Source organism: Alosa pseudoharengus, unplaced genomic scaffold, assembly GCF_046254945.1.
Source record: "Alosa pseudoharengus isolate Yale_2024_CS ecotype anadromous, Long Island Sound unplaced genomic scaffold, YU_APseudo_1.1 YU_APseudo_1.1_scf_2, whole genome shotgun sequence".
NCBI classification, from domain to species: Eukaryota; Metazoa; Chordata; class Actinopteri; order Clupeiformes; family Clupeidae; genus Alosa; species Alosa pseudoharengus.
The window spans coordinates 41856998-41989497 of NW_027468663.1; the positions used below are offsets into that span (position 1 = coordinate 41856998).

Consider the following 132500-nt stretch of genomic DNA (forward strand, 5'->3'; position numbering starts at 1 on the left):
GGGACCGAGAGCCACGCAGCCAGAGATTTCAAAACCGCTCCACTCCTTCCACTTTTTTTATTTCACATTGACTCTCTTGTGCGCTCTCTCTCTCCCTCCCCCTCTCTCTCTCTCTCTCTCTCTCCCTCCCCCTCTCTCTCTCTCTCTCTCTCTCCCTCCCCCTCTCTCTCGCTCTCGCTCTCTCTTTCTCGACAAGCAAACAGAGGTCTTTGGTGGGGAAAATAAAGTCTTTTTTGAATACCTATGATAAAGAATAGATTAAAAAGTGAGATGGGAGAAGGTCAGAGAGGGAGAGAGTGGGCTGCTTCAAATCCTGCTTGAAGCTGTTAGCCCACAGCAAGGCACTGCTTGGTTTCTATTTCGAGATTGTGCTAAAGTCGAGGTCAGTCCTTTCCCTGCCAGACCGTATTGTTAATTAGAATACAGGCAGAATACTGAGGGGATTGAGCTCAAGATCACTACTTTTTATATTACTTTGACTCCAAAAGAACAGGAGAGAAATAAAGAGAGGGGAAGAGGGAGAAAGAGGAGAGGCTTATGAGGAAAAAACACGGAAGTGGTCTATTGCTGATATTAAGGCTGTAGCAATAGCTACATCACTGCCATACCGTGTATTAGGAGGAGTGTTGAGGCGGTCGCTACAGTTACCATCATAGCAGCTTTTCTCCCCTAATCTAAGAGTGACACCATTCTCATGTAGTTGTTGGCTTATTCTGTGGCCTTGTCTACACATATCAGGATATTCTCAAACAAATGTCCACATGACAAGCCCAGACCTGTACTATTCTGAAAGTGCATCTTGTCATTCTAACCTTCTGGTCGACTCACCACTAAGCGCTTGGATAACACAAATTAAATATGTATATATTGCATTCAAATACATGTGATTATGTATGATTATGGCATGTGTAGCATGTCATATAAGTGGCTGCTGGTGATTGCTACAAATTGTCATGGCTGCATTTCATGGAAACCATTTTGGTAACACTCTACTCAGTCAGCATCCATAAAGCATAATACATTCATCAAGGGCTATAAAGTGTTCATAATGCCTCTTTATAATTCTTTATGGATACTGAATCCTTAGAAATGTTCTTTTGAAAGTTCTTAGACATTATTATAAATGTTCTGCTATAACCCTAGTTAAGGACAACTCAGTAAAGAGACACCCCTGAGACAAACCAAAGATCCTTTAGAACACCCATCTCTGGACAAACCAAACAAAGTTGAACAAAGAGGAAAATAAATGGAAAATAAGGGAATGGTCAGTGACCCAAGGAGTGAAAGAGACTGAAAGCAAAGAAAACAAAAAACGGATCCCCACTGCACCACTAGCTATCAATATAGAGAAGAGGACATCCTCAGAGTTGGAAATGTACAGAATCAGAGGAGAGAAAAAGGGATGAAGGAGAAAATGGAGGGAGACAGGGGGACATTGAGCACATGAAAGACAAATGATTGAGCGTCTGACAGTGTGCAGCCGCGCACCCCTCTCTCTTTCCAAAAAAGGCTAGAATTTATCTGCTATGATGGAAGAAAGTCAGAGATAAAAGTGAAGCCTACGGCGAATAACAGGATCTCCTTGAGACAACAACTGAAAAAAGGTTAGGTGTCTTTAACAGGCTTTTCACTGGAGAAATGATCCCTTGCCACGTTACTGTCTCCAAAAAAGGTCCGTTGGATCAAAGTTTGAGCTTGACTTTTTTTTCCAACAATACAGTGGAGTTGAGCTTTTGGTTTTTGAAGGTGGGTTAGAGAGTGATGAATTACGCGCAGGACGAACAAAAGGACAAGGAAGAAGAAAGGAACTGAAAGAGAACAGTATGAAGACATGGGATGATTCTTGGAGACGCACAAAAAAGACAAAAAACGCTGGGGTCCCAGGCTAATGAATTTCGGCGGAACGTCTTCATCCCTGAGCGGAGAATGGGCATGACAGATCGGCACGGAGCGCTGGAACCGAAATAGCTGCAGTCAGGCAGAGCTGCCAGAGATCCAGGGGGTGGGGTGGGGTTGGGCTGGGGCTGTAGAACGGAGACTGGAGTGGGGCACAGCTGGAAGGGGAGGCCAGAGCCCAGGCCATCATGCTGAATGTCTACCACAGACACATCTGAGCGTGATGTGGAAATAATGCTGAGAGAAAGCGAGACCGAGGCAGTCTCAGTCACGAGTGAACCACCAGCGGCAGTCAGCTGTGCTTAATTGCTCATTTTATTCAGTGTCTTTTCATTTTTCCCCTCATAGTGGGATTACTACAAGAAGAGAGATACACACAGAGAGAGAGAGAGAGAGAGAGAGAGAGAGAGAGAGATTGTTCAAACCCTGATTGCTCTTTTTTTTGGACATGGTGATGGAGTGCAGAATTGAATTGAACTGAATTGGAATTAACTAAATTGAACTGAATTGAATTCAGTTTAATTAGATTAGATGAAAATGAATTGAACTGAATTGGAGGCAGGGCTGGGGATGACTGGATCCCTTTAAGTGGTAGTGCTCTGTGAATGCCTGCCTCTTGGGGAGGGTGTGGTGGGCAGCAGCAGAGAGCTGATCCAGCCATTGATCCACAGCCTGGAAAAAGTCAGAGCTCAACATTACAGACAGGACCTTGGCAGACGAATCTAGGTGCTTTATGGCTGTTTGTTGTGACTGTGTGTGTGTGTGTGTGTGTGTGTGTGTGTGTGTGTGTGTGTGTGTGTGTGTGTGTGTGTGTGCCGATCCACATGTAAAATTATGACGACCGCACAGATTTCCTTCTCTATACGCCACTCGCCCTCTATTAAAATGACTTAAAATTCAAGAGTTGTTTCGAGATATAAAAGAAATATAAGGGGGGAGACACAGGAGATAGAGGAGCAACGAGAGGACGACCGTGGTCTCACTACAGTGGTCAGATGACATCTTTTATGAGCGGCATGAATACCATCAGTAAAATCTTAATGAGGACCAAGTGAAAAAGTGAGCACAGCCATTCTGCTTGGCCTGCCCTGGTGAGACATAGATCACGGCCCTACCAAAGTCTAACAGCTAGACTGGGAGCTGAATGACCCCATTTCTCCACTAAAGTTCAATCCATTTCTAAAGAGAAATAGATTTACTCTCCATACCTCATCAACTGGCTTTAATGCTGTGGAGTAAGCCTGGAATCCCAGAGAAATCCCAGCTTTGAGTCTTCGCTGTGGTATTCACTTAGGCAGAGATCCTTGGGAAGGAGGGAGCGACCACTGTGGAGGAGGCCTTAGACAAGACTATGTACTCAGCTGAAACATGAAATCACTTTCCTCTCTCTTCTTTCATCCTTCCTCTCTCTATCCTTCTCTCCATCCCTGCCCCTCTCTCTGTGTCCATATGGGGATGTAACATGACTAACTGCTGGGCTACACCTAAAATAGCTTTAGATAACTAAACTATAAGTGTTTCAGCAGCACTTCAGTTGCCTGGTGTAGCCCAGCCGTAATCAATTGAGGAGATGATGAAGGGACAAGTCCATGCACTTACTAAGAAATGTCTGTATTTCGGCAGGACATTAACTCTCTGGATTGTCCAACATTTGGCTCATGGTCTGAGCTCCCTTCCCTTTGACCTGGGTCTTTGCAGGCCAGGGGGTGAGTCTGGCTTCTCCACTTCTCATGGAGGCTGCAGACTGCTCTCCTCAGGTGCCACGGCTGCCCTGGCACGGTTCCCAAATGCCTGGTGCACAACCCCCTCTTTCCAATTCACCCAATAGCCCCCCCCCCCCCCCCCCCCACTGAACACAGACACAACATACACACACACACATACTGTAGACCCACATACACACAGACTGAGGCGGCAGCTGTCTCCAAGCAACAGGGATGATACGCTGCCTTGTGTTCCCTGCATCCTATTTCCTCCAGGGAGAAGACACGCTCGGTATGTGGCTGCCTCCCCTCCCTTCTGCCCCTCTTTCACACTCTCTCTCTCCTCCTCTTTCCTCTCTTCTTCCTTTGCTGTCCACATTCCCCCTCTCCTCTCTCTATCTCTACCTGTTTTACTCAGTCTTCCCCTCTGTCACTCCTTTCCCTCCCTCTCTCACCTGACACATTCTAAAGCTCAATGTTTCTCTTGCTCTCTCTTGCAATCTGTCTCTCACCTGTAGTGGATGACACCTGCACTTCCTCTCCTCTCTCGTCTTCTCCATATTTATTTCCTTCTGCTCTTTAGGGTTCTGTTATGACACCTCTCTCACACATACCCCCCACACCTGCTCTAGCAGCCTAAAGTAGAATATACTATACACCCACATTCACCTGCTTTCAATGACAACAAAACGTAAACGAAAATACATAAACATACACACAAACATTGCAAACATATTCTCATACTCTCAACAGTGAGTTGATGGCCACTGTAAGCATACAGGTGGAGGAACTGCAATGGGGGAAGGTGGTGGGGTTGGGGGGGGGGGGGGGTTGGGCGTAAATCAGGAGTCAAGGTAGCAGCAATGGTGGCGTCAGACACAGATGCGTCTGTCACACAGGCCCTCGTATCTGGCCTGTCTCCTGTCTTTCTACCTCTTCAAAGGAAGCACCCTGGTGGACTGATCAGCCCGCTCTCATCAGAGCACTGCTGACAGACCCCAGCATATGCTCCTCGGCTCACAATCTATTACTCACACAGAGAGAGAGAGAGAGAGAGAGAGAGAGAGAGAGAGTAAGATCACTCATAGTTTGCCACATATGTACACTACAAAAACACACTCGAATGAATAAATGCACAAACATGGAAATATGTGCATGAAAAGAATGCGTTCATATGAAAATTCCAAGTATGTACACACAGGTTTATATATTATCCTAAAACTGCATCTAATAGCAAGTAGAGCACATCCCAGTGGGTTCTGCTTCAGGGTAATTCAAAAGCCACTTGGATACTTACGCACTTAATACTGATGTACTATTATGACACTGCTCTTAATGTTTCAACGGCAGCGGAATGTTGAGCAAACATTGTAAGTCTGGGAGCTTGCTCGGCAAGTATGCACTGCTGCACTCAAAACATGTGCCACTAAGTATCCATCATCAATTAACATAGCTTTGCAGGGAGCAGACAATTATGGCAAAGACAAGTAGATGATGTATATTCTTGCGTTGACCTCCTTTCGGGCTGATCTGTGCACATTCCTCAGATGTTTTCAGTATTTTCCACCACCAGCAGAATCTTTCTGGCAAGCTACTTCAATTAAAATATGTCTCTTTTAAAATAAAATAGATTCAAAGCTAAAAGGATGGTGAAAGATGGAGGCTAACTCAATGGGTGAGCCTCAGTAATCCATGGAAACTGCACTGACAATTCACTGACGATGACTAGTCATTGGCGCTGTCACATGTTGGTACAGTACACACGCATTGTAGCGAATGGAATGGAATGAAAGCATGCCCACAAAACACTGGCGTTCCAAAGGAAAGGAGCTCCAGCAAGAGATACGGAGGAAGCTGCCTAGATCAACACGAGATGAAAGGCTGTCAGGAGGAAACAGTGGCAGCAGAATAGCAAGAGAAATCTCCTGGTGCTGATGAGAGTGTGGTGGCTGTGTTTTTACACCTGTGGCCTCCACTCCAGTCATATGCACTTTGGGTTTGGTGATTATGTTCCAAGTACATCATCAGGAGCTTAGAAAGAATCCCGCACACTGACCATTCCGCAAGCAGTTATTTATTTAGAATACAACGTTTCGGTCTTAGACCTTCATCAGGTAAATGGATTCTTTCTAAGCCCCTGATCTGCGACCTTTGGTCATATCCAACGCACCTGCCCAACAAAACAGGTGTGCAAAAAGCCTTCCTACGTTGCACTAAGTACATCCTCACAGAGGCATAGACTAAAAAAGCAAACTTCAACTAAAATAGAAAGAAATAAGAAACACTAACAGGACACAAAGTAAAACGCGGCGGGTCGTGTATCGACCTAAATTAAATTAAGCAATTGGACACTCACATCAATGCTGGGTAGAAACGCACACAATGTGCACCAAAGGAAAACAAATGAGCCTATATACCGGCATGGTGATTTCAATACAACAGGTGCTCAAGCTCACCTAATAGCCAACATCCAATCAGGCTCTGCTCATTTGATCTGATAGAACAGCGAGGGTGCCCTCCATCTAATGGGGTTTTCGGGTAGAAAGTGTACTGCGCCTGCCACTAGGTTCAGCACAAAATAGTCGTCACCATTGTGCGCCACGGTCAAACTTCAGCATGGTTGAAATTTGACCGTGGTATACATGAGGGCTAGCTAAGCGGCGAGCTGCCGACTGCGCTGCCCTTTACTCGGTGCAAATTGTTATTGCGCTGCACATGCCATTGTAAATAATGGGCTTCATTACAGGGGTGTTGTTGTCGTATCTTATGTGTAAGGTGCTTAAGCCACAAACCGGGGAATGAAATAGAACCGCATGAAAAAAGACAAATCAGACAGAAAGCAAACGTAGGCCTAACAACAAATGAAATATCAGCACAACCTATAGTATGTTGACCTAGGCAATGTTAAAGTAGAACAGAAATACTAAATAGATATGCAAATTCATTGAATAAATAGTGCGGTGTGGTCACATTATCACAGGGGGAATAAAAGATGATGCAAACATGTATTTCCTTGGATTTACCCTTCACATGAAGTAACAGAATAGCTACTTCAAAGGTTGTCAGCAAATAATTCCCTTGCTGTCTTCTCAACTCAAAAGAATCGAACGTCCTCTCCCCTTGGTAGCGAGTTAAGTATCCCATGAGTAAGTCTGCACTTGGTGCTGAGAAGTGACAAAGGATCATTCCCCTAGCTGCGCTCACATTTGCTGTGAATGGAAAACAACAGCAGGGGTCTGCCTGTACCTTAAGTTACCTCAGAGAGTGGTGGCATCCATCAGACACTTTTTTTCTCTCTCTCTCTCTTTCTCTCTCTCTCTCTCTCTCTCTCTCTCTCTCTCTCTCTCTCTCTCCCATCCCTTCTGTGATCATACCAGAGGAGTGCAGTGCCTGCATCTGTTCCAAGCTTACTTCCACTATCCAAAACAGTGAGATTTATAGACAGAATACAACAAATTGTTGTCATATACTTATCTACCAAGCTATGCATTCCACATATGCATTCAGTAAGGCCCAGGCACTGAGGCACAGACTTGTAATATAATGTACCCTTGATGACCCCTCATAGATGCCCTTCAGAGTCATAACCCCATACTGGACTGACAGATGCAGCTGTCTGTCCATCTGGACAGTGCCTAAAAGGACCCCCTGGACTTCAAACAATTTAGCTCTTCTTTGTGAATAGAGTACAAGGGAGACATTTTGGAAATGTTTTACCATCATTCAACTTATTTTATCTCTCTATCTCTCTCTCTCTCTATCTATCTATCTATAAGAGTAATTAAAGTTCATAGCAGTGTCTGTATCTAAATATCTAAATATCCTTGTGCTATGGAAAATTCCTGCATTGGACATCCAGTGCTCGTGTGGAGAGCATGGCTTTCATGAAAAAGCACAAAAGATCAAAAGACACATCAAAGGCACTGTGGCACATCAAGACCTCCGCTATAAAAACACCCCAAATGAGCAGATCTTGAGGGAAACACAAACACACACATGAACACACATATACACAAACACACACACATGGACACACATATACACACACACACACACATGGACACACATATACACACACACACACACATGGACACACATAAACACAAACACACACACATGGACACACATATACACACACACACACACATGGACACACATATACACAAACACACACACATGGACACACATATACACGCACACACACGCATGAACACACATATACACAAACACACACACATGGACACACATATACACACACACACACACACATGGACACACATAAACACAAACACACACACAGGCACATACAGGGCAACGACATGCATTCATGAGTGCTAAGCCCCCCCACACACACACACACACACCCACGCACACACACTCATAAAACTGTCGAGACACATACAGTATCACCAGCATTAACAAGTTCAGTGTCCTTCACAGAGATGTCTCCCTGACATCACACATCAATGAGAAAGTTGGACCAGTTTCCTCACAGGGGTCATGCAGTGAGTGCACTAACTGAAAGGCACAGGGGCCATGCAGTGAGTGCACTAACTGAAAGGCACAGGAGGCATGCAGTGAGTGCACTAACTGAAAGGCACAATGTGATGCAGGAGCTGGGTGGATACTAATTGGATTTCTCAAGAACAATCTCAGTGCTTCCTGTGAATTGGCAATATAGCACTATAGCGAGCAATCCCATTTTGTGTTATTGTCATTTTACACAAAACACAAAAACAGGCTAAATAAAATAAACGAGAGGATTATGACAAAAAGGAAGAGGAAGCTGGTCCAGCCTATTACAGAGCAGCAGCCAACTCCAAACCAACCGTGGGCTTCTGCTGCAGTGATGCTCTAACTCTTTCTGGCAGATGGGGAAAGAGAAAGGAGTAACAGATAGAGTGACACAGAGGGAAAGGATGAGAGATGGAGAAAGAGAGAGAGAGAGACAGAACCAGAACCAAAATAATAAAGCAGTGCAGTGCAGCCCACCCAGGCGGCGCAACACACCCCCACACCGCTCTAATGACCTGCCGTCGTCATCCGTCATTAGCGCTCCGACGCGCTCTCGATTTTTACACTCGGCTGACAGCGGCTCCCGACGCCACTCCCGCGCCATTTGTGTCATGATGGGATGTCAGGCCTGTCCTTGTGTGGGCAGCTCCCCACATGCCTCTTGACCACAGACAGAATTAAATTGTCAGCGTCAGGCCCGCAGCGCCAGCAGTACACGGGGGCCTCGTGCGGAGGCCGGCCCGGACCCCGGCCAGCAGCAGCTGATTCTAGAACAGGCCCAACGGCAATCCGGCGCAGATCATAGGAGAGGCACTGACCAAGGATCAGCTTCTCCCCTTAAGACATGTGGACAGGCTTTGAGTGGAGCTGCACACAGATTGGAGCAGTTTGTGGGCTTCCACTGTGCCAAGAGCTGAGTTGACATGCTGCTGCTTGAGTTGACTTTGACTGACCAGCTGCTGGATTAAACAATCTGCCTGTGATAACTGTGCTGATTTTCAGACACTTAGGCTGGGGATATACTTTCTTTCAACAATGCATATGTATACTGGCTATGTGTACGTGGCTGCCATGCGTATCCTGGGCCCCTTTGGTGCGTCAGTTCTGCACGTCTTGAAAAATGAACGTGACGCATATGCAATGTGGTCAAAATTAATCCAAGACAACTGGTGTGAGACTGCAGCTTTATTCACGACGCCAGGAGCATGTTACCCACATGAAATGTCAAAGTAACAAGCCCACACATCTGTGGGTGAAGCCAACTCTTATACCCTTACCTCACACCCATGGAAAATCACAAGTTGTCACCCTCCAGTGATCACTTAACCATCTGGTATTTTAACAGAGATAAAAAATGTTTACGACCCCCCATCCTGAGGGTTACCCACAGTTCGGTGAAACAGGGGTTAATTTAACTAAACATTCCAACATAGGAGTTTCAGAAAACACAAGGGTCAGAGTAAGGAGATGACAATTAGATTTCACTACATGTATATAAGGTATACTAAACATTCAATGAGAAAAATAAAAAATATCCCACAGCAACATACAATATTCACATACAGTATGTTAGGGCCAGTAATATAAGCTCAGTACTTGCCAGTACATGTGAATGCAGGACCGGTTTTATTTATCATTCTGATACCATTTACAGAATTCTGTGCTCTGCCCTCTAGTAGAGTTCTCCAGTAACACACAAGGTGCCTGTGTAGAACATAAGCCAGAGTTGGTTCATAACATAGCCAGTTGTGTATGCGCACAGACGTTAACGCTTGATCAAAAAGTAAGTACATCCCTGACTTTAGAGATCATTTAAAGGAGGATGGATGCAGTGATTGACATTTGTAGATGTCATGTCAAAATGCTAACCTCACAAGACACTAGTCTGCAACAGCACTGCAGTTTCCATGGCCACCCACCGCAGAACAATGCTCACAATTAAAGCGCTTTGAGCACAAGTGCAACTGCGATGCGATGCCAGCTCTAATACAGTAATAGAATGATTTATGGAATGAATTAAACCACAATTAAGTTTGGCCTCATTTTCATCCCAGCAATAAGAAAGCAAGGTTGTTACAGGGGATTACGAAGAAAACGAACAATACATGTCACGGGCATGATGTTCAACTCACGACTCACTTCAGCACCAAAGAGTTCATTAGGAAGAGATCTATCAGCTAATCAAGAGCCTTCTCTTCTTTCTCGTGTGTGAAATGTAACCTTCCCAGCATGGCTCCGACCATAACGGCTCTCTCTCACGTGCACCACATAGCAATTAGCCATGTTCCGGCTCACACATAGCCTACACACACTGAAGGCAGTCAGAGGGAAATGTTCAACACGGCGTCAGACTTCCCTTCTCCTGTTCTCAGCAAATATATATTAATCATTTGATACAGCAACGGCAACCGCCGCACAGTAATCGCTGTGCCCTTTTTCGTCTGGCAGAGTTAATTAAGTGTAAAATGGATGGAGGAGTGGAGAGAGGTGGCGGCGGGTGCTTGGCACAGGCCCACGCCTCTTCATGGGAAGGCCTCATTGGTCAAGAGGAGTGAGACCTGCTGTCCATCATCCTAGGGGCTGCGCACGGTAGTAACATCCCGGGACCCTTGTCTGCCTCAGTGTCTGGTGCTGGCATAGCCTACATAAATGTGATAGTGCTTACCCCCTCACATTTTTCTATGGCACATTCATCTAATTAATCCGTTTTCAGGAGAAGGCACACGTGGGCTCTCTAAGCTACATAAATAGGGGCGTCGCTGTGTCATGGATATTGCTGTTAAAGTTCCTCTTTTACTTTCTCTATTGAGTTTTGATTAGGAGATGTGTGAACTGCATACTGGGGCAGAATCCAATTGAACACTAATATGGGAAGGTAAAATAACTGTGTTCTACCAGGTGGTGTGTCAGACTGGGTTCAGGGGTGTGGCAAAAGTTGCCTGCCTCCATAATGCCAGCCTTAGCAATTTCACAGTCGGCGACTAATTTTCCAAAAAAGGAATGAAATCATGGGAGTTTTACTGGAGTCGCGGCGTGCTCCCATCAGCTAGATCGTTTAGTCTAATGGCCTCCTTACACCAAACAACTTTGACAAGATTCGGGAAAGATTCTTGAAAGATTAGTCTTTTGAGTAAAGCTTGAATGGGGGCATTAGTTAAAATACTACAATCTTTCAAGAATCTTTCCCAAATCTTGTCAAAGTTGTTTGGTGTAAGGTGGCTATAAGTTGTGTTTATATGTGAGAGGGTCTGAGACTGTAGTCTTTCAAAAATCTTTTGAAAGTTTTCTGGTGTAGCCTAAGGATGGCTTGCTTAATTCACCATATAGGAGCAACAGGGCCTGTGTTTGGAAATGTTTGTGAAATGTCCTGGAGGCTGAATTTGTTGCCTGCTGTCTATGTTCTCTATTCAACTGAAACTATTTTCTTCTGGACTAATGCACTAAAATATGGCTTGTATCATTGTGTGTTACATAGTTGAGTTAATCTCTACTCCCAGGGTTTGACAAAGCGGTTTACTGTTATACATTTTGCTCTCAAATATTTAACATTTGCTTTTGCTGTACCATATTTTGGGCACTCTCGCCCAAGAGGTATTGGATTTGTTTCCTCTCTGTCCCATGGCTACCCTATCAAACTATGTGGCAGCAGTTTGGGACCAGCCCAAAAGACCCTCTCTCGGAAGCACAAGAGACAGCAGCTGGCACAGGTCTCTAGGGATACTGGTGGAACAATATTTGACTTCTGAAAAAAATGAAATTCCATATTCCACCAATGTCGATGGTTGTGACTTTGGTTGTGTTTCACTTCTACTTCCTTTCATTAAACCGTATGCTGCCCAAACTTTCATCCTAACAGTCTAACACCAGCATTCCAGTGTTTCCCATACATTGACTTATTTGTGGCGGCCCACCACAATATCAACATTGACCACCACACAATGATTTTTCCAGGTTGTACTAAATTGTACTTAAATCTGGTTAGCATCATAACCACGCTGCGCTAATTTGTTAAAAACTGTTGCATTCAAGTTAACTCTGCAAACCTACCACCATAAATATAATTTGATTTTGTGGGAAACACTGCATTCCCTTGGCACACAAGAGTGTGTCCTAGTCCTCCTAAAGAAAAGACAAATGTGAAAAAAATCTGGCGCATTTGGAATGTCACCTCAAGCTAATCTTATATATTTCACATAATAATTTATAGAACTTGCCAAGGAGGACTTGGCAAAGTTACTTACTTCCTCCAAGAAACAGCTATGCTTCTTCTTTGAGTCAAGACACTGGGGGCAGGCCAAACTTGCACCCCCACCTCCTAAAAACAAGGTTTAGTTGAAGGCCAAATATGTTCCTGGGCATGAATACGTTTGCTTTTGGTCTTAGAGACACCAAGTACTGCACCTTTCTGATACTGTAAACTGTCTGGTTGTGAAATGAAATGAAGTGAAATGTGCAGAACTAATTGGTGCCATTTGAATTCTTGTATCATATTGTATGCCCTCCAAGAACTATTATGTTTTGATGCATTCATGCAAGTGAGCCTTGCCAGGCTAATTTGAACAGTACAGTGATCATAGAATAGAAGTTGTGTAGCCTGTGCCAACTAAGGTGGTAGTAGTTGTTGACTATTATGTTGCATAATACAGTGATAGTGTCCTTACACCTTCAAGCTGAATTAACAACTGGCCTGTGTGTGTGTATGTGCGCGCGCGCGCATGTGTGTGTGTGTGTGTGTGTGTGCGTGTGTGTGTGTGTGTGTGTGTGTGTGATCGGGCGAAGCGCGCACGCAAACTGTGAGCGCGTGTGCATGCGTGCCCACGCGAAATGTTAAGTATTCATGTAGAATTGTTCACCTAAATTCTGCCTGTATGATACCTGTTTAAGCGTGGATGAAACATATTGATAAATATCAAGTCACCCCACGACCCACCCAGTCATATGCAAAATCGTACCAAAACTGAGAGGTCTCTGGACGAGGCAAGTTGCACAAACACCTATTTATTTTCAGTAGCCTGGACATTTTTCGTGAGGAAAATACATCTGAGTTAAACCAAAGATATCAGCAAACGCTCCAGTCATATTAGATGACCACTGAGCGCCACTTCAATGCGGACACTTAAAAGAAGACCTATGACACTCGATCGAACCCATATTGGAATTCAGCGTGCGAAGCTGCTTGGTCACATTTCTGGGAGTGATCAAAAGGCGAGTTAAATCAGTAAAGCAGAAGCTGGTACAAGCCGGCGGATCGCTGCAGATAGGTCGGGTAGTGTGCCTTGCGCGCTTCCAAGGTGCCGGTGGCCCGTTGCCGTGCTCTCAGCTGCACCACTTCAACTTAGGCAGCTCATGCACTCTTCTCTCGTCCATGATGTCGACATTCGAAACAGAAAATCGTGTAGAAAAATCTTTCTCCAATCCACCCCCCCTCCTCCTCCTCCCACCTTAAGATAACAAGATGACGCTTGAGGGAGACGACGCGCGCACAGCCCTCAAATCAATAGATTGGTTATGGATATCGCATTATTCAGACGCTATTATAATATTGTTTCGCATATGTGTCCAACACGAACGGATGACATAGCGAAGGCGATTGGGAGGGTGAAAGTGGATATAATAGCCCGATTAAAATGCATTCAACATCACGACAAAACAATAAACACAGAATTGATTCATCGAGAACTATTAGCCTGATATTAAGAGACGATTAGGTGAACGCGAAGATGGAGAGAGCGGACAGCTTCGATACATGGATGGTGAGCTGTAACTTTAACGCAGGATATTGAAATGCACCCCACGCACAAATTTCTAACAACACACAAACCGCACTGGTGTAGCCTAACTAGTGGCGAGCCCGACAGAGTCCGCGCGCATTCAGGGACTAGAGTGTCTAATGTCGCCCCCCAAAAAAGGAAACACGCCACAGCGGTACTTACCTTCAGCGCTTCAATATCCAAAGATGCTGATCGGTCCATATAGAAAGATGAAGTCTATGCAAAGTTGTGAAATCTAGACCTGTAGTTCCCGTGCGAAACTCAGCCCAGTCCTCCAACCCGCCGCAGATTTCCTAAATCTCATTCCCACTGATCACGACTCCTCGGGTTTGTAACAGAGCGATTAGATATCAGTTTATCCGTTGACAATTCTGAACAGTAACGGCAGGGTGACGGGTGAGCAGCCCGGGGACGATGCTCTGTCTTCTGAATTCTTCCAAAAGATGGCTAATTCCAGCAGTCAGAGTCTGTGTTGTCTCTGGCACGTAGCGAGAGCCTGACACAATTGGTGCAACCCCTGTAAGTCAGTTCCTTGAACATCCTCATGCGGCAAATCTGAAGAAACTGTTCGATTCCAAGAGAGTAGTGCGCGAAAAGAAAGCGGCACCTGCTGTAATCTCGTGAGCCGCTATATCAGGACAAGGGGATCTGGCTCTGCTCCTCTGGATCAAACCAAAAAACAAACACCTTGCATGCACACCTCCAGCACAAACTAGTCCGGGCCGAATCCTTGCGCTGTGCCTGCATATGAGGTGCACCGCATCTGAATTCAGCAGCCGTGTAGGTTCGGGGCCAGAGGGGGGGAGCGAGAGGGGAGCTCTTCCTCTCTCGTGTAGCAGGGTGCTGGAAGTGAGCTGAGAGCGAACGGTAGACTCTCTCTCCCTCTCTCTCTCTATCTATCTGGCGGCGTAGTGACTTTGACTTCGGCACCAGGTGACTATCCTCTCGGACCTGTGACTTTCGAATTGAGAATTATGATTCATCACTCAAATTCAAAAGTCATGAACTAATGAGGCTTGTCCATATCATTGTCTAATCTACACCCAATTAGGCCTAGTCCGCAGCGCTCTTTAAAGTTTAATAGGCTACACCTTGTAGCCTTTAGCATAGGCCTAGATGGATACACATTATTTTCCCTAATTAGGCTAGGCTACTGAAAGTCAGTGTCAGTGTGTCACGAATTGTGTTGCAACTCATATGTTATCTGGCCATGGAGGTTTGTAATTTTAGACAAGATCTTTTCAAAAACGTGCATAGGCCTATACCTAAAATAAAGTCATAGGCTATCTGCAAATTGCTGTGCAAGTCGAAATTATTGTGAAGAAAACAAAACGTTACCCTACTAATGTTTTTAAAGTTCTGATACCAACATCGATAGCCTACTATTAGACTATATACTAAAAAAAAGGTTCGTCACATCTCAGTGACGTCAGCTCCCTGTCTGGGACGAAATATTTTACTACCTGCTGCCAAGGATGGTGGAGGGACAGCGTGACAGTTTTAACAGTCGGCCTCCTTGGCTGCCCGATAACACATACACACACGCACGCATACACACACACACGCGCGAGCGCGCGAGGACTTTGCTTGCATGCTTCTCTCTCTATCCCTCTCTCGCCTTTTCTCGCTCTCTCTCTCTCTCTCTCTCTCTCACACACACACACACACACACACACCAGGGGGGCAGGGGGTGGGGATAAAGGACCCTTCGCTCTCACACAGATTTCACTAGCCTATTACGCAGACTGAAAAGAAATGTATTAACCCATGTTGTGTTCGCGGTCAAATGTGACCGATTGACAATTCTTTTCTCTCAAAAATATTGTTCACTTATTCTGACTACCATGAAGCTCCTTGACGTTGTTAATAGACGGCATCTGAACACACAAAACACATTTTGATATTTTTTATAACAATTTGAGTGTTTTATTTAACTTTAGAACACCCATGTATTTCCGGTAAAAATGACGGGGCATTAGAAGTGAATGGGTGAGAAAATGGTCAGTGTATAACATTGGGTCCAGGCACAAATGTATTGATCAGATGGACTGTATGTACCTGTATATGTGCTCTTGTACATTAAAACACACACACAAACACACCCTCACTCCCCCACTGGAACCTTTTCCAATAGAATCTTCTCCTTTCTGACTTGCATGAGCTCAGATCAGTAAGGCCTGCAGGCCATAAATAGCAAATGGAAGTACAAAACTGGTTATATCCAGGTCCAAGTTGATGCCAAGGTCTATTACAACATTAGATGATAATATGTGTGCTACTATATGGATTTATAACAAGTTATAATGCAGCGGCCATTTTTGACCTGGAACACAAAACTAGTAAACATAAAACGAACACAACAGGAGGGTTAAGCATGAATTTTGGCTTAACAATGCTGAAAAACATTGTAGGCTATGAGAAAAGTAAGACTGCAATCACCTTTACAATCATAATTACTGTAACATCATCATCATCATCTCTACTATCTCTCTTGGTGTGTGTGGTGTGTGGCTACCAAAGGAACATGTTCCTGTTTCAAAATAATGTATTTCTCACAAGGAATAAAACAGCTCTCAGAGATCATCTGTTAATTTCTCCTGAAGGCCCATTTGGAGAAATAAGACAAATAGACTGTCACTGAGAAGAAAAAGTGTTGAGATCTTAATCTGAATTTAGATTGGACAAGCTCAGCTCAGCCTCTTGCCTCTCATATCTCAAATATATGCACAATTGCCCTGCTTTGTCCAAACAATGATTGAATTAATAATAATAATAATAATAATAATAATAATAATAATAATAATAATATGGAAATGCTATACCTAAGTTAACCTATTCTAGACAAAAGATATGAGTGGTCTGTTCAAATAGGCCTAGTCTAGCTACACTGCAAGGTTTGAAAAAGAGGGGGGGGGGGCTATAGTAGGCTATGGGATGTTTGCACCCGGTTGATACTTTGGATGAGAGTTTTCTTGTTGCATAAATTCTATTTGAAGGAGACCTGACATGTGGATGGCTCTTCAAGAACAAACATGCACGTTGCAGCGTCATGATTAGTGCTCACATAGCCTATTAAACCTACATTTGACAGAGCAAATGACAACAGTGTGCATTCACAGGGAACAAAACTTGCCTGCTCATCAATTGAGATTTATCCTATTAATAAGATGAAAGGCTTGGTATTTTAAAATACCGTGAACCTATGTTTTATATCTTTATTAAACTTATGGGGCGGGGGGGCATAATTGAGAACTGTCATTCTGTAGGCTACTCAGATGGCCCTCCATCGGCCGTAGTTGGTGCTGCAGTGGAAAATGCGGTCTATAAACATAATCTTATTCAGTGTAAATTATCTTTAGTATTCCTTAATCTTTAGCCTAACAACTGGCTGACAATTTCATTGGTCTATTACTGTAATTAATACGCGATTGCATTTATTTCCTGGTTGTGTCTGTTGAAAAAGCCAAGTATTTATTTACCACCTCTGGTTAAAACTACAATTCCTAAGAGCCATTGTCTACACGTCTTCTGATTGGCGACGGCAGTAACCAATCACAGTTGCTGAGGGTGAATTGGTTCTACAGCATCTTCCAACATGGCAGCCACGGCAAGTGGATCCTCTTTCAACCTGCCGGTAGCATCTTTGTTGCTGGTCCTGCTGCTATGTCTGCAGTCGGGAGGCGGTCAAAAGAAGAAAGAGGTACATACAGTCGTATGACACGTCTGAAATAATATGTATTTTTAAAGATTAACTATGCTGAAAAAGAGTACAGACGGAAGTGTCACCTCGATATGAACCTGCCTGCATGATGATGATGCTAAAGAGAGACGCTACTGTTGATAACAGCAAACCTTTATTTTTGTGTCCATGTGGTTTATAAAAAAAATGGTAACGATATAAGATCAAGGACCGGTTGGTGGTGTTAGAAGAACATACAGTAATCTATGTTTATTTCTCCCGAAATTACCTTGTAGCATTAGCAAAGCAGACATAAATAGCCAAGTAGCACCTAGGCTAGTTTACACTCATAACGCCACATACAAAGATACGGGCCTATCATTTTGCGGTAAATGTCTCCTGTTTTGTGTTTTTCATTTCTACATTTCAAATCTAACTTAATTTATTTCCACAAGTAATTCATTCGATTTATTTGTGTTACATTGCGCTATACTAACAGGATTCGTGAATACCTGACATATTATGTACCCGAAATATGACAGGCTTACAGTAGCCCACTAGCTTCCAGAGAGAAATATTATGGCTCTTGTGTTGGCCCCTATTATATCAAAGCTAGTTGATAATATGACAGTCTGTGTCCTGAAAAATGTCCAGTTCTAGGTAGGCTAAGTCTGACAGATGTCTATTGGTGCCAATGTCCGGAACTAGTTAGCACTAACTAATTAGTAGATTTCTACAATTCAATAGACCCTTTTGTGTCACTTGAAAATTCTGCTGCACACATGGAGACATTTTAATTCTAGAATTATAATGAATTCTCAAACTATAGACCTTAAATTCAGAAGGTAAACTGACCGTGGGCAGACTAATTTTTCACAGTCATGGTAAATCAAGACTTTATATTTTTCTCTTCTCTTTCAGAAATGTAGAGGTAGTTACACACATGCACACGCGAACACACACACCTCTGTCCATTTACTTTCCTGTGTGTATCCGCCTCTGTGCTTTGTGCGATACCTCTGTGCAAAATGTGGTCTTTACGTGACCTATGCAACCAACTCAATGTATAATCTTATTTAGCTGAAATCTGGCAAAGCGGTGAAGCAGCATTTTGTATTCCATTGCCTGCCGACATGCTTATATATCAAGCCCTCCATGTCCCACGCTCCTCACCCCTCCCAACATGTTTATGTGGTGACCCCAAGGCGCTGAGAGGTGCAGTATTTCCGGCTACAGTTTCCAAGCCCTTTAATATATTTGTGAGCCCCTCTTGGCTGCTTTTCCTAGAGCATTTGGCATGGAGGGCATTGGGGGAGGGGGTTAGAGGAAGGATGAGGTGTTGTAGAGGACCAGAGGGAGAGGAAAAATGTCCTGCTGAAGTATATTTATGCCCATCCGATGATTCCCATTCATCACTTGAACTAAATATTATTTCCCCCCCTATGCCTGACTAATCGAAATGGAATGGAAAAGGACAGCCCAAGCAGTTTTAAGCTCTGATGCGGAACTGTGATTCCAGGTGCGGTTGAGGCATGGCCCATCCCACTTTTTGCTCTCCGTGTCCACTTTAGTGGTAAGATGACTTGAAGGCAGAAAGATGTGATTGGACTGAAAGAAAGTGACCCCAAAGTCAGGTCTAGTGGAAAACTGATTGAGCTGTATAATCAGTAGGCATATGGGAATATGTATATTTTTCTGTCAATGTAAACAGTTCCTATTATCAGACTTAGGAACTCAGACATGTTAAAATTAATATTGTGATGTTGCTTTCAAGTGTAATTTGACTTCAGTCAGTTGCTTTCAAGTAATCCATTTCTACATTTGACTTGGCTTGGCTTCACTAGAGGCACCAGATATTACCAGAGCAGTCCACAACCTTGTAGAACTCCTGCGACCAGCGGGGCAGTGCTCTGGAAGTTCATAGGAGTCTAAACAGCTAATGGAGGATTACGTTGTATTTTACTACATTTTTAAAATTTATTTTATGGATTTGTCTCTTACCACATGACATAGATGCTTAGACCTTTTGTAAATACCTTTTGTATGGTTAATACTAACCATAGTCGACAGCATTTTAGTCAGATAGGCTAACTGGCATTTCTTTACTAGCATGCGGTCCAAGAGCCACTGCCGTTAATAAAAAGTATTTTCAAACACTGTATCATATCAGCAAGGTGTGTCAGTTCTCGGTTGGATTGAAAAGCTGTTGCAGCTCAAGCGTTTAGTTCAGGTCAGAGGGAATGCCCACGTGGCTGGCCTTCAGCGTTTTCCCACCCTGCCTCTGGTCTGATGAGTGTCGTATGGCTCCCAGCACCTTGCTGTGCCTGAGCAGCGGTGGGGGAGGTATGGCTGAAGAGATGCACTGCTAGGGCAGGGCCACACTCGGATGACTGTGGTGGTCTCGTGTAACACGCTTGTTTCGTGAAGATCTGCTCATGCTGAGACATGAGAGGGGTCCCTGCCGTGTATTTGATGAAAGACGTTTCTACCGTTGCTACGCTCAAAGCCACCCCATGATGCACACCAGCAGCAGCTGCCACACACACACACACACACACACACACACACACACACACAGACACATATCTGCCACACGTATATGCATATAGGAGCATGATGTTACGATAGCCCCCTTCTCAAGCTTTCTCACCCTGTTTCTCTCTCTACCCCTCACTTATGAAGCAAGTATATTATGGGATGGGAAGCATATGATAGGAATATACATGGATGCAGTGTTTCCCACAGAATTGGATTAAATTTGTGGCGGTAGCTGACTTGGGACAAGCACTTTTGAATTTTGGAAAACACTTTTCCATTTATATCGAAATTTTGTAAACATTCAGTCAATAAAATGAGCCCTTCAACGAAACAAGCAGCTGTAAGTAGGCTACGCATGCTAAATTCGACATCCAAACAGTATTCTAACGTTAGCTTTGAGATACTGCTTGATTGCATAACTTAACTTAGTTTAGTCTCTTCAATGTAGCCTACTACAGTATGTTGTGATAAGACCTTAGCAGAGTTAACTTCAATGCAGCAGTTTTGAACAAATTTGCGCAGCATGGTCACCATGCTAAGCGGATTTAATAGCAATTTAGCCAGACGTCTTCTATGCAATGCTTCTATGTGGCAACAACAATCCTTCAACAATCGTGAATATTTTGTTAAATGCACATACAGAGGAGGGGCAGCAGGCTACGAGAGAGAGAGGGGCGGGATAAGGAAAGGCTGCGTGCGTAAAAAACGCAGCTCAATGGCAATGCAAGGATTTGATCTTATACTTAATTTAATTTAAATTAAATTAAATTAAACATATAATATTAATATGTGGCGGCCGATTTTGATTTAATGGCGCACCGCCACAGATTAGTCAATGTATGGGAAACACTGGAATATACATGGATGTTTTACAAATGACGCATCTATCACAGCAAGGCTCCTGATTATAAATGTAGATCCACAAATGAAACTGGTTCCCCACACAAGGAAGGCAGTAACTGTGGGTGGTGCTGACGGTGGTAGTGGGTGGGTCGGTGGGCGGATGGGCAAGATGGCGTGCGTCCTGCGGGTTTGTTTGGTGCAGGCGTGTAATTGTGCAAATGCAGCGTTGTGATTCTGCCCACACGAACCCCCTTCTCCCCTCCTCCTGCACCTTTCCACTGTAACCTCCTTTCACCAATTAAGATGATGGACTCATGGACCATTGAAATGCTGGGCTTAAAATGAGAGATTGAAGACTTCATTTGATTTCTCAGTGGAGGCGTGTGTGTGTGTGTGTGTGTGTGAGAAAGTGAGAGAGAGGGAAAAACAGAACAAGGCTGCCTGGAATATGTATGACAGACACCCACACCCCTCCCCACTGCCATCCCAACTCTGTTCAGATCTTGGAGTCTTGGCTAAGTCTGTTCGATGTTTAAGGCTCAGATAGAGCCCTATGCTGGGTTTGAAAAATGATTTGTATTGTGTTCAAGAAGCATTGCGAAAACGATTTTCTGTGCCATCCAGCCAGCCAGGGCCCCCGGCTTTCGAGGGGTGTTGTGATATATCAACATTAGACCGAAAAGCAGTTGGACTGCGATTGCTTATAGGAGAATGATTCTGAATATTGAACAGCCAGGATGTCCCCTCCCCATCGTGCCCAAGTGAACCCACACACAGACATACAAACACACACACACAGACATACAGTGCATACCCAGACATGGGTAGATGACAAATAAGGGTGAAACACACACACTCACACAGACATGACACACACATACAGACACACACACATGCACACAGACATACACACACATGCACACAAACACACATACGCAGACATACACGCACATACTTTAGCCAAATATACAGATTTCGAATATTAGATTCATTTGTTTGGACCTGGTGGGATGGAGGTGATTTAGGAAAAAGAGAAGATTTGCTTGGTTTTGTTTTATTCCATTAACTGTGGTGTGTCGTGAATAATTGATCAGGACTGCATGTCAGGAAGCCGACCTCTTGACGGATGCTTTGTGCTGCGGAGTCATTTTCTCTCTGCTGCCTCCCCCACCCCCCCACCCTCATATATTTTGACAGTTTTACAAATAATCACATCCGTGGTTATTCTAGAGTCTGGGATGCCAGGCAATGAATGGGTCGTTCTCTGTGAAGTGTGTCCGCCATCTTGTCTGGCATCCATTTGCAACAGCAGAGACAAGGAGAGCACTTCCACAAATAGCCTCTCGATAACAGAGGGAAGACCCAGCACAAATGGCTTCAAGTGACAATTCCTGTAAGTGTTGGAGTCCAACATCCAGTTAACAAACCTACTTTACTGCCATCCTCTCAATTGGACCTAGCACCACTCTCGATAATTGTCTTTTTTTGACATTTTGGCAAGGTGAAGTACTTTACAGGATTATATATTTTAGGCCATGTTTTACACAGACAGTTGTAGTCCTAGCTGTATACACAAATTCCTGTTCCAGTTGTTCCAACTGTTTGCACTATTGTGTCTCCTTTCGAGAATGTCTTAGGCCTATGCTTCCTGGGTTTATGTCCATTTGGTGCTATGCTTGCATGTTAAATGCATTGGTAAATACTCTTTGCCAGGAAAAAATGGCACATTTTCTACATTGTAGATGCCATAAAGCCACACCGATTTGCTAAATCACTATGGCTAATCTGTAGCAGTTATTCCATATCATGAGCATCCGGCATGTTCTCAAAGACGCCTCGGGAGGTGTGGGCTGATCCTTTCCTCTTCCACCCTGTCAACACCACACACCCCATGCCCCCCCATGCCCCCCCCTCCCCAAACATTAGCAAACCCACCCTGATCAGACCATGCCACCGCCACCCACTGAGGCAACATATTCGAGCGGCGTTATCAGGGCCTGTCAAAAGAGCGTAATCTCCTCCTCAGCAGGGGGATGATCCAGTCCCTCACCCCTGGACGCGAGAGAGAGTGAGGTAGGGAGGGAGAGATGGGGAAAGCGAGAGCGATATAGAGAGATGGAGCACGAGTCATCCTGCCGTGAAGGATGAAACATGACGTCTTATCAGCTGTCTACCAGCCTCTGAAACCCGGCACTCTCCCCGACAGTGGGCATTAAAGTGAATATGACGAGGAAAAAAATTCATTAGGAAAGAATGAAGGGCCCTTGCTCCTCTACATTTCACAGTCCAGCGGACTGAGCCACGGAGGGTTGAGTGGGAGTACAGCGAGTCCAGTTCCTCTGGCTGCCAGAGATTTGCAGCACAGTTATTTATGTGCCCTCTTTTTTTCACACTAGTATTATCATTTCTTTGTTTTCCTAGTGAACTTTTTTTCTAGAGAACTCTATTATTGGACCCAGTCGTGTAGGCGAAAGAGTGTGGGAGGAACGGAAAGCAGCTTTTCCTTGCGTTCCGTGTTGGCCTCACACACACTGACGTGGTCATTGTTGCGCTGGTGAGTGCGAGCATAAGCAAGAGTCGATATAAGCGTTGTGGTCGTCCTTGCGCATGTCACACATCGGAGTGACGTGGTCCCGGCTTCAGCCCAGACCTGGCAGGAGACCGAGAGAGAGAGTATGTGAGAGTGAAAGACAGAGGAGGGAGCCATGTTTTCCTACTGATTGCCTTTTGACTTGCTGGAGACAGCCGCCAGCCTGTTGAGAGTGACAAGCTCTCTGCTTGGCTCACAAAGCTGTATGTAAATACGGCAGGATGACTTGTACTCTGGCATAAAGGACACTGTTAAGAGAAGACTCAGGTAATCTTGAAGCACTTATGGCTGATAAATGGACAACCTTTTTGACGTGAAATGATTTGGAGGAGGCTGAATGGGCACAAAAGTGACTGTAAAATACACTTCTCTTATCTTTCCCCTGCTTTCATTGCAATGACCTTGCGCTTTTGGTAGACTAAATAACTAAATGCGACCGGCTGTTAGTAACGTCTTCCGATGTGCAGTTAACGATCAAGCACGTCTCTTCCTTTTTTCTTAAAACATTACAATGGCAGAGGTGCCGTGAATAGTCAATGCCATTAAACACACCCATTTATCCCTTGGATCTAATGCCTCTCTCCGCTCATCACAAATGAGAGTTGCCATATTCATTTTTCAAGCACCCTCTAATTGACAGGAAAATTAGATTCCTGTCCTGTTCTTTTGCTGAAGAGTTCAGAGGAGAAAAATACAAGAGAACTTGCATAAAACAATCAGAGGGCGAAAAAAAAATGCCCTAACACGAAATTGAGTTGCTTTGTGTTTAATACACAGAGGCCCTGACCAAATCACGACACTAAATTATGCTCACTAATTGCCAATGATAAACCTGGACTCCATCGGACTTTCTTGGCCCATCCCTTTCGCTGAAGGCCGAGCCGTTTCTTTTATGCAGTCCCCTGCAGAGTTGTTTATCAGTTAATGTGGCTGAAGCCTCCACAAATCACACCGAAGAAAATAATGTGGCTCTTGAGAACTGCAGAGCTCTCATTTATGGGACCCACCATCCCTAGTGCCCAAGCAAGCAAATCAGTGAGTTTTTTTCTCCGAAAAAAAAAAAAGAGGAGTTGCCTCTCTTGTGCTGGAGTTGTGAAGCATTTGCAGCTAGGTTAACACCGATGTTCTCTTGGTCCTAATGGCCCTCTCACTCATCTCAAGTGCGCCCCCAGTGCACCCCCACCCAACCCCTTCTAGTCCATAGTGGGTCTCACCGTGAGCCTGCTGCCTCAGCAGGATGGAGCGCTCTGTCGGCTGAGAGCACGACGGGTGCCAGCAGTGCCCTGTTTTTATTGAGCTAAACCGGAGTTTGATTTTGTTATAAACGTAGCATAATAAAAGGACGGATGGCTACGCGATTTTATTGCTGTGCGGGGCAATAATGAAGACAGCACTTCCACATTCTGGCCTCCACCAACGCTCGGCCTCATGCTTCAAAAAAATAAAGAAATAGAAAATGCCAGCAATATGCTTCCACTGCAGTAAGTGGGCCTTGGGAAATGAGGCCTCCGGTAGATCCCAGACGGCATTCCCGCTTCGATTCCCACCTCCAGGCACTGGGAATGGGAGCTGGCAGTGACACCACCGGGATCACTGCTGCTCCATGTTTACCGCTAATTATGCTGGAGGAGACTGAAAGAGAGAGGGGTAGAAAGCCTTGGAGAGCGGGAGTCTCGAGACGTGGCAGCACTTCCATTTTTGCCTTGGGAGGCCTAGGGGACACAGCAAGGAGTCACGATGGGGAAAGAGGGCGGGAATCTGGGGAATGATAGCTTCATCGCCATGACAGCAGGAAGCTGCAAATTCATCAAGATAATTGGAGCAGAAAGTTGCCTTTCTTTGTCTATTTATATCTCTTTTTTCCTCCCTTTTTTCGCCTCACAGACTATAAGGAAACTTTTATCATAGCCGTTGTAATTAAAGATAAGGGTCTAAATAATAAAATAAGCTGGAGTTAAGCTAATTTCTTACACACTCACTCACACACACACACATGCATGCAGTCAAGTCAAGCCCTGTGATGGAGACTTAGCGAGGGCCAGCCGTTTTTCTCCCTCTAACAGCCGTGAAATGCAAAACCTTATTTCAGAATGAGTTGCTGCCCCGTAAGTCACTCCAACATTTAATGAATCTAATAAGGAAATGAATGATTTTTGAGGGGGTGAGGATGGCAGTCAATATGCAGGTTATGCAAGTCTCCCCCTTCTGTTAGGACCCCCTCCCTTACCTTTCTTTTCCTTCCTTGATTAATGAATCCACAACATATGGCAGAAACCTCATTACCAACAGTAAATAATGACCACGTCATCAGCGGAGGCAAGTGAAATTGGAAGATGAGGGTGATATCCTGTATATCAGACACATATGAAATGACCTTCAGCCAGCAAGTTTTGGTATCCCATGTAATTATCGTATCCCTATATGGAGCAGATCTGTGCTCTGTTGTGTGCAGGCTGTTCTGCGGATCAGGTGGTTTAGGCTCTGAACACTGTGTGTTTTTTGCTCTCAGAGCGAAGAAATCATGTGAAGTGATGAAATAATGTATGTGTTATTTTTCCTGATGAGGACATATTGAATGTTGTCTAGTAGGGCTGTCACTTTTGTGAAAAAATCCTGTTCGATTCTTGAGACATAATTGTTCATTGAATCGATTGTAAAATTGATTTTTCATGTCTAAAGACATTTTCAACGCCAAATATAGGCCAATCCACGAACAACTAACAGGCATTGGGACAAACGTAAAGGGGGCGCTTGAAGACGCACAATGACAAACAGGAGTGCAACATTCTCGAAAAACAGAGTGGACTGCCATAACATCGGTGAAAAACATTACTGCGGGCTTCAACGTGGATGCGTTTACAATTAGAAATGTCAAACAAATGTTGCCTACTTAGAACTCACGACTGCACAGTTTGCATACCGCTTTGTCCTTCTCCACAGTTTGCATACCGCTTTGTCCTTCTCCAAACCCCGAAGTGCTTCCATATCGAACTCCTCAAGTTATTTGGGCCTATCACTCGCACAGGTTGATTGCGTTTTCCTCAATTTTTTGGCAAAACACCAGCAGCACAGCAGCCGATTGAAACAGCTGTTTCCGGTGCGTGAAATTGGTGGGAATTTTATTTTTAGCTTTCGCAATGATTACTGCACTTCGGAATTCTTTGTTATTTTTCTGCTTGTTTGTGAGTTTTGTTACATCTATCTTTTTCATTTGTTTAATTCGTTTAAAATTAATAGTGTACATATTTGGTTAAAATCGATTCCCTATTTTAGTTTTCGAAACTTGTGTTGGTTGGTCCAATCGATTGTGCAATCGATTTTCGAACGTAAAGTGACAGCCCTATAGTCTAGTGATGGTGAATTATATTTCAGGATCACAAAGTTACTCACGAATCACGATACTGTCACAATATGTTGCCCATGGTGACCGTGTTGTTGTGATGAAGCGATTCTGTGATGGTCATCTGCAATACATCACAATATTTGTGTAATGAAATTGAAAAAAGGCCCCCCAAAAAGCTTAATAAAAAGCAGGATTTATGTATGTAGTCAATACATTGTATTGTCAGTTATTTAACATCTAAGATGAAGCAATATACAAAAAAAGTGCATTGTGTCAATGGAAACAAGAGTGGGTAGAATAATTAATGTGATTTTATCTGCCTTGAGTAATGCTATCACTACCAGAAATATTGCTTTACACTCTGTGGATATAGCCTTCTGTTCTTTCCACTGTATCAGTGGCAGGTTACTTGGGTTGTTTGTGTTGTTGCTAGAGGCTGGTGTGCAGCAGTGCCAGTTGTCAGGAAGGTGAGAGAATGATTATGCCTTCAGCAGTGAAGCCTTGAGAGGGCAGAGGTCATCCCTATACAATCGCCTCCGGACAGAAGCAGGGAGGCAGTGGTAATTACCAGAGAGAGAGAGAGAGAGAGAGAGAGAGAGAGGGTGACACAGAAGAACAGCGTCACAGTAGTTGGCACCTCTCACTTGATGGTAAAAGGCCTTTTAATTCTGCTTGTGATCATTTATGGCACTGCCAAGTCCTTCATGGTTCTCAAAGGATCTTGGTTTAAATTGTTTTGGTGCAGGCAAACAGTTTAATATTACACAGACGAATGCAAAAAGACTGCATGTTTCATGTTGCCTTGATTACGGTCACTTATATAAGATTAGCTAATCTTGGACCATGTGAAGTCTTTTATGGATGTAAGACAGAGTCTAATCTTTACTAGACTTTGTGCTCATCAGTCCAAAGCTAAACTTGCCAGACAGCTGTGTCACCCACCTGATTATAAACATTGGCTTTGATGGTCTTTCCATGGTACTGAGTAGACTGTGCTAGTGCTATCTCTGCGAGTTCTGTTTTGGTGACGAAGGGACCAGCTGCTTCTCTCTTCCAGAGCTAATGTCATTATCATGCATTAAAGCTGGATTGAAAGATGACCCCACTATTGAATCTTGAAGTAGGCTCATATTTAGATGGAGCTTTGCATATGGTTTCCTTCAGCTTACAGCTGTGAGCTGACATGAGAGAGGGAATCAATACCCTGAGAGGCATCTCACCTGCTCTCTCCCCAGCTGTAACAGACACTAGACTGATGGGAGATCTCTTAAACCACACAGACATGCCGGCTCATTTCTGATTCAAATGGGAGGCATACAGTACACCAAACTGAAGTTTGGAGCGCAAAGAGAAGATTGGAGTTCCAATGTGTGTGGGGTTTTTTTTCTAGGCTAGAAGCTAATGTGCTCAAAGGTAATGGGCTGTTGAATTGGAATGTAGATTAAACCTTCATGAACCTCACATTTCTGTAGGCATTCATTTAATGTTTTTCACACTCTGAAGATACTTCTGTACAAGACTTGGGCCAAAGCCCAGGCAAGATTGCCAACCTTTATGGAAAATTTCCAAGCACCTACAAGAAACAATAAAATTGAAATAAAAATATCTGCAGTGTAATTCAGCATTAATCTTTGTTAGGAGTCTCTTGCCCAGACACGGTAAGTAAAAGAGGTTTCAGTTTCTGCATTGAGCGGTGAGGTGGAAAAAAAGCCCGGTTAGCGAGATGGCAATGCTTGTGACTGAGCTGGACATGGGAAGAAAAGCTGCCAGTTGAGACAGGAAACAGAAGGCAGACAGCTGAGATCAGGTCCAGCTTTTGGTTGACCTGCACACTCAGTTTATGCTCGGTTCCTCTCAGCTCAGTTCAGCTTACCCAACCGTGGAACAGAAGGGCCACACTACACCGCTTGAGCTACGATGACAGCCCTAAGAGTGTTATGCCCCCCCCCCCCCCTCTCTCCCTCCCTCTCCCTCTTTTTTGGTGTCTTGGACTAGAGTCTCATTTTCTCAACAAGAATCACTTCAGGAGATGTTAAGCTGCCAGTGCTGAGAAGATTGATTGAGTGGCTGCAAGGCACTTTTTTCAAGTGGAGTGGAACAAGAGAGTATGGAGACAGAGTGAAACACTGGCGTGGAAGAGTGAAGGGATATAGAAGAGGAGTAGGTTGGACGGGAGACTGCTGAACAGTCCCAGCAGAATTGCCTCCTAGTTTTGCAGGCTTGCACAAACCTTGGATGCAAAATAAATAATACATTCCAAACCCAGCCTTGCGCAGACAGCAGTCATTGATTGCACATCAATACTCCTCATTAAATGCTCACTCAAAACATACAGACACAAGTAGAGTTCATGGAAACCATTGAAAGTCACAAAATAGGTTCATAAATAGACACACACACACAGGCACTCATGCACGTGTGCACGTGCTCCAATGACTTGTGGGTAGTCACAAAGGGCATGACAACCATTGCAAAGTGATGCAATGCAGCAAGCATACATGCTTTATGGAGGAGCAGGGTATTGTGGGTATGTTATCTTAAGAACCAATGCCTTCTATACATTTTGCCTCTTTTCATCCTGAGTACTGTATTGTGAAGAGATGGGCAGTTCGATGGAAAGGGGACGCAGGTTATCTAGGCAACTGGAATGCTTTGATTGTTTCTTTTACCTTTTACCTCTTCCATTCTCAAGGGGCATGTACTATGCACTATAGGTCATATATTTCCTTGTGTGTGCACATTTGGTATTTAGGTTAGATTTAGGTATTTACTTGTTTTTTGGACTATATTTTGGACTATATTTCTCTACTCTTGCTCTTGCATCAAGTCATCCCGGGTGGCTTTGTGCCCCCATTGTGTGCCCAGTCATCTCTGCCTGATTTCCAAATCCCCCTTGCTCAATGGGGGACTTTTAAATCCATTTCTAGGCCCTTTGACCAAGCCATTTTCTATCATAGAGCTCCCTTGTTGTGGCCCTGAAGTTGGTAAAAAAATAATGACAGAAAAGATGGAGAAAAGAATGTATGTTTCATAACTGCCAGTAAAGCTGGCCTTGTGCCTTCTGTCAAAAGCGCTTTGCTGTCTTTCCTGGGTTTTCCCTGAAGACTCAGGGAAAGAGATCATCCTGACTTGCCCAAATAACTGACAATGAGAGCAGAGATTACCGGTAAAGCTGGAACTCTCTTTCCTCCTTGTGTGTTTATACATACTTCACCCCTTATTTATTTAACTTTTTTGTTTGTTGAACCCTTGAATGTCTTAATCGCACATCTGTACTCGAATAATTGTCTGCTATCTCTTCATAATATAGTACATTGACAGTTATTCAGATGAGTAAAAAACTGCAATCTTAGTGGATATGCCACATGGTTATTAAATGAGTTTGATAACTTTTCAGCATCTCCTATCCTTCCAAGGGCAAAAAGGCTGTTGTGCATACTTCATGCTCACTGCACACTTGTTTGTATGTCTCTGTGTGTCTCTGTAATTCGATTAGGATTATAAAGCATGCTATGCCCAGCACATTCACACTGAAATATGTTCATAATAAGGGAACATGGGTACAATGTGCTGCAGTTGCCATTTAAGTAATGCAAATGTGAAAGAAGATTAATGCAAGCAGGCTGGTTCCCATGTGACGACAGAATGTCCACAGATTTCTCAGCACTGCATGGGTCCTCTGAGCAAACCGCAGGAAGGAGAGGGAGAGAGGGGGGGGGAAATCGGGACTGGGTCTGGGTGTGGAGAAAGCAGTAATGGCAAATGTGATCTGTGGTTTGACGTACTCAGTGTCAGATATACATTTACAGTGACAAAGTCAGCCTAATTCGATGGTAGAATCCTCTTCAGTGATGACTTGTGGTTTTGCCCAGTACTGCTCATCACAGTAATCCACCCCATCCTGATCTGACGGAATCTGTCTCCACGAAACCCTCTGTGAGCCACATGGTTCAGCTCGTAATATTGCCACATGCCTTCTAAATATGGCATGTCCCAATCCTGGCTGACACTGTCTGTTGAAAGGCTTTGTGGGTAATGTAGTCCGCCGATGTGGGGAGGAGTAAGATTACCTCTGCGAGCCTGTTCTCCACCACATTGTTTGGACCTTATCAGACTTTCACACTCAGACTTAGAGGTTCTTATTGGAGGACTCACCATGCGAACAATTGGACATCCTGTAATCCTTTTTCCATGGAAGGGCCCAAGTCCTGCCATGGCAGTGTGTGCACTGAGGGGGAAGTTCTTCTGGACTACTCCCACTCTTTAGGTGTTCAATTCAGGTTGAAGACATTGTTCCTGGGCTATTACATTCAGCCCAGTGTTGCATACACACACTCACACAGTCTCTTTCTGTCCGACTAGTGCAGTGATTTCCACCACCGCTCATTCTCTTTTGTGACACTCGGAGCATGGCATCTCCAGAACCCCTGAAGCCACTGCTTGGAGTCCTGACTGAGGGACTACCAAGAGTCAGATGTTGGGGCTCGGAGCAGGACTGTGTCTTTACCTCTTTGCATCTTGATTTGATCAAGGACTACACTCTTGTTTGATCTTATTGCTGTCATCGCTGTTCCAAAATTCATTAACCATTGCTTATTGCAGTTGTGGTGTAATGGTAAATATGACTAGCATGATGAAAACATAAATGTAACAGGAATGAGAATTGGGCCAAGTACGAAAGATGGTTTTGTAGAAATATGGATGGATTTTGTGAAGTACATTGTGACCAATAACATGGAGAAAGGAAATCCAGAAAGTAAGGAAGAGTAATGAACAAAGGAGTTTGAAGACTATGACCATGTAGATTACAAGAGGCCTTGAAGGGTGTGATGATGTACCCCTCTCAAGGTCAAGTCCACGACTCAAGCTCTACTAAAAAATGACAGCATCACCGAACGGTGATGCCTCAATTGAAAACAGTTTGAGAAAACAGCAGATAGACCTCAATCCTAAATCCGAGGCAGAGTACCCTCCCCCACTCCCCCCATAAATTGATGCAGTCCCTGTCTATTTTTAAGTCTCTAATCTGGAGAAAATGTAATTTTGCATTTCTGCCATCTTCATGTTCTGGAGCCACTTAGTGTGAGTTGCTCCTGCTGCTTTCTGTTTAATGGGGAGTTGTCCGTTTGCCTCAAAGCGCGCTCTGAGTCATTTTTGCGGAGGTGAGGTGCATCTAAATTGTGCTCTCTGTCCATGTGTTTCCTGAACGACGATCAGCTCCATCTCCATGTCCTTTATGTTTCCTTTATGACTTTCAGGTGTTTGGCTTGACGGTGGGATATCATAAAGGGCAGGCTAGATGCTCAAGGTCTGCGTGGAAGGTCATGCATGCTCAAGGACAAACAGCAGAGTTTTGTGTGTGTGTGTGTGTGTGTGTGTGTGTGTGTGTGTGTGTGTGTGTGTGTGTGTGTGTGTGTGTGTGTGTGTGTGTGTGTGTGTGTGTGTGTGTGTGTGTGTGTGTGTGTGTGTGTGTGTGTGTGTGTGTGTGTGTGTGTGTGTGTGTGTGTGTGTGTGTTACTGTAGCTGGATGCTGCAAAACCAGCTCAAATTTTACATTGTTCTGTTCCATAATTTTCACTATAGGTTGGTTAGGGTGGCACAATCAACACTCACTGTACTGTAGACCATAGGTTTGTCAGAGAGGCACCTTGGCCACATCATTTGTGCCCTCGTCTCTGGCAAACCCCATTGGTGAATCACTCAAACTCGTTCAAAAACAGCAGCACAGTGACACGATGGTGTTTCTTCAGCGGAAGAAGGGGGTGGGGGATGTGCTTTGTCTCCTTTAGCGGGGGCTCATCAGGGAACAACCTGTCCACAGCATCCGTCACGTACCCTGAGTAAACCACCTGGTGGAAATGATTGTGGGGCCGGAGGAGGAGTGTGGAGGTAGGAGGGAGGGGGACATGAGGATCAATCAAAGAGAGAGGTGAGCTTAATGCCCGGACATCGCAACACATCCGTTGACTTTGTCGTCTTTTTTAGGCATCTAACACCTTGGTGGACTGTTTGTCCCCAAATGTCCTCAGTGGTGTAGACCTTTGGCCCATAGCTACTTTTTTTGCTTTATTTTGAGAGATGCTTGTCCTGGTTCTCCTTCACTGAAAATTGAAAGGTGTTTTTTTTTTTTTGTATTATTATTATTTTTTTACGAGAGACAGTGTGAGGAAACAAGACGGGAGAGACGAGAGGAAACTGGTGGGGGGGGGGCGTCAGGTGCGGAGGGGATTGGGGGGGGAAGAAAACATCTATGTTTGGTTCTTGTTTGTAGCTTCTCAAGCGCTTCCTTGCGCGCTTGGCTGGCTTCTCACACCGCTCCCGGAGCATCATTAACAGCCGTTTGATTGGCAGGCAAACTGACAGCCTTGCTGTCTGGAGGTGGTGGGTGAAAACCTATTCTTTTTTTCCCCCAACACAAGACTGACAACCTCACAAAGGAGATGAGGGACTAATAGCTGGGGCATACCAGCGGGAGCACAGAAGGGACCAGTGTTCCGATGGTGGAATGTGTGGGTTCAAGAATGTCGCTGGTACAACAACACCATGTATGAATACCTTTAGATACAGCTGCCTTTTGTGCTACTCTGTAGCATGAGGTTCAGCCTTCCTCCCATATTTGCCTGCACTCATAGTTAGCATGTCCTGTTAATGGCTACGGAAGCACTGGCATATAGTATAAGTAAGAATGGGAATCTTCGCTCCTGTCAAACCTAAGTGGCAGCCTCTCCATATAGCAGCACGTATGGAGCGCCTAATTGATCTACTGGCCACGAGAATAAAATGCATTGGAGCCCGTCTGCTGTCAACCACTGAAGCAGTCAGCCATTGCAGATAGAAATGATAACAATGTTTCATTTTGTGAATTTTGACAGAAGAGTTGGTCCGTAGTGCAGACACAAGTCTGACATACACAAGGAGCTAAATAATTCAACATGGCGGAGCTGACTGTGTGTAGCCCAAAAATAAAAATCCACTGCTAGCACCGACTCCTCATGCAGGTAGTATGGGGTGGTTGAGTGCAGGAGAAATGAAATATATAAAAGGGTGACGAGAGCTGATGACGGCAGACTGCTGCTGCTGAAGAGAGAGAGAGAGAGAGAGAGAGAGAGAGAGAGAGAGGACAAACAGGAGCTTGAGGGCACAGGAAGAAGAGAGCATCCCAGGTAATCTGCAGCTGCCTGAGACACTTTAATTGAAGGTGCCAGAGACGGGCGGTGATGCCGGTGCCCATGTGGGGTTTGAAGCAGAGGCCTGACACACGTCCGCCCTCCCTCTGTCCCTCTCTCTCTCTCTCCTTCTCTCTCCCCCCTTCCCACACCACATCTCCGTCTCTCCATGTGACCCACAGAGACACGAGCATAGAGAGGGACACTGTATCCATTTGCCCTCTTTCTCCCACTTCTCCTGACTTGCTGATCACTGAAGCACACACACACACACACACACACACACACGACCCGTCTCTTCAAACAGGATTACACCACCTTTTCATGTCCTTCATGCCACTGGCACAACATGCTCACCCCTCACACACGTCCCCCAACTCCAAATCTACATCTCTTTACTCCTTCACACCGTGTGGACACACACACACACACACACACACACACACACACACACACATATTAATACTGCTGCTTCAGAGATGTAGCATGGTGTGGTTAGGGGACATGCACTGTGTGCACTGTGGAGGAAGCAGATGGTAGAGACTGATGTGTATGAGAAATGTGGAGATGCTCCAGCTCCAGCTGGGGATGTTTTCCAGTCTCCACCTCAGCGCCCCCATGCCACTAGGAGGCCTGTTAAACAGCAGGGCCTTTGATACCGTATCTTGTGAGCCTGGCGCGGCTCCTCATCTGGAAAATGAAATGCAGATCGAGCTTTGATTGGTCAGCAGGAAGCACTGGTCATTATGGCCCGGTGTTGGGTTCTACCCTTGGTGTCCATTAAAGTCCCTTTTTGATTGGATGTTAGAACTCCATGCTGTTAGATGTTACACACGTGTTGTCATGGTGATGAAAGAAAATCTGGATTAGAAATCAGGAGGTGTTTGCAAGGTGTCTGATTGCATGTTTAGTGCATCAAAAGGCTGCACCATTTGGTGTCATGTATTTAGTCTCTTAAGTTCTTAGTAATAGTCCACATTGGTGCTACCTGCCAGAGGTTATAGACCCGCAGTTGCAACATTTGATGTATTGACCCACTATTTATGTCAGCTAGGGATGGGTGATATAGACTTAAACTATCAGTATGTCATGGTATTTTTGGCGACAATGATAAATGAATATATGAAGATGGCAATATTCACCACTGTTAGCTTACTGTCTTGAGAGCTGTTCAAACACTTGAGACTAGTAAAACTTGATCCTGACCATGAATATTCCTCCTCACCTACATTTTGACCTCTGCAGTCAGTCTTGTTTGTTCTTGCCCTACATGTGAGCTGCCCACCTTGCAGCACATAAACGTCATCAACTATATCATTAATATAACATTTTTATCATGGGGAGGAATTCCACTGATATATCAATGTCTATACAATATGGCACCCCCCTAATGCCAGCAGCTTCCGGCACAGTAGTGCTTTTCCTCTGCATGGCTAGCCCTAACAGTCACAAATTCGGCCCTGTAATGAAAGGTGTTGTTTTAGGCTTCATTGAGCGGCACAATACGACCATTTATGTTGGTTAAAGCCCAAGGCTGGCTGCAGTGGAGCTGGAAGGCAGTGTGGCGTCACAGAGAGGCTTATGTAAGTAAACACAGTGAGCAAAGAGTGTCAAGACCACTGTGCTTTCTGATCAGTTTATATTCGTGGCAAGTAATGGGGAGAACATGAGCCGCTACCTTTACCTTCTCATGCCCCCAGACACAATGAGCACACAAGCGTGTTTTTTTTCTCCTCTTCTCTCGCTCTGACCCTTTTTTGTCTATATGAGGGCCCAGCTGGTTTCTCTTGGCAATAGTGTGCACACTTCCGTAGACACACACTCCCGTAGACACACACAAGATTCGTCGTTCCAGGGCAGGTCTCCACGTGTCTCTTTGAGGTTTGACAGTTCTGTTCCTCTGTTCCAGGGTAAATGAGGTCAGAACTGAGTGCTAGCTTTTAGGCTAATATTGAAATGGATCCCATTGTGTGGTATTTTTCATCTTGTGGGTGTCTCATTTTTGCAAGGGTACATCTGGCAAGGTCTTAGTTTGTTTTGTTTTTTTGTCACCAGGCAGTAATTCAGGACCATATGTTACCTTTAAGCTACCCCAGCGAAGGGTCTGATGTGCTATCGTCTGCTAAAAAGCCTAGCTCTCCACTCTTTCCCTCCGGCAGTCCTTCCATGTTTACTGTTTTCCCCGCGTGCTTCCAACAGTCTGTGTGTTGACCTTTATGTTGAGCAGCTTTGCATTTAATCAACAGAAAAACCCTCAAACGGAACGGGAGTCGTCACAGCTGTTAAATGTCCACAATTACTGCTTAGGAGCACATTTAAACCCAATTGTAAACCATTTATCAAAGACCCCCATTAATCACATGCTGCCACAGAGTCACAAGGGCTTTTTGGGTTGTTTGTGTTTCTTGTTATGAAACTTACATAAATATATATATATTTTTATAATTGCACTGTTTTGTATACATTTGTCCTTGTGTACTTTTGAAAATCCTCTCTAAAACTTTGGACCCTTCTCTTCCTTCCTCCTTGTGTGTCTGTGTGTTCCCCTGCTCCATCATCTCTCCCCAACCCCTGGCCCTCTGGCCCTCCCTTGCTCCCGTCCCGGAGCACAGAATATGTTGGCGGAGAAGGTTGATCAGATGATGGAGTGGAGCTCTCGTCGCTCCGTTATCCGCATGAACGGAGACAAGTTCCGCCGCTTCGTGAAGGCGCCACCCCGGAACTACTCCGTCATCGTAATGTTCACCGCACTGCAGCCCCAGAGGCAGTGCTCTGTGTGCAGGTAACACAACACCACACCATCCCCCTGCTTAACCCTGTGCCCAGGCAACAGCCAAAAACAACCAGCCAACTCGCCCTTCTAAAAAATTGCATCTTGAGTGTCAAAACACATCAACACTAACATCCTCTCTGCTACATCAATCATCTCGATAATCCAATGAAGCAATATCCTCTGCGTTCCCTTCTCTCTGTAGCTCTCAAACATCCTCGGGTACCCCCCTCCATTCTCCTTCTCTTAAAACATTTTAACAAGAGGGAAAGGTACTGTAAGTCAGCCCAAAGCCTAGTTATGCCCGAATGAAACAAACCTAGTACGTAAGAGAGAAAAGCAACAACATTATAGCATGGAAGCCTTAAAGGTACTTGAATGTTGGTGGCAGCTGCTTTCAGGAGCTTGCTTTCAGCCTAGTAATTTCACCATTTCACCTCAGCTGTAACCCCTCCATAGTTCTTCAGTTGCGTGTAAACACCGGCCCCAGGTCCCCACCACCCCACCCACGCTGTTCCCCCCTCTTGCCTGGAGGCAGTGCATCTCCAGGAGGCTGAGCGGATCCCACACACCCCCCCGTGAGCCTGAGCTGATGCCTCTCGACAGAGATAAAAAGCTCCCGGGTCTCTGGAGACCATAGCAACACAGTTTCTTACTACCGAGACAATACACCCTTGGCACTTTCAGCTGGCAGATGTTCCACAGCAAAAAAAATAGTCACCAACGAGACTGCAACAGGCAATACGGCGAGGCTGAGACAAACTTCTCGGAGCAGAGCCATGAACTCTTGTGTTCTCCCGCGCAAGAGTTCGATGGCCTCTAAAACCAGCCCCTTAAAAAAGATCCATTGGGCCACTGACCATGCATGTGCATATTTTTTTTGTGGACCTAACCTTTAAGCTGAGGTGGATCTCCGCACAGCTTGGCGTACGCCAGACTTGGTCAGGTGCTCAGGTGTTCAGTCCCGCTGAGGTGTAATAAAGCAGACTGGAGTCAGCTCTCCGGGGGAGGATTTGAGTATCAACCCAATCTCTCAGGAGCCCTTCGCTCTCCCTCTCCGCTCTGCCCTAAGTAGTTCCGGCCCCAAAGTCATTTAAAGAAAGGGCAAAGTGTGGAAGGGCCTACTGAATGGGTGCGGCGTGTTCAGCATGGCGATATCCCGTGACCCACCGAGAGTATGGCACTTAAGGAGGCCTCGTTTAGTCCACTCGGCATTGGCTTCATTGAATAAAGATGGTGCGGCGGGGATAATCATGTGTATTACAGAAATAGAGAAAGTTAATTTAATCCGGAGTGACCTTTAAATGCCCAGTCATCCCTGCGTTCCACATGACCCATAATGCGTTTTTAATCATCTGCTGTCTGCTCAAATCACATATTTATTTATTTCATTTCATGTATTTATTTTGTGTTAGCCAACCTCCTGTTCCTAACTATTTGCACCTGTCCAAGGGCTATCTCCAATAGGTATGTCATTCATTTATTTCTTTAGTTATGTATTTGAATATGCATTCATCTTCCCTCTCACTCTCTCTCCCTCGGCCTTTCTTCAAAGGAGATGTCACTCTGGGATTAGTCGCTGTCACGTACTTCTTCATGTGCTCTTTTTCCCCCCTCAATTGGGACGGACCATTTACATAAACGATACCATCGCGTCGTTAGTCACTGAGTGGGAGATAAATTTAGTGTCGTGACCTACCAAGGAAACATGGGAAGCATTGACGGGCACTGCGAGTGACTGCTAATCACCACAGCGTCGGTCTCTGCGGCCTCACTATTGCTATCTCTGCCAGCTGTAGCATTTAGACCCTGTACGGCTGACACACCTCTTATTGTCTCGCCAGTCAACAGATTCGTCTGGGCCTTCGACGACCCGTCACATTTGTCGTCTGACGCGCTATGTACGATCCAAGCCCTCCGCCCACCACCCTGGCTTATTATGTATGCACTAGATAAATACTAAATGTGCCATTAAACTTTAACATGTGTCATCATGTAAATTGGTGTCCCGTAGCCCAGGAGGAAAGAGGTGTTTTGTATGTTCTTTTATTCATGGCTGTTTTCCGCTTTGGTGTTTTATTCATTGACCCGCTGATCCCTCTGAAGCAGCGGCTATTGGAACTGTCACAGAGAATTCACCCCGCCGCACAAAAAGGCCCTCTGATGTTGTTGCCTGTTGCAGGAAACTGCAGGATGCACTTAAAAAAACACACATATGCGAACGAAAACACACACACACTCACATACTCACATACTCACACACTCACACACTCACACACTCACACGCTCACATACTCACATCATGTACATTTCCTGACCTTCATGGCAAACTTTGGAGGAAAAATAAATGTGTAAAATGGAGTTCAGTGAAGACAAATAAATGAGTTAACCTCAAATGGACGTGTGGAAGGACCCTATGCACACTTGACACTTTATTTACTGAATTGGGGAGTCTAATTGGCCGTTAATTGCAGTGTTTTGGTGGTTGTCATAGCATTGGATGTAGACATAACTGTCACAGAAATGTCTGTATCTGTTCTAAGTGTAATGAGAGCAAGTCCAGGGATGCCAGCTCTGCACTTATTCCCCTCTCATCATATCTGTATACCTCCATGTCAGCTGGGAGATGGACTTTGCTTGCCATGTCTTTCTCAGCATCTTTCTGCCTCTCCCATTATTACCCTCTTGGCCTACATGTCTCTCACCACTGGAGCTAAATGTGGTTGCCATTACCTGCTGTATTTATGCACTTGTGTCTTGTCAGCTGTTCATTTGGTCTTCTCTCGTTTTTTTGTCTTTTCCTTCCCCCCTTCCTGTCCTCTCCTACCTTGTGTCTGTTTGTCCTAACAGACAGGCTAATGAGGAGTACCAGGTGCTGGCTAACTCCTGGCGTTACTCGTCCGCTTTCTCTAACAAACTCTTCTTCACTGTGGTGGACTACGACGAAGGCGCTGATGTCTTTCAGCAGGTGACTTTTTTGTGTGTGTGTGTGTGTGTGTGTGTGTGTGTGTGTGTGTGTGTGTGTGTGTGTGCGCGTGCGTGCATGTGCTCCCTGTCTCCCCACCACTCTCTCTCTCCCTGTCTTTCTCATTGTCACTCCTCTCTCTCTCTTTCTCTTTCTCTCTCTCTCTCTCTCTCTCTTTCTCTTTTGGTTTCTATCCCTTCCTATCTGTCTTTCTCTCTTCATTTGCATTAGCATGGGGCCTGTCGAAGCGGGTGCAGAGATTCTCTGCATGGTAATTAGCACACAAGGAATAAGTTAACGAGAGAGGTAAATAATTAAATTAAGTCAAATCAAGCTGCCTAGAAATCTCCAAGGCTGTTATTGCTGCACTGCCTCAAAGGCATATTCCCTTATTCTGATGTTGTTTGGGTAAGGCTCCCAAGCTGTTGAATTGAATCAAGGTTTGTGTGTGTGTGTGTGTGTGTGTGTGTGTGTGTGTGTGTTTGTACACTCATATTTGCACCTTTGGGGGCATGCAGGTATGTCAGTGATCTTAATTTCATCTGCATTGACCCTTGTCAACTCCTCAGGGTGTCAATTTGTGATGACTTACATCCTGGTGAAATTGCAGTAATTACATTGGAAATAGACGGCGGCAGCCCCGCGTGTTGTCTGTTTGCAGAAGTGGAGAAATGTCAGCGCGTGGAAAATGGGGAATTATCGGGATGAAAAATCCATACAGACTGACGTGGTCGCTCCAGATGTGTGCGGGATCCGCTTGCTTCACATCAATGCTGCACTGTTCATCGACATTTTTCCTAAATGGCAGAAGCTGAGCATTGAGCATGTGTCAGCTGGAGAAGCGCCCTGGCTTAGCGGAGGTTAGGGCCCACCCAGTGCGGCATCCATCAGCCTCCACAATGTGCGCACAGACATACAGATGCACACCGCCACACACACTCCCATACACGCACACTCGTATGCACACACAAGCATGACGTCGTCTCACATTCGTACAGACACACACACACACACACACACACACACACACACACACACACACACACACACACACACACAGAGTCAGGTACAAACATTAAACATATACATATACATATAGACACACACAATAGAATCACAGTTAGAGTCACTACACTAAACCAGATACACAAACACATATAATCACAGACACACAGACACACACACACACACAGACACACACACACAGACACACACACACACACACACACACACACACACACACACACACACACACACACACACACACACACACACACACACACACACACACACACGGACACAGACACACACACACACATCCACACTTGTCAGGGATAAACATTGGGACCCTCTGGTCAGCGGATATGAATCAGTGAGACAGATTGATGTTTGCCTGTCACAGAGCCCTTCCCTTCCAGCCGAGCCCTTCACCTCCAACGCAGTTTTCATGGCAGCATGGCCAAAACACGCGGCGGAGCCTCACTGCTGCAGCACCACGACCCACACGGTGGAGCTCACCTCCCCAGCAACCCCTCCGCACCGCCCCCCTCCCCCCTCCCACCACACCCCACCGTCCCCATTAGCAGTCAGAGCAGCAGTCGCGCCTGTTCAGCAGGCTGTGAGAAACGCGCACAGAAAAGTCTTTAGTGTTCCCGTAATCCCTCACTGTGTCTCGCGGGGCCCGCAGTTCAGCGCCTGCAACAGCGTTTTAAGGAGATGAAGCCTCGGCGCCATGTGACTCGCAGGAGCGCTCGCTTTGGCGCTCGCAATGAAGTGCTCCAAAACACGGCAACTGTGTTTTAAACGACTGCCAGAACAGTGATACCTATGTATTATTTAATACCTCATGCCCTCTGCCAGCGGAAGTGCATTAGAGAGAGAGAAGACAAGTACAGTGGCAAATAGCAGAGGGAAGACAGGAGGAGAACTGAGAGAGCGCTCCTACTTAAGCCATAATGGAGGCAGTAGTGTCTTATTAGCACAGTCATTTGCATGCGAACAAACAGATGGAGAGGAAAGTGAGCGCTATTAGCGTCTCCCGCCGTTTAAAGGTACCAGCCACTCGCCGACAATTATACGATTACGCCCCGAGACTCAAATGACATGTAATTACATGCAGATCACTTATCACTTCTGGAGACGATTCGCTTTTCTTTTGTTTTATTTTTATATTTATTTATTTGTGTGTGTGTGCGTGTGTGTGTGTGTGTGTGTGCGTGTGCGCTTTTTTCTGCCACCTTTTACTTTCCTATTCCCCAGTCCCTTGCTGTGTCCCCTTATTTTGCCTAATGAATGATTCGCCTCTTCCTCCACTCAAGGCGTGCAGTGGGTTTATTTGATGCAATTAAAAGCAATAACCCCTGTAATGAGTTGCTCTCTTTTCTGTGTTTGATAGTTATTTTCCCCACTTTTTTTCCCCACCTTTAAAATGATTATTTAATATCATGTTTTAATTACAGAGATGGATTTGTTTTGGTGCATCTCAATGAGGGAAAGGAAGGCTGAGAGTAGGATAGAGACAGATACGGAGAGAGGGATGCAGTGTGACGGGAGAGGGAGAGAAAGAGAGGGAGAGAGAGAAAAGGGAGGAAAAAAAAACACAGAGCTTGCTTGTGAGGAGGAAAGTCCAAGACCAATGTGCAGAGAGGAGGGCAGTGAGAGGGGTTAAGAAAGATCTATAGAGAGAGAGAGACTGTGAGTCGGGCAAGAGTAATAAGTATTCATGGTGTGGAGCAGGCTGTTCATTAGGCCTGATGGCCGCCGCCAACCAGAGGAGAGGAGTGGAGAGGCGAGGCGTAATTAAATGTGTGTGGTGCTGGTGGCTGCAGCAGAGGAGTTGGCCTCAGTGTGGAGTTGCCCTGAGTACCCTCGCCTACCGCACTGCAAGTGGTGGTACACGCATGAACATGCCACCCACACACACACACATACGTCCCCCCACCTACACACACTCCACACATAGGAGATGGTGTGGTGAAAGCGCCCTGTTGCTCTTGTTTGGTATGTGGGCTGTGTCTGGTGACTGGCAGGCCAATGATGGCTCTACTTTCAGGTGTGTTTGTTTTGATTTGTTTGTTTCTTTGCTTCGTTTGCTGCCAGCTCTGAAGTTGCTTTTGATTTATTGGTTTTGTGTCTTTGGTGTCTCCTCCTCTGTTCTCTTATCTCCTCGCCTCTCCTGTCCACAGCCTCTGTTGTCCATTTTTCTATCTTCTTTTTTCTCAGCTCTCATCTTTCCTTTCCTAAACATCCTCCTCCTCTTCCTGCTGACTTCATTCCACCTCTCCGCGCCCTGTTTCATCCCACTCTCTCTTGCTATCTTCTCAAACTCCTTCTATTATTTCCTTCTTATATATTTCCTATATCCTTATCTCTTCTTATGTCCTTTCATCTCTCTCGTCTATTCTTTTTGCTTTTCCCCTCTCCTGATCACTTCTGGTCTTCTGCCCACTCTCCTCTCCTCTCCTTTCCTCTCCTCTCTCCTCTTCTCATTCTTATCTCGTTTTCTCTCCTCCAGCTGAATATGAACTCAGCCCCCACGTTCATGCACTTCCCGGCCAAGGGGAAGCCAAAGAGGGCCGACACCTTTGACCTGCAGCGCATCGGCTTCGCCTCGGAGCAGCTTGCCAAGTGGATCGCTGACCGGACCGATGTACAGGTCAGTATGAACACACACACACACGCGCACACACACACACACACACACACACACACACACACACACACACACACAATAAGTGAAAATATACTTGCAGCAATGCCCACATGCAGCATACACACATGCAAACACACAAGCAGAGAACATCCACAGATTTGCAGTCACTCACACACATTCAGCAATCAGCACCACTATCCCGTATATTCATCGGCCCACAGTGACGCCCCCCCCCCACCAAACATCACCGGCCTCTGAGTGCCCCCTCAGCTCAGCCAGAGACCCTGATCGCGGCGTGTGGCAGCGGGCCCCGCTGATAAACCCTGGGCTGGCGGTCTGTCGCGGGGGCCGCGGTCTCCGAGGCCAGTCGTGGCGGAGGTAATCTCATTAGCCATGATTCATCTCGGCCCCGACTCTCCCGAGTCACTCGAGCGATGAATGGAACAAAGCACTTTGCACGCGCGCCAGCCTTTATGCAGTCAAACACCGGCATGCTGCGGGAGCATTAGCTCTCCCTGAAGAGAGCAAAGGAGCCATCTGCATCAGTCCCTTTGTCCGCTCCCCCACTTACTGGCCCTATGACCAGGGCAGGGAGCCTTAAAAGCAGCCATCGCTACAACTTAATTCAAATCAGCAGTCGGATTTTTCCATTACAATAATACCACTGGCCACACGGCCATTAATTCTTGTGATGCCGCTCCACATATTGAGAATAAAACAGGCCTTGACATTGGGTGGCGGGTTGCCATGGCGTTCTCTGCCTAGTGCCGAACTGCACTTGAATTATGGGATGGCGGCAGGCTCCCCACCCTCCCCACTTCTTTATCGGGGTTAATCCAATAGCATTGGGAAAGAGGAAGGCCAGCGATGTTGGCGGTGCGTCTCTGAGGCAACATTACGACCTTCAGCCAAAGGCACAAAACATCTTTATGACCGGCGGGGCCTCGCCACTCAGCGCTCGTAAATAGTCCCCGAGTGTGGAAGCCCCGCAGCCAGACGACCGGCTGGCCGGCACACGTACTCTCATTCTAGGGTCATCTCTCAGAGTCACGTGGAAACCATCACACACATATAGATGCTGTCATACACAACACACACACACACACACACACACACAGACTGTTATACATAATCAATCTCTCAGTCAAAGATCAAACATACCCAGCAGCACACATTTTGTGTATGTTCCAGGGATGGAAATTAGCACCCGCCAAATGCGGGTGAATTTGGTAACTTACCAGCCACTGTGGCGGGTAAATAGGCCTACAGTGCATCTGGAAAGTTTTCAGACCCTTTCAAGTTTTCCACATTTTGTTTTGTTTCAGACTGATCTTAAAATGGATTCAATATTTTTTCCCCCTCATTAATCTACACACAATACCCCAACACTCCACAAAAAAGCAGGTGTTTGGAGTGTTTTGTAAATTTATAAAAAATAAAAGACTGAAATATTTCATTTACATACATTTCAGACCCTTTGTTATGACACTTGCAATTGAGCTCTGGTGCATCCTACGTGTGATGCTTCTACAACTTGATCGAGTCCACCTGTGCCTAAATCAATTAATTGGATTATTAAGAGAGACACACATCACTTTACCAAACTGAGTAATCCGGGACAAAGGGCCTTGGTCAGACAGGTAACCAAGGTACCAGGTAACAGGTCACTATGAATGAGATCCAGAATTCCTTCAAGAGGATGAGAGAAGAAGGACACTCCAAACACCTGCTTTTTTGTGGAGTGTTGGAGTGTTGTGTGTAGATTGATGAGGGAAAAAAAATAATTGAATCCATTTTAAGATGAGACTGAAACATAACAAAATGTGGAAAACCTGAAAGGGTCTGAAAACTTTCCGGATGCACTGTACATAGCATACTACAAATAGTCAGATCTGGTCTAAATTTCATAGGTATTTATAGTTCAAAATAAGAAAGTGTCTGTCGGGATCATGTCCCAGCCTAAATCGCGCTGATTTGAAGTTATCTACAATAACTACCAGTGAGCCGCCGCCCGCAGCATTGGCACTGGGTCAGCACTTCACTTTTTGCCACTACCAATAAGAAACTGTCACTATGCTTTCATGTGCTACTGCTAGCTTATTTCAGAATGACTGCATAAACATAAATCTAGCGAGATCTGTGCATTTGCGTTGTATCCTCACAGGCTAATATTCTCACAAATATTCTTTTGAAGTGGCCCGTATAGCTATTTTAATCCGGCCCGCGGCGCCTTCAAGGAAAACTATGACTCGCTGCTATTTAGACCTATGATTCAGACGGACACACATCTCCACACCCATTCGTTGTGGTGAAATATCTCACAAACTCTTCATTCAATAAATTACAAACCTTATATCAGAAGAACTTAACGAACACAAAGGTGTAAAGCATTCCCCTATAAAATTAGCCGGTCCAGAGTAATCCAGTTTTGAAATTGAAGCAAATGTCTACATGGTCTCCTACTTTGGGCTTTTGTAATACTCATGATTTCATAAAAGGTCAAATACAAAATAAATTTTAAAAATATCACCTAGATAACTGTAAATATTAAAACCAGTGTTTTTCAACGTAGTTTCACAAAATGCTAAGCATGCATATATTTACGTTTCTTAAAGCTGAGCTGTGCTTAAATTGTTCAGTGCATGATTTCAGAACTTCATGATTTCATGTTAAATATAGCCTTGATACCTGTGAATAATTAAATCTGATGATGTGTATAGTAAGATCAAGTTGGATAGTTGGATTATAGGAGGCTCCAGAACTCACACCTACCACACCACTTTTATGAAAAGACACTATGGCATGTGGTTCTGTTGACCTTTAGTTTTGTTGCTACTATGCTTGGAGGACAGTTGGTAGGTTCAGCACATTTTAATCGTATCGCAATGATGCCGATAACCGTGATCATTTTGGTTACTATAATCATATCACATTTTCATACCGTTTCTCTAGTGGATGGTAAAAAAGTTGAGTAGCTGGTAGAATTTGAATCCACCAGCCAAATATTGAATTTCCATCCCTGGTATGGCCCTGGCATACTCATCAATTCATACAGTAAATCCACAGCAAGGCATGCCGTAACATGAATATATAACTAGGTATGCACACACATACAGTACATGCTCTCTCTCACACACACAGAACAGAACTGTAGTTTCATATGTGTATTTTGATTACATCGTTCAAACATTTCATTTGTATTTCCCCCATCTGAGGCATGCCTTTTCACCAGTATATTAAATCCTGTCATTTTTTGTTCACGCCTCTGTAATAGTAGTGTATCATAATGGTGTTTCACAAACCCTTCATATTTATGCAGATTAGTTTGTGTGTTTATATCATTTCATGTTACCTTGTCATATTCATCATCTGTGGCATGACATTTGGGAGACACCGTTTGGCATTTCTGGGGAATTGTTTGACATTTGCCTTCTGACTGTCCACCCACAACACCTCCAGCAAGTCCTAGGATTGCTGTTTTTTTTTTTCTTAAGCCTCCCATTTCCCTTTTTTTCCCCTTCCTTCCTTTCTTCTTTTGCATTCATTCATTCATTCTTCCTTGATTCCTCTCTTCCTCCCTCCCTTCTCACCTCCAGATCCGGGTGTTCCGTCCACCCAACTACTCTGGCACCATTGCTCTGGCTCTGCTGGTGTCTCTGGTGGGGGGGCTGCTCTACCTGCGCAGGAACAACCTGGAGTTCATCTACAACAAGACCGGCTGGGCCATGGCTGCCCTGGTAGGATGGCAAAATCACACCGTCAAATTGTTTAAGTCATGTTGAAGTTGAATAGTTGAAGTTAAATAGTTGAAGTTAAATAGTTGAAGTTAAATAGTTGAAGTTAAATTGTTGAAGTCAAATTGTTGAAGTTAAATTGTTAAATTGTTGAAGTCAAATTGTTGAAGTCATGTTGAAGTTAAATTGTTGAAGTTAAATTGTTGAAGTCAAAAAGTTGTCTTTTTATTACTATTCTTTACTATTCTATGCTCAAGCCTGTATTGTGATGTGATGTGATGCTGGGAAAAGAGCTAGAGTTCTGTACATTGTGTGTGAATCTAACAGGAATTAGAGTTGAGTCTTCTGCACATCCTGTGTCTTGCATGCTGTGTCATAAGAAATTCTTACAAACTACAAACATTGTAATTTAAGAAATTTGCTATATAATTTGCTATATACCAAATCCGGTAGAACAGGTAGTCTAACACTGTTACATTGTTTACTCACAGAATGTGCAGTCAGTGTGGCCTCAGACTCATTTCTTAAGAAAGCAACTTAGTTGTTCTCGCTGTTTGTCAAGGCGAACTGGAGTTTATGTTGACTTTGGGTGCATCTTGGCCACATGATCGATTGGATTACATTTCTTATTCTCTTACATTTTTTTCTACTTGTATCTCTTCTCCTCTCTCTCCATCTCTCTACCTCTCTCCATCTCTCTTCCTCTTTCCATCCTTCCATTTCTCTATTCGTCTCCCCAGTGCGTTGTGTTCGCCATGACCTCTGGTCAGATGTGGAACCATATCCGCGGTCCTCCATACGCCCACAAGAACCCTCAGAATGGCCAAGTGGTGAGTGATCTGTGCCCCTTCAGCTTTGTTGTCTCTTTTTTTCTCTCTGTTTTTTTTCCTTTTTCCTTTCCCTCCTTTTGATTTACCATGTCTTTGGTCCACACACAGAATGTGTGAGTTCCCCTGTGTCTGCATTTTATCTTCCCCTCTCCCCCTCCCCTGCTCTCTGTGGTTCTTTCGCCACATACAGTGGAGTGCATGTGCGGAATACTTAAGCGCTCCTACTAGTGTGGTACATCTAAAAGAACTTCAAAGGTAGGGGGCTGAAAACATAAACAATAGCTGTTTCTCATGCAGACAGCTCTGGGGGGGGGGGGCGACTGGGCATATTCCTTCCAATCCCAGTCAAGATCAGAAGTTAATAAGTCAGGTCAAGAAAACAACCTGTCTTAATAGAATTAAGGTCTTTTAATTAATACATCAAATAAATAAGTGGAAAAGAGGATTTGAGCATGTAATCCCTTAAGACTAGATGCTTTATGTTTTTTTTTTTTTTTCCATCTTAATGAAGTCACGCGGTACCGTATCAGTTTTCTTCTCATTAACGGGAGCTGACGAGGGTATTTCAGGACACTGTGTTTTCTTATGGTGAGCTTCTGGCTACAGGCTCACAGCTCGGGAAGATGCCATGAGCAGAGCAAACCTATGTGTGTGATCTACATCCTCCTTGCTCTCCTCGACTAGCCCACTTCTGTCTGACAGACAAACCGAAGTCTACCTTTGCCAAAGCTATGAACATGGCGTCCTCATAAACCATTCGACACTGCTCTCAGTGGTAGCCCTTACTCTCAAAAGCATGAATTGCACATAGTTGACACTCTTGGTGGGGAAAGGGGAATGGTTGGTTAGATATCGCATGGAATTTTTGCTAAAACATTTTGAAGGTGTTCAAAGACCTCTGCAGTGTGTTCCTGCAGTTGCTTAAAGAACATGGTGGCCTGAGTGAGTAAATGAGTGCTGTGAGAGGGCCTCTGTGTGCCCTCTCTGGGAGTGTGTTACTTTGGCCCTGGTTACGGCCCTGCTGTGCCTGACGGACAGTTTCAGTGTTAATGTGGGCCGTCTGGAGTCCCAGCCATCTGCTGGCACTAAGCCGCCGCTCAGGACCCTGTCACTGAATTCAAAATAAAGAGCAGCTTTCCTCACCTGGACCTGCGTTTTATGGCTGCCTTTATGGCTGTCGACCCAACTGCTGCATGGGAGTGTGTGTGTGTGTGTGTGTGTGTGTGTGTGTGTGTGTGAATGAATGTGTGTGTGTATGAATGTGTGTGTGCATGAATGTGTGTGTGCATGTGTGTCTGATAGGTAGAGCATGAGGCAGAGAGAGAGAGACAGACATACCGAAAAGAAGATAGAGAGAGAGTGATAGAAGTCGTCAGGATAAGAGACAGTCCGAGGCAGCGACGTGCCGAGCGCAGCTGGGACTTTGCGAGAGTGTTGGGCCGAGAGGACCAGCTTTATGCTCGTCCAGAGACACGCGGCCCGGGCCAGTCTCCACACGTCCAGATGGGGTCAGCTCCAAGACAGCTAGCAGCACACCAGGCCCATAATAAACCCACACCAAGCGACGACCTCGCCCCCACTCTGCCTCACTATCCCCCTCTGCTGCTGGGATGACTGAAGTGCAAGTCCTTTGGAGATGTGTTTTTTTTTTCCCCTCTGTGAGGGGGAAATAATCAGCCACAGTCCCCTCCCCTCCCGTCAGCCAATCTAATTAGCTTTAATGAATCATTCAGCGAATGTCAATGGGTAGTGCTTGATATGCAGCCTGAGTCAGCAGGGGCCAGAGCTAATTTGGAGTTAGCTAGAGTATGCTTGGGATCAGAAGTACCCCAGCGCTCTCCTTCCCCCAAACCCCACTTCCCCAAATGCCTCCCCGGAAGACTTCCGGCGTGACACCGGGCAAAAACCCCAGAGGCGCCTCTATTGCATGCGCCCGCAGCATGCTGAGGGGTATCCCATCAGGCCCCCGCGATGGCCAGGGTGGAAAGACGATGGCAAACAGCGAGCTGTGCATCAGAGAATGACAATTAAGAAAGAGCCCGAATGGCTGATGCTGAATGGCTAATGCCCAATGAATAGTTAAGGAGATTCAACGGCACGTGTTTGTGTTTGAGTGTTTTGGGGTTACATGCAGAACTCATCTGCGTGCGCTTCTGTGTGTGTTTGTCAGCACACACTTGGATGTGAGTGTGTTTGTCTGTGTGCGAATGTTTGTGTATTGAGGATTACTTTGTGTTTCAGAGTCGTATTTATTCAAATGTTTGACTGTTTGTTGCTCTCCCTTGTAAAGGCTGTTTGTATGAGTGCTGTATGTCTGTCTGCGCATGTGTGTGTGTGTCTGCCTGCACAGGTCCATGATCCATTTCTCTCTCCACCCCCTGGTCTGTTCTGACACCAGGCACTTTTATGAATAATTCAGCTATGAACATTGATCTTTAAGACATAAACAAACCGCTAACAATGCCGCCATTTCCCCAGAGCTCAAGGCGCTTTAATATCAGTGCGGCGGCAGCCCGCTGTGCACAATGCTCCCCGCCCGCATCTTCACCACGCAACTAAGTGCTTTTGTGTTGGGGTGGGAGACGGGCCAGAAGTCTGTCAACACTTTCAGTGGCGACTTTTGTCCTCCAGACCCCAGTGGTGTGTGTTTGTGCATTATAACCGGCCTTCATGTATTGCTACCAACCCACAAACCTGTTTTAGGATATCCGGATACAATAATGCCAAAGTATATTGAAAATATTTATAAAGGACAAATACAATAAGTTTGTCATTAAGAAGTGTGCATGTGTGAGAGAGAAAATGTGTGTAAATATGTGTGAGTTTGAGTGTGAATATGTGTGTGTGTGTGTGTGTGTGTGTGTGTGTGTGTGTGTGTGTGTGTGTGTGTGTGTGTGTGTGTGTGTGTGTGTGTGTGTGTGTGTGTGTGTGTGTGTGTGAGAGAGAGAGAGAGAGAGTATAAGAGTTTGTGTTTGTGTTTATATAACTGAGATTAATGCTGAAGAATTTGTCTGGTGGATTTCTGCAGTTCCACACATGGGGGTAAGAGGATAAGCCATTATTTCATGTGAGAAACGGTGGCCAGCCAGCCTTAGTTCTTATCTCCACACACCCTTATTTACAGGCCAACAAATATTATTCTTAGCTAAAGGCCTCAACACCAAAAATAGTCCCTCAAAATACAGCATGTTGCCGAGATAGGTTTCCTGGTCATCATTTATTTTTGTGCATCCAACTGTGAAATTAAAAAAAAATCCAGAGAAAGAAATTGAGGCACTGAATAAGAGAGGAGGAGGGGGAGGGAGGAAAAATACCTTGATTTTCTAAACGCTACATTTGCATGACATTTCTCTTGTCAGACTGAAAGTGCCAGTTTTGCCTTCTCTCTCTCTCTCTCTCTCTCTCTCTCTGACTTTGTCTCTCATCAGAAGTCCAGGGCAAAGCCTATTTGAAAGTTAAAAGTTGTTTTGTGTCAGAGTTTATAATCATTGCTCTAGAAAAATAACTGATGATGTATGCTTATACACACGTGCATGCCTATTCAACTGTATTAAGCTCTGCTTAGAAATTGGGAGCTGAAGTCTCAACCTGCTCAGTCACTCAGCAGTTGGCTCTGTGATTTCAGAAAAGTCTCATCATTGCTTTATGGCCTGCTGTTTAGAACACTAGCGATAAAAATCATCCCTTCACTCTGTTGAGACTAAAATTAATCTGAATGAAATAGCTTTTTGTGTGATGGTGCATATTTTCTACATTGCCTCTCTGTTGCATACCCTGGATGCCCTCCACCTTTACTCAGGTGCACAAATCCACAACCATTTGAACAGGATTGAGCCTATGTAACAAAGCGCGCTGTGTTGCACATGGAAGTTTGAGTGAGTGACTGCTCATGACGCAGGACTGCAGGATTTGGAGTTCAAATTCGCTGCCTTGGAGTTCAGGCACGCCTAAAATCAAGAGCATTTGTTACACTCTCCTTGGCTTCTGTGTTTTTAAATCATTTTTAAAGCTCTTATTTTGGCTTAAGGCCCTACACTTGCTTTCTAATAACAACCCTAAAAAATGACTGACTCCCTGTACCACTCAATTGAAGTTATTTGTCAACTGCAAAAGCCCTGCTATCTATTCCTCTGTGCATCCGAGAGGCGTACTGCGGCAGAATGCTCTCCAGATTACTTTCAGGACAGAAAAGAATGGTATGGAATAAAACATGAATATGTCATTTATGGAAATAAGGTGACCTACCAGCACCAAAGTTTTGAGAGGGGGGAAAAAAGAAAATTTCGAAAAAAATAAATTGTAGCTCATTTAAATGGAGGTTTTGGCTGGATGCAGAAATCGATCCAGCCCAGTGAATTTATGTCCCTTTGACATACAACCCTTGAGAACGGGTGCTGTGTTATACCTTAACCTCTATATACCTTAAAGGGAGCCTCTTGTGCACTTGTAAGATAGATTAATTGTAGAATTAAATGAACTTTCCTTTTACTTCAGGTAGTAGAACATAGATGCCATGTAAGTGCATGTGTATGCTTGGGTGGTCGGTTGTGCGGATTTCTATACAGTATGTGTACATGTGTGTGCCAGTTGCTCTCCTAGTTGGGGTTGTTGTTTGCAGGTAATTGCTTGCCTGTCAAGCGTGGTTCATATAGTTGAATATGTGTGCATGCGTGTCTGTCTGTCTGAGGGTATGTACAGTAGAAGTGTGTGTTGACGTTCTGTATGTGGTGTTTCTGTACCATCACAAGGCCTCTCCAACATCACTCTCCTTCAGACCTTCGTTCACCCTCATCAGAAGTTTGGAAACACTTTTCGTTTCTACATCCACATGTTAATGAACTTTAGATGGACATCATGCCTCTCCAAAGCCCAGAACATTCTCCGTCTTCCTTATTGCTCTCCCAGCTGTTGTCATTTTTATTACATCTTTGCAAATATTTTGGTTCCAGTTGGATGAGGCCTGGACTCGGGAGTCCATATTAAGTGAATTGAACTGTGAACTCAAGCATTAAATAAAAGTGCACTTAAGGTGGAGGGCTTCATGGGACCATGTCCAGGGAAGTTATTTGTTATTGTGAAGGACTCTGAGCATTAAAAATGAATCTGTGTGGCAAATGAGCGCTTTAATTACGGTCTGGAGCGGGAAGTTGGGCGACTCTGGGACTGCACGAGTGAGAGACAGTCTGGAAGAGCGTGAATGAGAGAGAACAGAATGAGCAAACAAACAGGGCAATGAATGCTGATTTACTGGGAATTAATCATATTGATGAAAAAGCCGCTCCCCTCTCTGCACCCAGCTGAAAGCCCCCCTGGCTACAAACTTTTATGTGGAGGGGATTTTTAGCTTCCGTTTGGATTTCTCAGCCCAGCGAAGCGACATGTTTTTTTCGCCCATGTCCTTGCATTTTCGATTTCTGCAGAACAGAATGCGACCTTTGGGCTAGTGTGTTCATGAATGTGGACCTGTTTGCCACTTTGACATCATTTAAGTCCAGTCCATTCAGAACTGCTTTGAATTGCATTACTCACTCTTCTTTTTCTTCCCTCTTTCCCAGCTTCCAGTCAGTGTTCATTTCTTTTAGCCTTTTCCTCCTCTCTCCTCCTCCTCCTTCTCTTCCTCCTCCTCCCTCCTCCTCCTCCTCCCTCCCCCTCCTCCTCTTCCTCCTCCTCCTCCTCTCCTCTTGCTATCTTAATGACCCAAACAGCACCCCCAAGCATGACAGTCAGGCGGGCTGTGCTCCCATACCCCATTGGCTGACATCCTCTTTGCCCCAATGATCCACTGAAGGGGCCTTATATATTCCCTCACACACCCCCACTCCACTCCACCCCGCCCCTTCACTTTCCTCGCTCACGGCCCGACTGAATCAGTGTAACCTCGTGCATCAGCAGTATCACTATATTACATTTATAGACGGTTATTATTGAGGTATTATAATGGTGGGGTGTAAATTGCCCCTCTGATTTTAGTGGCGGAGCTCAGCAGACAGTGGAGCAGGTGCATATCACTCCCTGCTAATACGGGCCCGACGAGTGTCCTGGCGGCGACGCCGGCGCCTTATGAAGCCCAGCGCAGCGCCTTTAATGGCCAGGGGTGACCGGAGGAGAGGACGGCAACAGCGCTAAGTGCCTCTCCGTAGATGAGAATGCCTTGTTATGGCTGTGCCATAGAGGTTGTTTTCTTTTTATGCATAGCTTACAAATAACAATATTAACGCTTCAGGAAAACTCACTTGATAGATGTCTGGATATCTGCCGTGTGACTGTCTTTGAATTTCTATGATGTTGAACTTCAGAATTCTGTTATGGAGAAACTGGACAGAGAAATACCAGACACTTGATTGTTTCCACTAGAATGGGGCATTAGCCAGAATGGTCCATACATTAGCATGAGGATTTTTGTTGATCTTTTGTTCATTTTTGTTGTTTTGGAGTAGTCATCCTGCTTTTTGGACACTTGAGGAGATGCAGTACCTGAGTTGGTTTAAGCTGTGCTTGCATCACCTGGAGCTGGAGAGACCATCACGACAGCTCACATCTGGTGCTCTTGTGCTGCCTCTTGAACCTGATACCTTGGGTGGTGTTCACTTCTACTGCGCTGCACCTGTTGCGGGGTAACCTGGAGTAAATCTGTGGTGTTGGCTACTCTGGTCTCATCCCTGTAATTCCAGTCCTGTCCCCTGCTGTGTGACCTGCATCTCGAAGCCACATTTCGCTCCTGTTGCGGTAGTGTATATCTTTTATTAAGCTGTGGGGATTTCACATATCCTGCAGCTATCAGGTCTGTGTGGGCTGGATCTAGTTGTGGGTCAGCCTGACCACCAGGCCCAACTGAGGGAAAAACTCCAGTTTGCTAACATTGCACCTGGATTTGGAGCTTGTAAGTTCAATTATGTCTGTGAGTTTCCATGCTACCAGTGCCATACCAGTTGACCAATTCCTCCATAAGGACTTAACAGGTGTATGGTTGTGTGTGTGTGTGTGTGTGTGTGTGTGTGTGTGTCCGTGTCCGTGTCCGTGTGTGAGTGAATGATGGTGTTTGTGTGTGAGAGTGAGCAGAAGACTTTCTGTGAAGAGGTGGCAGAGTTATTTGTGAGTAAGCAGATTATATGTGACTGAAAAGCCAAGCAGGCATATGTGTTTTGTTTGTCTGCACACACACACACACACACACACAAATGCATTCTAAGGAAGATGAGTAATAGTGTAGCAGTAGCCAGCCCTCCTAGGGGGAGCTGGACTGACGGTCCAGCTCACAGGAGGAAAGCTCCGCATGTTTTCTTTGAGTCCCTGCATCTCTCCCTCCCACACACACACACACACACACACACACACACACCCCCACACTGTGTGTGTATTAGGGGTGTAACGGTTCATGTATTCGTATTGAACCGAAACGGTACGGGCGTCACGGTTCGGTGCATGAATTTACACGGAGAATACACGGTATAAAAATACATAAAACTCGTGTGCGCATTAATTAATGTAATGCGCAATTACTGTTAAGTAGCGAGAGTTACGGGAGTTCTTTAGCGACACCTAACGCTAATCTGTAGCCTCGCCTTAGCTCTGAAGCTCTGATTGGCGCCTATGTTTTTTTTGTCAGGTCGTCGGTCGAGTCCGTCAGTCATTAGCAGCACTAAGGTTAGACCCACAAGAGTTAGAGGATCCGCTGGTCTCTTTAATATCGCAAGTTTGAGAACTTCAGTTACAGTAACGTTAGTACAGGCGAAAGAGTGGTGGATAAGATGAAACTGTGTGTCGGCGTTGTTCAGCAGTTGTTGGGTATGTGAGTGGAAAAAATGCTACACATATTCGAAGCCATCACCCAGATGATGTAGGCTACCAATCACTGAAACGAGGGGAAAAAAACTTCCCCTGCGCTTCAGCAGCCTTTGGATACACATACAAATAGGGCCAAAACCTATGGCTTAAATTAAATGATTTCGTAATGACAGAAAGCTATGTAAATCGCGTGGTAATTACCTTTAAGTTGGGGTAACTTGTAACTTCTCACATGAGGAGCTGGTAGTGTTAAGTGCATAGACAGTAAAATAAAGTGACAACGCTAACCAGGCTAATAAACAAACCAGTTGCCTAGGAAGAAAAGTACAGTGCATTTTCATGCACTGTAATAAGAAGAAGAAGTTGCCTAGGAAGAACAGTACAGTGCATTTTCATGCACTGTAATAATAAGAAGTTTTCGGATTTCAATAGAGGGGATGCATCCCCTCTAACCAGGCTAATAAACAAACCATGCTACGGTGAGTTAACGTCAAAGGGCAGTCACGTGACTTCTAGTTGTAGTCTTTATGAAATGAAAGGAGCAATTTCGTTTTTTTTTAAAAGGCAAAATAGTGTGATATTTTCACAGTTAGTAGGCTAGATTATTACTTTACACACAATAAAAAAAATATTGAGGCACTTGTATACCCTTCCATATACAACTAAACACAGATGTTGAAGGTCTTGCTTAAGTGGATTTCATTTCAATCATTTTTCTATGTAATTTGCACTTTCAGAAATAAGAGATGCTGTAGGCCTATTTTCAGTTTCATAGCTGATTGTCTTATTTTGTTTACAAGTTACAGATGGAGTCTGGGTACTTACTGTACTGTTTAGCCTACATCTTACACACTTCAGGCTGTTGCAGATAACTCAGGGAAGAGACTGTATGACACTAGGTGGTACAGCCTGAGACATGTACAAAAAAAAATGCTTTCTGCATTTTTGTTTTGCTTTTCCCTCCATTGTATCGAACTCGTACCGAACCGTGATGTCCGAACCGAGGTATGAACCGAACCGTGACTTCTGTGTACCGTTACACCCCTAGTGTGTATGCGCATGTGCACACTAGTGTGCGGGTGTGTATCTCTCAGGTCAGCAACCTTTTCAGTATTCCGTACAAATTCACAATTTTAATGACGACTGTATACCACAGTTGAATTTTAATTCACATTATGTTTAATCAAATTGCATGCTCACTGTCTTAATGCCAGCTTAGCATGATTTGTAATAGTGTATGTAGTGTAGTGCAATAATGACTCCACTAGTGGTCAGCTGTTTGATGTTTTGCGTAACCTCTGCTCCTGCCTCTAGCCTCCCATCCCAATGTTAATAAGCTATACACATGCACACAGCCACACTCTGTCTCTTTCTCTGGCACGCTGAACCAAATCCTGTATGCCATAGCTTGGTGCTACCCCTGATGTGTCTGTTCGTTCATGCCCACGCCAGAGTACTTGTCCAGAGCAGTGATGCATGACTGGCCACTGCAGTCCAGGATTTCTGAGGCGGGCTACAGAAGTATGTGTTTTATATTCCTACATTGATGGCAGTGAACTTTTAGCTCTGTTTGGGCTGTATCCCTTTGATATGAAAAGGTGTGTGCGTGTGTGTGTGCATGTGAGCCTGTGTGTGGAAGTACAAGTGAGTAGAGTTTGCACCTCAACCCTCTGGCAGTTGTCCCTGTTTCCCTTTAATGCTTATCAAAACAGCAGGAGCTTGGGCTGAGTGGAGCTCAAACAAGGGGGAGGGAGGAGAGACAGCAAGGCAAGGATGCTGCAGCAAGTGCCATGTGAAGAGTGCTGCTGTCTATGCGACTCCAGTCGGATGAGACAAAGCCACACTGACATCCATCCTGGGCGAACACACAAACTAAACGCACACATACTAAACACACACTGAACACACGCTAAGCCCACACTCACACACACACACACACACACACACAGCATCCTCCCATCCTCATTTCCAGTGGACATCACCTCTTCTCCTCCCTGTGTTCCATGTCACCTCCTCTCGTCAGCACTCGGCACCTCCATTGTCCCTTTGTTGCTCAACCTTTTTTTCAGTCCAGTAAGTTTGATTTCCCAGACACAAATGCACTGTTTTGTGTTCCCACAGCAAGACGTAGTTCACGTCTTGAGTCAGCATCTCTCTGTCTCTCAGCTTTTCCTGCTCTCGTGTGCACACACTTCCCTTCCCTTTCCCCTCACATTCATTATCGCCATCTTTCCACTGTGTCTCCCTTTACTCACTTGTCATCTGTCTCTCTTCCTTGTACTCAATATTTTCTCTCCTTCATTTGTTAGTCTTTTTCTACCCATTCCTTTTTACTCCTCTTTGAAATCTTTCATGTCTCCCCTTCCCCTCTCTCTCTCTCTCTCTCTCTCGCTCGCTCGCTGTCTCGCTCCATCTCTCCCTCTCTCTGCCACTGTGAATAAGCTTCATTTCCACTCATTAGTGATAAGGGAATCTGGTGACATTTATTGTGTCGTTGGCTGCTTCAGGCAGGCTGTGCCAGATCCCAGTTTTTTTTTTCACGCTGACTGTCAGACACCCAAATCCGCCCCCAGTCTCGCCAGCCCAGACAGAGAGCCCCTCTGTGGAGCTGGGGTTTGTGGATTTTTGGCCTGTATCCCTGCTGAAAGGTCTCTGATCAGGACTAGCCAGTGCTTGCAGACTTGAGGTTTTATTTTACTGCGCAATATTATGTTATTACGCAAAGTAGAGACACCAGACCAGATGTCTAAGTTAAAACACATCATCATCTTCCTCCATAGCTGTGTTTTCTTGGTTATCTCATTGGGTCATTGAGTAGACCGCTGACTAGGCTTGTGGCAAGATAATTGGCTTGTGGCAGCCAAGCATTCATAATGACCTATCATTGTATCAGAATTCACCAAGTGTTGGATTATTCACCCAGTAATGTGTAACATGACTCATGAGACAGGTTAGTTTGACCCTACTGGTTTGTTGCAATGGTAATCCTGCTCAGTATGAAAGGAACCACTGATTCACTTGGTCCCCACAAGCCTAGTCTATGTTTCATGTTTTTGCACAACATTTAATAATCATAACAAATGTTTCTGAGACAATTTTGTATAACAAAGAACCAACAACTGTCTCTCCCAGCTCCTCCCTGTTTATGAAAGATTATATTTTCATTGGATAAACCCACTGTGCTTGACTTGGTTAATTTGGATAATATTGAGCTTGAACCAACTTGTTGACTCTTCCAAACTGCTCAAGCAGCCACATCACCTTCCCAAGATGCCTTGCGCAACTGACAACGATACCTTGGCACTATCCATATGATTAGTGTCCATCAGAGGCGGTTGGCACGCCTGAAGAGTGAAAAATCACCTTGACTCATTTTCCAGTTACCAGCAAGTGGAAGTCTGTGTCCTGCCTCCTGTTGCAGACATCACTCTTGTGCTTTGTTCCTCTCGTTATCTGCAGAATGACCACTCCATTGGCTGTCATGGCTACTGTGAGCATCCTCAAGGGCAATCGTTCATTGTTCAGCAGCTGTCCTTCACGGCTAAGTGTCTCCCGCCACCCCCAACCCTCTCCCGCTCCAGCCAGGCCCAGAGCCGCTGAATATCTCATTGACTTCACTCATTGTTCTGGTAATAGCTCAGTTGGATGGTGAAGGCCATTAGCGATGGCGACTAAATTACTTTGTTGTGAGCTAGCAGATGACTCTAGCCATGACTCTACCCCTTCACGGCCAAGCTGTTCTCCGTTACAGGACAGGCAAGACAGCGCTGTCGTGATGAAGTCATCTCTGATCTCTAATGCTGACACGGAGTTCTGGTCACCCATGCAACCCTTATCACCTTATCACAGAAAACCATAGCTCCGTACTGTCTGGACATCTTTATGTGTGTGGCACATGAGCAGCCCAGAGAGAGAGAGAGAGAGAGAGAGAGAGAGAGAATAAGAGTGGAGGGGTGCTCAGGCATCACTAGTGAAGCGATTAGCTGCAGGACAGATGGCCAAAAAGAGAGATGGACCTGTCATAATTGTCCTATCCATGGAAGCTGAGCTGCTGTTTGGAGCAGTAATTGTCCTGGGATGGCATGAAATGAAGCACAGCTTTCCCTCTCTGTCTTCTGCACTGCACGTAACTGTTTTTCTTTGGGGAAAGAAAGATGATTTTGATTCTCTCCTCTTCTCTCTGTGTGTGTGTGTGTGTGTGTGTGTGACGGGGGGGAGGGGGGTGTAAGCGGGCTCCTCTACATTCTTCGTTGTGATCATTAAAAATACAGGCGAAATTAATGGGTTCCTGCTGATTTTGTGGGACTCTTTCCTGAGGGGCTGATATATATTTAATATGCCTACCTACCTTTTCTCGCTGACTTCTTTCTGCCTTTGTCCCCTTGACTTCTCTAACAACTCTCCCTTCTTGTCTTACTCCTCTTCTCCTTTCCTGTTCAGCATACTGTATCTCCGTCCTGATTCTCACTACCTTGCTTTCCTGTTCAGCATACTGTATCTCCGTCCTGATTCTCACTACCTTGCTTTCTTGGTGTGCACCTCTGCCTTCCTTCCTCGTTCTCAGCCCAGCTCACTTACTTCCTCTCCTCCCCTTCTCTCTCTTCACCATCTTCCTCCTCTGCATCTCTCCTTACTTCCTCTCCTCCCCCTTCTCTCTCTTCCCCATCTTCCTCCTCTGCATCTCTCCTTACTTCCTCTCCTCCCCCTTCTCTCTCTTCCCCATCTTCCTCCTCTGCATCTCTCCTTACTTCCTCTCCTCCCCCTTCTCTCTCTTCCCCATCTTCCTCCTCTGCATCTCTCCTTACTTCCTCTCCTCCCCCTTCTCTCTCTTCCCCATCTTCCTCCTCTGCATCTCTCCTTACTTCCTCTCCTCCCCCTTCTCTCTCTTCCCCATCTTCCTCCTCTGCATCTCTCCTTACTTCCTCTCCTCCCCCTTCTCTCTCTTCCCCATCTTCCTCCTCTGCATCTCTCCTTACTTCCTCTCCTCCCCCTTCTCTCTCTTCCCCATCTTCCTCCTCTGCATCTCTCCTTACTTCCTCTCCTCCCCCTTCTCTCTCTTCACCATCTTCCTCCTCTGCATCTCTCCTTACTTCCTCTCCTCCCCCTTCTCTCTCTTCTCCGTTTTCCTCCTCTCCGTCTCTCCTTTCCTCACTGCTTTGTTGACTTTTCATTTATCTCCATCTCGGAGAAAGTCTTTTGACCTTTAAGACGGAAGTCTGAAAAACATTGAATAAAACAATGAACAGAATCATTTGTAAAGGTTACAACACGAAATCCATTAGGCAAAGCCACGTCCCTGGAACTATTTGTCTACGCTTGGCGCATGAACAAGAGATTCTGGGATGGAGTGGTGAAAAATAATGGAAAGGAAAAAAAAAGTTCTGGGAAATAACTGCTTTGCCATTCAAATCCCCCAGTCATTTATGAGACCTTTTCGAATTTGTTTAGTTAATTCAGTCTGACTCAACATGGACAGAGACAGAGGCTTTTAGTTCTAGTAGGGAGCAGAGGGATTTAGAATGTTAGTTTGTTCAGACAAGTGCAGTTGTACCCACCCCCCTGTCTCTTGAGTTGAGCCGGGAACATTGAAGCACTGTAAGGTTGTATGACTCATAGTGGTCACCTTAACCCGAGCCTTAAAGCGTAACTTTCGCCAAAAAGCATCCTAGGGTGTTTTTGTGAATGTACCCGAGTCACACTTTCGTTTAAAAGCATAATTACGTCCGAACGTTTGAACAACTCACTTGGTTTTTTTGCTCGCCACCGTCAAGGAGTGAGTTGTCCAAAACCTTTCTTTTTAGTAAACTCCATGTACACGAACAATGTTCTCAATGCTCGAGTTCATGTGTAGAGACACTGATGATACTTCGATCAATGTTGTGTCGAGCTTCTTAGTGTTTTAAAAATAGCGATTTTGACGCAATCTTGTATCAAAATAGTAGTGCCCTTACGATTCCCATTCAAAAGGCCATTTGACCCAAAAACACCCTAGGATGCATTTTGGCGAAAGTTACGCTTTAACCACCAACCCCTGATGTGAATTCCGACCTTGTCTTGTAGATGTACAGTGTGTCTGACCATGATCCTGGACCCTCCATCCTGACTGCTCCCTGACTTTACACACACTGTACAGATAAGCTGACACTGCAACACATTTCTCAAGTAGATACACGAAAACCCTCACCCTTTCTATGGCCACAGCAAGCTCATTAGCATAACTCTATTTGTATTCCCTGCTCTCACCAACACATAGTTTTTGTACAAAAGAAAACAGGGTAACAAAATGAAGTAACAAAGTAGGAAAAGAAATACTCTCGTAATAGGAACTCTGGAAAGGCTGTAGAATGTTACCTCTTGCCAAAAGAATGTGGATAAATCCATCAAATGTACACTCATCATGCAGCCGCAAGGCAGGTTAGATGAGGGTGTTCAATACAGTCGGTTGTTCTTGTGGCTTGTTAAAAAACAATTTCTCAATTAAATCTCAAAATCTCAAATGGCCAGCCTGCAGTCTGTGGTGTCAGCACTTCAGATGCTGTTTGCTGCACTGAGGTGTGTCTGTTCATTTGACCTAACGGTGCTTTGGATACGCAGGCTTTTTGAGTCGGACTCCAATATTTACCCAGTATGTAAATGCATTTGTGTTGATAGTTTCTGGTTGTGGCACTGCTGCTGGGGTAGTGCTTGGTACCCTTGCAAATACAGTCCCAGTGGGCTATGGTGGTCTTGGAGGAGGCCGACATGGAGTGGTATTTGTGATTCCTGATACTATAGGGAAAACATTACAATGATGTGATGTGGTCATCTGTGCTAGTTAGTCTAAGTTAAGTCACAGGAGAGGCCTGTGTTCAAAAACATTCTTCACAAAGGATGTGAAGGAATTTGAATTTCATGTGGTATAAGTCTACTGAGCAAATAAATACAGCTGCAAACATCCTCATAACATTACCAAAATAGTGTTAAGCCCACAAAAAACACTGCTTTTATAGCAGAACACTGTAATATGAAAAATAAGTGATCATATTTTGCCCGTGTTCATTGCCATTGCCAGCAATGCAGGCTTTCTTCTTTTCTCATGTTTGTTCTAGACATGGGAGTCCATGGAAGGATGCACATAAATGGCTGAGGCTCACCGTTAATATTTCATAAGTCATGTAACACTGACTCTGAGTTGATGCATTTTAGAGAAGAATCAGAGCATGGACACCCCCAGGTGTGCCCGAAGACTGAAGTCCATTTGGCCACGTGTGCCCGCGGGCATGGTTCAGCTCTCATCATAACCACTGTGCATATCTACCAAGCTTTCGCATTGACCGGGCTCCAACTTCCTGCTCCTCCATCTTGGCCTCACTTTAATGAATGGAGATGTAAAACTCCATTCATCAGTTTAATTGGAAGCAGCACCAAATGTATTACAGTATTTTTCATCCCAGCCCTGGCGCCAAAGTGATTTGCAATTCCGATTTATGCGCCTGCACTAATGCGCAATTGTGTGTTTCTCGACAGAGGGGTTCTCCTTTGTTTGTTCTGATTGAAAATAACATTAAAACGAGCCAACCAAGTGGAAAGAGAAAGCTAAAGAGAGAGAGAGAGAGAGAGAGTGGGGCGAAAGAAGTAGTGTAAAAAAACGGCAAGGGATTGATGGAGAAGAAGCGATAAGCAATCTTGTTTATTGAGAACTCTCGTTCATGGAAGGAGGATTGTTATTGCATTCCTCATCGCAGAAATTTATTCTTTCTCATGGTGGGGGTCTGGGAGCTCAATGAGACATCGTCAATATCATCGCCAGGCCAGATAAATAGGCCTCTCAACAGGAGAGCAACAAAGCAATTTTTTTTGAGAGCGTTCAACTACAAAGCTCAGATTGAAACAAGGCAAAAATGAGGCAATGCCTGCCCGACAACACTCTTCAGCGCAGTTTGGGGTTGCCGTGATGTAGTCACAAGGCAGAACTCATGCCACGCCACTAAACGGGCACAGTCTATTCTCATAGACAAGATGGCTGCCAAGTGCCAGCCTAGAGATTGGTGGGTGTGCTCTGATTGAGTTTTGAGTGCCACAGGAGCCAGGGGTGCTGCCGAACTCAAACACCTGGCATTGGCTGACTGACTGACTGACTGACTGACTGACTGGCTGACTGGCTGGTGAGCTGGCTATGGTGCTGAGCCAGCTCAACATACTGCCACTTCCTCTAGACAGAAGGAGTGGGTGTTGACGATGTTGAATCAATTATCACTTGAGAAAGCTGATTATGGCATACAACTGCTGTAATGTGTATCTATTCTCACTGTTTTTTTTTTTTTTACAAAAATTCAGAACTGAAAATGGCTGGGCCAAGTTGGCCACATTTTCAGTTAGTGACACTGTATTGTTCAATTCGACTGAGATGAACAGATCACTCACTTCAGTATATCTCATCACTTTCCTGGAAAGGCGCTGATGCGAGGGCAAAAGCTGTTAGAACTGTTTTTTTTAGGTTCCAGCCTTTTTTATTCAGTGTTTTTGACACAACCAGAACAGAGAGTTGGCTGCCTTGCACCCTCAAACCTTTCATCCTTCGAAAGCACAAAGGAGGTTATGGTGGGTGCATAGACTTAACAGGTCAAGCCATGGTTAAAAATAGGAAGTGCAGTTCTGAAGACAGCATTTATGAATGGCACGGCAGTAGTCTCTCAGGCACTCCAAGTGCAGTCGCCTGTTAGGAAATTAAAGGAATACATCACAGCGTGTTTGGAGAAGAAAAGACCAATAATACTTTAAGGTTCATTGCTCCATTGCCCTCGTATTACTCAGATATTCTTCTGTCTATGTTTGGTTGCCTCATACTCCCAAGAATGTTTTTTTTTTCATTGGTATATTAATATGTTCAAAGTTTACCTCAAGTGCCCTCCACCTTTTTTTTATCACAACTAATATTTTATGAGAAGAATGAAGGTGTGTGTGTGTGTGTGTGTCTGACTTAACTCAGGAGCTGCTCACCCATGCAGACGTCTTAAGCCTCTCTGATTGGTTAAACGGAGGCACCAGCCCGGCACGTATTCCTGCCGCATCTCTGATCGCCCGACCCCATCTCTCCCCTCTAAGCCTCCTGTGCTAATGGCCTTGCAGGCTAATGCAGATAGACTTTTTTTACCCCTCTCGATCACCCTCTTTCTTGCTCTTTTTTCTCTCTCCCTTTATCTCTCTCTCTCTCTCTCTCTCTCTCTCTCTTCTGCATCCTCGTTTCTCCCTCCGGCTCTCTGGACAATAACACCTCTAATGAACACCTGCACAGTGACGAAAGTTTTAAATCATCAAAATGTTTGTTATGGTGATGAGGGCAGCTCTTGGATAACCTCTCCCACTCAGCTCGCAAAGCTTCATTAGTCCCTGTTTACCTGTTTCTTATTTTTACCCTTTTTTAAAGGGCGGGGTTCCCACTTCCTGGGTTTAGTCAGATATCTGGAGCACATATACATTTATAAGCGGTTAGCTAATATATAGAGTTTTTTTTTTTTTTTTTTTTTGCTGTCGTTGGGTAATGGCTGTTGTGATCGGGTGGGCTTGAGCGACATTGGTGTAGGTGTGTGTAATTGGATCTTGCCTTCGTTAATGTCATCTGTGACCGTGGAGCTGTGTACCTGTGGCTGTGTGAGGAGAGGAGGTGGGTGGTGGAGCACTTCACACAAACAGATGTGCTCTCTCTATCTGTGTGTGTGTGTGTGTGTGTGTGTGTGTTTCATCTGCACGCCCTCCGGATGGTGTGCATTGCCGTGCTGTGGCGCCAGCTGGAATGTTTTTGGATGCCTTTGCCGGGGTACTACTGAAGCGGAGCTCCCAGAATTCCCTGTGGGTCTAACCCACGCACCACTGGCATCACAGAAGTCCATCAGATTCTGTCTCTTTCTCCTTCACACTCTCTCTCTCTCTCATTCAGTCTCTCTCGCATTTGGTGTCTTTTCTCTCATTTCATATGTGCAGACTCCATTTCCAAGCTGTTCTCCCTCCACACGTAAAGCAACCCACTCACTGGCTGATAACAAGTGACTCACTTTGAGTTTCTCCTCCCTTTGCGCTCTCTCTATCCTCCTTTTCCCTCCATCGCCGTCACTCCTGCTCTGGGTTATCGGCTGACTCTCTTCTCTCTGAGCTTCTTAAAGATTGCTACTCTAGATTGCTACTCTAGATTGCTACTCTAGATTGCTACTCTAGTTAGTTGAGTGTTGTGCGTGTGGTTTTATTGCGTGGGCTGTGCCTTGTCGTGTATTTCTGCGCAGTGCTGAATAGTTCTCAGGTGTGTGTGTGTTTACAGGCAGATCCAGCAGGCCTGTTGACCCCTGTTCCTCCACAGGGCAGAGCGCTGCCTGTGGTCCTGCACCAGCACAGCCTGCCCGAGGCCTCTCCACCCAGCACTGCTGCATTAATGCACTGTGCAATGCAGACACGTAAACTGTGTAGGACCTCCGTGGATGCGGTGTAGTATAGACAAATCACTCGTCCCCTCATTTGTGTCAAATAGTCAGTGGAATTGACATGCCACATCAGCATATGGGGGGGGGGGGGGGGGGTCCCTTTGTTTGTACCCGTCAAATGTGGTATTGTGCTCTCAGGGGGTTTGTAGCCAATCAAATGTGGTATAGTGTCGCTCCCCTGAGGTTGCCAGACTGAACAGAACGAGCCACAAACCAAGCGGAGGGCAGATAACCGATACAGGTTATACAACTTTGCACCCTCACCCAACCCTGGGGCAGACTTGGGCTCAGAAGAAACTGGGTTCCATTATCAGCTCAGGGATATGCCTCTTATTAAGCCATACCCCCTTATCATAGGTGTGTGTGTGTGTGTGTGTGTGTGTGTGAGTGTGTGTGTGTGTGTGTGTGTGTGTGTGTGCGTGCGCGCGCGCATGTGTGTGCCTGCGTGCATGTCTGTCTGTCGGTCTGTATATTGGGTGGCGCATAGCTTGAGGGTGGAGGAGTTCTTTACAGAACAGGTCGTCCTGCTCATGGTGAAAACAGGTATAATAACATTTCCCTTATCAGCACACACACACATGTGAACTACTGTATACACTCCAATATGCATTTGCTTCCTAGGTCAAATGGAAAATAAAATTATGCACATTTGCTTTTGGTCCTGAATGATGAATTAGGGTCTTAAGTTCTTTCTCTAACTTCTTACTTTCACCTTGACCCCTGTCTGTGTGTGTGTGTGTGTGTGTGTGTGTGTGTGTGTGTGTGTGTGTGTGTGTGTGTGTGTGTGTGTGTGTGTGTGTGTGTGTGTGTGTGTGTGTGTGTGTGTGTGTGTGTGTGTGTGTGTGTGTGTGTGTGTGTGTGTGTGTGTGTGTTTGTCTGTCTGTGTGCTTGATAATGACCAGAGGGACAAGGCCAGAGTTATCAGGAAGCAGCAGAGACGGCAGTAGCAATCTGCTCATTGCCTCTATAAAGAGAATGTGAAAAGATCAAGCCAGAATGAGAGTCCTATTGTCTACCAAACTGCCTGACTCGACTCTAACTTCCATATCTCCCTCTCTCCCTCCCTCTTTCCCTTTCTCTCTGCCTTATTCTCTCTCTCTCTCTCTCTCTCTCTCTCTCTCTCTCTCTCTCTCTCTCTCTCTCTCACTCTCTCCCTCCCTCCCTCCTACAGAGCTATATCCATGGGAGCAGCCAGGCTCAGTTTGTGGCGGAGTCGCACATCATTCTGCTGTTGAGTATCCTTTTTCTGCCGTCCCCAAAGACAGGCCGCTGGGAGCTGACTCAATCGACCAGCCTGCCTCTCATTGACCGAGAGCAGGGGCTGGTCCAGAGGCTCTGGGCTCAGCTGACCCCATGCTGGAGAGGAGAGCTCATAGCCGCCCCTCCCACAAAGCCAACCTCCACAGTGAAAAACAGGCAAATGAAACATGGACACTGTCTTTTTTTTTATCCATATTTATTTCCTTGTGCTATTTTCCAGTTCAGATTATGTTTACAATCCGTGTCATAACTGTGGAGTGTTCTGTTTAAACACAGAGAACATATTCTCATTGTAATGTGCCAACACTCTCCCACCAGAACATACAGTAGGGCCTACACACATGTGCTTGCATGCACGCAAAAGAGCCACTGCCTATTTTTGTATTTGATTGCTGTTCCAGTGCTGTTTTCTGTGGTGTTGGGTGCTTCGGTACCAAACAGTGCCGTGTTTGACCAAGATAGCGATCAGGCTGAGGGAGCCCAGCCATTACAACCTGATTGTCACCCTTGCCTTTGCACAAGACGGGGCCACATTTGAGGATGAGGGAACGTGTTTTGAGTGGGTAAGCTCACAATGCAGAATGATGGAGTCTTGGGTGTGTATATTTCTGTATGCAGTTGTGACTTTGTGTTTATGTGTCTCTCTGAATGTGAGAGCACTCCATCCGCTTTCAGGCAGGTGAGAAGAATGGGCTTTGATTTGAAATTGCTTGGGGATTTGCCCACGTCTCTGGAGCCACACTCGGTGTCAGAAGAGCAATTTAACATCCACAACAAGGACAAGAAACACACACACACACACACACACACACACTACACATATATACACACACATAGATGTCTTATGGAAACAAACACAAGGTATCTCACACACAAAATGTAGCAGGATGTATGGAAATAAACACTCACACGATGGGGCATGTGTACACACACACACACACACACACACACACACACACGCACGCACACTAAGACTTAAAAGTCGGACAGCTGACTCCCTCATCCTCTGCCGCTCTGCTCCAGGCTGCCTCCACCCTAAGAGCATGGCAAGCCTGCTGGCACTTCCTCCTCGCTGGTAGGGACAGCTCTTGGCTGGCACTTAAAGCTAAAAGGTTTATGTGGGGAAGAGGGAGGTGTGGAGAGGAGGAGGAGGGGGGGGGGTAGACCTGGCACTGGGAGATGTTATGCCTGCCACCTTCCCACCAGGAAATGGAGATTTCAAGAACTCCACTTCTGTTCAGAGCAATTCACATATTGAGCGTCCTAATTTAATTGTGGATAAAAACATTCGTTCAGGACTTTTAATGGTTGACATGCTCATAAAAGTTGATTCCCTGAGAGCCAAAACCAAGGAGCAATTTAAAAAGCTGTTCTTGTACATTGAAATGTTTTTTTTTCCTTTCAATTGACAATATAATTACAAACACAATTTCTAGAACTGGTAATCACAAAGCTTTCTCTATCCCTTTGAGAAATGCTCCATATTGGAACCATTTCACGGCTCTGTCTGCTTACCTGCCTGTTTACAGATTCATCTCTTTTAAAAGCCAAACATGAGTCCAACCACTGGCCCCAGAGCAGGCCGCAGATTGCCTGTGCTCCAGCACGCTGCTGAGCCTTGGCTTGTTGGATGCAGTGCTGGGCCGCTTCATTAGACGCCCCCCTCACCTTAGGGCCCTTCCCAGCGGCAGTGTGCTCAAGCTTGATTTGACGACCCACATGCTTCAGTTTTTTTTTCTTTCTTTAGACCCCTGCAGAATTCTTTGCTGTTTGTCTATGAAGGCAGAAGTCCTCTTTAAGACACTCTGATGAAGATTTCTCCGCAGGACCCCACTGAAGCTTTTGATTTTTTCTCTTTTTTTTTTTTCTCGTAGCTATGAGAAACGACTTCCTCCATGTAATGGAGGAGGAGATGAGAAGTCAGCATTTGCACGGTGCGTCTGTCAAACGCCAGCGCTTGAGGCGTCACTGGAGCTCAGCTGAGTGTTGTTTGCAAGCTCAACAGACCTTTTGTTTTAAACAGGCTTCCTTAGGCTGCCTTCACATACCTGCACGCCTTCTCCCAACCCACACGCACGCACACTGTCACGCACACACACACACACACACAGACGCATGGGCACACATAGAGACCCAGGAGTTGCTTAAAGCCCTGTTTTAACACAAGGCATCTCCGCTTCACTGGATCATGAAATGCTGTGAAAATGGGAAGAAAGGATTGTGTTCATTGACACACAGCTGAGGAGGCAGACAACAACCAAAACACAGCAACACCAATACATCCTTTGAGTTCAGGCCATGTTTTGCCAACTGTTTCCTTGACAACAACCAAAGATGCTGCGATCACCATGGGGATGGTCCTGCTGAACGAGGCGGCCACCTCCAAAGGAGACGTGGGCAAGAGGAGGAGTGAGTCTTTTTCCTCTGTTTTACAGTAGAATGTGCCGTCCTGTTGACATTGCATGTGTGTCTGTGTGTGAGTGTGTGAGTGATTATTTTAACTATAGTAATTTTCTGTGTATTAGCCGCATTGTGTATAAACCGCAGGACCGTGTTTTATGCAAGTTAAAAAAAACATAACCATATTAATACCATATCAACTGCCCCCACACTTTAATAGCTGGAGAAATTTTGGGAAATCAATGTATAAACCTCGGCTAATAGTTGGGAAATTACAGTAGGTGGTGTGTGTGTGTGTAAGTCGCAGGAGAAGATGACATGGTTTGCATGTGGCTGAAGGGCCCACATCCATGTAGTTTCCACACATTTGAGGGCCATGTGTTCAACATGTGTTCTTCATGTGTTCATCATGTGTTCATCATGTGTTCATCATGTGTTCTTCCAAGTGCCCATTCATCTATCACATTGTTTATGCATGTGCTCCGCTTGTGTTGGTGTGTGTGTGTGTGTGTGTGTGATTGCATGCAGGCAGAGTGCATTCACATAGCAATCATACAGTGTGTTGTTGTGAGGATTAGCCTCCTCCTCATTGGCAGGAGAACCACACGTCCTCATATGATCGCAGATTTCCTAAAAACATCCTATACAAAACACACGCACACACACACAGTCACAAGAGACGGTATCTTTTTTTCCCCCTTTTTTTAATTTAACTTCAAACACATTTCTTTCTCCCATTCTCTCCCCCAACGCCCGCCCCCCCCCCCCCCGTCTCTTTTTCTCGCTCAGCCATGCGTTATGTTGCCATTGTGCTCAAAGACCACTCCATTTGATGCTCCTTACATCTCCTTTCTCCTCCAGTCTGCCTCTGCTATGCAAATAGACTGATTTATGTGTATTATGTAAATTAACAAGTTATTTTGAGTGCGTGTGTGTGTGGGGGGGGGGTTAATCCACCTCTATGGCAAACTTGGGAGTGCTTTACGTTCCAATTTTAGCTATCCACAACAGGCAGCGCGGGGGACTCATTTTGACGAACGAGTAATGGGAGCAATTATGTGGTTGGGGAAGGTTCTAGAAGGGCATTGAATGAGATTTCCTGGAGTAGCAGCACATTTCCTTTAAAAAATAGTGTCTGTCTGTCTGTCTGTCTGTCTGTCTGTCTGTGTCCGTCCGTCTGTCTGTCTGTTACACATTTGGCCTAGAACTCTTTCGAGATGATATACTATCCAGCATTGCAAAATATTTGGAAAGCGTGTGCCTCATGTGGGGGAGACCTGTCAAATAGCTGAAAGAGCTGGTATGTCCATATGAACAATCAGCCATATTTGTGGTGTGGTGAATCATTTGGGACCCAGCCTGTTCCATGGTCCACTGTTGAACAGTGCCAGTGCCTCCGTCACTTTTCCTCAGGATCAGCACGCTAGCTGCAAGTCAGCCTTTTTACGACTGCTTGCCAACACTCCCTTTGTACTGAGCCTGCCACTTATGAGAAAGTGGCATCCATGCTTGTCAACATTGCACTAACTTAGAAAGCAGAAGGAAACCCAAGGCTGAGAATCAAGCTGTGACTACTGTGTTTGACTCCTTACTTCAAGCGTTGTTCCCGTTTTAGTGAAGCAAGTGTGTGGGTGTTCCTATAATCCAAAACAACAATAGCTCAATGCCTGTAAAAGATATTTGCCAGTTTAGAATGGACCGTGCAAGCACACACACACACACACAAATGTATTTATACACCTTTAAATCACCGTACCACAGTTACAGCCGGACGCAGAATTGCTTCAAGACCTGATGGCGTCTGTGTGAAGGTCATTAATCAAATTTATTCTCTGGCACGTGGACACACACACACATACACATAGTTTGCATAGAGAAACTCCTAGACACACTCCCATCCACAAGCACACCTTTACTGCAGTGAGGTGTCAGGGGTTCAGCTTACCTCTGCCAATTAAAATGAGCTGTGGCAGATCACCAAGCCCTCCTCCCCTTTACATCTGTTGCATTTAATTGACAGTTATGCATATATATCCCAATCATAATAATGTCATTATGCTGTGCAGTGCCAGCACACATGTGTGTGTGTGTGTGTGTGTGTGTGTGTGTGTGTGTGCGTGTGTGTGTGTGTGTGTGCGCGCGCGCTTCAGTCTTGACAGGGGAAAGTATGCAGGATATACACCCTCACAGAATAGATAAGCAGGAAAAGGTGAGAGAGAGAATGTTAGTGAAGGACAAAGAATAGAGAAAAGGATGGGCCTATAGAAAAGAGAGAAAACACGTGAGGAAAAAGATGGAGAGAAAGCTGAGTGGACGCTGTAGTCTCAGTGACCGCAAAGAGACTGCACCATATCACCGTACCACCACAGAAGTGTGTTTTGCATTTATAGCATGCATAGGAAACAGAACGCTTTGTCCAGATCCTTTTAGTGACTTCACATTGCATTGATTTGTTTCTTGTTTCTTGTTTCCTGTTTTTAGATAAGCTTCATTGTCTATCTATGGACTGCATTTCCCATGATGCTTTTTTGGATGTCATGACTCTGTAAACGACTACAATTCCTAGAATGCACTGAAACTGACACAGGTGTCATGAATCAATGATTATATGTAACCTCATGCACTGTTTCACTTAATGTGCTTTACTCTGCCTGAAGAAGGTCATCTGACCGAAAGCTTGCACATAGAGTAAAAACCTGTTTGCAAAGACTTGAGTGTGCGGATTTTCCTTACTTTTCAGTGACTTCACTTTAGACATACACTGTCCATGTATGTTCCAGTTATTGGGCAGTGTACTCCTTATGAATGCATGTCAGAAGAGAGGGCCATCTTCAGCTGTGATGATTATTGGCCAGTGTACTCCTTATGAATGCATGTCAATAGAGAGGGTCATCTTCAGCTGTGATGGCCCTGTCTGCAGTCAGTCAGTGGAGCCAGTGGAGTCGCCGCTGCCTGTCCTGATGACTCATTCATGAAGAGCACAGAAAGCCCTGGCCAGTCCAAAGCTTGCCCGTGTGATAAGTATAAGTATATATACTCTTTTGATCCAGTGAGGGAAATTTGGTCTCTGCAATTATTTCAATCCGTGAATTAGTGAAACACACTCAGCACACAGTGAGGTGAAGCACACACTAATCACGGCGCAGTGAGCTGCCTGCAACCACAGCGGCGCTCGGGGAGCAGTGAGGGGTTAGGTGCCTTGCTCGAGGGCACTTCAGCCGTGCCTACTGGTCGGGGTTCGAACCGGCAACCCTCCGGTTACAAGTCCGAAGCGCTAACCAGTAGGTCACGGCTGCCCCTGATGTGTCCGCTGCAGGGGCCCAGTCCGTTCCCTTTCTCCTCCTCCGTGTGCACAGTACTGTAAACGTTGGAGTAACTAACGTATGGCAGCCTACTCTGAAATATATCAGAATGCATTTAAGACTGCGTGCTTGATTTGTGTCGTTAAGAAATTGTATGGAATCAGAAACACTCATGGACGGGGGAGTCCTGGGGGAAATGGCCTGGTTTTCTCAGTGGGATCTCATGAAGCCACATGAAGTTCTGAGCAGAGGCTACTGTTTCAGTGAACCATATGCTCAAGCCTTGAGCAATATCATCAGATTGGGACCAAAGCATTCAACTGGAACAACCCAGAGAATAATACTGCACTAAGAAGCTCTGGCAGTAACTACACACTGGGAACAGTAGCTGAAAAACAGTACTCCGCTAACTTTGTCGGGGAACTTTCTTTCCCTTTTTATTCGCCTTTAAAAGCACCCTACTAGGGCACAGTTGGCGGTTGATCAAACTCATCTGTTGCTAAGGAAACTCGGCAGTTGAAACCGTGGGAGACATAGAAATGTGAATAAACGGAAAAGAGCTGAAATGAAAAAAAAAAAAACATGCTATTTTAGAAATGTTTAAGATGGAAAAGTTTTAGTCTACAGCCTCCAGGCTATTTCCTTTATAATGTTGATAGCTGTGAATGAAAAGACCAGTGATGGGATGACCCAGGAATGATGGCACATTGACCAGGACATGAGCTTCCTCATCACAGAGGGCACTGTGGTTGACCAGTGGTTGAAGCAAAGCCCGTGCTGATGAGCAGCTGTGCGGAAAACATGCCTTAAAAGGATGTGAAACAGTTGACTGTACCATCATTTTGCTGCATCACTGCAACCTGTACGGTAGATTCAGGTATGATCATCTAATGCAGGGATGTCAAACTCAGGCCCGCGGGCTGCTTATTTGTGGCCCGCGAGGTCATTATTCAATCTGTATTAGAAGTGGCCCGCCGCGTAGTTTATACAGCGCATCCATATCTGAGCTGGCCCGACAGTATTCTCTTCAGCGCATCCGCGTTAGAGCTGGCCCAGCACGCTATTCTATTCAGCGCATGAGCGCAGCCCAGGGCAACGCAGCCCATCAAGTTGCTACATAGTGTACAGTGTATCATACACCGATAACACTTCAAATCCCAAAATGCGTTGCATCGTTAATGCCGCCTTTTCTGCGCACCAACCAGCATCCAAATGGAACTGATTGAGCTCCAGTGCAGCGATGCGATGAAGTCAAAATACGACACTGTGGGATCCGCAGAATTCCCACGTTTCCTCCCCCAGACAATGCCGCGACTCCGTCAGCAAGCCGCTCAGACGCTGTCAATGTTCGGAAGCACGTATCTATGCGAACAACTTTTTTCTCTGATGAAGCTAAATAAAACGCCTCTCAGGAGTCGGCTATTAGACTGGCACCTCCATGCAATTCTGAGGATTTCCTCTGCCCAGAGCTTGATTCCAGACATTGACAAGGTGTCTGGCTCGCACCAGTGCGAGTAGCCCATGAACTGTTAATGAACTGTCATGAACTGTTAATAGTTACAATTACAATTTTGATAGTTGTTAAATGTTATTTACAATTTTTATAGTTCACCTGCAAAAATAGGCCAATATATTTTTTCTATTCAGATATTCAATATATTTTTTCTATTAGGCTATATTCAGAAATGCCTGCATTCTATTTTTTCTTGTGTGTATACAGTTTTAATTAAAAAAAAACATCGGTTATTATGACCACCGCGCAGCGAAGCGGCGGTCATATATTTAGTCAGAATTTTTATTTGTATTTTTTTTTTATTTTTCGCATGCCCAAATTTCCGTCAATGAGTCCCGGGACACTGAAAGACCGGGGTACACGAAACTTGGTGGGCATGTAACCCCACATGGATAGCATGGAACCATCGTTTTTCGTTTTGATCTGTAGCCCCCCTGCTGGACTGGACCCCCCGAAAGGAGGGTAGGGCAGACACAGTTTTCTGTGAATATCTCGAAAACCGTAGGGTTTAGGAGGACCATTTTTTTTTTATGTTGATCTCAAGGGGCCATGTCAACCCATTCCATAACCACTCATTTCATGTATAGCGCCACCTAGTTAAACACAAAAAAGTAAAAATGAGGTGTTGTAATTGAAGGTATCTGTGACCTAACATAGTCAAAACTGCACGAAATTGGAAGTGTAGGATCAATATGACACCCTCTGAATACATGCCAAGTTTTGTGGAATTCCGCTCATGGGGGGCCACACAATAAATTAATTTATGTTACTATACACCAACTGGCCTGTAGGTGGCCGGAGACAGTTTTCTGTGAATATCTCGAGAACCGTAGGGCCTAGGAGGTCCACCTTTTTTATGTATGTTGGTCTTAAGGGGGCATGTCAACTCATCCCATTACCACTTATTTCATGTATAGCGCCACCTAGTTAAAAATTAAAAAGCAAAAAAAAAAAAAAAAAAAAAATATCTCTGGCTGACAAGGTCAAAACTGCACGAAATTAAAAGTGTAGGATCATTATGACACCCTCCGAATGCATGCCAAGGTTTGTGTACTTTCGTTCATGGGGGGCCTTACAATAAAATAATTTATGTGTACATTTAGTGACGTACACCAACAAGGATTCCCGGGACACTGAAAGACCGGGGTACACAAAACTTGGTGGGCATGTACCCCCACATGGATAGCATGGAACCGTCATTTTTCGTTTTGATCTGTAGCCCCCCCGCTGGACTGGACCCCCTGAAAGGAGGGTAGGGCAGACACAGTTCTCTGTGAATATCTTGAGAACTGTAGGGCCTAGGATGACCATTTTTTTCCGTATGTTTGCCTCCAGGGGTCATGTCAACCCATTTCATGTGCACACATTTTGGCCCCCTGTGAATTTGAGTTTGACACCCCTGATCTAATGCCTGTAACTGAATTAGTCAAGGAGTTTATTTGGAGCTTCACATGCTTGTTTTGGGCCTAAATCTGTAAGTTCGGGAGATTTTTCTTTATGTAAGCGTTTTTGTCTGTTTTTTTTGTTGTTGTTGTTGAAGCTCATATTCGGCCTCTGTAAGAAACTCGGGCCAAGTCCTTCTCTCTGCTCTAATAAAGCCTCACACCGAAAGTATGGCTTCCCCAGCCACCACTATGGGACTCTGCGCACACACACACATACACACACAATTAACTCCTACGCCTCACCACCCCAGCGGCTCCTTAATTATCGCCATATCGATCGACAGCGGGCATTGTGTCGTGGCGCTGGAGCGGAGTGGGCCGCCTTCGCGCCGCCACACGCTCCGCCACACGCTCCGCTTTTAATCGTTCTTGGCTTCCCCCGCTCACAGTCCAGGCAGTCACTGGGGTCTGACTACAGTGAGCCTGCATGCATGTGTGTGTGCGTGTTTTTTGTGTATGAAGATGACAGATGAAGATGAGCTCCTCTACCTGTTTGCATGTTCCCAATGCTTAGGAGTGTTTGCATATGTGTGACATTTTCAATTCCCAAACCACACAACCATGCACACTTACACACACACACACACACACACACACACACACACACACACACACACACAAAACATACACTGTTCACCCCTTCTCGACACCTTTCATGGCACAAGGAGTGCTCTCAGTTTTAACAAGGCTTTTTCTGGATGACTAATTTGGAAATTAGCCAGTGACGGCAGTGGTGTAATTGGACGCGCCCTTGCTCAGGAGAGGTTAAACAGCTCTGATTAACGCCAGATTAGCTTCTCATTTTGGCCAACAGCTGCCACTGTTTTCATTTCACTTTCACATGTATGCATACCAGTGTGTATATATATATATATGTGTGTGTGTGTGTGTGTGTGTGTGTGTTAGAGTTGGATGTCTCGAGACCGGTCTCGAGACCACTTTTACGTGGTCTCGGTCTTGTCACAGTCTCGACCGTCTTTGGTCTTGGTCTTGTCTTGGTCTCGGATCCCTCGGTCTTGTCTTGGTCTCATTGTCTTGGTCTTGCGGTCTCGGGTCGACATAGTGGTCAGGAGATTTGCAACAAATATGTCCATGATACAAAACATAACATTCGATAATGCAACATTAAATTATTTCGCCTTTCACGCCCTTCAAATGCAACCTTTCAAATGCAACCAATCAATGACATACATGTATTTTGTTGTGATTAAGAAACTGGCGCTCATCCAATCAAAAGACGCAAGTGTAGCCAGCGCGAAACGTTAGGTTTACGTCGTAGCTGTCAGTCTCAGTCAGACCTAGTAATAAGCGTCAGCGAATTCCGCCATCCTTAAATTTGCATTCACGGAACATAAAGAAATTTGCAGTCCAGGGGCAAGAAAGAAGCATTCTGCAAAATGCAAGTTTTGCAAAGTCTCTCTCTCTCATCATTGTCATGCAATTGCTATAGCCTACATAGTTTATCTCACCCAGTCTACGAAAACATTTACAGTGAGTGAGCTCCCAGTCACACACATTCATGACATGGTCTGTCTCTGCATTGTTCTGTCTGTAGTTGAAATAATACCTTCTTAAATTTAATTTAAACTGGGACTGAACCTCTTACCCCATCAGGGTTCTCAAGTCTCACGCAATTCAACAAGTTCACACGCTCACACACCACACCTTGCATTTCTCACGCTGAAATATTACTAGGGATGTCAAGGTATCTGCATAATTATTAGAGGAGGCGCAGGGATACGAGAGGATTTCTCGCAGGGTTCAGAACTAGCGCACCACTCACCAGCAAAATCAAAAAAATAAATAGCCACCGACATCCAATCAAAAAATAGTAGGCTATTCGTTGTATCCGGGTAAAATTCCAAAATAGCACATCCCCTCCCTACAACCACGTTATGCTTGTGTGGGGTTACACGTTTAAGATTTCAAAACTGCACCAACATTCTTTTTATTCAGAAATTCAACTGTCTATCATTTGGTAAACCAGCCTACTTATGGTACTTTACAGGGTGTGTAAATCAAGCCTTTTCACGAACATTTGGCCTAGCCTACTTTATGGCAAAATTATGTCTTATCTATAAACTAAACTAAACTGTCGGTCATTAAGAAAACCTAATGATTGTGTCGTTATAGCTTTGTGTAAGCCAGAAATCAGCAACGTTCATTTTACACGACCAATCACTCTCGTGGCTGCCTGCACTTTCCCTGTCGTCACGGCTGCAACTTTCGCACTCGTTTGTGCTTTTTAGCGCCGTGTTCATCAGGTCCCGGGACACCCATCTGATCCTCCATGGACCATGTCAACAATGAATGAAAATTAGCTTATTATTAACGAGTGTTATCAATTTGAGCGAGTATGCTACACATAGGCCTACATTTTTTTCTAAACATACAGGACTGCTGCAGACAATGACCTGCCAACCACCATAATGTATAATGAACTTGCTGTCCTCGGTTTCGGCATGCACATGCTTAGTCTAATGATTCAGTGACAATATAGGCTACTCAAGTGAATAAAGCAATTAGCCTAATAAATAAAATATTTGTCTCACTCAGTACATATAGGCCTACATCTCGTAAATTGGTGAGCCACAGAATATCCCAGCGCCACGATTATTATATTTCAAGATTCCAATCTATCCCACCTAAATATGAAAAGTTATTTCTACTGACATGCTTCCTGGTGACATAAAAAAACAAATGGTTTCCCTTGATAAGGCTGACATAAGAGACATAGGCTATGCATTATACTTTCCCAGACAAAAACAAGATATAGGATGTATAGATTACAATGACAAATTCAAGTTCTCAAAGGGTTAATGCTTCTTTCCAATTTTTTTTTTATAATTAGTGAGTGAGTGCACCCCCCCCCCCCCCCAATCTCACTCCAAGCTGAGCTCAAAACTTGAGAACCCTGCCCCAGTATGCTGCTCTTATTCAATTGATGCAAGTTATGGTGTAACACCAGAGACTTTCTAATGTGGAGACACAGCACTCAAAAAATCCTCCATAGAAATGCATGGGGCTAGTTTGCAACGTTGTCTACACATATCCCACCCCTTCCTCGCCAAAATGTCGACATGTGTATACATTGAGCGAATCATGTGGTGTGAGTTGACTACTTTGAGCCAATTATGTGCTGTGTTGTGCAGACATTGTGCCAATCATGTGTTGTGAACTCGACACTGGAGCACGGTTGGTGTGATGAAGCCTTGCGCACGCGCATTTCTGCTGATTAGGATGCCCGATGAGTACCCAAAAAGCGTTGCAATATGGCCGCCGAGTGGAGGGACATGCCTAAAAGGACTTTGGTAACACTAGCTCGCTAGCTGTTTTTTTTTTTTTTTTTGGTCTCGGTCTTGGTCTCGGTCTCGTCTCGACTTTGTCTTGGTCTTGACTCAGTCTGTCTTGGCCTTGGTCTCGTCTTGGTCTCGGTCTTGATACCCTCTGGTCTTGGTAGTGTCTTGGTCTCGGTTTAGGCGGTCTTGACTACAAGTCTAGTGTGTGTGTGTGTGTGTGTGTGTGTGTGCGTGTGCGTGTGTTACCACCCCAGCTAACAGTTCAGGGCCACAGGGAAAAAATGTGAACTTAAGATTGAGACTTAAGATTTTGTACACACACACAGGCATACACCTGGCCGAATCCTCTGCACATCTACCTGATAATTGTTTGGCCATAATGGAATTTTGATGGAGCTCTCTGTTGTCCCTGGGGATATTGATGTCAGACTTGATTGTGAGGGAATCTTTGCGAAGTGAAACAGCCAGGGCTTAAATTCTGTTAAAAGGGTATCTGATTTGTGGAGAAGAGCGGAAGGAAAACAAGCCGGAGCCGCTGACTCAACACTTCTGTGCCGTGTTTGTCTGTTTGAGAGCTTTATGTCCTGATTACTATTTATCTCATTAGTCAGGACTTAATTTAAAACGTCTGCACCGGGATTATAAAAAAAAGGATAATGAATCAAAACATGCCCAGATCAAAGTTCACAGCATACGGTTAATCCTCTAATGGAAAAACCCATTGTTGCGTACTAATCATCATCATCGCCGTCCTTTATTTGTTCACTTGTCCTTTATTTATGTGTTTATTTCTTTCCTAGAGCAGTTGCCATTGTGATCTCTACACCAGTATCCTATGAGTCATTAATGGAAGAGATGCTAATTAATGTGTGTGTGTGTGTGTGTCTGTGTTTCGTAGTCATCTGCCTGGTGGGTCTTGGTCTGGTGGTTTTCTTCTTCAGTTTCCTGCTCTCCATCTTCAGGTCAAAGTACCACGGCTATCCTTACAGGTAAGACACTGGGGAGGGAAGTGAAGACAGGGTCTCTGAGCTCTCTGGGTCTCTGGCTTACAACCAGCCTCAGCAGCTGATCTACAATAGCCAGCCCTCACTTATGCCCTCCCAGCACACGTTTGAACTGATCTACAATAGCCAGCCCTCACTTATGCCCCCCAGCCCTCACTTATGCCCCCCCAGCCCTCACTTATGCCCCCCCTGCTCTCACTTATGCCCCCCTTATGCCCCCTGCCCTCACTTATGCCCCTCTTATGCCCCCCCCCAGCCCTCACTTATGCCCCCCCTGCTCTCACTTATGCCCCCCTTATGCCCCCTGCCCTCACTTATGCCCCTCTTATGCCCCCCCCCTGCACTCACTTATGCCCCCTAGCCCTCACTTATGCACCCCCTCCCCCAGCATACTGTACGTTGGAAGTGAAGCTCATTCACTGAAATCATTTGTCTTGACCACCGGACTGTTCTGAAACATGTTTGCAATGGAATGATGATTGAAAGTGCTCATGGTTCAACCTTAAAGCAACACCAAAGAGTTTTTTATACCTTAAAATAATGTTTCCAAAATCGTTTCAGTGATTCATCAACTCGTAACAGGGTGAACAGCAATTCTGCATTCGCTTCGCGGCCCTCTATCGGCTATAACCGCACTATGTAAGTTTGCCAGATCGGGTAGCGGATCTGTAGTTCGATGGAATGAGACATAAGAAACTACAAATTTGACTTGCATCTGATGTCGCAATACATCGTACTTTCATAAAATCATGCAACATATTCTACCTTGTCTGTGGACATCGTTATTTGCAAAGCTGTTGCTGGATAAACATATAGCGTGCGTGCGACAGAGGAAAAGTTATTTGGTGTTGCTTTAACCATAACACTTTTATTACACAGAAAAAAAAAACTGTCCATGCATTCCATGACAGATTGAAACTAGCATAACCGTAAGTTATACATGTTATTTCCTTTGGTTTTTTACTTCATAAGCCTACTCCACTTCACCTCTAGACAATTCCAGTAGACAACTGGAAGAAAAATGCAAGTCATCATTACTTTACATCCATGACTGAACGCATTTTTAACGGTCCTGAAAACCCCTCAGCCTTGCCATCAGGGATGGGATCCTAACATGGGGACTGATGTGTGTAATCGCTGCTGAAGTGACAGTAACTTCAGTGTGATGAAAAGCACGCGGCTTGATGCGTTTGCCAGAAATGGAATGTAATGTAGCACCATGGCACCCTCCATACCCCAGTGAATCCCAACACCCAAATCACTTCACTTGCTGTAGCTGAGGCACGGCATCGCAATCAGCACATTTATGCCAGGCATGGAGCAGAGCCCAAACAGAGCTCTTAATGACAGGCAGGCCCAGATGAAACAGATCCTTAGTGACTCGGTGAAGTTTTTGGAAGAAAAGCACTGGAAGGCACTGGGGTTGGGAAAGCTCCTCATGGGGGTACGGAGGGTGGGGTGGGTTGAGGTACGTGGAGTACGGTGGAGTGGGGTGGGGTACGGTGGAGTGGGGTGGGGTACGGTGGAGTGGGGTACGGTGGAGTACGGTGGGGTGGGGTGGGGTGGGGTACGGTGGAGTGGGGTGGGGTGGAGTGGAGTGGGGTACGGTGGAGTACGGTGGAATACGGTGGAGTGGGGTACGGTGGAGTATGGTGGAGTGGGGTACAGTGGAGTATGGTGGAGTGGGGTACAGTGGAGTGGGGTGGGGTACGGTGGAGTGGGGTGGGCTGGGGTGGGGTACGGTGGGGTGGAGTGGGGTACGGTGGAGTGGGGTGGGGTGGAGTGGAGTGGGGTACGGTGGAGTACGGTGGAGTGGGGTACGGTGGAGTATGGTGGAGTGGGGTACGGTGGAGTATGGTGGAGTGGGGTACAGTGGAGTGGGGTGGGGTACGGTGGAGTGGGGTGGGCTGGGGTGGAGTGGAGTGGGGTGGGGTGGGGTACGGTGGGGTGGGGTGGAGTGGGGTACGGTGGGGTGGGGTACGGTGGAGTGGGGTGGGGTACGGTGGAGTACGGTGGGGTGGGGTGGGGTGGGGTACGGTGGAGTGGGGTGGGGTACGGTGGGGTGGAGTGGGGTACGGTGGAGTGGGGTGGAGTGGGGTGGGGTGGAGTGGGGTACGGTGGAGTACAGTGGAGTACGGTGGAGTGGGGTACGGTGGAGTATGGTGGAGTGGGGTACGGTGGAGTATGGTGGAGTGGGGTGGGGTGGGGTACGGTGGGGTACGGTGGAGTGGGGTGGGGTACGGTGGAGTGGGGTGGGCTGGGGTGGAGTGGGGTGGGGTGGGGTACGGTGGGGTGGGGTGGAGTGGGGTACGGTGGAGTGGGGTGGGGTACGGTGGAGTACGGTGGGGTGGGGTGGGGTGGAGTGGGGTATGGTGGGGTGGAGTACGGTGGAGTGGGGTGGGGTACGGTGGAGTACGGTGGGGTGGGGTGGGGTGGGGTGGAGTGCGCAAGGACATGGTGGACAGCGAGATTTTCCTATTTTTTTTTTTCTTCTGCTCAGCACAGCACACGGTGCCGCTGTGGTGCGACTGCTGTTTTGTGTTGGGACTGATGCTGAGCTGAGACAGAGAGAGAGAGAGAGGGAGGGAGAGAGGAGTGCAGGGAGAGGGAGATGAGGTGGAGGAGAGGAGGAAGGGAGAGAGGGAGATGAGGTGGAGGAGAGGAGGAAGGGAGACAAAGACAGAAGGGAGACTGCAAACAGCCCTTGCGTCTGGGGTGGCTTCCGAGGGATAATGCGTGGAGATGACAGGGTTAGTCTGCTGTCTCATCACGGCATAATCACACACACGGTTGCTCTCCTCTCATCTCCTCTCTCTCAAACACACATACACACACATACGTTGAAACACTCCAGTGCACTCATCTAATCTTCTCTCTTCTTTCATCCTCTTTCTCTACCTCCTTTCTGACACTTCAACACTTCCTTCTGCCTCTGTACATCCCCTTATATGGTTATTATGTGTCTTTCATCCTCTCTCACTCTCTCTCTCTCTCTCTCTCTCTCTCTTTTTCAGCTTCCTCATTAAGTAAAGATGTGCCCCCCCTCCACCCTCCGTAGACAGGCGTTGAAGCAGGAGGACCCAGAGCATTGGACCATCCATCAGCTCATGGGCAGAGCACATGATCTCAACACACAATCCAGCCAAGATGCTGTTTCTCCACAAAGGAAAATAAATCTCACTCTGACAACCCAAAGCCCATTACTGTGGTGTGTGTGTGTGTGTGTGTGTGTGTGTGTGTGTGTGTGTGTGTGTGTGTGTGTGTGTGTGTGTGTGTGTGTGTGTGTGTGTGTGTGTGTGTGTGTGTGTGTGTGTGTGTGTGTGTGTGTGTGTGTGTGTGTGTGTGTGTGTGTGTGTGTGTGTGTGTGTGTGTGTGTGTGTGTCTGCTCCTGTGCATGGCGGAATGGGTAGTGTTTAAGTGAAGCTGCTACTGTGTTTACTGTCTAAAACATGTATCATACACACAGACTCCCTCTTTTTACCTGCCATAGTGATCACCCTTTCATATGATTTTAAATAGTTTGTGTTTCTAGTAGCTTATGCTGCTAACAGTACACTTTACTTTGTTTTGGTGTGTGTGTGTATTTGGACGTATATGTCTTTTTTGTGTTTGTAGAGTAGTAAGAGTGTGTGTGTGAGAGAGAGAGAGAGAATGTATTATTTGTTATTGCTATTTTATGATTCCTGTCTTGGGGCTATTGTGCACCCTCAGCAGATTGGTTTCTCTCTTTTTGTCCCTCAATTGCAGTTTTTTTCTCCCACCCCACCCCTCCTTTCCTTTTTCCAATCTCTCTCTCACTTTCTCGCTCTCCTCTCTCTCTCTCCCTCTCCCTCTCTCCTCCTCTCTCTCTCCTCTCTCTCTCACTGTCTCGCTCTCCTCTCTCTCTCTATCTTGCTCTCTCCTCACCTTCATCCCAAGCAGCCGAGGAAGGCCATAGGAGAGGTATAAATATGCCAAAGACCAATAAATTGTAAAGTGTGTGTGTGTGTGTGTGGGGGGGGGGGGGGTTTGTGTGTGTGTGTGTGTGTGTGTGTGTGTGTGTGTGTGTGTGTGTGTGTACATGCGCGTCCCTAAGCAGATTCCGTGTAGGTGTATTTACGTAAGTTTACGTACTGTAAGATGACCTGTTTATGCGTGTGAATGGAAATCCCCATTCACCGCCATGCCTCACCAGTGTACAGTAGAGTAGACTAGTACAGACAGCTGTAGCCGCGGTGATGGAGAGGGTTGGCTAGAACCCCCTGGGCCTGTCACACGAGAGCAAAGAGACGCCATGTCATCCCAGGCCTCATTAGCATAACTGTGCTATCGCTACGAGCTCGCATCCCCAACTGGATTGCATTAAGAGAGCGCTCAGATCTCAGTCGCGGGGCAGCGGAACATCAAATCAAAGTGGGGTGCCATTAGATTAGAGGCTCCAAGAGCATCTGGTAATTCTTCTCTCCTTGTCAGCGGGCATTATGAAGTGCCACTAGATCTGACTGCATGTGTGCGGGCCAGGCTAAAGCGGGGGGATGAAGTGGCAATGCAATTTGTGGCGTCTGGCTCTTCATTTTGTTGTTGTTGTTGTTGTTGTTGTTGTTGTTGTTGGTTTTCGTTTACTCTCGCTCTCCCACCCACTGGTGGCTCTCGCTGCCGGCTACAGTAAAAGCCACAGTCCCCTCCGTCTCCGTCTCGTCTCTTTTCATCCGTCTGTCTGTGGCCACTGTGTCTTCAGTTGAGACACCACCCCCCCCCCCCCCTCCCCCTCATCCATCTACCATCTCTGACCTGGTCTCAGAATGGCTCTTGGTCTGTCTCTCCCTCTTCAGCTCTCTGTCCCGCTCTGCCTGGCTGCGGCTTCGGCTTCATCCCCCTTGTCACAGTGTCGTTTTTTTTTACCCCCCCCCCTCCCCCCCGTCTGTGCACGAAAAGAATGAGTGATATGGCATGCCAACTGGAGGAGCGGAGGAATGAGAGAGTGCAGAGAGGAGTGACTCAGAGAAGAGGACTCTCGTCATCCTCTGTTGTCAGTCAGAGGCAAGAAGACGTGAGCTAACTGGGACGCTCCTAATGCTCGTCTTGCTGTCTGTATCTCCAGGCCTCTGAACCTAAAGGTCTCTCTAACCGACTCCAGCTCGTCCATGTTGAAACAGGATCACTTGTGCTTTGGCAGCGTTCATGTTTCCTTTGAGATAACGAGCTGTGCTTGTGATCGCTACAAACAACATCACAGGCAACCTCATGGTGCCTTGACAGCTACCCATTTCCACATGTGCATTAGTGGACAATTGGAGTCCTGCTAGTTTCCTGCAGAGAGTGGTCTTTTCATATGGCTGTCAAGCAGGAAAAGAGGAATACTCCCCCAGATCAGAAGGTGAGTGTTTTTGGCCTATAAACACACTGTTTATTATACCCAAGAGTTGAGAGGGGTGAAGTCAACGCCAACATGGCACAATACCTAAATACTGCTCTGAGAGATACCGCTTCACACTGTTACGTGGTCGGCAGTCAGTGCTTCTGGCTGTGTGAAGCTGAGCATTGCTGTGGCCATCTTGCAACATGAGCCACTTGCTGTCGCCGCCTCTTGATTTCATGTTCATTTACACTTTTTTAATTCTCTGAGGGACGGGGATCAGAAAAACAAGAATTGCATAACGCAATTTGCATTTCCTTCTCATGTGCTCTAAATATAACTTTCAAAAAAGTGAACATTTAATTGCATGATCCCAACTTATTTATTATTTTCCCTTACATTCTCTCTTTCCTCCCCTCTCTCATCCATCCATCCCTTCCCTCGCTTTCTTTATTTATTTCTCTCTCCACTCGTCTTGCATAAAGAGCAAGAGGTTTTGAAGTTGTTTGGGCTGTAATTACACAGGTAGAGGCTGTCTGAAGACTGGCTGCCACACTGACTTACATATAAATCAGTCTTCTGGACTAGAGGCGATGCTGCTCTCAAGCAGCTAGGCTCACTCCCTCTCTCGCTCGCTCGCGCTGAAGATCTGCTTGATCGACAATGCAGCCTCTGTCTCCCGTTCATCACCCAGATGCCTCTCAGACGGGTGGCCTAAAAGACACTGAATTGACGGTGGTTCTGCCTTCCAGTTGATGCATCAATTATGCCTCTGTTTTTGCTCCATGAAAGACATGAGCTGTCAACTGCAGGCCTCACATTTGTAGATGTGATGAGGTTTCAATTATGTGAGCGCACTGAGGCTGCACCCGCACTGAGCACCATTCACACTCGCTGGCAGCAGAGTGGCACCACGTTTAGTTGCATCTTTTGTCCCCGAGTGGAAACGCTGCACATGAGTGGCTGATGATGCACACATGACTTGAGCTAGGTGCTAGCGAGGGCACAGAGTAGAAGTTTGTCTTTCGCATTACTGCAGTGGATAACTTGCACCTCTACTCTGAGACACAACACAAGGCTCTTCCAGTGAGTTGCAAACAATCAAAGAGTCCTCAAATCCAAATCTGGATTCAATTAACGGTTAAATCAACGCTAATTAATCATTAATTAATTAAAGTGCTCAGCTGGAACAAAACCGAACCGGTACCGTTCTCCCTGCGGGCCAGGAGCAAGGAGACTCGGCCCCTCCTGGAAGAAAGCCTTTCTTCTGTACTTCAAACAGAAAGCAAGCCCAAGATGACAGCTCCGATAGCGGCCCTCTCATGAAGTGGGCGTTTTAATTCTGTTTTCCCATAAACAAAATCCTGAAAAAGGACAAGCGTATTAAGCTCCCCAGTCCTATCTGCAATCTCCCCGCTCCCAAAGAACATTAAAGAGCCCTTTTATATTTAGCATAATTAAAAAAATGAAACGACAAAGCAAATCTTTCAGAGTTAATTGCATTCATGAAAAGCCGCACCCACGTCATATTGGCGTGGGTGCAAGACTGACAGGGAGCTTCCTTGCATTTTTAATATGGATGATGTTTTTTGTTGTTTGTTTTGGTTCCCTCCTTTATGCAAAAAGGAAATGGCCATTCTTCTGGCCATCCATTTCAGGGCTTTGTATATTTGAGATTACTGCACTGGGAGTGAACGTGCTGCTCAAGATGAAGTGAGAGGAGTGTTAGGGAGTTGTCATATACTAAGAGCAAACCAAGCTCAGTCCTGCTGCTGGGAGGTTGTGGTGATGAATGCAGATATGTTTTGAGGTGGTAGTGCTTGGCTGCTCTGCATTCTTGATGCTTGTGGCATGAGAAGATGGGTAAACCTTCAGAGTTAGGGAAGGAACGGCAGGGCAAGAAGGCCTTCTCGCTCCCCCGCGGCTCCTCAGCACGCCATTTAACAAACACAAGCTCTCGGGTGGCACTTCATGGTTGCATTTACATTTGTATCAATTTGACAGACACTTTCATCTTGAAGTGACTCAGAGAAGTGAGAGAGGTGCTGGGGAAGGAGAAAGGGCTGACACGCTAGTGTTGGGAGGGGAGAAAAGAAAGTAATGGAGATTATTTATAGTTGTCTCACGGGACGGGCACAACACTGGTGCCAGGTGGGAGCGAAGCACTGTTGGTGCGATAAATGTATACATAAAACTGTATATCCGCCCTCCCGGCTGCTGGCTTACAAACAGCACCACCCGTTGAGCCTGTCATTAAAATAAATTGCCGCATAAAGCGACACAGGGCTGAGCGAAGAGGGTATGTGTGTGTGATGTGTGTGTTTGTTGTGTGTGTGTGTGGGGTTGGGTGAGGGGGAAGTATTATTTAAACATGGACCTATAAACACATTGTCTCCTGGGGAGTTTAGATAGGGGACGGGTGATAGTCTGGTGAAGGAGAACAAACATGTGCACCCACGTCAATTCTATAGTATATACTTGAATTTCCCCTGGGGATCAATAAAGTATCTATCTATCTATCTATCTATCTAGTAAAGGCCTGGCAAACTCCCACTGGTGCTCTCTCCGTGACTACCATCTCTTTAGCTGGCCTGGCTTGCTCGCGGCACCTTGCTGTGCACGCTCAGTAGCGGGAACCACCAGCAGGGAGACACCTCTCTGTTTCCTTCTCCTCTGGACTAGGGCAGGGTAAGACCAGGATACATCACTGTTGGAATCTCAAGGTAATTGCACAACGCAGCTCTGTATGGATCCCCAGGTGTGCAGTCATCTTCTCTTGCTTACCATGGAGAGGAAGACCAAAAGCTTATTCCATAAAAAAAATCACCTTTCTAGAATCAAACCTTCAGCTAGACCTTAAGGAGACTGATGCAGAGTAAAGAAATGTTAACTAAAGCATTGGGAAGAATCTTTACAAAGAATCTTTGAATATAAGGATTTACAGACACATTCACCTCTATTTTCTCCACACAGGGCCAGTTGGAGCCAAATGTCTTTGACTCAGCCATATTGATTATATCTGCCAAGACCAGGGTCAGCCATGCCCTTGTCAATACTGCACAAACCAAAGGCCTCCACAGGGATCTATAGCTACCTCATAGTTGATAGTCATAGTAATTCCATCAAATTTGATCCAAGCTGATCAGTAACTTTCAGCTCCATATTGATATTTTTATGCTTATTGCTACCTGAAATCATTGGTGTTTCAATACATCTCTGGAGGGAACTGGAAGGTCATTACTGGACTTATGTGTAATGCCAGATGGGCAAACAAGGCAGTCAAAGTTACTATTGGGGCGGGGCAGAACCAATTTACTTTCTTTTCAAAACTGCTGAACATATGGCTCCAGTTTTACTTATTCAATACATCAGTTTGCTTTCAAAACCACGGCCCAGACTGTATTTACATCTTTCCCATTTGCAATATTAATGCTGCAACATAACCACAACAGGAGCAAAGACTGCTTAACTCATTTCCAGCTACCTAAAATCTGTCAACACAGCATTGAACAGAAGACTAGGCCAGTTAACTAATAAATAGCAAAATGCCTGCTGCCTGCAAGCAATCCTGTAAATGGCATCTTACCTTCTGTTTCCTCTCTCTTTCTCACATTCTTCCATCCTCTCTCTGGTCTTTTCACTTATTGCCCATTAGTTTTTCATACTGGCAAATATGGAATTTCTCCTTAAAAAATATCTTGTTAGCTTTTTTTCTGTCAGTGGCCACACAAGCTAGTTAGCACCCTCATGATATTAGTGCTCACATGCATGCAAAACGGTGACAGAGAACATTGGGTTTTGGGGTAAATAATTAGACAAGCAGACATGCTGTCATTTTGACCTCGGATGTATTAATGACCATCTCAAGCTATCTTCGAAACTGTATGGTACTCAAAATACTGGTTTATTACTTCCAGACTGGAGCATAAGTGCAAGAAGTCAATCTTATTTCTTGCGACTTTGTAGTGGTTTTGTGCCCTGATTAATCCCAAACACTACTGCTCATTAGTGCAGTGTTGCTCTCGCTCGACAGACACGAGGAAACATACAGTAGTGCTTATTTGCATCAGCGCTTTCCAAATGCCACTGCACTGAGGACAGAAGCCAAGGAGACACACTGGCCCTTCAAACATGTGCAACTTCAGGAAAAAGGCAAATGCAAATCTGAGGAAAGTGCCATTCCAAATGATGACAATGTTGGGAAAATAAATCAAAACAGATTGTTTTTCTCTGCCAAAAGAGCTGCAACCCAGACGATGTTTTGTCTAGCCAGATAAAGCTCTTCAGCATACCTTTTTTTTAATCTGTGTTAAAAGTGGTACTAAGTGAAATGGCATTGCTTTGATAGCCCTAAAGACGGGGCTCTTTGTGATGGGGAAGCCTCAGATGTGGGGCTGTCAGTCCGGTCTGCAGCAGACTAAATAGCCCCTTCAGATGTTCTTGGCCGACTCCGCTGTCAAAGCACTCAGCATATGCGTTGTTGAGCAATTCCATAATTAGACAGAGGGCTATCAGTGGGTGCTCGCTAATGTGTTTACCCACTTTTCTGCAGACTGGGAGAAAAGTCCCCATTTACTTGGACCCCCATCTAGCTGAAGATGTGTGATGGGATTGCCGACGGAGTCGCTCACTGGAAAAGGAGAGCCAGGGAGCGAGAGAGAGAGAGAGAGAGAGAGGGATGTACTGGAAGCAGCCACTTGGAAACGTCGACACAGAGAGTGACCACGGCAGAGTCCAAGACAAAAGAGAGAGGAGCAAGGTGTGAGGAGGAGAGCACACAGGAGAAATAGAAAGATAAACAATTTCCCGCAATCCCATCATGCTTTTCACCTCCAGAGTCATTTGTGTCTACTTTAGGCCCTCTATAAAAAAGCAACAAAAAATGTCATCTTGCTAAATGTAGTCCAGTCACCTCACCAGAAGGCTACCTCTTCCTCCTGCTCAGATGACAGTAATGCAGCCCATTCTAGTGCTCCTCCTACTGGGCAGACCTAAGAGAACATAGACTTGTCCCATTTCATCACACACACAGATATAACCATGTCTTCTATTAACTGTGTGATGATTTTCGTGTTACTCTACTTAGGGGAATCGACCAGACACCATGGCACTCTCCATGCACTGACTGCATTAGAGACACACACTAGAGCTGGCTTCAGTCAAATGAAACCAATCACTAACAGTAATAGTAGCTATCTGTCACCGTGATTACACTCCACCTGGGACATTGTGTCTGGTAGGAAACATGCAATAATCTCAAATGGCCACATTGGACGGTTAGCTAAGCATGTTAATGTCGTTCTTCATGTTTGCCAAGTCGGTTGGTTTGTTTAGACCCCCAGGGTGGGATTGAGGAGAGGGAAAGCACCGCCGACGCCGTCTTGAAGAACACTAATCTGATAAAAAGCCTGAATAAGGGGATTCTATCTGACTGTTAAGCAAGGAAGCCAATTAATGACACTCTCAGTCAGGGGCGCCTTAATACCACCCGAGGCCCCTGGGCTATATGTTTTTTTTAAGGCCCCCCCCCCTCCCCCCCCCAACCGCAAATATTAATTATGATTAAATGATACCCGGCCCGCGATCTGACCCGACACATTATTTTGGTTAATAATATGCAGTGTAGCCTATTATTCAGCCTATGTAAAACCTTTACATAAACAGGAACAGAATGCCCTCGAATCACGTCAGCCTACCCATGACATCGCTTATCAAAAAGGCTAGCCTACTGCACGAAAACAAGCGTTGAACTTTTACAACACATGTTGTAGGCTAAGTTAAAAGATGGGTAGGCTACACATATGGACGTTTAAAAGCTTTTTTTTTAAATGCTGTCTACTTAACGCACCAGTTTAACGCAGTTTGGGAGGGACAGAAATACTTTTAGCCTATAACAAGCTGGCTCATGTGACGTGAACATGGCTACCTTATGCATTATCACTACACTACATGGAGACATATCTCACGTTAACAAGGGAGAAAACATAACATAGACTATTATATGTGCGAATGGGTTAGCACAAACTTAGCTGTTGGTGAACGGAGATGCAGATCACTAATTCATGTCTTTGCGCCACAGCCCATGTTCTGCGTTCACTCCAATGAGACAAGTGAAATACATGTTTTTAAAGCCGTTTCATTTCCAGGCTATTTGCTACGATATTTACCTGCTATGCCTTCTGTTTTCATGGACAGTTACAGGAATCCACGTCATTCGTTTATCGTTGCTTCAATCCTACCCACGTTATCTCCAGAGTTTGTATGATAAGTTTGTCAGTCAGTTTCAGCCTCTCCTCTAGCTCCTCTACACCCGTTGGGATTTATTACGTTTTGTTACATTTTGTTACACTTTAGAATTGGAGAAGACAAAGGGGGCCTCTGCATGGATGTAAGAGCAGTAGCCTACGATGTGCTCAATTATTTAGGCTAGCTCCAGAGTAGGCTAATGACGCCGCGAATACGGACACGCCGTTTATTATTGATTATCATTATTATTATTAGGAGGCCCCTCATTGGTCGAGGCCCCTGGGCTGAAGCCCAGGTAAGCCCCTGCGTTAAGGCGCCAGTGCTCTCAGTGATCACATGTCAACCAGTGAATCTGCATGACAAGGTTCCCTTGTTTCTTGATCCAACAACAGAGCAGTCACATCGGAGTCATAAACACTGGGATGACATTACTACCGCTGAAACGATTCGTGTCACAAAGCGGTTGTATCCGCAGGTGCCAGTACAACACAGACATGATTGTGCAGCATTTCATGACACGAGCCATGCGCGTCGTAACTAGTGAATTATCTGACAGTAATGGTCCCCGAAAAGACGCCGCATCACTTTAACGACTGTCAGAAGGAGCGCATCAAACCGGAGTGGTGACTTATGTTTACGATTGTTTTTTAAGACTTAAGTCTGTTCTGCTGGTTCATGGTGGAATAGGGGTACACAGCGTTCCTCTGCATTGCAGTTCTAATATACTGCCAGGAAGACACACTTCCTACTTACGCCAGCACTAATATCATGGTGTCATCTGTTCTGCTCAATAAAGGGAATAACATGATTAAACACATGTCAAATTTGCCCCTTGTGCAAAAAGTCCTTGTTGCCGCTTTAAAAAGTGCATTGGCAAGCAAACTTTGTTTGTCTTACTACATATTTTCAGGGGTTATAACCAGAAAAACATGTGCAAGATGTCTTGCTATAGGGATGTCTCTCTTCTTCTCTCTCCCTCTCGTCCCTATGTGGCCCTTGTATGGGCCATATTTAAGGACGGCCCATAAAACGTTGAAACAGTGATAATGGAAACTGCCCGCGGGTGGCATCTTGACAAACAAGTGTTATTAAAGCAATGGTTTTATCAATGTGTTTACCACTTACTCTGCCCTGCCTCATAACCACGCCACAAGATGAGCCAAGAAATGTGTTTATTTATCTTTATTATTTTCTTTTGTCATCAGCTTTTCAGCCCTTTTTCTTTGTTGGTATCGTTTAAAGTGCTTGGATGACCACCACTAGTGAGCGAGCAAGCTATATTGCGTGCACTCTCATTTTGTAATGTCTGCTCTATTTTCTTTCTTTATTTATTGCCACTCTTTCTTTGTGTTTGTTTTCATTTCTTCAACCTGGAAAGGACTTTTATGAGTGCTTTTGTTTTCTCTTTTGAATTCCCCAGTGTTAACTGCACTAATGAGGACAGGTGATGCTTACTGTTTGTTGCTCATTGCCAAATTTCTTTTTTTTTTTCTCTCCCCCTAATCCTGCACTGTTATTTCTGTCTCGCTAATCATTACTGGCTGTGGATTTTGATGGCTGTCTCCCTGGGAATCTGCTGCTAGCTTCCCCCCCTCCTCACCGAGCCTTTCCATGGGTCCCATGTGTCTGCCATCCCATCCAGCTGAGCCCTGTAGTCACGGTAACGAGCACAATTGTGTTTTGGAGTCGCTGTCACACCGTGTTGACATGTTGTCATGCCACCAGTGTCCAGCTGTGGCTGTCATCCCGGATGGATGGATGTGTAAATGGGTGGCATGGTGACGCGACTGGCCGGTGTTGAAGGACAGCGGAAGGCACTGGCCATTATTGCCTGACTGGCACCTGACCTCAGAGCAAAGCACTATGGGTATGACTGCTGTAGTGAGCTGTTGAGCAGGACAGTTTGGGGTTGGATGAGCACACTAGAAGCAATGGGGGGCACACAGCATCCTATTAGTTGGTCTAAATTGTCATTTCATGTCACCTTCTGTCTCTCGTGTGCTGCACCACTTGGACAGATGACTGTCATGGTGTTTGTGAGAGCAGGCAGAAGTATTGGTTAAATGTGCCTTTTTATATCCCTGCAAACCTATATTTAGTGGTGTTGCTAAGCACAGCAAGGCATCACCCTGCCTCAAAGCCGACGTGGAACTCTTGTGTTATGGGCAAAGTCATTCCTAGTCTAGAAGGTAACACTGGCATTGAAGGGTTCTATTGTGTGTTTGTTTGTGTTTGTGTGTGTCTGTGTCTGTGTCTGTGTCTGTGTGTGTGTGTGTGTGTGTGTGTGTGTGTGTGTGTGTGTGTGTGTGTGTGTGTGTGTGTGTGTGTGTTTCCCCCCTTTCTACTGTAGAAGGTGAAACCCCTAATACTAGGTGATACATCACTGTCTCTGCTAAACACAGGAGTGTGTTGGAGGTCAGAGCCCAGCGGATGGTCATAACATGGGGAAATGGTAGTGATACAATGTTTTGTACGCACCGGCAAGGAGGAAAACACCATGACCTGTTTGGAATCAAAACACTCTTTTTTTCACACACACACACACACCACATTCCAATTTTATTCTGAGCTCAAAACACATCAAGCACATGAACATGTAGCAGTTTGTGAGGAACTAAATGAAGAGGAGAGTAGTACGGACTGTATATTGCACACGCTGAATGCTGACTGCCTAATGCAATTACACATTGACAGAGAGGCGCATCATGCCACAGTGAAGCATCGACAATTCTGGAGCCTTCCAAAAGATGAAAATGTGTAAAAAAAAATGAACATACCCTGTTAAGCCAATGGAGAAATGCAAACACAAATACACACACACATACACACGCAGACACACACAACAGCCAACACACATGCACTCGCGGCCAGATAACCCTGATAATAAACTTTTAATTAAGGCGTCTCCGGATCATTATGTTCATTTAAAGCGTGATTCATAAAGTGTTTACAAAGGCCTCATTAGCGCAATATAATACGGGCCAGGCACATAAAGAGAGGAAAGGACATTGGCACCGGCGTGATCTATTCACGTTCACTGCTCTCCATTCGTTGTCCGGTGACATAATGCTAATCCTGATCTCTCTGTAATCTCTCAATTAGCATAATCATGCGATAATTCAGGGAGATATCTGGCAGCATGAATTGATTTTTACGCTCCGTAATTGCCTCTCGTGCTGAAAAGGTATTATTTATGTTCCATTATCCTCAATTTTCACGAGCGACTCTTGGCACGCACACGCACGCTATAGCTCAGGCGCGGAATCTCACAGGTGACCAAGGCAGGCTGCAGCACAGGTTCAGTCTGAGCTCCCATGAAAAAGAAAAAAAAAACAAACAAAAGGCCTCTGCACTGTTTTGTGTGGCTCCTCTGTGTGGGTACAGAGCCTTCAGTCATGGCTGAAATTCTTGGTACCCTTCAGGGGTACCAATAAATCTATACTGTCATACATAGATATTTTGGAATATCTATGTAAAATAAAAAACAAAATAATCTCTTTTCTTTGCTATTACATATCAAAAGCATGTGCTATACATGACTTGATATTTTCTAATGAAGAAATTAAGCATTATTTCAATAATCTGTAAGGGTGGCAATATGTTTAGCCACGACTGTATATCAGAGATGAGAACAAAGTGATGCCATGTTTTAGTGATTTAGCTTTATCTCACAAAGTTAGAATCTGAGTATTTAACAGGTGTAACTGTGTCTAAGGTAGTACAGTGGTTACATAATAATTCATTCTGACACTCTTAAAAATACCATGTGGAACAAAGTATTAAACGCATGTTTAGAAGCCGTTTATTCTTACAGGAAATGAAATGTTTCCAACTAAGCAACTGACACTTTTATGCAGATGAGTCACAGAGCTGGGAGAGCCAGACTGGAAACTGGGTTAGATTTAACGCTGGGGCACAGAGACACAGATAATGGAATTAGCCCCCCCGCCCCCCACCCAACAAAAATAAATAAATAATAATGCTAAAAAAGAGTCTGGAGTGCAAGAATGTAGTCAACAGAGCTTTGACCTTGAGCTGTTATCTTTTTGGAAAAGTTTCCATCTGCAGTGTGTTTATCTGATGGGCACTTGGGTCAGGCACCATAGAAAACAAAACAGCGGTGACAAGCGCCATGACAACACAAAGGGCACAGAAACGTAAAGAGCGAGGAGAACAACAAAGCTCCAGAATAATAAGTAAACAGAGCAGAATGCAATGCTGACCAAGTTCAAAGAGGTGGGAGCTGACATCCACTCAAACCACCAAAGTCTTGACCAGGCAACATGATTTAATGCCCTTCCACTTGGCACTTCTTAAGAACTTTCAGAAGAAAAGGAAAAAAGATCGCTGCCACTATGGAATTTCTGTTTGATTGACTTAGTGGTCCCCTCCCCATAAGAAACACAGCACATACCCGCCCCATCCTACTCCCACCCTCATTTTCTCTGTCTCTCTCTCCCACTCTCTCTCTCCATCCCTCCTTCTTTCTCTCCTCTCCACTTCAGTCTATTTTAAGCCTTCCCACTCCCCCAACCCCACTGTTTGAATCCAAGGAGTTGTGCTGTTCTAGCACTTTCCACTCACCTGGGTGGGGGGAGGAGGCAAGCTGTGTGTTCTTCAGTGTCTGATTGGAAATGCTGTGGGACATCATTATATTGCTGTGTCCTATAAATCATGCACAATGTGACATCAGAATAGACTGCGTATAAAATCAGAGGCATACCACAAAGACACTGGTCTTTTTTTTTTAATTTTTTGTTTTTGTTTTAAAGACAGCTTCAGATTCTTCTGCTATTGTATTGTTCTGTGCCGTACCTAATAACCTAACTGGAAGTAATCAGCAGAGTAACAGTGGAATTTAATCATTCCACAAACGTTAGGTGTTGATCGAGGCGTACAATGCAGCTGAATGTTCAAAGTACTAACCCCCTGCCAGGCCTTTGTTATAATGGGTGCTATTTAAGCCAGCGCTAACGAGGTCTGACGGCTCTCCCAATTTGAGATAAATCGGGAGTGGTTTGTTGTTGCTAATACAGCAGCTCCCGCCGAATGTTTGCACCTTTAGATCTTAATGAGATGAAGCAAGACTCCACGGAGAGAGGAGATGGCATTTCATCTCCCAGCAGGGGGAGAGTGGGAGAAGGAGTGAAAGAGAGAGATGGATGGAGGGGAGGGGGAAGAGGAAGAACCAAGAGCGCATTTGTGGAGATTGCTGGTTTGATGGAGCACGTGTTCCTCTTTCTCTCTTTCTTTCTCTCTCTCTCTCTCTCTCTCTCTCTCTCTCTGCATCTTCCAGGTTTGGCGTTTACATGAAGCACTCTAGTGTGGTTGTCTTAATTATACCCTCCTGAGGCCAGTCCTCCTTTTCCTACCTTGCTCCCCAAACTCAATTGTTTTCTGAGGGCCATTTTCTTAAACAAGAAAAACAGTCTGATAGGTTGTCGCCTGTTGTTTCTTCTTCCTCCTTTGGGAGTTTAGGGACCACAAAGAGTAATCGAATGGAAAGCTAAGAGGGTAAACAAAGAGCCAGGCGTGATTTACAGTGTCTCCCCACGCCCTAACGTTTCCATTTTTCTAACCCCTTCACAAGGAAGGGCCAGGAGGAGGAAACGAGTGGCATTGTAACAGTCTGCTGAGGAGCTTTGCCTGCACCTTCATTTTCCCTCCGCTCTCACAGAGCGCCGGAGGGTAATTTATGGGCAGGCAGTGCCGAATAGCCTCCCTCCTCTCTGCCATGGTCAGCAAGGAGGGGAAGAAATGTGTGTGTGTGTGTGTGTGTGTGTGTGTGTGTGTGTGTGTGTGTGTGTGTGTGTGTGTGTGTGTGTGTTGGGAAGGATACCTGAGTCTCCATGGGCACCCTTGTCTTCCTACTCTCTGATGATGTTACAACTTTTGAGGAAGAGCCGGGACACATATAAACACTCACACACAACAACAACACACACACACATACATACAAAATACAGCACTGAACTCATTAACCTTGCTGTCAGGATTTTTATTTTCTCAGCCCTCAGCCTTTTCTGATTCCCTGAGCTATACATTCAGACAGCCCTAGTCACAGGCGCGCACACACACACACACACACCTCAGCAGACCTCAAGGGAAACTCAGCAAGCAAACAGGCCCCTAGGGCCAATCATAAAAGTGTGTGAAAATGGGCAAACAGGCGTAAACGCAACATCAATTGTGTAATGAAATGGGTGTAATGAAATAGATAGATTACTGGTCGGCGCTTAACTGGATTAGTTGCGATGACATCAAGCATAGGCGCAGAGAATGCCTGCGCCACAGGATGAGAGCCAGGAAGCTGGTGGGGGGGGAGGTGGGGAGGGGGTATGGCATCGTTGCGCTCTTTGCCAGGTTTTTGCACTGCCAAGACGGAGTGACGACGCACGTGCCCACACTAATACCAAGAGTGCCCGCAGGCACCCAACTTTTTCTCCAGTGCTCTTCTCTTCCTCATCACAAAGCTCATTTTGGTCTCCTCAACGCCAACCTGCCAACATCTCTATATAATTAAAATTGGAATATATTGTGATGAGCAAAATGGGAGTGTGGAACTTTTTAATTGCATGTTTGAAAATGGGGGTCGTGTGGTTAAAGTGAGGGGGTTGGCAGTGGCGGAATTTAAAAACTTGTGTTATGGTAATGTTCCTCTCCCCTGTGGAAATCACTTTCCTGATGTGCTATGGTGAAGAGAGAAGGCATTTGGGATTTTTTCTCTCTCTCTCTCTCTCTCTCTCTCTCACTCTCTCTCTAGTACATTTTCCACCTTGCTAGTGTTATTATGGGCAGAGCTCTTGGTAAATGATGGGAGCATCTCATCTCCTGCTGTTTTTTGTAGTGAAGCGTAACTCCGCCTGCCCCGGAACGTGTGAGAAAAATTCTGGATGAACACTTGTGCTGGACCTGATTGTCTACGGTGATCCCAACTGCATGTGTTTTTTTTGTTGTTGTTGTTTTTTTGTTCGGTATAATGAAGATAGAAAGGGAGGGAAGGAGGGAGGGAGGGGGAAAGGGAGGAAGGATAAAGAGAAAGGGAATATGAAGGATGGCCTCTCAACCTAGACGAATAGAAATAATGTATTCATTTTCATGGCTCGAGCACAAACACATTGGAAGGGGGAACGGGGGTGAAGTTGATAGATCACGGTGAAGTTTTAACAGTGAGGTCTGGAAGCCAAAATATATCTGGCTTCAGTCTGCCAAGGTATCAGGGTGTAATCTCACAGCACATAGCCTGCTTCTGCTCCATATTTCAGGCACGACATTTTCACAATGAATGTTGCCACTAAAAGCATGCTACATTTCACTCCTGATAAATCAGCTCACACAGTGACAACTGCTCCAAGCATGGTATTGATACTGTACACAATCTTTGTTTTGAATTCACAGAAGCACTTTATATTTGACTTACCCTTTTGTTTACTCAAAAACTAATATAAAAAGTAAGCACTCTAGTGGGAAGGTCTTCAGACAAAATAAACTAACAAATAAAAACATTTTATTCTTCAATTCCTCAAATGTCCTTTCAATACATCTCATTGCCAAGAGCCCTGCGACCAGAGAACACATGACATTGGAGCCGATACTGTAAGGAGACAGGATTGTTCAAACTGAATTCACACAAGCCCCCCTCATCAACTACTGTCCCTGCCTCACACTCCCCATGTGCTCTCTCATAAGCCTTGCCTCGCAGTCTTTGCTGGTGGTGAAATAGACATTTGGTTTTAAATAGACATTTGGTGGAAATAAACAACAATGACTTTCTTCTCAGGACTAAGGTGCATGATTGCTGTGTTATCCGCCCACCCCGTGTTGGTTTAATTCAGGGATATGCGCTGCCTGTCTTGCTCGCCGGCAGGCAGACAGAGCGCCGCCGCGCATTGCATAATGCAAACGTAGAAATGATGGAAGCCGCCTGATGATGCTTCAGTCACCCCAAAAGGCTCCTGTCGATCTCTTCAGGGTGTTTTAATTTGTTTTGATTCTTAAACACACACAGACATACACATACACACACACTGTCCCAAGGTCGAATGTAGTGCAGCATAAGACTGGGCTTACCTCACATGGGTGTTAGCCAAGGGAGGAGACCCCATATGTCAGGCCGTCTGGTGCAGACAGCGCCTCCCACGAGTGATGGCAAACACGTCTGGGCTATCGTATCAAATAGCTATTTTGAGAGGCGAAGCATTGCAGCAGACATGAAAGTATCTTTTTGTGATGCTTAAAGGTTTTGTTGTTGCATAATGCACAGAAAACAATGACAAGCATACCTCACGTGTTCTTGTGATATGCAGCTTTCTGGTGGATGACATCCATCTGATCCATCTGATAACTAAACTCTTTTTGACTATCCATTGCAAACTATTTTTGTGCCACCTCATGGCCAATGTCTTCCCTTACTTGCTTATGCAATCATACTAATAACAGGTTTCTACCATATTTTTTTCTATTAATAACATTATCTTTAAAAAAAAAAAACAACTGTACTGTGCCCCGGTGTGCACAGGGGAATGTGCTACAAGTAGAACTTCATAGACGCGGACTCCAGCTGTATAGCGAACATTGCACACAGCTCCACACCAGTGATACGCCTCTGGCTTCAAATGAAAATGGCCTGCTGGAGTTGTGTACTGAAGAACTGTGCAAGATGAGGAGAGCTAGAGGATTGATTTCCTGATTTAATTCTACTTGCGTTGGCTCACAAAGTTCTCAGTGAGCGGTGAATAATTACTGAAGAGGAGTGAGCAGTGCCTGCAGCCCCCAGCTCTTGATCTGGCTATTGATCTGGTGTGGCTGACGTGAGAGGTGGGGAGCACAGGGACAGAAATCTCCAGGAGGCCTTTTGGATTCTTTTGGTTCAAGCGTGTAATAACAACATCCAATGCTTGTGTCCACCATAAAATTGCTTGCATTAAAGGTCTCCTGGTGGAATAGAGGATGCCGTCTTAAAATATTTTTTTAAGAAAGAAACCGTGGTCTTCCACAGAAAAAAAAAAAAATGAAAACATCAAAAGTATCCTCAAACAATGTACAGAAACTTGCAGAAACTGGTGCACTAACCATTTTCTGACTAATTCTCATTAAATAATAAAATGTTCTTGTCTGTGCTGGACCCTCCAAGCTCATGTCATGTGCACAGAACAAAAAGAAGACTTGAGACAACACATGAACAACAGAGGATGATTCTGGGTGAAATAGTGCTCACTAGGGTTTTGAACAGCGATGAACAGAAGATGTTGTACTTGACCTTCATTTAATATCCAAACTTCAATTCTTTGCCACATATACAGTAATTGACACATCTGGTAGCAACATACTGTACACTACTGCTTCCCTGTGTCAGTTTGTGAGAATATGTTTAGCTGCTTTTGACCAGTAGACAGCTTAAAATTTTAATCTCTTCTTGTATGGACAGCAATAGTAATATTGATTGGTTCTAGGTTGTTAAAAAATAAGAAACTGTTTGAAAAGGCCTGCAATACTTAAACTATACATTTCCTCTCTTTTTTCAGGTCAAAATGTCAGTTTTAAATGCAAACTGGTTAAAGATATTGCCTGACAATCAAGAAATCCTATCCAACATCTAACCAATCCAATCCAACATAAACAATCGTGTCAGTGGATCCTAAAGACAGTTAAAAGTTGTATCGGAACGTCACATATTACCAACCGTCCAAATGATTGGTAATTAGCACGTTTACGATAGTGTTGTATTTGTGTGTATGTAGTTAATTACATACGTCAGCTGGCGTCAGCTGTCAGCATCCTTCCACACTGCAAGCGAAGTCTGAAATATTATCAAAGATAGGCTACTTTAGTTTTATTATCTCAGTCGCTACTGCCATTGACGCCAATGCTACTGACAGCTCTGGTATTGTTCACTTCTACGCCTCTGGCTTCAAATGAAAATGGCCTGCTGGAGTTGTGTACTGAAGAACTGTGCAAGATGAGGAGAGCTAGAGGATTGATTTCCTGATTTAATTCTACTTGCGTTGGCTCACAAAGTTCTCAGTGAGCGGTGAATAATTACTGAAGAGGAGTGAGCAGTGCGCATCTGCGGTGTAAGAAGTGATAGCTTTTCCACAGCAGTGACATCTCTGTTCAGGAGAAGACTGCAACTAGGGTCGAGACCACCATGCGCAAGTATAAAGGGCTTTGGCACTCGCTGCGGCGTCACAACTGGTGTGCGCAATGACCAATGCATCGAGTATATCTGGGCCTTTACACTGTGAATGATGAAGTCAGAGGTAGGCTGAGAGAGTGCAGGTCAACTCTGTCTGGCTCTACTGTGTGTGCAGTCGCCACTCCACTTAGAACCTGAGAGAAGAGAGTTGCTGTCCAACACACAGCCCCAGAACCCTCCGGGCCCGCCAGCTTATGGACTCCTACGTACCATCTGGACGGCGCGGGAGTTCTGACAGGACCCACTCCGCCCACTCTGGGCACGGAACCCCTCCTCTTGTTCCCTCCCTTCCCTCCTCCTCTTTTTCAGTCACTTTATCACTCCTACGCTTTCTTTTATCTTCGAAGTCTTGCCATTATCAGCTCTTTCACATTCTCCCTATCCCATTCTATAAATCTCTCTCTCTGTCCCACGCTCTCTGTATCCCTTACCCTTTTTGCCTCTTCCTCGTCTCTCTCTCTCTCTCTTTCTCTCCACTTCATTCTGCTTCCCTAGCAAAATCTTGGCAGGGTATTGCTCACCTCAAGGTCAGGATGCTGTTGTCATTTGGCAGCCAGAAGGAGTTTAGTGTATAATAATGTATACAGTGACAAACTCCAGTCTATGCCAGCGAGTGGCTGTCACACAAAGTTAGCCTCTCGAGCTCTTGCACTTGAGCTTGCATGTTTGTTTCCCGCTAACACAGCCAGGTCCTGTGAATTCAGTCCAGTGTATCAGGGTATTTTTGCTTTGGTTTTGATGTGAGCATGACTGTGAGGCTCACTGACCACCTTTTGGTTTCAGAGCACTGACAGTGAGTTGTCCTGCTGACAGGATGTGTGGATGCAGAATGCCAATGAAGATGGAAAATTCTATCATCCAAAGTAAAATCTGCTGTCCACAACTTTATGTGGGTAGTTTCACGATCAGGCTATGCACTTGACATTATCTGTGTAGCTCAAAATGTGTGATTATGTTGGATAATTGGATGCTATTATTTTAAGGACTAGACTTAGCAGCACCTACACAATTTGTAAAAAGTGCAAAAATAGAATTGTTTATGTCATTTTCATCCTCAAATTTATGTTTCACTTTAAAACTACGACACTTCAATAAATCATATTAGATTTTTTTTTGTAGGCAGGGAGCTTGACCACACTAGGTCATTCTAATATGTTACAATTGTGATGTTGAAGAAAGCAAATTATCATAATTTTAAATGGCAGGTATTTGAAATAGGCATATTTTCGTCAAGCAAACGTTCCACAATATAACTGACTTGATTGGACTTATTCTTTTTTGCAACACTACACACTGCTGCAGATGTAGTTGATCACCAGTTAACCTGCCCAGACCCAACCCTGCCCATGCACTGACCTGAGATGGTGAGGAGGACACAGGGCGTCGTTAGGGTTGCCACATTTGATTTGTGAAAATCCGGGACCCCCCCAAAAAAATAAATAAATAAATATATATATAATATAATTATAAATTATAAAGTTAGAAATATTAAGGAATGCTGCTAATTGTATGCTGTTGAACTTAGGCTACAGTATATGGAGCATTGTCACGTTAAGGTCGCTCATGCTCTTGTAAGATTTCAATTCAATTTATTGTGCTTATAGAGCGCCAAAACATAACACATGTATCATGGCGCTTTACAGAATGTAGGCAATCAGAGAAAGAAGGAAAGAAAGGAAGAAAAGAAAAGCAAGAGAGAGGCCCATGGGTAACAGGGGCGAGGAAAAACTCCCTAGAATTGGAGATATATATAGGAAGAAACCTCGAGCAGATCCACGACTCAAGGGCCTGACCCATCTGCCTAGGGTCAGTACATGACAGTAAGGTCTGTATGCATGACAAATGCATATGATAGTCGGGTGTAGAGAATAAGACATGGTGTTAAGCACTTGAGCTGTAAGTTACAAGAGGTGGGATGATTACGTATCCGTTATGGTAATTCGTTATTCCTGATTTAGTGACAGAAAGTTCAATAGTCCAGCGTTGGGATTGTCCAGGGGAAGGGAGTTTTCGAGGGGCATGTGGTGGGTTGGCGGATGGGCCAGTAATCCGGGCAGAGTTGTCATAGGCTGGTGGTGGGTCGCTAGGCTGTACGGGCCAGGAGTCCAGATAGGGGGCAGTAATAGGGCAGTCGAGGATTGGACTTCAGGTGAGATGGGTGAGAGGAGGGCCAACACACGGATGGTTGATGACTGGTGATGATATACCACACAAGTGAGGTACAGTAAGGGGGAAGAAAGAGAGATGTAGAGTGGGTTAGTATTACTGAAAATCAAAATGGTTAATGTCAATAAGTAATCAGTAGTTGTTACAGTATACCATGGTGGGAATAGGCAAGAGAGGGAGAGTTGAGAGAGAGAGAGAGAGAGAAGGGGGGAGAGGAGGGGGGGGGGGGGGGGGTGTACGGCGTGACACATGAAAAGTCCATGACAGCACTATGCTATAGCAGCATAACTAAGGCTAATCCATAAAATATAAGGCTAATCCATAAACTCTAGCCTTTGTTTGTTTGTGCCACATGATGCCATAATATTAACAATACTATGCATAATATTAAGTTGTTACAAGCAGTTATAAGTTTCATATATTAAAAGGGGATATTTAACCTGACCCTAGCCAGATGAATGTCGTTCCGCTTAGCTCCGCCTAGCTTGGCGGAGCGAAATTCATCTGGCTAGGGTCAGGTTAGGGGATATCAACAATGACCTGGAACCTGCCAGGCTAGGCTATCTCTCTCTCTCTCTGGTGCACACTCAAGATGCGTTTCCCAATTAGAGTAAGTAACGTTCAAGTTAGATGCGAAGTGTAACTCGAAGTTGGTACATTTTGACATCGTATTCGTAAACATTATCGAAGAGAGAAAAGCAGTTAGCAGTAAAGCTATTTTATTGGCTACATTTTGGTTCCGTACGGAAGCGTATTGCTGCCACACTAAAATAAATAAAAAGGCTCAGTATTATGTAATTACGTGAAAAGTTTCTTGTTATAACAATATCTTTTTTATGTTTTAACAAGATATGTATCACGTTATTACATGAAATTATCAAGTTATTTCATGATATGATTTTTTCACGTTTTTGCAAGATATGTATCACGTTTTTACATGAAAATATCACGTTATTTCAAAATAACGAAACTAAACGAAACGAGGTCACGAGAGCTCATGGCTGGCATAAATGATAATCGTGTCTGAACTTGCACCCTGACTGCTATCAGGCCTACACAGTGCTGCTTGATGAGTGTTTTTGTGCATGTGTGTAGGCTACTGTATGTGTGTGTAGGCTACGTGGTCAATTCCCAGCTGACTGAGGAGCAGCGAAGAGGGATGTGTGTGTATCGGCAGAGAGCCGCTGAAAAGGAGGCCGATAGAGAGGTTCTGTGCAGGATAGCACAGCCTGATAGTTCTGCTTTATCTTATTATCAACACAATAAATGAAACTTTCGCTAACTTGGCGCAAGAGGGAGAAAGGGGAGTGAGTAGTGAAGCGCTGCAGTCGCACAGTGCAGGCTGCTGGAGAGCACAGCAAAGAAAATATTCAAACAGCAATAGCATGCGCTTTTTGAGATCACACTTAATCAAAATTCCCACCAGGAATCCTCCCGACTCTCCCGATTGCCACTCCGCCAGGCTAGTCTACTGCACACAGTGCAGAATATTCTGGACAATGCTTGGGTGTTCGCATATAATAGGCTATAGGCCTATAACAATATCATCGACCGTGTTCAATAATGAGAATGTCTTAAACCAAGCTTAAAATAGAATTTGATTGAGTCATGTAAACGAGCATATCCTATTATTGCCTCTCGTTTCGCTTAGTTTCATTATCTTGAATAACGTGATAATTTCATGTAATAACGTGATATATGTCTTGTAAAAACGTAAAAATATCATATCTTGAAATAACATGATATTTTCACGTTATAACGTGAAAATATCAGTAGGCTATCATGAAATAGCGTGATAATTTCATGTAATAACGTGATACATATCTTGTTAAAACATGCCTTGTGAATGGGTAGTAGCCTACCTCTCGGCTATGAGTTGTAGCTTCAAAACAACGGTAGGGTAGTCTTCTAGTTAATTAACTACAACAAAACAGAAAAGCTCTGTGCACAGCAACAGCAGCACAGCAGTGCCCTGATAAATGTACTAAGTGATGTCATTCTGTATTTGGTGATGGGTTGCTTTAAAAGCTGTTCTTATATTGTTGTTATATACATTTCAAGTTTGGTTTAATAAATCACACAGCTAATAACATCAGCTGGGTTTATGGCTAGGTCAAACTCCTTCATGGTATGCCTTAAAGCAAGCCTTTGAATCTATTATGATGTGATAAAAGATGCTTGTGGAAAATGTCTGATAACAAGGTTCACTGTGCAGCAGACCAGACCTACTGTAGGATAGCTCTCCTAGGAAATCCCATCTCATTAGCACTGTAAATCAGGTTGGACTGAACATACATTTTGTATAGATTAGTCCTTTTATTTTGCCCTTGTGAGCACCATTGAGTTCTCTGTTCTCTGGGGTGCTTGACTGAAACCACCCCACACTGCCTCTACAAATAAACCCAGCCTCACACCGTGCTGGACTGTTTTCTTTCCCCCATTGGCCAGATACATTGGCACCTGCAAGGGCTGAATGAATCGTGCTGGTGCGAGGTATTGGGTATTGAGAGTGTGGGGGTGGGGCAGGCCAAGGTTAGCGCAAGCAATGTACAACCCCTCAGACCCCCCTCGAATTGAACAGGTGGGCTTGGGGGATGTTGGCATAATGTTGTGTGCATATTTGTGGAACAACATCGGCCCCCTCCGCGTCGCCGGTGTTGAATTACGATGCATAAAATGGAGGCAGACGGAGATGAACCGCTGACAAGTGGCGCGGTCGTGTCGCTCTAATTAAAATTCCAGAATCAAACGCCATGGTGACTGATGGCTGAGTGGCGCCATGGCGATGAGTTAAGGTCTCCGGCATAAATCACACAGCGCAGAACATCTGGAGGGAGAGCAGCCTGGCTGGCCTGGGCTCCGGTGCTTTGCTTTTCTCTCTCTCTCTCTCTCTCTCTCTCCCTCTCTCTCTCTCTCTCTCTCTCTGGCCTCTCCAGCCACGGTCCCGCACATCTCTCTCGCTCATCCCTCTTCCTCGGCCCTCTCTCGTCTCCTGCTTTGTCATTCTCGTCCAGCTCATCGTCCCTTTTCCTGTCGCAGCCATGGTACTCTCTGGTGGCCTCTCCTCTCATTCACTCAGTCTGTCTGTCTGTCCCCACTCCCCCTTCTTTGTTCTCTGTTGTCATGCCCTCTCTCTCACCTAGACCCATCTCTCTCTCTCTCTCGCTCTCTCTTTCTCTCTCTCGCCTCAGTCTCTTCATCTCTCTCTCTCTAACGCCATCTCTCTCTCTCATCTTCCACTCTTACCCTCTGTGTCATGCCGTGCTGGCGGTAGCCTGCTGATTTGTGAGCTCCTATTAGAGATTAACACACATCACAGTAATTTATCTAGCAGGCTGGAACATGCACTGCTCCGTGTGTGGCAGCCCCCTGTGTGACTCATTATCAGAGCCCCCAATAGGACTAGTCTCTCATTGACAAAATCACAAGCTTGGTGAGTATTTCTCACTAACGCTGGTCTTAATACACTGCATGTGTAAAAAGGCAATGAAGGAATATGACAAAAAATGGCTTTGAATTGGTGAGAATGTCAACTTACGTTTTACATTCTCGTTGGGAGCGTAAAAGATTATTTTGCAGGAAATGGTGCAATCTTGAGCCATAACAGTGCAATCCCAAATGATGGGTTTTTTTTTTTCATAAACACGTTTTTGGCAGCCTGGAATATTTTTACGATGTGCCTTATGTCAGGCCAGCACGCTGTAGAACCATAGCTGTGTAATTATTCATGTTGACGGGATGGGAATCGAGTGAGAATAAGTGTGTGTCAAGTGTGTGAATAATACTTTGAGAGACAGAGAGAAAGAGAGAGAGAGAGAGAGAGCATCTTGACAGCAGACAAACATTTAGCCCACCCCTGTCCTGGAGTTACTCAAGCCAATCAGGTTATTTTCTGGGTAGCTGCGTCTGGTCAGAGGGATTGAGTGGTGGTGGCGGGAGTGCACAGGGCTCATACACTTTGGTCATTGATTATCCCCTCCTCCTCTGCACCACTTTACCTGCCTGCCGGCCGGCCGCCCGCCTGCCCCCACGTCTCCCGCCGGAACCTGCTTCAAGTGTTGTGTTCTCCATCAGACTCCCACACAACTCTCCCCTCAGAAGTGCCGAACCACTTCGCTACTGCACAAAATCAACTGGGCTGAAGAGAGACCGTATCCAGAATCCTCCCTGAAAAAAGGCTCCTGTTCCGCTTTCTTTGTTAAACCAAGGTGAAGTGCATCCAGACAGAGTAAGTGGGACACGTCCCTTTCCTGATTGCTTCATTAAACCAAATAAAAAGAGCTGTCAAACAAACTTACTTTGACACACAGTCCTAGTCCTCCCCTAGTTCTGTTTGTCATCCTCAGTATTTTCAGACTTTGGTCCTCACATGCAATCTCCACCTGACCAGGACCCTTTTGTTGAACAAAGATGAGTAACCTGAGAAGGCCTGAGAGATAGACCTTACACTTAGTACAGTTGGAGAAGTTCCACACCTACTGGAATTCTTCTCCATGGTAGTATTACAGTACATGCAATAGCTTTCATTTGAACTATTTCTGAGAATGTGAGATGTTTACGCTTAGCACTTCAAAGGCATCAACAACAACATCATCCTGTTAAATTTTGCAGCTTGAGTTCTGTGTTTTTTTTTTTCTTTTTCTAAAGGTTTTGTAATGACGTCACTCGTCAGGACCAATGAGGGAACTGGGAGTGGTCGAAGGAAATCGTGAAGCTGTCCGCGCGCTGTTGGAAATAACAATTGATTATAGAACCCCTGTTAACCTAATGATTTTGACCCCGCTAGATATGGAGAAGTTTCGGTCAAAGTAATATTACTATCCATAGTAGGCCGATGTGGGCCTACCCACAATGCTGTTACAAGAATGCCTTCTAGCTATTTAATTAGACTCATCTTCCCCAAGAATAGTGTGCGAGGCCCTCCTCGGCCGATTAATTCGGGAGGCGCCTTCACTTGAGTAATGATCCTAGTGTGAAAGTCGGTCAGAGGCTATAGTGCTGGCCTGGACCACTATGCTCATTTGGACAGAACACCTTACCGAAGCTAGGGTTCAGGGTGTGCTAAGGTTAGCTGTCTAATTCCAGACTACTAATAAAATCAGTGACCTACCACAGTACAATACGATGGCCAGTTCTCCTGGTAGCATGCCTACACTTTCACTGATTTAGCCCCCACGGCCCTGGAGACTAATCCTAGCCGTTCCTCCTGGCCCATCTTAAACTTGAGGGATATCTAAAGAAACTCTAGAAAGCTATGCGGGTCAAAGCATAACAATTTATTTGTCAGGTACAAGCTATTCATCCAATACATTATAGAAGGTACATCTAAATGAATAATGTGAAAGTTACGAAAACAGGTTAAAGGAACATTTAGGAAACCATATGAAGCAATCAGAGAATGAACATACCAGCTCAGAGGATGATGACTACACACCTTAGTGGTGCGGGAGATTCTGACTACAGAATGGCTCCTAGAACAACGTGTTAACCTCCCTTAAATAGGCTACCCAGTTTGTGATTGGTTACATTGATATGGATCACATGGTTGGAGGTCAGCTGATTTGGGGGTCACATGAGGAGTACTTTGATGAGACTTGAGACCATTGTTGTAGTGAGAGTGAATCAATCAAGACATGACAAGGTATACATTTGATTACATTTCCTGTCCCTATAGTTAACTGTTCCTGTGGACATGTGACAGTAGGCCCACAATAGGCCCACACTTAGTAGTTGATCAAGAGTCCATATATGATTGAGAGGATTATCATCAGCCTGGTAATTAGGATCCTTACAGTTTGATGTTTTAGATGAAAATACTTGTCCTGCTCTGGTCGGAGACCTTAAGACCAGTGACTAGACACACGATGCTTTCTTCACTCCAAGCTGAGATTTCTCTGTTCTTGCCCTTTGCCATATGGGACAGCTGGTTCTGTGGCCTTTATGCACTTGTTCTAATAGTTCTTTTCTTCAAAAATAAAAATAAACCGTCCTTAAAAATATCTGTTAGACATGGCATCTGTCAAGTTCTCACTGCTGAAACAGATGTGGACATAATTGAGACATGAGATAGTGTCCACGGGGACAGCACCTCATTTTCTACCTTTTACAAACTAAACACTGCTGCCAACACGAAGACAAGCAACAACTACCGGTAAGGTTCTAAATTAGCCAGATTGCAAATATGGTCACCTTTTAACATTTTCAGCATTTTCACAAAAGGCTCAGTCATAAACTATCAACATCACAACCAAGCTATCTTTAGCAGCTTTTCCTACAGCCCTGTGTTTTTTCTAATCCTGTGTTGTCTGTGTTGGAGTCATTTCCATCTCTCTGGGTGTCTGCATCTCCTCCATAAAGGAGAAGTGACTCTACACTTTACTCAGGCATTATCTCCAGTCCCCCTCTGACAACACTGACTGTATTTAGTGTGGTACTGAAGCCCCTGGCCCTAATTACAGTAAATGTCTACTGTGTCACACATGGTAGCTACATAGAGCATATTACTATACATACTATTACAGTTTATTACACGGCTCTTCATAATGCTGCAGAATGCTCTTGAATGGGCCTTCCCAACGTTCGGTGGTCTGCTAATTCTCGATAACAGAGCGTTGCTAAGTATAACAGACCGGGAAAATGGGTTTTGTGCTTCTAATTCACGTCTTTCATATCACTACTCAAGGACTGGAACTTCATTCAAAAGTGAAAGCAGACGGTTGATCAGCTGTGTTCTAAAGAATGTTTGATTGAAGTTCAGCGTGTGTTGTTGCGAACTATTTGTTTCTCAGAAGCCACGATGAAACGGTAACAAATAGGCTATAACCTAGCCTAAGAGTCATATCGTGGGGAGTTTATTGTGTCATTTTGGCAAGTAGCCGTGTAATAAGCGGGATATTATATGTATAGAACGCCGGTTATTATCGGGAAATAGGTCCTGACAGGGCAAACCAGCTTTTTAAAGGGAGTGAACCTGTAGGTTGACGGAAGGAGGACTGTGCGCGTGATAATTCAGGAAGGGGTGTGTGTTGCGCATGGGGAAAGCAAGGAAAACAAGCGGAAAAGTTATTCCAGGTAGTGTGTGTATAAATAAGCTTCTAACACATACAATGTTGCCAATGCCTTGTTTTAAATGTTAAGAACCTAATTACACTGTCGACGAAGTGTGGAGCTCGTGTTAGCCTTGTAGATGGGTTAAAAGAAGCTATTTATGTGCAGGATGAGACATGCCCGGTTGCTAGCGCTAACGCTAAGTTCAGAATGCTTCTGGTCTGGAAAGGGTCACCCCTTGTCAATGACTCTAGCTTATGGTCACATATCTAAAACCCATTTAATACATGTGCTTTCATTAAAACTGTATTAGGGCTTATACTGTAGCATCTAATCACTTACTTGGACACACATGAGTTATAGTGTATACAGAGTCCTTTAATTAACAAATTACTCAAGTATATAACATCAAGGGTTTATAATGGAGTTCAGTTGAGAGAATAAGATATTTTTTCAGACACCTACTGTATGTCAACCATTACAGTAGTTCACAGCATGAACATGGACTTACCCTTCAGTTAATATTATGACATGTTATGGAATTTATAACATGGTTCTGGACCATGAGAAGGGGATTAAAGTTCCTATTCAGGCAATGCCAGGCCATTTTTCCCATGCAGTTACTTGTACATTCTCAGTCTCACAGTGCAGAGCATTCCTATCATTCATTCATTCACTCACTCACTCAGTACGAAAACAACACCTTTAAGACCAAAGGCACAACGGCTGACTTTGACCATGATGGCTTTTCCTGCTGTTGTTTTTCATCGCTCCGATGTGCTCTGCAGCTCAGGGCTCGCGCGTCATTAGGCTGCGGTCTGGTGGAGGGTGAGGGAGTGCCGTGAGGCGAGGGGAGGCGAGCTGGCCTGTGCTCACAGACGTATCAGGCATATCAGCAGATCTGCTCAGATACAGCTCCCACTGAAAGGCTCTGATCGCGAGCCAGCACCAGGCCGAGGGCAAGAATACAGATGTCATCAGCCTGAGTGGGGAGAGAGAGAGAGAATCAGAGAGCACTGGGCTACAGATGCAGCACAAGTCCAGAAGTACTTCTTTGTTTACTGTATCAGACTTCGCTGACAGATCACAAAAGACCACATGGATAGTCCTCAGGGACCGGAAACATGGGTGAGGGGATTGAAAAGGATGAGCTGGTACTTTGACTTCCCATTACTTTATACCATGCACCATCACCTTTAGCCCTGTGATAACTGCTGTCGGGCTTTAGACTTTTGATGTACTAACACATTAGTGCCTGTCGTGGGCGTAGTTTCGTCACAATGTAAACCTAAGAACATAGTGTGGTACATGCGCCTCCAATAATGCAGGGCTGAGGTTTTCATTATGCGATTAGCCACAGGTGTAGTACATTCTATTTCTAAATGAGAAGACGCATCATGCGTAGCCTGTGGACTGGCCAAGATGCCATATGCACGGTGCAAACATGCAACTGCCGCTTTTGTGTCCAATAACATATTTCTGGGTACACAATGGACACTAATTTAGTTTCTCTAATACTGCATTCTATTAATAGACTCAGACTTTGAGTGTGTTTTGAGTGGTATTGATTGTCAGTGTAAATTAAGTACTGTATATTGTGTCTGTGTGTGTGTGTGTGTGAAGACTGCTTCAGGTCTCTGGTTTCAAGAGGAATACTACAGAGCACTTGTGCTGGGGCTCCCAGTTTTCTCTCTGTCTTGTCCTTACACCGTCTGCAGGCTTGCTTCTCATCCCATCTCTTACTTTGGGGATCCAGGAGCTGTGGCTGATAACATAGCCATAATGGTGCCTATTGATTTGTTAAGGTTGTTTGTATTGAGAGTCTCCTTCCTATTATTTATTTAGGTTTTGTTGTGTAAAAATTGTTTTATGTTGTTTCACTCTGGTTCTTGGTGTGTGTGTGTGTGTGTTTGTGTGTGTGTGTGTGTGTGTGTGTGTACATGAGAGTTGGACCTGCTTATCTGGTGTTTGTCTACAGGGTAGAGTGTTGCTGCTGCAATGTACTGTGGTTTTCATAGGCATAGACACACACACACACACACACACACACACACACACATGAACTGTACTGTATGTATCACTGTGTGGTGGACTGAGCGAAAGAGAGACTGGCAGGAGCAATGAGCAGTGAGAGGTAATCGTTACCAAAGATCAACACACATCATCCCCACACACACCAATATGTCTTCCTTATATATATATATCTTTCCTTTCCAGTGGTAAGAGTGGGAATAGGAGTGTAGGCTTGTATGATCTCTCATCCTATCACGACTCTGTTCATGTCTTTTCTGTCCACCCTCCTCCTCTCCCTCTCTCTATCTTACTGTCCTGTTCTCCTTCATAATCCCTCCATCGCTGGTTGCCTTACTCTCATTCTCACCCTACCTCCTCCACAGGCCTCTGTGCCATGGTCTTTATAATGCAGCCAGTCAATCAATCACGTTTCCCAAGCACATCATAAGCTCAGAAATCTGCGTGCAGCAGACGGCTGTCCGGCGAATGTCCTGTCATCCATGGGTGGCGTGTGCCACGGCGATATCACTCATTGGCCAATCCTCCAGTCGGAATAAGGGCTCAGTCCAAGCGTGAAAGGGATTGGGCTAAAAGCCGCTGTAGCATGACATGCTCCTGCCTTTCAGACTGGGAGAGCACGTCAAGCAAATATTCAATAAATCATCGGAAGACATATTTTTTTGGCAGGGAGGACAGAATATGAGAGAGGGGGCCAAAAATGAGGCAGGAGAAAGCGAGAAGAAGGGGGGGCATGAAGACTGAGTAAGTGAGTGATAGAGAGAGAGAGATGGGGATTTGTAACTGGAGCAGTGCAGCAGTCCATTGTCATGTGCTCAGTACTGCCTCACAGGCATATGTTGTAAAGGCATCCCTGAGCCTTTTGACGAGTTTTGGAGGAGATGAAATTCATGAGAAGTCTGTACAACGTGTCCAATCACTTGTCCTCTCTCTCTCTCTCTCTCGCTCTCTTTCTCTCTCTCTCTCTCTCTCTCACACGCCAGAGGTCTGTGAGATTGGTTACTGGGGCATGTTAAAGAGATCAAAGGGCTAAAAGCCCAGCTTCATATATGTCTGCTGCACTTCAGGCTCCTGCTGATTCAAGAGCAGATAGAAGGCAGCGGGGCAGCCTTCAACTGGTGGGCTCTGCTCCAAAATGTCCAACCCAGCATCAGCCTGCCTTCACAGTGTCTGAACTCATGCTGTATAACAAAGGTTTTGGTGATTTGCCATCACTGCAAAAGACTCCTGGAATTGGATTGCTCTATTTTTAATTTAGTAAAGAGCCAATTTACCAACCGCGGTCAACATTGTTTTTTATATACTGTATATTGAATTCACACCTCTTCCCCTGTTTTGTTCTGTCTCTGTCATTCTGCTCCTCCCTGTCCTCCTGTCTTCTCATAATTGTGTTCTGATTGGACCTACTTTTATTTCTCTCTCTCTCTCTCTCTCTCTCTCTCTGTCTCTCTGCTTCTCTCTGTCTCCCTGCAGTCCTCCTCCTGTCTCCAGCGTGATTCTTGCCCTTGGCTCGAGTAAGCGAGTGGCTCTCGTCTGGGACGCCGCCGGGAGCCCCGTCTCCCGCATCGCGTTGGCGGCCGGCGCTCGGCAGGTGAGTGAGCCGCGGAGACGCGCCACCGCGGCGACGACAGACGGCACGGATGATGTCACTGCGTCGCCACGCCAACCAACGTGCATGTGTGTGTAAGTATGTGAGTGTGGAGGGAGGGAGGGGGGAGGGAGGGGGGGGGGGGGGTGGTGAGAGGCTGTGGCGGTGGGGAAGGGTGGCAAGGCAGATGGCACCTGCCACTGGCGAAGATGGAAAGAGAGGGGGGGAGTGTGATGGGGGAGGCATGCCAGCCAGCGCTCTCACCCAACAGGCCCATCAGAGCGCGGGCGTGGAGGGCAGGGGATGGCAAGAGACAGCCAGAGCAAGAGCAGCGTGGGCATCCTGCCGCAGGGACTTCAGGGTAATGATCTGACCGCTGAGCTGGACAGGACAGCGCATGATCCCCAGGTCTCAGCACAGAAATAACGCATGCAGCCAGGCGAGAGAGCGGGCGAGAGAGCGAGGAGCGCAGAGGTGCAGAGATGATAGATAGTGCTGGAGATCTCAGTTCTGGATTAATCTGGAGGGATGTGTACTGTAAATCTGGCTCTGTTGAGTTCCCGTAATCCCAATTCCTCATCAGGTGTGATTTGCAGTTTCAAATCCTCATGCGTCTCTGATGCCAGGCCAAATGTGTGGGAAGATAATTATGGCGTGTCATGAAATAGGCACTTTGCTATAATTTCATTTTGTATATTTAGGATATTTTTTCTAATGAATATCTAATAGATGGAACTAATGCGTTTGAATCAGATATAACTTCTGCATATCTAAATGTATGAATCATCAAGCAAGACCCTGTAGTTAAATAGTTCCCATTTCCCCTCCATATCCTATAATGGGGAAGTAATTTACATCCGCTTGGCCATAGCTGGGCACCTGCCCTCCACTCTTCATTATGTACCAGGCGCTCACCTCCAAAAAGTGTCCAGTGCCCGTGAACCTGACCTTGCTTTCATATTGCTCTTCCTGGCCAAAGATTTATTTCATCAAATTAACAAAATTGCTACATGATTCTGGCCAGTCATGTCATAACTCTCCCCCCAACTTCCCCAAATGCTCCCTTTCTCCGGCTCTCCCCCCTCCGATCCTCCCCCACCTCCCGCTTTCCAGTGTGCTGAAGTTAATTCAATTCATATAATCAAGGTGATAAAAATGTATTACGAATCTCCTGAACTCTTGAACTCCACCCCTCTCCACACACACACACACACACACACACACACACACACACACACACACACACACACACACACATTCGCCCCCTCTCTCCATCGCCAGGCGGGAAGACACATTAAATTTCAGTGTGGCACAGGAAACTTTTCATAACACTGCAACCTCAGCAAAAGCGGCAAACTACTCTCACTCGTATTTCATTACGACACCTGCTTATTTTATCTTATTATTATATTTATTTTGTCGCCTCCCTCCGTTTGCCCTCCTCTGCGGCTCATCTCGACGGCAGGCAGCGGCGTGGGCCTGGTGGAGGGGAATAATGACGGAAACAAATGCAGCAGGTAATGATATTTATCAGGTCCAGATGAGATTGGCGGCGTGCAGCCCGTCTGACATGCGTAGATAATAGCGCCCCGCAGTCGCAGGGCCCAGGGGGCGTGATGAAGCCCTGCCACTGCTATCTGTCTAGCAGCAGCACTATCGCACGCCAGCACACACACTCACACACTAATGTGAACACACACACATACACACACACACACACACACACACACATGCACACACACTCAAAAGACACACGAATGGTTTGGTAATACAAGCACACTGTTATGCACAACAATACAAACAGACAAGTATTTTCAAGAGCAGGACAAACAAATAAAACACACAATCCCCCTCCTGCCCAGTACACACACACACACACACACACACACACCCACACACTCACGCTCACACACACACACACACGCACGCACACACACACACACACTCAAGCTCACACACACACACACGCACACACACACACACACACACGCACACACACACACACACTCGCAAATCCTCCCTTCATGGACGAGGACTTAAAATAAGCTCAGTGAACATTCTCTGCAAAAAAAAAGAATGTTTGGGCTGGAATCAGCAGTGGCTGTTGTGGCCACACGGGCGCTCCATCTCTTGCGGTAGCATGGGTAGCAATTTTCATCGCCTGCCGCTCAACGCCACTCACTGCGAGAGTAGTCTGTCCATTTTCCCCCAACAAAATGTAATCAATTGAAATGACTGTGGTGGTGCGTAATCAGAAGTGCTTCAAGCTTCGCCTCGCTGCATCTGCGGCCAGCCTATATCACAGTCTAAAGCTCTCCACGTGAATGCTGCTTATCATCATCATGCACACAGGCGAGCGAGGTGAAGCGCCAGGGAAAATATAACAATCAGCCTTGTGCTTCAGCTGCTTGCAATTACGAACACAATTAAATTGTATACGTATCTACATTCATCTCTGCAGAGGAGGGGCACCTGGCGAAAGTCATGAGATGAAATGTATCTTTGACATGTTATAGTGATGGGGATAAAAGCATAAAAGGCATTAGTGTGCTGGGATCTAACTCTAATTGTCTGCACATATGCACCTAAAGTAATCACTGATCGGAATTCAGTACTCCATGGGTACATATCCAACTTCAAACACAAAGATCCCACCTGAGGTCAGCCAACCACTTTAGTCAACATAGGTGATGGGAACAATACAAATGCTGTCGTGTTTCATTATGCTTGGCCAGACATTTCAAATATAGAATCATTTAAAAAAAGTCATCTTGACCTTCATCAGAGCTCTATTCTCTGCATGATTGACATGTTGAAACGAGTCTGAGAATTTGCTGTGGGAACAGAATGGCTTAAGACAGATGCCGTCATGTCACACTTTATTTTGTCTGACAAGCAGGAGCCTAAGCTTCACATCCCAGATTAGCTTTGGTATCTTTCCCTGTGCACATTTACACAAACACGACTCTTAACATTCAGTGACGCTGGAACAGAAGTGGTCACTAAGTGACCCATCGGTTAAGAGCCTAAGAATCTGCTGCTGTTTGGAAAGCAAGCCTTGTCCTGGCCTGAGCGGCGTGATGTAGAGGAGCTTGGCTGTAGAGGTAAAGGAAGGAGCAGGAAAGGAGTTGAGAGAGCTGCCGAGATGGAGATGGAGGAGAGAGTTGTTTGAGAGTGATTTTGGTGCTTGCGTCCTCCCTCTCATTTTCAATTTCAACAGCGGCACGCTTACTGATTCTTTTGCAGTAGTCCTAGTCTACAGTATTCCAGGTGTTTGCAGCATAACACCTCTCTCTCTCTCACACACACACACACACATACACACACACACACACATAAACACACACTCACACTTTCTCCAGTGCTTACATTTTGCAGACTGCAGGAATGATCAAAGGATTTCAAACATCTGCAGCATATTTGCTGAATGTTTTCTTACCTGAACAGATGATTTCTTACGCTAACAAAAATGAATCAAAAAGGACTTACTTTGGACATTTCTTTTGAAGTTGCTCTGAGTTATTATAGAAGTGGATATCTCTAACCTCCCCATATACTCAGAGCTTCATGAGATGGGGACGGACTGGACTGCATTGTGGACGGACAGAGGACGTGGAGAAGGAAATGGAGGAAGGTGTTTATGGGGGAACCCAGTGTCAGTGTTGCTAAGGCAGGGATCACGTTGGCCAGCAGCAAGCGGCAGCGGCAAGTGTAACGCAACGCTCAGACCATAATAAGTTCTATCTCGTTCCTATGGTTACACAAACGGTTTGCCTTAACTGACAATTGAATACGCTCGGGTTGTGTTTTGAAAGTTGAACCAAGTTCAACGCTTAGCTTCATAGCATGACTGCAGCCCCACATGTGGCCAACTCTGTTGCCCCGTATAGTTCTTTGACCACTGCCCTGACATCTGAACTTCCATAGCAAACTCCCACAGTGAGAGTAGTAGTGATGATGCCACATCATTTCCTTTTGACATAAAGTGCAGTCTATGGGCTGAACTTGGCAAAAACAAAAGCATATAGACCCTTTCAAGAGAGTTCCATTATCAGCATCATAGTTGGCCCCACAAGGCTTCCGTTTTAACATTCCATATGTTATCTTAATGCAGAGGAAGTAGATTGGGAACCAAATAAAACGTTCAAGCATTGTTTTTGTTTTTATTGTTGAAAGGGTCTATAGGTTGTATTTGTTTCTTGAAAGTGTCAGAGCATAGAAGGATAGCTGCTTTCTTGAATAAAGGAAATAAACAAATAAAATCAGAGAAACAGAACTCCACAACAGACTCTTCTTTTTAAAACAAATAATAAACTGCAACTCCTTGTGAGACCAATAAGGATGATGCATCAATAAAGCTGTGGAGGAGGCACACTGATGGACGTGTGTGTGTGTGTGTGTGTGTGTGTGTGTTTGTGTCTGTGTGCGCTTGTGTGTGTGTGTGTGTACTGTACGTGGCACAGACACAAATTAAAGATACTGAGGAAATGGTGTCTCCTCACGGCAAGCTTGTGGTCGATGCTATGGATTTGTTTTTGCACTGAAGGACATTGACACATTAACAGCAAGAGTACAACCCTAGAGGAGTTTTCCTCCTTTTTCTGGTTTCATCTTCCCTCGCTCCACCCCTCCTTTCCCTTCACTCTATCTCCTCATTTCCTCTGATTTCCTCTCTTTATTCTGTCATCCTCTCTTCTCCTTTACACAATACCCCATCTCCTCCATTTTGTCTCCTACTCATGTTCCTGCTTTCATATTCCCTTTCTCTAACATTTTCTTTCTGTCTTATACTCAGCCTGGTATTTTCTCTTGCCTCCCCTCACTTGCATCTTGTCCTAATCAATAAGCACCCAAAGGCCTTGATGGGGCAGGGTGATTTTTATACAAAAGAGAGACAGGGAGAGAAGGGGAGGGGGGGTAATCCATGCTATCACAGCTTTGAATGGAGCCTCCTAACATTTGACATGTAAATGTCAGTGCAGCCTCATATTCAGTGGTAAAGTAAGAGGTGGGTAAACTATGAATTCTGTGAATCACGGTAAGGTGGACTGTGCCATGTGGTATTGGATTTTTTTAAATGTGAATGTAAATCAGGTTTCTCAGCCAAGTCTCTGCATTTATCCCATCCGTGAATTAGTGAACACACAGAGCACACACTAACCCGAAGTAGTGAGCTGCGGTGCTCGGGGAGTGGTGCCTACTGGTCGGGGATCGAACCGGCAACCCTCGTGAGCCCGAAGCCCAGGCCAAGGCCCGAAGCCCTAACCAGTAGGCCACAACTGCCCCTAGGCATTTAGAACATGTTTGAAGATGGTGGAGGTATTGGTGTGGTATGTCCAATGTTTATACCAATACCAGTGGTATTACTGTAAATGGAGTGTTGATGAGTGCACATATTGTGAATGTGGAAAATGCAGTGTGATTTTTGAATGTTGAAAGTTGCAATTGGTGAATAAACTCTTTTGAGAGGTGGATAAACTCTAATAAGAGGCAGATGAACTCTATTTACAGTAACGGAACCCTGAGGTGTCGTTGCAAGATATTCACTAAAATGAGTGCACTATTTACTAAAACAATCACATGATTTAGTAAAATGAGCTTGCTATGTAGTAAAACGAGATTACTACGATTTACGATTTACAAAACAAATCTTGCAATGACATAGCGTTCACAAACGGAAGTTCGGGAGGAGGGTGTAGGAATTTAGAAGAATGCCTTTATTGTCATTGCACATAGTGACAACGAAATTCAATTGCACTTCCCCTAGTGGTGACACATAACAAGACACATGAAACATGGAACATGAACTACACCTAAGACAAAAGACAGTAAGACAATATATGCACAGTAATAAATAAATAAGTAGCTAAAAAAGACAGTCCAAAGGGTGCAGTGCCGTCAATTGTTCAGGTGTTTAATGGCACTTGGGTAAAAACTCTTAGAGAGTCTAGAGGTGCGACACTGGAGGGAACTGTAGCGCCTTCCAGATGGCAAAAGGGTGAACAGATCATGGCCTGGATGGGTGAAGTCCTTGATTATGTTTGTTGCACGTTGCAGGCATCTGGTGTGATATATGTCTGTGAGTGATGGCAGCTGTGTTTGAATTATATTTTGTGCAGATTTCCTTACTCTGTCCAGAGCTTTTTTTTTGTTAGCAGTGGTGCAGCTGCTAAACCACACCAGAATGTCATGTGAGATGATGCTTTGGATGGAGCAGTTGTAAAAGGATAGTAGCAGTTTCTGGGGGAGGTTGATTTTGTTGAGCGACCTATAGCCGCTGTTGTGCCTTTTTCACAAGAGCTGTGATGTTGGTTGTTATGAATGAGTCCAACAACCGTGGTGTCATCTGCAAACTTAATGAAGATGTTACTGTCATGAACTGGGGTGCAGTCATGAGTGTATAGGGTGTAGAGAAGGGGACTTAACACACAACCCTGGGGGGCTCCAGTACTGAGTGTGAGAACGGAGGAGAGTTGTGAGCCCATAGCCTACAATTGGGGGTAGAAATGTGAGCGCTCATTCAATGTCTATGTGCGTCTGCGCAAGTGAAACTGAACCTAATCATAAAGACACCTTCCTCAGCAACTTTTCTGTTCGATCAGCAGAATTGGCATTACGTTCCACCCGACGTTTCCCTTGTCTACCCCGTTAAACTTCAGGCTCTCGTGTTTTGCTGAATGATATTTAACTCAGCAGATCACCCTAGTAGATGACCAGAATTACAGTCTCTAGAATTGTAGGTCAGAATGTAAACTGGGCCACAGATGGTAAGCACAATTGCATTAGCTTAAAACTATCTAGTCGAGTATAACCTAAAACTAGCTTAATTAAAATGCCACAGCCCATACTAATTTTTCTTTTAGAATATAGATATTAAAGGAACACGCCACCCAAAATCAGTAGTAATATATGTTCTTACCTTAACTTTCACGAGTTGAGTCATACCTCTCCCGCGCCGGTAGGTGCACTCAAACGATCTGTCTCGCGGCGCGAATGTGTTAGCATGTTGCTATGCTAGCGGGCTCTGCCGTGGCCGTAGAGAGAGGAACATAGCAGTAATCAAACACCTCCATTTTTTCCCTACTTAAATACAGTTGCACGAGTAGTTTATAAAAATGTGTACGTCACACAACATGAAACGTGGCGATTTTCCAAGCGAATAAACAGGAGCCCACTAGCATAGCAACATGCTAACACATTTGCGCCGCGCGACAGAGCGTTTGAGTGCACCTACCGGCGCGGGAGAGGTATGACTCAACTCGTGAAAGTTAAGGTAAGAACATATATTACTACTGATTTTGGGTGGCGTGTTCCTTTAAGAGAATAAATCATTATGCAAATACTTTTACTTTTAATACTTAAAGTACATTTAAAAGCAGGTACTTTTTACTTTTACTTAAGTAGGGTTGTCATTGTGGTACTTTTACTTTTACTAAAGTAAATATTTCTCTGTGTATTTGTACTTTTACTTAAGTACTGAGATTCAGTACTTCCTCCACCACTGGTAGTCATTGAGGCTAGTCACCCCTGGCTTTTTCGGGATCAGCACAATGGTGGCAGATTTGAGGCACTTAGGGATGGAGCAGGTAGACAGAGAGAGGTTGAATATGTGGGTGAAAACCTCAGCCAGCTGGTCGGCACAGTCCTTCAGCACTCTCCCTGGGATCCCGTCAGGGTCGGCAGCCTTCCTGGGGTTCACACTGCGAAAAGCTCTCCTGACCTCCTCTGTGTTTACAGAAAAAGCTTGAGCATCTGTAGGCATGAGTGTTGATATTGTTGCTGGTGTTGGCTCAGTCCTGGTTTCATTCACCTCAAAGCGTGCAAAGAAGAGATTGAGCTTCTCGGCCAGATTGCAGCTGGCACTTGGGCTTTGGTCTTTTGAGCCCTTGAAGTTCGTGAGATGTTGGATTCCCTGCCAGACACGTCTGGGATCCCCCGCATTGAAGTGCCCCTCTATCCTTCTCCTATAGGCCGCCTTAGCCTCCTTTATTCCTGTCTTCAGGTTGGATCTGGTGGTGCTATTGTCGTGGCAGATATTCAGACTCGGGCCAGAAATTAAGTCCAAACATCTTGCCCACAACGTAACAAAAATACACCATTAGAAGTGCTGAAGTCAAAAACTTGTCCCAAAAAGAAGGCGCAAAAGTCCGGCAGAGTTCCGTGCAAAAATTCCTTTAATGACTACATAGCGCAAAGCCTAAGTGGATCGCACGATCGCACTCCCGAACAAAGGTAGAACTCTCTTACTTATACCCCTCCAAAATGCTGACACAACACTACCCCAAACGAACTTTTCACCTTAAGTTTATGGAAAGTTCAGGGGTGTACAGTATAGAGTGATCACAGGTCATACATTGTGCATGGGTTAAATATCGTTCGCCCCCCTGCACTCTCCTACTGGTTGTTATGAGTAGAGCTCGCCCTGTGTATGCGGTATCTTGCAGCTTCAAGGCCGACTCAAAAGGCCTAGGCTAAGGCAGCATGAGACACAGTGCAACAAAATGAGACACAGGGCAGCAAACAGAGACATAGGGATACAGAGCGCACGTAGGGGGAATTCTGGTAGAATAGCTTCAGTATGTTAATAGTATTAGTTAAACTTGTTATTTAAAATGTTATAAGAGTATTATGGTTAGGAATAACTTCAGTGTATTACTTGATTATGATTAAGGTTATATGAATACATGCTTTACAGTTTCAAACTCGTTCTCTCATCATGATGTCTACAACCAATAGGATAATTTTATACAACATTCCCTCCTTTGAGACTTGCATAGTCTCACAAACTAAAAAATTATCCTTCCTTTCTGATTCTTAATTCTTATACTGGCTACTGTCTCAGACTTTGTACACTTGAAGAGTATCAAAAATGGGTAGAGGTAAGACGGAATATCACCATTAACATGTCAGTGAACATGCATTTCCGTGTCGTATTTTCGCTTTTGACTAAGTCATCATGGTATACACACAACATATGGTTTTAATGTTATACACCCACAAGATAATGCAGTACTAGTACACACACTTTTCATACACACTGATTGTATCTTTTTGTTTAACACAAAAGAGTTATGGATAGTTTTGAACATATGTACAATAGGTGATTAAAAACAACATACTGACTACTTAATATAGTATCACACTCATGATTTGCTTGTTGAAGGTAAAAAGCCATTTGTTGATGGTCTTCACCAGCACGGTTAAATCTATAAGCTGCAAAGTCACATTGCATAGTTGGTCGTTGAGTTGTTGGTTCTCCTACTGATCTTGTTGCTGGTACCTTGTGTTCATTTCATGGTTCTTTTGGTGTGGGCCCTGCTTATGCTACAGGCATTAATGTGGTCATGAATGGGATCTTTGTTACTTCTATAATGGCATTTTCTCTTTCTTTGGTATTATGCTCTTTGTTTCTTCCTTGATGGTTTTATCTTAGAGTAGAAGATCAGAAACTGGTGTTACCGTCCCTAGATGTGTACAATGCGGTGTATGAATCTTCCTCATCTGAGCCGTTTGTTGGATTTAGGTGATTGTGTTCTCATGTCAATCGCGTTTCTTTGGCTTTAATTCAGAATTCCCTATTGGCCTTTCATGCTATCGCATATCCCAGTCCAGCGCAATCTTGTTCTAGGACTGGGGCTGGACCTGGAATAGGTATTAAACTTGGAGCAGGGTATGGACTTGGGGTGGTAATGGGTTTGTAGTAGGGAATGGGCTAGGAGTAGGGAATGGGCTAGGAACAGGGAATGGGCTAGGAGTAGGGAATGGGCTTGGGTATGTTAATGGGTTTGGTGTAGGGAATGGGCTAGGAGTAGGGAATGGGCTTGGGTATGTTAATGGGTTTGGGGTAGGGAATGGGCTAGGAATAGGGAATGGGCTAGGAATAGGGAATGGGCTTGGGTATGTTAATGGTTTTGGAGTAGGGAATGGGCTTGGGTATGTTAATGGGTTTGGAGTAGGGAATGGGCTAGGAATAGGGAATGGGCTTGGGCTTGGGGCGTGGACTGGAGATGGAAGTGAAGTTGAAATACTTTGGTGTCATTTGGGTGTAGAGGTTTTGAGTTGAGATCATCTGGTTGCAGGGTTCTGGTCGTAGTTTGAAGTCATCTAGCTGTGGACGTTGTGTAACACCGCCACTGGAGTAGATGACTGTAGCCGCATTGAGCTGAAAGCAACAGTTACAGGTGGACTCCCCCAGACTCTCAAATCCTCACACCTCGCTCAAGCAATGTAGCGCTCCTGGTCAGATTTATAGAGACAACAGAATAGAACAAAAAGAAACAGCACACAACCCATACAGCCACACAAATCCTAAACCGTTTGGGAACTTGGAAGATTTTAAATGAAGAAATTCATACAGTCAGTTAGATTTGGCCCATAAGTCCTTCTTTAAGTCAGTCGTTATCAAATCTGTAAAACAATTTAGTTAGATTATGTTAGATTATATGACACACAGATTAATATTTAGATTAATATTTAGATTAATAGTTAGTAATAGTAGTTAGTTAATAGTTAGTAATGGTTAATAATAGTAATATTTCGTAGCAATCAATGTCTACATGCTGTTATTCAAATTTCATATCCCTCCCTCCTTTTGACATTTTTTCAATGTCAACAAAAAGTGGGATAGGTCTCGTATTCTTTTGGTTGTCAGTCTGATTAAGACCCCAGGTACGTCGCTCCATTCACAAATTGCATGCACACTCACTCTTACATCTTTCACTCACCTGTCACTCACTCAAGCCTCATTCTGAATCAGTAACAGCTAATCTGCCCCACCCTGTTGCGTCCAACAGTTCCAGTAGGATGGCAAGGTTTTATGCTATTAGTTATTCTGAAATATTGTTGCTTTGGGTATTCACTCCCTACTACCCACATCCTTATTTCTCATGTTGACCGTCAATCAATACCAAGCGATCACAATCATCTTACCAACTTTTCACGCATTTCCACCTTCCTTGTAACTAATTAATTATTTCACAGAGTTATCATTTCATGGAAATAGTTTATGTTTTTTTTGATTATTATAAAGCGATTATTTATTTAGATTTGTTGGTTTATTCTGTTACTTTTAATTTCACTTATAGAGCGCCACAACATTACACATGTCTCATAGCGCTCTACAGAGTGTTTTTATGCTTATCAAATTTATTCTGTTAAAATTTTATTTGTCTGTTCATTCAGCATATGACATTTATCATATCATAGTTAAAAATAATGAAAGTTTTGTTTTTATAAGGCAACTGTTACACTATTATTGTTTGTAGTTTTTCCTACTGTATATAGATTGTCATAAGCCATACTCTCACTCTTTATGAAATTTGGGAAGCACAGCAAAGTGTCCATTATTACCTACTGCTCTTAATACCATCACTCCTTAATCGGTTATGAGATCAATATTGAAGAATACTTAATTGTTCTGGCCTTTACTTGCCCTTTCAGTTTCCCTAATCATCAATGTGTGTTGACCATGTGTATTATTCTAAGCCCTAGTAGAGCATCTTCTTCAATGACACATCAGATTGAACCCTTTCTTGGGGATTACTGGCTATGGATTCATATCCATGGCATCCTAAAGCCATGAATGCAAATTTAGACTGATTCTGGACTGGCCTGGCAACCAGAAACATGGATTAAAAATGATTTGAATTTTGAGCCAGAGCATCCTTAAAGACTCCTGGCTTACATTTCAATCCTCAGTATCCTTGAAGAACATGCCGTCAATCGTTCTGTCCCTTCTTAAGGTGTGGTGGGGGTTAGTACATGTGTGTCGTCTTTTAGTTGTGACTTGAATATTGGTGGATGTCCAACTGAAGTGTACCTCTGGTCCGATCCAGCCCTGACAGCCACTCTGGAGATTGATGAGATCCCACACCATGCTCATTCCTTTTCATCAACGATCATACTGTCTCTTTAATTGTTGCCACATCGAGACTTGTTGCATTGGTATTTGCTGCACCTTGGTTGACAGTTGACATTTGTTGATCAAGTGGGGACCTCATAGTCCCTCTCCCACTCATGTTCTGATGAGTATGATTTTTTTTTTTTTGAATGCCATATTCAAAGACAGTTCCAGCCATAGTTGGTGTATTTTTGGTAGTCTCTTACTTCACTTGCGGAGGCTGTTTGCCTTTTTGTGTTCTTTCACTCCTTTTTCCAAAATGAGGCTCGGTTGAAAAGGAGTCAGGCCCAGTGAGCAGTATCAGGAGAATGCAAATGCTCCTCCCTCTTGCTGTGGTCCACTCCTTTTGTCGAGGTGGGACTTGTGGCTCCTCCCCCTTGAGTCTGGCAGCAGTGGCTAACCGTCTCTGAAACAGTCTTAGCATTGGTATCACATGGGTAGACGTTGGTGTGGGTGACATGTCGGTTGGCTGTAATCAGGGCCTGGGTCTCGGATTCAGAGGGCACACAGCCTGTAGACAGACTCAAAACTGTGTTTAGTCAGTGGTTAGTTTCTAATCTTTCCCTGTTCTGTACCCTGCCTTATCTAAAACATTAACCCCATTTGTTTCAAAGAATACCCTGGTTTTCATATCATTTCCCAAATTATGATGGTATCTCAGAACAGACACTACACTGTGCAATTAGTCAATTTGTTATTTCAATTTAGATTTTTATCCTAATCACAACATAATCAAAGTATTTTTCGAAATTTCCTTTCTCTCTTTTTTTTCTTAGATGTATCAATTCAGCACATTTCTTTCACTGTGGTAACTATTTTAAGGATAACCTTTTAAAACATTTTTATTTTATTTTATATAATCTTAGTTCTTCCGTTAAATTGTAATCAACATTTAAATTAAACTCACTTTAAGTTCAGAAGATGGATGGCATAATTGTGGCAAACGATTGTGATCCCAATATTGACCGGAACAATTGAGACTATGATTTTTTCTAGAATGCAATATTCATTTTTATGTTCTTTTCTGTTGTACTATCCTTTCCTTTCTAACAAGTTAACTGAAACTGGTGACCAAACACAATAATTGGTCAAAAGTTTCAATTCCATTTTCTCAAATCAGTGTCCATCTGCACATGAGTCATGTTTCCACCTCAACCCGGGTACACCCGCTTATACACTTGGACACAGCACAAATTCTGTCCAAGGCACTGGGCTTAACATTTGCTGCAGTCTTTCCCAGTTTCCTTGAGGAGGAGTCAGGGCTCAGTGGCGGAGACCTCTCAATAACAATCAGAAGTTAGATAAACTCACTCACTCAGACACACAGAAACATTCACTTGCCCTCGTTTTGCATGCACTTTTTAGTAAATTGTCCCAACAGGGACATGTTCACACACATTGGTTAGTATGAGATATTATATCAACCTTTTCCAAAAATGTTTTATATCACTCACATTTCTAAGTTATATCTCCTGCCAAAATGTTCTCTTTTTTACATCAATTGCTTTTTCTCTTGATTTTTCTCTGCACTAACCAATGACAGTACCACAACACACCAGGCAGGCTATTACTTTGTTTCAAAAAACATAACCAACAAAAAATGACCAACAAAAATACAAACTAAACTCAACAATAACTCATAACAACATATGCTCAGCAACACTAGTAATTGTAGCATACATTTTTCTAATTTCAAATGATTGAAATTAGTAATAGCAATTACAGTAAGGTGCAGTAATACCACATCTGATTCACCTTTATTTCACCAATTATTCCCCGCACCAATGCCCTTCAATACCAACACAAATACCTTCTTATCCTTTAGCTTACTATGAGGTGTGCCTTATCCAGCCTCTCCACCCGTGCGCGCCTCGAGTGGATAGCAATTACTATTGCAACCTGTCCTCATGTGAAACATAAAATTTACTGAGCGACTAGGGCAATTTTTACCTGCCGGCAGCTATCCCACGACAACATCAATGTCTATGGGCTGTATTTTGGGTCACCAGCGCATGGCGTAAAGTTCGTTATTCACCGGCGCGAAGTTGAATTCGTTATTTTGCACCTTTATTTTTTAAGCATTGCGCCCAGGGGTGTGGCAATTAACAACCTAGGGAGGGACCTGGCGCATTGTCTAAAAATCGCTATTATACACCACCTAAACCTGGGCAGAAGTCAATGGCGAGTTGTTCATATGCTATTTTAAGAGCGCATGTCAACAGTCATATTGGCAGGTGCACGCACCATCCTTCTATCATTCATGAACGCACACCAGCGCACGTCCATGCAAAGCATTACAAATTGCACGATTACAATGGTAAACATAATTAGAATAAAGATATTACGAAATACTGTACATCTCATGATGAGTAGTTATTCACCATCATTTGCAAATTGGTAATGACGGTTAAAAGTGATAGGGGAGAGGCGAGAGACACGTATGGAGCACAGCTGAAGACGCACTGTCACGAGATATAAGCAACTCCTCTGCAGGATAAATGTTGTTTTATTCAGTCATTTGAGCAACATTAGGGTAAGTGTTGCTTTTTCCAGCCTATGTTTTCGATGGTAACCCATTGTCAGTCAATAGTGAAAGTAACTGCATATAACTGTCTTGTCGTTGACTGACTCCTTGGTGAAGTTAGTTTCACTTTGCCAATGAGTTCAAATAATAGACGAGTGCAAATGCGTGAAGGCTATGCTAGGTTTTAGTAAAGCATGGTTTAAGAATGACTATTCCATACGGTCTCGCAAGCAGCCTCCTTCAAATGCGCCGTTGAATGCCAAAATACCGATGCATTTATTTGACATATCGCGCGTTGCGCCGTTAAAGGGAATGACAGATGTCATTCTCATTGGTTTAAAATGATGTTACGCCCCAAACACACCCATATGACTGATTAAAAGACCTAGGAACACCTTGTTATGCCATGCGCTCCACTTTTGAGAACGAAACCCCTCCCAATGTGAACTGGACATCCTACTAAATTTGAATAGACTTTTGACGAGTGACGATGCACTTTAGAATGTCATGATAGGGCCCTAGAATGTCATGATAGGGCCCTGAAAGCCCTATTTATATCTTTTGTCATGCATTTTCAGTCGACAGGAAAGTTTATGAGAATGCGCACACCCGATGTCGCCCACACGCTCTCAAAACTGATCCTTGCTAATTATTTACGCCTTAATTTTTAATGGTATATACATCAATCAACCTTTTGATAACCTATGCCGCCACTTCCAAACAGTTTCAGTCATTTCTAACCATTTTTTTTTTTTTTTTTCACTGAGCTCAGGCTCTTTTCTGTCTGGGATATTCAAGGTCATCCTCTGATAAGCACAAAAACTGTGATCTGATGCCAAACAGCACTCCTAGTAATTTCTCATTCATAGCCTACTACTGCACAATACGTTGTTAGTTTACAAAACATAAGCACACACATGCGGGGTTATTACACATATATTTTGCACCAAACTCTGCCAGCGACTCTTTTCAATACTCTTAATTTTATGTTTAACAATTTAACTAGGTTCTTTTGGAGGAGAGACAATTTCTTACCGTCAACCTGGGTGGAGTCCTGCACTCCAACACACTCAACAAAATCACAGAAAACAAAAAGCTCTACTTCGCATTCAATTTTGTGGGCCCTGGTGTCTTGTAGTGCAGGCTGGTCCCCCCAAGCTTCGGGTGTCTCGTTATCTCTCCTGGCTAGGCTCGCCAAATGTCGTGGCAGATATTCAGACTCGGGCCAGAAATTAAGTCCAAACATCTTGCCCACAACGTAACAAAAATACACCATTATAAGTGCTGAAGTCAAAAACTTGTCCCAAAAAGAAGGTGCAAAAGTCCGACAGAGTTCCGTGCAAAAATTCCTTTAATGACTACATAGCGCAAAGCCTGAGTGGATCGCACGATCGCACTCCCGAACTCTCTTACTTATACCCCTCCAAAATGCTGACACAACACTACCCCAAACGAACTTTTCACCTTAAGTTTATGGAAAGTTCAGGGGTGTACAGTATAGAGTGATCACAGGTCATACATTGTGCATGGGTTAAATATCGTTCGCCCCCCTGCACTCTCCTACTGGTTGTTATGAGTAGAGCTCGCCCTGTGTATGCGGTATCTTGCAGCTTCAAGGCCGACTCAAAAGGCCTAGGCTAAGGCAGCATGAGACACAGTGCAACAAAATGAGACACAGGGCAGCAAACAGAGACATAGGGATACAGAGCGCACGTAGGGGGAATTCTGGTAGAATAGCTTCAGTATGTTAATAGTATTAGTTAAACTTGTTATTTAAAATGTTATAAGAGTATTATGGTTAGGAATAACTTCAGTGTATTACTTGATTATGATTAAGGTTATATGAATACATGCTTTACAGTTTCAAACTCGTTCTCTCATCATGATGTCTACAACCCATAGGATAATTTTATACAACACTATAAAGTTCCATGTCTCCGGACCTAAAGGCTCTGTCGCGGTTTTTCAGCAGCAGTTTGACCTCTCTGTTCATCCAAGGTTTGTTATTTTCATAGTATTTCACTTGCCTATCTACAGTGACATTGTCAATGCAAGTTTTGATGTAGTGCAGAACAGTGCACGTGTAGCCCTCGAGGCTCTGCTGTGAGAACAGTCCCCAGTCTGTGCGCTCAAAGCAGTCTTGCAGTTGTGGAATTGCAGCAGCTGGCCACATTTGTGTTAGTTTGACTGAAGGCATAGATCTCTTAACAACAGGTCTATATGCTGGTGTGAGAAAAGAGGGTCAGATGGTCAGACTGCCCTAGATGGGGGTGAGCGGAAACTTTATATGCCCCTCTGATGTTACTGTATACATGATCCAAAGTTTTGTGGCCCCTAGTTGGACATGTTACATGTAGGTAAAGTTTGGGAAGGACGGTGCGCAGGTTTGCATGATTAAAGTCCCCTGCTACAATAAAAATCCCGTCTGGATGTACGGTCTGGAGTTTGCTAACACTTGTCTGCAAGATATCCAGAGCAATGCTAGCGTTAGCACTGGGTGGGATGTAAACAGCTGTGATAAAAACAACCGTGAACTCACACGGCAAGTAGAAGGGTCGACATCTCAGGATGACAAACTCCAGATCTGGTGAACAGTGTCTTTCCGTCACTGTGGCATTGGTACTCCATTTGTTGTTAGAGTAAATGCAGAGCCCCCCTCCTTTGCTCTTACCGGAGTTGCTAGTGACGGAATTTGCCACGCCTCCCTCTTTAATCAGCCAGGTTACTTATTCGCAGTCTACCTGCCGAAGTTGCAGCAACGGCGTTACTCCGCTCAAAACCCCTTACGCGGAGGTGGTGGGTTAAAGAATAAAGGGGTGTATGGTGGAATCCTGCCCGACTCCTGCTTGCGCAGTCGACTATGGCACGACTCCACGAAGCACTTCAGGACCCTGGCTAGAGACTTCGCCAAACATGCTCTTCTATTATGCTTTTATTTTTATGCAAATTCTGGAATATGAACTAGTGAAACTCTTGAAGGGTGTAAATTGGCCAAATGGTTGGACATTTGAATTT

At 44.9% G+C, this 132500-nt stretch overlaps 1 protein-coding gene across 3 annotated transcripts; it reads left to right on the top strand.

Annotated features, from left to right (window-relative positions):
• The first annotated feature begins 17472 nt into the window (after positions 1-17472).
• tusc3 (tumor suppressor candidate 3) lies at positions 17473-83649 on the top strand. Of its 3 annotated transcripts, XM_076295998.1 has the most exons (10): positions 17473-17585; positions 36657-36826; positions 39665-39782; positions 43294-43434; positions 47028-47168; positions 47906-47995; positions 67403-67466; positions 69826-69900; positions 80349-80439; positions 83469-83649. In XM_076295998.1, the coding sequence occupies exons 1-10, from the start codon at positions 17481-17483 to the stop codon at positions 83482-83484; spliced, it is 1011 nt and encodes a 336-aa protein (XP_076152113.1). In that variant the 5' UTR covers positions 17473-17480; the 3' UTR covers positions 83485-83649. The 3 variants fall into 3 exon arrangements, with proteins under 3 accessions (XP_076152113.1, XP_076152115.1, XP_076152114.1); XM_076296000.1 differs by lacking the exons at positions 36657-36826; positions 39665-39782 and having other exon boundaries at positions 17502-17585; XM_076295999.1 differs by lacking the exons at positions 17473-17585; positions 39665-39782 and having other exon boundaries at positions 36698-36826.
• Positions 83650-132500: the final 48851 nt, after the last annotated feature.

Excerpts from the sequence above, each read along its gene's own strand:
- tusc3 (XM_076295998.1), top strand. The coding sequence starts at position 17,481 with ATGGCAGCCACGGCAAGTGGATCCTCTTTCAACCTGCCGGTAGCATCT. Across the intron at positions 17,586-36,656 it reads GCGGTCAAAAGAAGAAAGAG|AATATGTTGGCGGAGAAGGT; the intron begins GTACATACAGTC and ends CCCGGAGCACAG. Across the intron at positions 39,783-43,293 it reads GCGCTGATGTCTTTCAGCAG|CTGAATATGAACTCAGCCCC; the intron begins GTGACTTTTTTG and ends TCTCTCCTCCAG.